Raw genomic sequence first — 121896 nt, 5'->3', positions numbered from 1 at the left:
TGATCGCAAAAATAAGCCTTGGTCCTCTGAGAGAGTTCGTTAAACTGAAATATTGACTGTTCCGAAATTCGTTTAAGTGAAACATTTTTGCATAGAATCTATAAGAAAACTGCCGGGGATTTTTCAAAAGTTCGTTATTCTGAAATATTCGATAACCGACGTTCGTACAATTGAGAGTTTACTGTATATATGTTGATAGTAAAGGATGAGAGGAAAGAGAGGGCCACATTGATCTAAAGCCACCCAAGCACTACGAACTAAGGTGTCATAAATAATGACACCGTACTTATTATTTATTTTTATTTACTTTATTTTTTTCTTACTCGACATACACAACCTTCAAATAAAACAAAACAAAACAACGTCTATGTTACTATCAATGATTCTGCCCAGAAAAAAATGGTTGCCTGTCATTGATTGGTGCTAGTTTGGCCATTCGTGGTGATTACGTTTGCTACATATGGCTTAGCCATGCAGCTCATTTCGATAGTTCGTGATGACTTTCAAGGCTCGCATCATCAGATGGCTTAGCCATGCAGCTCATGTATGAAAACAGCGAATTCCTAGGGAACACGTTTCTAGCACTCAAATGAGCAACCCGTAATCGAGCGTGGTGATGACAGATGTTGAAAAACAAAGGACTTGCAGAAGAAAAAAAAATGAATAACATAAAGTGAGCGCTCTCATAGCGACGTGTGGTCCCTCTGTCGGCTTAAGGAGGCTGGGTCCGAAGCCCTGTACGGGCCGTCGTAGCCGCGAAGCTCACGCTGTGGATTTCGTTCAGGCTGCGTAGTAAAAAAAAAAAAAAAGATACTTTCAGTAAGTATGGCTGTAAAGGTTATGGCATACTACCATAAGAATTTGCAACTAATACCGTAAGAGTTTGTAACTAAATATATAACTTATTTAGTTACTTATCTATTATATACCGGAGGACTGTTTGACCCAAGCAGGGGTGCAAAAAAGCAAACAAGTTTACAAATAAGAAAACAAACAAACACGTGGCATGCAAAATGTACGAATGTTAAAGCTAAAAGAATGTGCACGACAGCGATAACCATAACATATTGAGCATGGATCAAGTTCAGCAGTTTCAGTACTAATTAGTGACGTAGGCAGTAATCGGTCATGTGCTGTCATTGATCGAAATGTTTAAGTGTGTTATTTCTTGTGCGCTACGGTGCTAGTGACTCTGCATACTTTTCTTTGCAAGCATGGATAGTTATAGATAGTTTATTATCCTTCTTTTAAAGAAAAGAGACCAATAACATTTGTTCTATTTTACACCTCTAGCTTGCACTGCCTTGCTTTCTCATAACTGCTAGCTGGTGAATCAATAGTACACTATATTTCAGAAATGTAATTTTGAGAGCTAGTTATCAAGCCATTTCTAATATGCTAATGTTATTGCTATTTATAACTAGGGTTCTTCGTTCTCGGGTTTTGCATATATTTTTTAATTTCTGCGGTGGGGGAAAGGGGGAAAATTGATTGTGATATTTAAAGTTAAAAATGGAAGAAATTGACGCATTTCTGTCTGGCAGCCCAAAGTTAGGGAGTTTTGAGGTAACTTTCACAAACCAATAACACAGGCAATGGTCTTATTTTAGACATCAATGTTCTGTATTTAAAGAAGCGAATTCGCTCACAGGAATATGTAATGAAAACGAGAGGTGCTCGCAAATCATCTGACAAACTCATCTATACAAATCTCAGTTCGCATGCAGGCAATAATAATACTTTTAAAAGAAACCACTTGAACAAAGCAACAAATATAGACGTGTTATTGATCCCTTCTTTACTTTGTACTTACATGTTTTTACAAAGGAAAAAAAAAATGTAATAGTGCATGTGGGCACACTTTGTAAGGGATGCGGTGGTTTTTCTTGCCTTACGGGCCCTTATTGATATAAACTATCATATGTACGAGTGAAAGTCAAAAAGTAAAGGGACTATTGCAATTTCTCGCACTAGAGTTTAGTAACCCTGCTAGTATGAAGCGCTAAATTAATGTCGCCTGCAACACTTCTATGGAACGTGTCACTCTTACTCCCGCGTTAGTCGTTAGAGTGTAGCAGACCGTTAAACATGGCAGCTCTTTTGTCGATCTGCACTAAGGAGAGAATGATGGCCGTGATTAGCTTTTTCTTTGCACAAGGTGTTAAACCTGCCGAAATTATTCGTCGAATGCAAGCGCAGTATGGTGACAGTTTATCGCGAAGCAAGATCTACGAAAGGATAGAGCGTTTCAAACAGGGAAGAACTTCTTTATGTGACGAGGATTATTGTGAATCATGACTGATGTTAAAGTATTGGCGATTTCGTCCACGGTGATTCGTCTGTTTTCCATCACCATGCCCTCAACGACTCTCAAATTTTGCTCAGTCGTTGATGTCCTCTTGGGGTGAAGTGAACGGTATTGCATTAATTTCCTTAAACCCGCTAAAGACAACGACAGCAGACGATCGTACTGGCCATGTCGATGGCCTGCGCGATATTTCCTCGTCGCGCAAAAATATCGCACAGGCCATCGACTTGGCTAGTACGATCGTCTGCTGTCGTCGTCTTTAGCGGGTTTAAGGAAATTAATGCAATACCGTTCACTTCACCTCAAGAGGACATCAACGACTGAGCACAATTTGAGAGTCGTTGAGGGCATGGTGACGGAAAGCAGACGAATCATCGTGGACGAAATCGCCAATACTTTAACATCAGTCATGATTCACCGTATTTCATCTTACACGACAGGCTAAATTTTCGGAAAATTTGTGCAAAGTGGGTCCTGAAAGAATTGTCAGCGCAGCATAAGGCACAAAGGTTGGACATCTCTCGTAAACATTTGACCTGTTATCGTCGCGAGGGAGATGGATTTTCACAACTGTTATATACTCTATATGAAACTTGCAATAACGCGCATGCCGTTCGTGACTTGGAAGTACCACGCTCGCAGCGTTAAAGAAAGGAAATGCGGACAAGACGGATGACGGTTATTGTTGTGTGGCAAGATACGGCCCAAAGGATGTAATTTTGCTTAAGAGTGTAAGAAAGCTGAGCTTGGTGTGCACATGGTAGAAATGAGAAAGAAAGACGTACACCGACCAAGTAAAACTTATTAAAAGACATTGTATTTTAAACACTGTATTTTAATAAAACATTGCCTTTTAATAAGTTTTACTTGGTCGGTGTACCTCTTTCTTTGTCATGTGTCATTCCGACCAGTGAGGCTTCCGTCGAACTCTCGATTATAGTAGAAATGAGCCTGTCCCAAGTTAAGCTACTCGTTAGTGGGATGCTAAAGTATGTACATAGCTCAGTGAGCACACTAATGACAAGATTGTGTGGAAAAGATAAGTTATTTTTTTTGTTAATTTCATGTCAACAGTTTTGATAACATTCAATTTCGTGCTACCTGTACAAGAGTATTATAACTTTCTATACTGTAAAGCTAATTAAAGTGCTACAGAAAGGGAACAAACACGACATGATTCGCGTACCGTGTATTGTTCACTGTAAATGATGTGCATTACATTTAAATTTAGATTAGGCCATAATCGACTGTCGTTGCACTTAATCTTGTTAAACTGTACATGATAGCCAGCAAGCAATTTAATTAGAGCGGGCTCAGTATTTGCATTATTAGTGTCATTGTTGTACACATAAATAACGAGGGTACTCTATGGTATACCAGACCTGACCAGTAGATTAGAAAAATAATCTGCAAATTTAAAATCTGAGGATAGCTTATAATGTGCAGAAACCCAAGTGGTTATGAAAGGGAAGAAGACTGAGGTGCTGGAGCTTTGGAATAAGATAAGCATTGAAGACTGGCAGATTGGTGCATACTGAAGAAGGAACAGTACAGAAGACGGGACACCGTTGAAATGAACTTCAGGAATGAGCCCACATTCTTGCAAACTTAAATATGAGTAGCGCTTACATCTTTCTTGAAGTTGGGGCCTTCAAGTTTCTTCTTCAACCTAGGAGAGGAAAGACAGTATAGTTGCAAGGAGCGCACATGAACATAGTGACAAAGAAACAAACTTAGGCTACATTCTTCAGGAAGCTGCCTCTGCCCACGGTCATGCATCGTCACAAATATGTTAGACAGGAACATGACGACAACGGCAACACAAAGTATTACAATATTCTTGAAACGAGGCCAGAAGCAATCATTTATTCAAACGCCAAGAATAAAACTGTGCAGTTCAGCATATGTCATTTAAAATTATGGCTCTTAACCAGCCGCAAAACTTTAAGTATAGTATATATGCAATTTGTTTGATGTCCTAGTGATATTTGGTGCCTTTTTTGTAAGTAATATTCGCCAGTGGCTGCTGATCTCTCCTTGTCCTTTGCTGTCACTGTGCAATACGTGACTGCGGCAGTTGTTGCCAGTTTTCATTCAATAGAAAGCTGATGGCTAGAGCAGGCGCTGATAAGCACGGAGCAAGAAACCAATAAAATCAAGGTTCCGAAGAAGGGCACGCCTGTATGTGGCGGACTAGGAATTGCTGTCTGCCACAACTGCGTGATTACGAGTGCCGTTTATGAGAAAAAAAAATTGCATCACTGCTTGGTTAAGGCAAACAAGCAATTTGCTACAAAAACAAAAGAAAAAAGCCACTAATCTATTGCATGGTTCCCTATCTCGTCAAATATTTTTTTACACTTGGCGCGTGCAGTGTACTAGTGTTCTCGGCATCAGACGTGACTTCACATTTGCATGAAAATGGTCATTCATGACGAGAACATTAAATAAAGAGATTCCATTAAACATTTATTTAGATGAGCATACTTTTCTTACATAAAGTCTATAAATCTCTTTGACATCCTATGGTTTTATGGCATTGCAGCTTTTGTCGATTAATACCAATAAATAATACACAAAACAACTAATCTGGAAATCTATCGACTGCATTACACCGAGTAAGATAAATAACTTTTGTAACTGATTTTAAACAGTAGTACTTTCTATAGCCAGAAGAATGTACAAGAAGGTGTAAACACTCTACCTGAAGAGAACAGCTTAGGGCTTGTCTGGACACCTTTTTATGAGGATGAAATTATAGATAACGTCTGAGATGCATCGTGTTTGGCACAGCCGGTGTAAGGAAAGTTGGAACCGCAGCACGAATGACGAGGTCTACCACTGCGTCCCACGGCACAGTGTCTGCAGCGTGCCTTCACTGGCAAACAGGACTAATATGACAGATTTTCAGATGCCTGATCTGAGTAGGAACCTTTATCATTTGTAATGTACAAACAATTTAAGCGCTTCTGAGTTACTGCCAAACAGTAGACAAAAGTATAAATACACCGCATAAATTTTATAATGTGTACAGCTTTTAGAGACAAAAGTCAAATTAACTGCACATTTATCTCTCATGCGGCCAACGCTGAAGTATGCAGACACTATGTGGGACCCTTAATTATAAGAAGTACCCAACTGATAGGATTGAAATAGTTGAGCGGCTATGTTTATGTTAATCTTTTTCAAAATGCCGACCTACCGACTAATAGCTGATATGCCAAATGAACTTAAGTTGCCTCTACATTCGGATCGCAGGAAGGTAGCTCGATTGAAATACCTCTATGCGCTACGTAACAATTTTATCATCTTGAACGCTGGGCAGTATTCAGGCAGCACTGATCTCGACAAGTAAGGAGCAGCCACGAACACCAATTGAGCTCAATTGAGTAGGGGAATTCACTTCCACATGATATGATACAGTCACCTTCCCTAAACGTGTTCGAACTTTATTGTGTCATATCTTGGGCATTGATGCTCAGCTATACGCGCTTGGCGACAACCTCATTTCTTCTGTATTGAGTGTAAGCCTCTTATTGTTTTTTTATGTCGAATATTATTCTATATTTGTGTTATGTACTACATCTTGCTATTCTTGCTATCATCATCATCAGCTTATTTTTATGTTCAGTGCAGGACGAAGATCTTTCTCAGCAATCTCCGATTACCCCTGTCTTGCGCTGCTGACTCCAGCTTGAGCTTGGACATTTCCTAATTTCCACACTCTTTCATCAACTGGGTACTACGTCTTGCACTGGCTGTAAAATATCTTGCTTGATGTTTAGTTCCATATGATCAGATACTTATTGCCTGTAGTATTTGCGGTGGCATTTGTAAGGCAATGCGCCAGCATCACTATCATTATTTTGTTTGTATACTACTTCGTATACAATTATGTTTACGGCTAGAAGCACTGCCTGAAGTGCGGTTTATGTATGCAGTGTGTTCACATCTCTCTGTTCTGCCCTTTGTCGGCACCAAAGGGCTAGCAGTACAAATAAATAAATAAATAAATAAATAAATAAATAAATAAATAAATCTATTCACCAAACAAAAGAGATGTTCTTTCTATAACCTCTGCTCTGTATCAGTGCTCTACATGCCTCGGTTTTATTACAAGGACAGTATTCTTGATATCTTCCTTTCTTTCTCTAGGCTGTCCCTTGCTTGCAGATTTATATTATTTCCAAACACCATTGTTATGGTTGCTAATGACGCATTATTTTACATGATTATGAACATATCGAGCAGAACAGTCTTTTATGCAGCCTGCAGTTCTATTTTTAAAATTTACCTCGATATGATGCTTGCAGAGACGACGAAGCACATCAGTAACAAGGATGAAAGTACGACACCAACGATGACAATGTTCAGCTGGGCAGCTGAAATAGAATGTCAAAAAGTTAGATTTAAAAATAATTTTACAGACAACGAAAGTACTAATGCGCATGGTTGTTGAAAGTTTCCATTTTTACTGTTTGTGCCTGCGAAATGTGCAGCCTTCATCTTGCATAATGAACTTGCCTCGATCTCCTTTTTGTTTCTCATGTGAAGGGTGCTGAAAATTTCTGGCCTCAGTGACATTAATGTTCTAGCTTGGGATGCGGCTTACTTCCAAAGCATTCAATGTTTGCTCGTTATAGCTCACATTTAAACTTCTTAAGCATCTAAATATGTGTCTTCACATATTTAGTGAAGCATAAACAGGGGGTTGAGGGATCTCAAGCCATCTCTTCTCGGCCTTTTCCTCACCCTACGCCATTGTTCAATGGGAAATAAAGCTTCATTCGTTGTTCTGGCTAAGTCTGATGTTAACTACACAATGTAAGCAGGCTGCTGCAATGAATGGCTGAGTTACAGGCAAGAAATGCTGCTTGGCTCATTCGGATTAATGAAGGCAGTCATTTCTGTCAAGTGCATTGCAGTCTGTGATTGTTAATAATAAACTGTAAATATATGGTATTGTTAGGTGGCACCAAGATCTATGAGCATTTCGAGCTAGGTGCCACGCTTTTTCAGAACACAGCGTTCGTTCCATACTGTTAGCGCGATTCATACTGGAGTGCGCCTGTGAGGCATGAAATTCACACTCCAAAACCCTTATATCAAAATTAGAAATGCAGAGCGGCGTGCTCCTCGGCTTGGGTACTGGTCTTACAGAGTGGACATTTCAGTATCCCCGCTTTATATCACAGCAACTGAGCCGCTACTGGAATCAAGAAGGAAGCAGAAATGGATTAACGTCTTTTACAATATGATTAATGATTTAGTGTTAATTGACAAATCAAAATATGTAAGTGGATCGAGGCCAAGAATTAAAAAAATGAATGAACACTAAATTTGTAGAGGAACAAAGATTTTTGAGAGACTGTCTTAGGTATCTTTTTTTAGAGTGGCACGTGACTGGAATGAACTTCTAAAAACAAGTTTTCACTGCAATATGTGCTCTCCTCCTTTGTTCTTAATTTTTGTGTGAATGCAGATTAATTACAGTCAATAATTATTTTGCATACGCACTTTATCTAGACCGTAGTATAACTGGTGCCTTTTCACGGAGATATTTTGAATGGGTAACTGAATATTAATTGTGTTCATAATGGTTAAATATGCAGGTATGGTTTACAGATTCGTTACCTATGCATTTGTTGCCATGGCTATTGTGAATAATATGTATTTGCATTTGGTATGTATATTCTGTAAACTTGTAATAATTGTGTGATTGAATATTTCGTTCGTAGCACCTAAATAAGGAGTTATCATTTACCCATGTGTTTATTACTTATTTTATTACCATATCAATTGTGTGATTTGTCTATATTATGCATCCTACCACTCGTATCTTGGTCCCGAGTCATACAGATAAATAAATAAATAATAAATAAATAAATAACGACAAGACTTAATAATGGTAGACCTATAGGCTATAGTAAATGACATTAGGCCAGTTTTACCCATCTTGCTAACCACTTTTGTTCGTTTCATCATTGAAAATTCTCATAAAAAAGAATATAAAAATTTTGCAGATAAATCTGTACTATGTAAACCTCACAAATTACTTGCTGGAATGGATTCGAGGCTTTGTGAAACAAGTTTACAATTTATTTCAAAAGAAAAAGATTTTAGTTGAAATGGATACTTACATTGCAAAGGCTTGTTCTCACGTTGGCACTGTGGTCCTGTTCGCTTATCAGGGCACCTGCAAATATTAGTGTTTATGTGCAGTGATGTTTGCAGGAGTGGTATAGTGACAGATGAGCAAATGGGGGAGCAAATGTCGAATCTAAGTTACAAACTGGTCCATTGACCAAAGATGGAACTTGACGGAGGCGCCCTATAAAGCAACTGCCATATAAGGTATTTGTAGTAATAAGCTGTTGTTTGTTGCAAAATTACAAAGTTGAAATTTTTAGCCCATCATAAAAAAACAGGTGCAGGTGCGCACTACAAAAGGACAATTACAGCTTGAATTTTATGGACGTTCTGACTTGCTATGTTGTGTGCGACCATGAGACTATTGCTGATGACGCTAGCTGCTCGTGAGTTCAACTGAAGAACCCTGGCTATGTCGTAGCAGTGGCAAAGAGAAAGCGCTTCCACTCATAGGATGGCTATAGGAGCCCGACGATTTTAGAATAAATTGCGTAAATTCTTTAGTAGATGCATTACCAGAATTGAGGAAATCCGAAATTAAAGAATGTGCAACAAACGGAAAAATGTTCGTGCCAATTTTAAGTTTCTGTTTTCGCAGGATTATAAAAAGTTTATTTTGCAAAACTAAGCTTGCGATTTCTTACGCTATCCTAATCTGCTGCAATGACGGCAGTGTTCACCAGTTGGCAAACGAGGGAAGCCTCCACCTGTATTCATTTTCAACAAGAGAACGTGTACTTATAAAAAAAAAACTGGTACTACAAAGAGAGACAGACACAGCTCTGACCTGCCATTGATGATTTCTTTTGTGTACAGCATTTTACACCCATCTTTTTCCCGTATATATTGTGCAGTGTACAAAATAAACCTGACTTGTGTTGACCGGCGATTGAAAACTTGTTTTGCACATAGCTCTGTAATGCCACTTTTATCTATGTATATATTTTACAGCACAAAAAATAAATCTTCAGTTGCAAGTGAGCGTGGTGTGTGCATTTCTTGGTCCATTTTCGATGCTGTTTTCATTCTAAAAACCATGTCTTTACTAGCCCAACGGCAAACTCTTGCAGGGACTGGTCGTCTAAGTTCGGCCGCTCGATCCAGATAGTCCATAATCGAGCGACGTTGGTCTTGGCAACAACTGTAGTCTTGGGCAAGATATACATAGCTTCCAGTTTGCCAAGGGCGAGGAGCCTTATCAGGCACAAAAGAATAAGACGAGAACTGGGTAAGGGAAGTGATGTTCAATAGACAGGATTAGTTATAGTGAAAAGCAGGTGCTTTCCTAAAGGACAATTGCAACGAAACTTCGCTTAGGCAAAATTTTTTATACATGTGTAGTATACACACATGTGTAGTATTTTCCTGCGTGCCATAGGAAGTCGCCGGCAACGGCTAATCTCGGACGTAATGCCGTGGAGGTGCGTGCTGTTAATCATACATCACTTCCAGGGAACTTAAATACAGCATCTTTAAAAAAAAATTCGGTATGAAATGCTTCTAATTTTGTGACACTTTTGTCACATATCTGTTCGCGTATCAAACGTCAGATTTTGCACGGAGGCTGTGCTGCATGTACACTGTCTGAAACGAAGCTTCTTACGCTACCCAAAATATCGCTGCATGGGCCTTTAATGGTAGTGATTGGCGACTCATGAATTTTAGAGTCATTCCCGCCCCACATTCCTCTTATTATCACAACGAATTGATGAAATAAACGACTGTTTTCCAAACAGCTCAATGAAACGTGGCCTTACTCACTTGCAGTAGAAGTTTTGGTAGTTTACACCGGGTTCACACGTTGCATCTCGATGGCAGAGGTTCGGGATGGCTTCGCATATATCTGTGCAAAATTTAATTCCGGTTATTTTATTTCACAAAAGAAAGAAAAAAGGATCGGCGGAGACACTAAGACTGCTTACGCGTGCTTCGGCACCAACTGCGCATTTGGCGACCGGACGCTAGGGGAACTGACGATCGCGGCTCAATCTCGCGCGCCCTATATGGCGGAAGGCGGGCAGGCAGCGCGAGAGGGCGGCTTTGATCGACTTCACCAACACGTGCGTACTGTGCACGGCCGCACGTGGTTGCTCGCGCCCTATCTTGGAAGGGATCTGCAGACGGCTCATACCTTCGTGCGCTCTGTGTTCTCGCCGCTCTTGCGTTGAAGCGATAGACTGCACGAAGGTCACTTCGCTCGCTGCTGCCGCCGCGCTTGCTCACACCAGCGTTTTGACAGCGAGTGTCCGCGCTCATAGAGTGTGATGTGTTCATGTTTTCTTGCGCGTGCTGACACCATGCTTGCTAATTCAGTTAGTGAGCCAATGTTTCCAAGTTACCCGCCGTGGTTGCTCAGTGGCTATGGCGTTAGGCTGCTGAGCACGAGGTCAAGGGATCGAATCCCGGCCATGGCGGCCGCATTTCGATGGGAGCGAAATGCGAAAACACCCGTTTACTTAGATTTAGGTGCACGTTAAAGAACCCCAGGTGGTCGAAATTTCCGGAGTCCTCCATTACGGCGTGCCCCATAATCAGAAAGTGGTTTTGGCACGTAAAAGCCCACAATTTAGAAAAATGTTTCCGAGTTTTTACGGCCGATAAAACTATTATTCTTACATGCTGCAGCTGTATACCAATTCGCTATATATCGCAATCGATGACTCGCCTTTCGGGCGAAAGTGCGTCTTTTTGATATGGTTTTACTCTTTGCCGTCGGCCATTTTTGCACTATCATTCGGTCACGCCGCCGGCTACTGCGCCGTATTTTCATGCAATTGGGCATTTAATGCTTTTGCATTAAAAAGAATGCACTGAAGAGGAGAAATTGAGAGATGGCAGTTTTCAACAGCTTCACCAGACCGAGTATACCCAATGAAAGGCCCACTTGGCGGCACGACAGCCCAAAGTATATGTAAGGCTTAGCAGTTGTACAAAAACAAACAGCTGATATTTCGTTTTAAGTGAATAAATTATGTGTACGACTGAATTTTACATGCTTTGGTCAGATTTCTCATCAAAAAAGAAGCTTAATGGGAAATGTAAATCGACATGTGTGTATGTTGTGCAGTCTGTGCTGCAATCCAGAACCAGTGACAAAGCTTCTTATTGGACTCATTCAGAAGTACTCTACGTATATTTATTTTATAGTGTGTATATATGTCTGCATGTATATAATTTAATCTGTGCGGCTATTCGTGCTGGTGATAACGCTTAACAGACTTAGACGGGCTTGTTGGTTGCTGGCTTGATGGAACATGGTTATAACCGCGCATTTTAAGGACAAGGCACAGAAAGAATGCACACAGGGACAGACGCCGAAACGGTGATAACGCTGCTCGGACTCATCAACGCTGCTTATGACGTGCTTGTGAAATCTGCAAATAAATTTCGAAAAGAGCGTTCTGCATAACATCGAGCTGGTCAGAACTGTGAAAATTCGCTAGCTGCGCTTGTGCGCTGTAGCGAAATGTTTTTTACCTTGAAATACCTCGGGAAGGGAGAGCCAGGGAGTCTGACGGGAAGGGAGAGCCAGATTATATTAAAAACGGATATATCTTCTTCCTTTTACATTACATTTTATAATTTAATGAAACTCAGAACTTTGCCATATGACGGGTATAAAAAAGTCTTAAATTTTGCCTAGTGGATGGTGCAAAGTGATTTAAATCTTTAAGAATTTGTGTGGGTGATTTGTTGGGCTGCACAAGCTACTCCAGTAAGCAGGCAAAAAAGTACAATAGAACTTCGTTGATACTGTAGACGGCGCAAAAGACATGCCCCAAATGTGCTGCAGAGGCTACTCAGGTAAGCAGGCAAAAAAAAAGAAGAAATTACAGTAGAACCACGTTGACACTGTAGAGAGCGCAAAATACATTCTGCAAATCATTTGATGGTGGCACCCTTCACATGTACACACAGCGAAAATAAAGTCGGGGTTCTTCGAGTCACAGCAACAACACGGTGGAGTCGCTCCATGCTGGCGAGCTCAGGGTGGCTCTACCACGCTCCAAACAACGCCCTTTCATGGTGTCAGAATGTCGAACACCGAGCTGCCCCCGCATTGGTAACAGCCAGCATCACTCTCCGCTGCCCTTCACGTTCGACGACCCAACTCGGTGACCAGCATGGCTACTCCAATTGGAGGACTATGCGCTCGCGTCGGGTCTGACCGCTGCTTCCGAAAAGGCCTTGGTCCGCACGCTCCTGTACTGCATAAGTACTCAAGCACGACTCATTCTTGCTTCATTTGTGACGGACGCCGAGGCGTACCGTTTTCTCGAAGCCGTCAAAGAGGCGCTCACGAGCCATTTCATGCATGCAGTCAACGAAGTAGACTGTGATGTCCATGCATCCACCAAGTGGAACGTCCCAGAGCGGCAGTTACCAAGCGCCCTTGGCGTCACCTGGCGCCATGCCTATCTATACTTTTGTCACCATAATTAAACGGGGACTGTACGAGGGGTTCTTCGACGGTTCACTTGACATTTCTTCCATGTTGTCGGGAGACGGCTTGCGGTGCGACCTCCCTTGCTCTACGGCGGCGCCTCCGCTGCCGCTTGTGCCGCCGTCGACGACATAACGTAAACGAATCGAGACTGTTCCACCGACGGACGCAGATGCCCAGCTAAACGATGGACGCCTTCTACAGAACGCTCCGGAACATAGTGAAATAATACAAATGCTCGTCAACAGACGTCGAAGAATGCCTCGTACGCGATTGGTTCATCGTGGGCCTGCTCTAGACGCGCTTGATCGGACGAGCTTTGTCGAAACCCAAAACTGACGCTGCAGGACGCGCTCACTAAAGCTAGACAGCACGAAGACGCCGAAAACCAGAAAAGTTCGGCAGTATGTTACACTCCTGTAACACGTGAAGGCGAAAGCCTGCTGTACACTTAGTAATGAATGAAGTTATACGATCCTAGGGGTCGGAATTCTCGCAACACAAAACGAGCCGCAGTGTGAAGTACACGTGTGGCGCTTTAGGTCGACCTCCTCAACGACGAATGCGAGCACTACCTAAGGGTGCAGAATGCTTGTCGCCAGTAAGTGTTAGAAATGAGTAACAAAAGCAGGACGCAATTACGTTGCATCCTCTCAGCAGGGGAGAGCAGCACTCGCGGTCGAACGCCTTGCTCCCGCCGTTTCACACGCCGCACCTCGTTTCCCGCTTGGCGAGCATCGTCGGCAGTATAGCGTACTTCCGAGGCATACCGCGCAATTCGCCAGGCTCTGGGCGAGCATCACCCACTGGCGTCTTTCTCGCTTCGCAGTCGACTGCCGGCCACAACCGCCGCCACCGCGTGTCGTCAACGACGAAACACTTGTTAAAGCGAAGCTATCTTTGCCTCTTTTTTTGACTTTCCCGTTGCTGCTGCTGTGGTCCTGCACGCCGCTAATGCCGGCTGCGTCGGGACGTGGTTGAGACATGGCCATGTCACAGAAATGTAAAACGCATGCGCTGTCGGTGTTCTGTTTCATAACTTTTGTTTATGAGCTGTTATTCTCAAAATTCCGAAGAATAACTTTGTAAAGAATGCAAGGCAAGGTATGAGCCACGTGGAGGGCCTGCGCTGTTGTGGTTCAGAGTGATTATGTGCCAAGCGACCCCCACGGCGCCGACACTAGATTTTCTGCGACACGGGATCCTTAACGCTATCGCGTTAGTACATGACAGGAGTGTGGCACAAAGGAAAGACGACCAGAGAAGGGTCGGGTCAAGATTTATACGCGGCATCACATGTGCACAGTGCCCTCTGGACGCCTAACCCTCACAAGTGCTGTGCAGGAGCTGCCGCGCTTGTTTCCGTGCTCACCCGCACTGCTTCCACTGCTCCTTCCTCCCTCGCGCGCGCGAGGAGCCGCAATCGTCGCTGACCCTCGCAAGATTTCACTCGCACATACAGCGTACGGCGCGCGCGACGATGTTGTCGTGTTTGAACTTTATACGGAACATCGTTGCGACGGCAGAAATACGCTTGGAGGGTCCATATAATTGCTAACGCAATAGAACTACACAAATGTAGATCGCAGGCGGGCTGCGTCCACGTCGACGCCATGTCGTTGAAGCAAACCAATACGATGGCAGGATTACGGATTATGTTTTCTTTCTATTACCAGGCTGTCGGTGCGTGCTTGTTTAGTTTTTCTTACGTAAACCAATATGGTGGGCTTTGAATTGCTACCAACTCATGGTCCTGAAAAGGGGGGATGTACAGAGGGCGCAGAGGAAATGCCCCAAATCATGATTTATGGGGCGTCCTCCAAATTTATATATTGCACAGCAAAAATTAAGTCGGGCTTCTTTGAGTCACGGCTACACGCCGTGCAGCCGCTCCTTGCTGGCGAGCCCAGGCGCTCCAAACAACGCCCCTTCAGATACGTGCCTGTTTGTTATGAATTTTCTTGACCCTAACGCCCTAAAGCACCGGTCTCGTTTAGTGTCAGCAGGGACATGTGCATTACTTTCTCGATTGTTGTGTCTAAAAGCTGTTGCAGCACACCATAGACGCGGCATCATTTGTCGGTAGCACCTGTATGTTGTAGACAAGTCTGGGGTCTTGCAGGCTTGCAGGTCCTTGTTCTTGTTCCTTAGTGAAATGGCGCAACCCTCTCACAGGAATCGGCCATGAATCAGGTGTTGAAAAGACTGTTATCACTTTTTTAAGGAAGAGGAGGCCCGTGGCTACAACTGCACCAGTCTTCTGCATCTTCAGTTTCCTTCTTCCTTCGCCATGTCCCTGCTTATGGTCTTTGCACGGGCAGAACAAGCACACGTTCCCAAAATGTTGACCGCCGCGTGTTGAGCCTGCCGTGCAGCGCAGAAGAATCGCCGTCGCCGTGTTCAGATCATCGCTGGTCGCCAATATCAACACGGCTGATGAAGTCGAAAGACAAGAGGAGTTGGACGAAAGCACAAACAGTCACTCCACACTCACATTGACGCTGCTTCGTGATCTTGGATACTTTGCATGATCATTTTTATAGACATGGCTGTGTAGAAAGTGAAATAGGACTGAGAGTACATGAACGAAGGCTGTTATTATCGGAAGTTTGACCCAAGCACCAAATGGAAATCAAAAGGTTTTCTTACTGTGATTTATGGCTACGACTGTTCCATAACATGCTTAACGATCGATCTATCCGCCAGGTAATGACAACGAGCTTTATTGAGCTGGTTTTCAATAATCTTTTGGCTTCCTATTTAACTAAGGTCTTGTGGGATAGTAGCTTTTAAACACTCTAAAAAAGTTTACACCCTTTGGGGTGTATATATGCCGCACATCGATAATCGTCATCTGCCTTGCTTGCGTTTGCTTTCTTGGAAACGCCGCGCCCGCTACTTTCCTGTCGGCAATGCTATGTCATGCTGATAGCGTGCATGCCGTTCGTTACTGGGAAGTACCGGGCTGGCAGCGTTAAAGAAAGGAAATGCGGACAGGACAGATGACGTTTATGGTTGTGTGGCAAAGATACGACTCAAAGGGTGTAAACTTTTCGTAGAGTGAAGGGAAGCATTTTTTGCCTGATTCTTGGCACATTGAGGTAGGTGCGTTCCTGTCTTGTTTCGCTTTATTAAAAATTTTGTGTGAATGACGGTGAAATTGTACACCTCTGCCGTAGGGCCTATTGGCCCAGTACTCCAACCACTAGGCCATAATCGCTTTTCGTCTTTGTTGCCTATTTCTGAAATGTCACACACGCACACACACACACACACACACACACACACACACACACGCACGCACGCACGCACGCACGCACGCACGCACACGCACTCACACACACACACACACACACAGAGAAAACTATATTTACAACACTCATTGTCCGCATTAAAAACACCAGCCCAACTAGGGGGAATGTATGGATTCTATAACTGCTTCTTTTGTAATAGGGGCTCTACAGGTTTTGTTGAAGAACAAGAAGGCGCAGTTTCGCCCTCAAGGCGAAGCATCGATTGCGATAGCAAATTAGTGCACAGCACAACTAAGTAAGGATAGTAGTTTTATCGGCCGTATAAACTTGGAAACATTCACTTACCAGCTGTATTAACAAGAATGCTGCCTGCGCTCACGAACAGACATGAACGCGTCACATTCGATCGGCGTGGACACTAGCTGTCAAAACGGTAGCGTGAGTAAGCGTGGCAGCAGCAGTAAACGAAGTGACCATAGCGCGGTCTGTCGCTTTAACGCTGGAGCGACGAGAACACACTGCAGCGCTCAAAATGGTATGAGCCGTCTGCAGATCACTTTCAAGATACGGCGGGCGCGACCACGCGCGTTATGAAGCGCGGCCGTGCAAAGTACGCACTTGCTGGCGTAGTCGAAGCCACTCCCCATCCCTTCCGCGCTGCCTACGCTTGCCTCCATATACGGCGCGCGAGATTGTTCCGCGGCCGTCAGTTCCCCTTTGCGTCCAGTCACGAAATGCGCAGCTGCTGCGGGAGCACAGCGCCGCCCCTCTCCCTGCCTCCCTCCCATCACCCCACGGCCTTTCGCGCGACGGAAAACAACGCCTTTGCCCTCCGCTTTCTTCGTTCGCGCGCGCCAGATTGAGCCACGATCTTCGGTTCCCCTCGCATACTTTCCCTCGCACATATTGCATACGACGCGCGGTGATGGTGTTATCGCCTTTAGACTTTATGCCTGGAGTTTTCATTTAATTGCTATCGCAATAAAACGCTTTCAAAGTGTTCCAGACTGGTTAGACCACTGTCGAACGCATACGTGTCTCTTTCCAAAGGCAGTCAGGGGCCATAGAACGTAAAACTTTTCCAATCTGTTTTCATTCTAAGCTCATGACTTTAAATTTACGTAACCGCCAACGCAAGCATCCGGCGGTCTCCCACAGCGTTATCTGAAAAGCCCAATCAAACGCTCTCCTCGCTTATAGGACGTCACCTTGGTTCGCTTTCAAAATGAATAACATGGCCTACACTGAGCCGTTTGTCCTATCTAACTGACAGACAAGAGGCGAGGAGCACGCTCAAGTGGAGAGGGTTTTGATGGGGCCGAGCGAGCGCACTGAAGATATATAGCCGGATGTAGAGGATGGTGCCGGCATAAGCGAACTGTCAGCTTCCCCTTACTTAGCTTGCGGTGGATGCACGAAAATCGCGGCGGCATGCAGCGCAACGCTAAAACGGACCCTCAACAAGGAAGTGTTGGCAGAGCGATGCCGTATACGTACCGAAAGGCTCGATAACGTCATACTGCCACGCAAAAAAAGTTTATTATATACATATAAATCCATGCTCTCCGCCAGGTGTGAGTAGCGAGTGCCTGAGCGATCGGCGGGCAGCCCTCTTCTATTCCTTTCGGAACGGGGCAGTCTCTGACTACTCAGAAAAAAATTCAGTTTTGTTCGGCATATTAATGCATCTTTAACGCGTACACGTCACTTTGAGGTGGTGAGTTTTCGCGGTTTTGTGACATCGCGTGACAGACAGGAGAAGTCGGCGCAGCTCGAAAACTTTTGACTAATAGCAGAGGGCTATTGGCGAATAGGCGTCGAATCAGAAATGATTTTCTTTCGTTCGGCTTAATCACGCATAATCAGTGAGTACACGTCATATCAGATGGGGCGCTATCACGGTTTTCGTGACGTCGCGGACTGGCAGGTGAAGTTGAGGATGGCCCGAACATTTCTTGACCAATCGTTGAGGGCTGATAGCAGAATTGGAATAGAAGTGTTTGGAATCGCTTTACGTTATAGCGCTCTAGATGTTAGAAATAGTCGGCACTTGCGCCACGTGTCACGTTCTTGCCTTCGTTTCTGGTGGCAGTTCTTGCTTTGAGGCCCCGTTTTTTAGACATGGCTAACTCTGGGACCGGCCCACTTTCCCCAGCACTTTTTTCGTACCAGTTTATGCTGCTTAGAAACTGTGTGACGTTTTACCAACTTCTTGATTGCCCAAGTTAATCATATTTTAACAACTCTTCGTTGGAGTTCAAATGCCATCGTCGTTTTACCATGCACCACAAGATATAAGATACACACGATTGTAAAACACGTAGTTGCTGATGACGTCACAATTAATCTTTCTCTCGCTTATGCTCATGCACTACCCATGCAGAAACCAACAATCCTCGTGTAGGCTATGTCGAACGGCCGGCGTAGGTATAGCTTTGCTGCCATACGATCGTCTTCGACGTGGTCGTCGTCGTGCTGCTGTTAGTCGTCACACGCACGTACGCTTGCGACCCACACACACACAGCTTCTCAATTGAGACAAACGTTGGTTTATCTAAGAACGGTTTTCAGAATCGCAAAAAATGCTGGATAGCCAGGTACCTGCAAAATTCTCCGCATAACATCAATTCCGGCCGTGCATGAAATCTGCACATTTATGTTTGTATCATCCGAAGCCCTGCCACAAGTCTTATTATGTCTCACATTTTGTTGGATGACACATTTTTTTCCATGGTATTAAAAAAATCGTATCAACAAGTTTCTACTGCACAGAGAGGTTACCATCACCAGAAAAATGCAGCAGTGAAACAACGCCAACATCTGAATAATTCAGAACTTAGGAGTACAGAACTAAATTTAATATACATGACAAGTAGGCCCAACATGGTGCGTGTCTGCGTAGTACTGGCGTCGTTGTCAATTGTGCGGTAAAATAATACTTGCAAATAGAATATAGCATTTTGTATTGAAACAAAACTCACTTTCGCACTTTCCAGTTTTCAGGTCGTGCTTGAACTGTGGCTTGCAGACACACGATTCGAGGACGCAATGCTTTCGGTCATCACCTTGGCAGGTCTCGTTGCATGGTCGTGCTGTAACCGTGCGAGATGTTTTGATAAATGCGCATTGCATTTTTATTTTCTTATTCTTTAATTAAATGTCTTTACATATTTCTTTGTTTAAATCCCTTTTGGTGTACACTTACAAAGGGCTGACAAATTTTTGTACTTTAGGTCACGGCAAACATCTGGTTAGAGTAGCGATTTGTGGCTTCTTGCTCTTCATGCCCATAAAATGTTTTAGCGCTAAACCTGAAATTTCTGTAATATCCCACCTTGGCGGGCCTTGTTAGATTTAGAATCAGAGTGCTGTCAATAGCCAGATAGAGCTACTTGTCCATGCTGCATGCTTTGGGCCAGGTGAGCTAAACTGAGAAAATATAGTTAAAGTGTCCTTAGGCAAAGGGCACTTCGCCATTAAACAGTGTCCTCTGCATGCCTTCTTGGTACCTTATTAGTTCAGTGAGCTATATGCCTCAAAACGCATAATCATGTGTGCGTGTGTGCGTGCACATGCACGCAGCGAACGCCGTACAAGTGAATGTGTCAGTTATTCAGTGTAAGAGTTGCGGACACTAGCATCAAGCACACGAAAGCAATTTATTTTCTGGCTTGTCTCACAGACGACATTGTAGTTCAAAGTATGAACCCGGTTATAAAAGGGCAGAAATTAATAGTCGAACATATATTAACTTGCTCAGAATGATATTTATCTGCATTCTGAAAATGGTCTATTATATGTTCATTGGAGCTTTGCGATGTGGTTCAAAAAGGCCTACTTACTCGTAATTGTTTATATTCTATATATTCTATATGTATTTATTGTATATGTAATTCAACTGAGCAGTTCTTCGCGCTTCAAAAGACTGAACAATTGTGAAGAGAAAAATCAGGTCAGCTTTTGTGCCTGGGCTGTCTAGAGACCCCAACACCGGTAGATTGCAATGAAAGATGACATTTTCTTTGGCACTGTTCTTGCTGAAGGAGTGGTGTCATCAGCCCTTGAATAGGTAGCGGGTTCGCAGATGCTTGTTATCACAGCTCTGGAATGAGTTTGAGGAGTCGCAGAAGAAACGTTCGTGCCATCGCGATGCTCTGTCTCGAGTAACACCAATTGCTTCAACCACATGGTTTGTTGCGTGGTAGCCGACACGTTGGTCAGTCATTTTGCTGCATGTATGTACCGGTATGGGCTAGGCACTAAGCGATGTGACGGGCTCTGCCAATGGGTGCCTAGGGATCACCTGGCGCTATCAGTGATAACGTTCCTTATATAAATTTTCCCTGAGATAAATATGTACCAGCAAACCATGTTGGGCGTTGTTGTGAATCATTAACGAGCAAGGTATGGTGTCGTCTCTGGAAATCTGTTAGCGATTTGGTTAAGGGAGCAGTTTTGCTGAAGCCTTCCAGTGAAAAGTTATGGCTACCTCTTGCAAATATTGCAATCACAGCAAAAAACCGAGACTTCTTTGCCTAAACAATACTTACGCTTGCAAATCTCGAAGGGCATTCCGTCTAGTGTTGCCGATCCTATGGCATGGGTTTTGGCACCATCGCAGGAAAACGTGGTGCCGTTCTTTTCATCCTCGTTGCATATCATGCCGAAGTCCTTGGCAATAGCCTTCAAGTCGTTACACTGCATTGCAGGGTTGACTGAAAGAAAATGGGTATATTACTACTTGCTCAAGAAAGGTATAGAAGCGCCTCTAATAGAGTACACCACTTGAACCATGGAAAGTTAGCGTGTCACCCCCATTTCATTTGTCATTAAATGGAGCAAGGAAGGAGAAGCAAGCCTTCGTAGATTTTTACTTTCCACTCGATCACATCACGATGGAAATAAAAGTCACTCATCAGTAAACTAGTCAGTCAATCACAGAATTCATTTCTTCCATAAATAATACATTGTTGCAACGAAAATTGGTGACCAGAGAAAAAACTGCACCTACATGGCTTGGCTAAGCTCTAGCATTTAAAAGAAAAGCAATAACATGTCAATTCGTTTTACAGATCAGATATAAAGAACATATGAGCAGCTACAAAACAATTATGCAAACCAGTCATGAGCAGTTCCATAAAAAGTTATACAAACAGATGAAATAAGTTTTTATTATACTAATGACCAGGGTAATGGTGTACTGGAATGTGGCAGTGTACCGCCCATATATCAAAACAATGGGAGAACTAAGGACGCTTCTGCGATGATGCCACCAGACACGCGCTGCGATATGCCGGTGTGCACAGCACGCGAAATTTAAATATGTTGTGAAACACTTCTTGCATTTATAAACTAAAATGCGCTCATAATACAATTGAAATTATTATTATTTGCAAAGAAAGTCGCAGTTTCGCAAGAAAGGCGAAGCATCGATTGCAATAGCAAATTAGTGGACAGCTATACGAAGAAAGGATAGTATTTTCATTGGCCGTAAAAACTTGCAAACATAGGCATACTAACTAAATTAACAAGAATGGTGTCACGCACGCACAAGCAAACATGAACACATCTCACCCGATGACCGCGGAAACTCGCTGCCAAAACCCTGCAGTGAGAAAACGGGGCAGCAGCAGCGAGCGAATTGACCATCCTGCAGCCTACCCGCCGTAGTTGCTCAGTGGTTATGCTGTTAGGCTGCTGAGCACGAGGTCGCGGGATGTAATCCCGGCCACGGCGGCCGCATTTCGATGGGGGCGAAATGCGAAAACACCCGTGTACTTAGATTTAGGTGCACGTCAAATAACCCCAGGTGGTCTAAATTTCCGGAGTCCACCACTACGACGTGCCTCATAATCAGAAAGTGGTTTTGGCGCGTAAAACCCCATAATTTTTTTTCCTGCAGCCACTCGCGTCTACGCGAACTAAGCGCGATGACACAGCGCAGCGCAGACTCTGTACCTGTATCAGATGGCTTTCAAGATACAGCGGCCGGCCGGGCACGCGAGGCCGCGGCGAGAATTTTATTGCCCTTGAGCTTTATACAGAACATCACGGCGGCGGCGACGACGACGACGATGGCGTAAATGCGCCTGGAATGTCCATATAATTGTTATTTCAATAAAAATAATACAAACTGTTACGGTGCATCAATGACGCCGTCCAAGCTTGCACATTTCCAACCACAGATCATGCAGTGTTCCTGATCGTCTGCTCAGCGTTTCGGTTTCAGAAGGCAAACAAACACTGGTATGCTCGTTCCGTTTGGTAAGCACGCATATGTTTTTGTTATCAAAGTATTTCGAAGCGCACGAGGATGCGAAGCCTGGAAGAGGCACCTGCACAGTGCTTAGTGGGTTTGCACGGGATTCCTTTCGTGTTGCATCAGCCAGAAATGCTGTCGCCTGGTTTCACTGAAGAAAACAAATTAATCCTCTGCGACGAATGCAGTCAGCATGGTTTGGCTATTTCGCTCCGCAATATGGTTCCGAAGGGCAATAATGCTGCCACTGTTCTCTCCGAAGAAGCCCGGAGTTGTTCTGATCGTTGTGCAGGATACTCAATGCACAAAAAAAAAAAACGCCTTTCACAAACCCAGCGCTTGCCGTGCACATAAATAAAATGTGCGAACGTGGTAGGAAAAACCGTAGCAAGCAACCGGCGATTTCCGCACGGACGTGCATGACCTCCCCGACCACCATAACTGCTGATCCCGGAGGCCCTGTGGTGCATGCGCTGTTATGACTTCGCCTTCCAACAATGACTTCAGCCTGCAGAGATAGATGACACTACAGTAGACCGGAGTGTTTATGATGTACATGGTAAGGATGAAAAGGGAGCTAGCGGGAAGCAATATCGAGGTTAATCTCTCATATAAACAGGCGGCTGGGTGTTGCTAGCTAACAAGTGTCATGCAACGTCTGGCTAATATCTGTGGTAGGGAAGGTGATAATTTAGGTCAAAAAGTTAGCGTCAAAAATGCGGCGTTAGAGTATTCAATGAAAACAGTGAACAGACAGTGTCAATACAAGGTCAGGAAATACCTCGGGTAAATGAATATAAATAGCTTGGTCTATGAATAAACGAAGACAACAGATAAATGGAAACACAGGAAAAAACGATAGCAAAGGGGAAGAGAAATGCGGCCATAATGAAACACAGAGCGGTATGGGGACACAATAGGTGCGAGATGATCCAGGGTATGTGGAAATATGTAATGGTTCCAGCACTTACACTTGGAAATGTGGTTGTTTGCTTGAAGTTAGGGGTACAAGCAGGAGTCGATCGCAACCAAAAGTCAGTGGGACGCCTCACATTGCGCGCTTACAGCAAGACTACAAATGAAGCTGTGCAGGGTAATATGGGCTGGACAAGTTCGGAAGCGAGAAAAGCTCAGAGTAAAATTGATCATGAAGAACAACTCAGGAATATGGAAGAAAGTAAATGAATGTGTTCAGATATTTATACAGGGAAAAAATACTCAGTGCCTTTCCATTCTGTGAAGAAGGATGATCAGTGAAGCTGTGTATGTGGGCCTTTAATGACGAACTGCATCTCCGCCGCGAGTCGGCCTGGCATTTCACTATCTCCGGAATCGGCCCACGTATGGCGAGTGTTAATGCCTGCTTCACCTCCGCCGCTGGTCGGCCCGGCATTACACAATGTTTGTGATTTTTTTATACGCGGACACGATAGTGGGAAAAGTAGCCTTTAATAGCTTGGCTGCAAAACATTGATTCACAGAGAAGGAAAAGAACTAGGAAGCTTACCAGTAATTATGCGCCCGGTACGGTGCGCAACATGGCAACAAAGCACGTCAAGCGAAAATCAGAGGCTGAGAAAATATCATGGGTGGCGGCAATGGAAAATAAACTTGCTATGAGTAACTACTCAAGAACAAAAAATTAAATCAGGAAAGAAACAATTTATGAGTTGAGTTGAGTGGTTGTAGGCTACTGGAGGGATTAGCCTTGCAGTTGCTGCTGGCAGTTGCTGCCGGCAATTGCTCCACCGCAGCGACACTTAAAATAAATAAATCACATAATCAGACACAGGCCACACAATTACAAATAGTCACTCCTAAGGTCACCATGTGGAGGCCAAATCCGTGTCCTGCAGGTAATTTAAAAGCAGACGAGAAACCTCCTTCCTACACAACTGGTTCCCGCGCAGGAAAACAATGTCCTGAAGGGAACTGTGAGGAACTCCTGTCTTCTTGAGGGACCCGAATAACACACTTCTTTCCGCGTTATAAAGTATAGCACATAAGGTAATGTTCTATGTCACCGCACACACCACAGGTTGAACATAATGGAGACACCGCCAGGCCAGTCCTATACATCCATGCAGGGGTACGAGCAGAGCTCGTGCGAATGCGGAGCAGTAAGGTGGCTTGGTTTCTTTTGAAACCCTCGGTCACACAAGGCTTGTGAGGTGAGCTCCACAAGGAACTGAAGTGGCACAACACCGCTTCTCTGAAGAGTCTCCTGTCCTCTTGAGGCACTTTTCTTAATGAATTCCCAGACAGCGCTCTATGGGCGAGGCTGTCCGCCATCTCGTTGCCTATGATACCTATGTGCGAAGGCACCCATTGGAAACGTATGGAGAAGCCTTTGATATGGAGATTGTGCACCGAGCGTAAGGAGCTAAGACATAGGGCATCAGTAGGGAACCCATGCTCTAACGTTTGAAGGGCAGAGTTTGAATCTGTAGGAATGACAACAGCTTAAGGCGTACAAAACCGTAGCTTCTTTAGAGCTGCCTCAATGGCAACGCTTTTGGCCGTTGTGGAGGACACGAGTGCAGTGAAGCGAACAGACCAATCATACTTCAAAGAGGGAATGTGAAAAGTAGCTGCACTAGATCCTCTGGCCTTGTCCACAGAACCGTCAGTAAAAATTTGTAGATGACGTGCATATTCAGTCCCAAGATGTTCCAGTACGAGCGGACGCGTTGCCGCCAAAGGAGAACTCCGCTTAGCGCGAACGTGAGGAATTTTCAACGAATAATCAGGCTCGCGAATGACCAAAGTGGTTTCAACCTTTAGTTCGACCTCTAGCGTCAAGACTCATGTAACCAAGAGTATTAAGGGCCAAGTACGCTCGGGACTCAGATCTCTTTCGAAGGCGCTGTAGAAGGGCTCGCCCGGCTACCGTCTGTTTGAGATGGCCAATTTGAATCAGTTACCTTTGTGAAGCGACTAGGGTAAGAGGTCTCGATAGAGACTCATAAAATACTGCATTGTTAGGAGCCGACGAAGCATGAGCTTGCTTACAGATGAAGCATGTACAGACGCATGTACATGTAATACAGACGAAGCATGTGCTTGCTGCGGTAAAGCTAGGGAAACGATAGAGCATAATTTATTATAATGCGAAGATACCTGCCCAGCGGTAGATTTAGGCACCTTTGGCCTCCTTGAAGTGCTTGCTGCGGCAAAGCTAGGGAAACGATAGAGCATATTTTATTATAATGCGAAGATATCTGCCCAGCGGTAGATTTAGGCACCTTTGGCCTCCTTGAAGTTCTTGGGTTCAGCGAGAGCAGGCAGAAAGCAAGCATGTGCGCAATAGAGATTAGTAAGAGGCGATTGGAGGTTTGGTGGCTGAGAAGTAGAGAGACCCACGGACAACGGAGGCTCACGAAAACAAAAGCTCCCAGTAGTGGTTCAGAAAGCTTGATGATGGGAATTCTATGTGTGTTTTTTCTCTAAAGAACATAGGTAGGACATTAGACAAAATAAGAACAAGAGCTTGATGGTGCAACTAACCGCCCCGTTCCAAAGGGACAGTCATAGCATCCACCCATCCATCCATGCTCCAGCACCCCAGGCCGTCATCGCAAAAGCAAGAAGAAAAAAACCACGTCATTGCTCCCGCACGGCACACTGCCCTGTTAAAGTGCACTATGCCATGGTGTCGATGTATTTCCTACATAACTGATTCAGTATGGTTGCTATTGTATATGCAAGTCTTTCCTTCTCATAACGACCACAAAAACTGAAATTGAAATCAAGGAAATATTGAAGAAAAGGGAAATGAAGTGGGCGAAAAAAATAACTTGTTGCTGGTCGGAGCTGATCCCAGCATCTCTGCATTACGTGTATGTTGTGCAACGCATGTCGTAATGCATTTCTACCAGTTCAATTTTCTGCATTTCAATTTCAACTACAGCTAATTTGACTTTCCTTGACTTCATTGCCTGTTAGCTTTATACGGGCATGATCAACAAAAATTGAGCCCTTCAGTTTCTCTTCTCGTTCTTGCCATAATGGGCGCACGAAAAAGGAACGCGGTATGAGGGTTGATATTATCATGTTGTGGTGGTGAACAACCACAGTGGCACAATGCAAGTCAGTAAACCAACTGTTTGTTGGACCAACCTGTGCCCAGGAAAACAAGTAACAGCACAAGGATAGCGGCTAGCACACTCGTCAAGCGTCGAAAAAATGATCCGCGGATCAGACCCGTTGGCTATTGAACATGACTCATTGAACTTTCCACCGAAATTGCTGTAGCTCGCGTAAGTCCTAGAATGTACACCGCTATTCTCGTCGCACACGCAATCTGATTACACAAAGCTCGGTGGCAAAATAAACAGCATATAGAATAAACGATAACACTAGAGAACATTACGATACAGAAAGGCGCCTCTTGTGCGGGGCGATAGCATTGAACATTCGTTAGCTGGTGAAAGCCGGTCAACGGAAAACAAATAGGTACGCGTGGCAATATCCGCCACCATAAAATAACTGTGTCCTTTTTAAAGCTTGCCAGCTCTAAGAACGTTTCCGTTCTATTCAGTATAGCATTTTTGTAATTTCTTAGTAATTACAAAATCACGATTGCCTACATTGCAAGTTTTCCTTTTTTCTTTCTGAAATATTGGCTCTGTATGTTCTAAATACAGAAATTTTCCATTGAATGAAGTTCCTTTCATACAGAGTTACCGTGAGTTTCTGCATGTTTGATGCAGTTGTGTCCCACAAGTTAGAGTGCAGTAATATAAATGAGGATTAAACTGGGAATTTTTTTTAATACTGGTCGGAAAACTGACCTTTCTGGCTTAATAAACAGGCATCTTTGCTTAGACTTGGCAATAAAGCTTGTAAATGTACACACATGACATTTATAGTCTGAACAGAAAGATTCCTTCGAAACACCGTGCTGTGGACGTACTTACTCGACAAAAATGTCTTCCGGAAATCTTATTGGAGAAGAAAATTACCACTGCAATAGTCTTGTGTGCAGTGGTGTGCAAGTTTCGAGACTTAAAACTGATGTCGGGCCCTAAAGCTGTTGCGGAATCCAACACGTAGTATTTCCTCAACGGGGAAACCTCTCTGTACATATTCAAATGGATGATTGGCGATATCTCTTGAAAAAAGGTGCTTCTCAGGCTGTGATACAATCAATTAAAGGGCAACATCGCCTGTGCATTTAACTTTACGTCGCACTTTGTAGTCGAGTTCGCAGTAGCCGCTCCGCGCTGTCTGCACTAGGCTGTGTAGTTAGCCAAGCAGAAACATTCGTATCACGTATTGTTTACGGGTGTGCGAATATTCAAAAACTCTCAAAAAACGATAGAAAAGCGTCTCATTCAATTCGGTCTTCGAATCAAATAGCCGGTATTCGTAGATACAAGTATTTTTTCAAATAGTTTTTGAATATTTCGAAACTGCAGCTTTACACAATCATAAAATTGGAGCAATGGTACGATAAATTTCATCCCCGCAGTCATAGTAACAATGCATAGGCATAAAACATGGTAATCCATCTAGTGGAGGAGATTATATGTCGCTCAGGGAGTCAGACATTACCGGCTATACAGCGATCATTGACACTCTGCGAAGGCTCCTGCATATGCGAAAAGAACTGGTTGTTCGTTCTTAATGCTTCATTTGTGCTTTCAATAATAAAAATAACAGAAACTTGCTAACGGTGTGAATGCTAGGATGTGAGCATCTCTTTATGTAATTATGAAAACTGCTGTTCATTATTAGAAAAACATTCAATATTCCATTTAATCCAATTTGCTTCTGGCATGGTTTGATTCGCATTCGAATCGGGCACAAAAATGACTGTCGTGGACAACTAGTGGTGATGTGTTGAGAGCATTTGTATCAGGCGTGTCATTTGCCTGCCGGTTTCTGCTTCTCAGCAAGCTACTTATGGTCCATTATCAGGTGAAGGCGTCGGAGCTTCGCCAACAAAAGAGGGCAAAAACAAACGGCCGCAATATTGCTAAAAATGTGAAGCAAGAAAATCGATAGCTATTGCATTGTTCTGCACAATAACACCCTCACTTAATCAAGGAAAGTCTGTCGTGGAAGACATTTGCAGTAGTGTTCGAACAGCCTGCTTTAGCAAACCACGGCTTTTGCTTTCTCTGTTTTCTTTTCTATATTTAAGTTTTTGCCCCTGGGATCACTTAATTTATTTGATCTCAGCGCTGATTCTTTACTGTCTCATGCACCATTCCATGCACCGCATCGACTGTCTCATGAGGCAGTGCTGCTTTTCGCACATGCGCCTCGTCAGTTTTTCATTGTTCGATGCTCTAGCGTCTTGCTGTTAATGAAAGTATAGCACGTTCAATATTGTCAACGGTGACTTCATTTGTACATTTTATTTCATTGTATGCATTACTACATTGTGATGATGTTTGTTATTAGGCAGCGACTATGGTGACAATGTTTTATGTCATCTGTAAAGTTCATCATCATCATCATAATCAGCCTGGTTACGCTCACTGGAGGGCAAAGGCCTCTCCCATACTTCTCCAACTACCCCGGTCATGTACTAATTGCGGCCATGTCCTGCAAACTTTTTAATCTCATCCGCCCACCTAACTTTCTGCCGCCCCCTGCTACGCTTCCCTTCCCTTGAAATCTAGTCCGTAATCCTTAATGACCATCGGTTATCTTCCCTCCTCATTACATGTCCTGCCAATGTCCCCCCCCCCCATTTCGCTTTCTTGATTTCAACTAAGATGTCATTAACCTGCGTTTGTTTCCTCACTCAGTCTGCTCTTTTCTTATCCCTTAACGTTACACCCATCATTCTTCTTTCCATAGCTCGTTGCGTCGTCCTCAATTTAAGTAGAACCCTTTTCGTGAGCCTCCAGGTTTCGGCCCCGCACCTGAGTACTGGTAAGACACAGCTGTTATACACTTTTCTCTTGAAGGATAACGGCAACCTGCTTTTCATGATCTGAGAGTGCCTGTCAAACGCACCCTAGCCTATTCTTATTCTTCTGATTATTTCAGTCTCATGATCCGGACCCGCGGTCGCTACCTGCCCTAAGTAGATGTATTCTCTTATCACTTCCAGTGCCTCGCTACCTATCGTAGACTGCTCTTCTCTTCCGAGACTGTTAAACATTACTTAAGTTTTCTGTAGATTAATTTTCAGACCCACCCTTCTGCTTGGCCTCTCCAGCTCAGTGAGCATGCATTGCAATAGGTCCCCTGAGTTACTAAGCAAGGCACTGTCATCAGCGAATCGCAAGTTACTAAGGTATTCTGCATTAACTCTTATCCCCAATTTTTCCCAATCCAGGTCTCTGAATACCTCCTGTAAACACGCTGTGAATAGCATTGGAGAGATCGTATCTCCCTGTCTGACACCTTTCTTTATTGGTATTTTGTTGCTTTCTTTATGGAGGACTGCGGTGGCTGTGGAGCCGCTGTAGATATCTTTCAGTATTTTTACATACGGGTGGTCTACACCCTGATTCCGTAATGCATCCATGACTGTTGAGATTTCGAATGAATCAAGCGCTTTCTCGTAATAAATGAAAGCTATATATAAGGGTTCGTTATATTCCGCACATTTCTCTATCACCTGATTGATAGTGTGAATATGGTTTATTGTATTGTAAAGTTACTCAACAGCTACTGTTGTAAAAAAATGAAAAACTTAGATAGACAGAGAAGGAAAAAATTGGCTCACCATCCCGGCTCTGCGAAAGTGGATGCTCAGCGAAGCTGTATTCTTTATAAATGCGAAATCATTATATGGCCCATGAAGAGAAAAATCCAGCGTTAATATCCGATGTTACCAAAACCCATGTGACAAGGGACGGCGTCAAGTTTGAGATGATGACGTAATGTGATTACGGCATCACGTCAAACATCTTGTGATGATGTCATCACACCAAAGGCGACGGGATGACATCACGTGAAACCATGCGTTGCGTGATAACGACATCGTCACATGACGATATTGCCTGATGACGTCATGCAATGACGTTATCACGTCAAACGTGACGTCGCGATGATGTCACCTGATGACGTCATGTGACACCTCTAAAAAGCAGGACACTGCACACTTCTCGCTTTGCACTGGCTTTGGGATCGTCGCTCATTTGTGTGGGAGCACGCGGCCATGAGAAACCCCGACCAACTAGAGGCTAACAGCTTCGCTGTAATCGAGCCGCCCGACTACAAGCTATCAGCGTACGTACATTAAAAAAATCGAGGAAGCTTTATAAACCTGAAACTTCCGTATGCGACATTTCTCATTATATTGTTTAGAGCTAGAACGTATAATCAATCTCAGTCAGTCAATAATTCATCACTAAATCAGTGAGACTTAGTAAATTTTTATTTGTTACATTCCGTGCAGCACCATATGTGCCTGAAACAGGCATGGTTCCTTACCTGTTCCGCTTTTGAAGGTCAGTTTGTCGAGCTTGCAAGCAGATTTCCCACCTTGGTCGCAATTCTTAAAGGTGTCTGTGACTTTAGCTTCCTCTTGATTGTTTTGTACAAAAACATCAAAGGAAACGTCTGCACCACTGAAAGAAGTAAGCAGTACTGAAGTTAAACACATTTTATGGTCATAGAAGTCGAGATGATGCGACAATGCTCCTAGTGTTTCCCTGCACCTGCTAGTTACCTCTGAAGATATCCTTTTCAACAAACAAGTGATCCATTGCGACCCCAATTCACCGTCAATCGATGACGTGAAATACATTGATGACATTGAAATACACTTGCGCGCAAGCATGAACATAATAATATAACCTAGGAAGAACATCACGTGATTTCTTAGATTTGAGATGTGGGAATAATCTTCATGTGCATGATTATTTACGAATTTTCAGTTTTACTTTGGCCTTTACTATATCTGTTCAGCAAACATGTCCCAGTTTAGTGAAGAAGGTGCAGTTCAAAATAAAGGGCAATTCGATTTGCCTGCGCGGCTAGATGTCAGATTGTGCTTGGAACGCTGCGACTGCCAGCATGATTAACAAGTTATTATGACTGCTCCTTAAATCACCAGTCCTCACTCTCTTGTTGGAATGTAAGTACATGGTGAAAGTTGCCCTAATATCAGGCCACAGAAGGATTCCTTAAGCGACTTTCGCGTTCCACAATCATTGCCATCGCTCATCGTGTATCGTACAAAAATAAAAACAAATCAAATGAGGTCGCCGGATTCTTCTTTATAACTGTGCGAGAGTAACTGTTGTCTGCAGCAAGGGAAACTAAGTTGGACACCAGTCATCTTGGGTTAGGCACATGTGACCAAATAAATATCAACGAGCATCTTTGCATGGAAATGGCGGTTCTGCTTACAAAGCCCCGGCAAACAAGGTGTGAGAAGAAGCTACAGAAATTCTGAGAATTATCCACTAATGTGTAAGTATTGTTTGGCTTGGCTGTGACATTTACTTACGTGCTTTTCTTAGCTTATGCGCATCTACTCATGGCCTTTCCGGTGGCCGTCGCGTACCTCCCGGTAAAATAGGTACAAGCGAGCTCCCAGCCTGGTGCTCGGTCATTATGCATGGGCCTCAACGCTTGGAAAGGGGAAACGCGACGGCGCCGCCACCTCAATAGGTGCATTTGGGGTGCCACATGGGAAATGATCGCCATGGGAGCGGCCCAAACATAACTTTTTTGGGCTCACGAGGCTTCTGGCGCGAAATTAGGGCGCAGGCTCTTTTCCCAAGCGTATCGCCCCTGAAGAAAGCTGAACGCCAGGCTGGGGCGCACTTGTGCCCATATTAGAACCAGTGGGTGCCTGGCGACGGTGGGAATCGAACTCCCAATCTCCCGCAGCCGAGGCGGGTGTTCTACAACTAGGCCACGGCTGCGGCTTCAGTAGACAACTGATGTTCTCGCCGCATCCGGCCCCTTCAAAGTGATCCCGCCAATTTAGCCGGAACGGCCGTGCTTGCACGCCTCGACGGAACCGAGCGGGAGAAAAGGAACACCAGTTGCCGCAGTAGCGCATGAGATCTTGCGTGAGGGGAGAGGGCATCGCCGCGATGCCATGCCACCCTAGCTGCCGCTCTCGCAAGCCTGTGTTATGCACGCGTTTTTTGTCCGCGTAAGCTCTCGCATGCATTCTAACTGCGCCTCAGTAAGGCCCATTGAAAACGCGCCAAGCGCCTCAACGCGCGCCCGCCCATGAGGACTTCATAGCTCTAAGGACGCTCAGCAGCGTTCAGCTGGACATTGCGCTATCCTAAATCTCAAGTTGGCCCACCCCCAAATTTAAGTAGGACCACGCACAAACTTCAAATTGGTCCAACCCTACATTTCAGTAGTGCCAACCCCAAATTTCATTTGGCCCGCCCCCACCCCCTAACTTCAAGTTGTCCCGCCCATAAATTTAAGTTGTTCCACATGAAAACTTCAGGTTGGCCCACCCTCAAACTTCAAGTTGGCCCATCCCTAAATTTAAGTAAAGCTCATTTGCAAATACCAAGTTGGCCCACTTCCAAGTTTCAAGTTAGCCCGCCCCCAAATTTTAGCCTGCCCACCCTCAGATTTCTATTTGGCCTACCCCTAAAAATGTAAGCTTGCCGATGTCCAAATTTCAAGTTGGCCCACCTCCAAATTTATGTTGACCCACCCCAACTGTAAATTTGCCTACGCCCCATTTTTATTTTGCCCACCCCTACCCCGAATTAATTTCAAGTTGCCCCCCCCCAAGTTTCAAGTTGGGCCACCTCCACATTTATGTTGCCCGCCCCCCATTTCACGTTGTCCCACACGAAGGTTAAGTTGGCCCATCCCCAAATATAATGTTGTCCCCCCCCCCGCACACAAATTTAAGTCAGCCAATCCCTAAATTTCAAATTCGTCCACCCCCACATTCTAAGTTGGCCCAACCCCCAATTTCAAGTTGGCCCACTCCCAAATTTAAGTTGGCTCACCCATAAATTTCAGTTTGCCCACTCCCAGTGTCAAGTTGCCCCACCTACGAATTTCAAGATGGCCCATCCCTAACTTCATTTGGCGCACCGCCAAATTTCAGGTTTACCCAACCTCAAATTTCAATTTGGCCCAACCTCAAACTTCAGGTGGTCCACCCCTACTATGAGCGTCCCCACGCATTTTCTACGGAGCTCTATGTATCTCTATGAGTGTACTCTTCTTAAGTCTTTTGGTTTAAATTTCTCTTTATCACTTATAAAGCTACCAGTCATATACATTTACCCTATTATAACGATTAAATATCTTTGCAAATTATGCATTTTTGTAAAGATACGAGGCATTACATTTTTTGCGTGGCCGGACTCGGAAGTCGCCAAATAATGCTTACGCATTAAAAAGGGAAATGTGCGGCTGTTTTTGATCCGGAAGACAGAGAAGTCGTCTGCCTTGCATGTCACGTGATGCTGATTTGCCGCAAATAGTTTAAGCCATAAGATTTTTTTGCGTTACAAATAACTACAATGTTTTTGAGTCCATTTGAACTAAACTCACACGTAACTGAAGGGTGTAGACAGCCGTTGTCGTTTCTTCACATTAACACGCAGCCAGCTTGCTCGAAAGAATATAATTTTCTTTTACGTCTTAACGAGTTCGATGGATATAGTGTGATTAACCATAAAAACAAATCTGAACAGGGTGACGGGGTATGCTAATATGTAAAGGCGGGATTGAAGTGTGGAAGGGATTAAAATCTATGTGTACTGATGACATAGAAGCATTAAGCTTAATATGTAAGAAATATGTGTTTGCAGTAATGTATCGGCTTCCACATGCTAACATTAATTCAATTATTCAATATCTAGTAAACCTATTTCCGGTTAATGATTTCAATTATACATCAGTGCTTTGCAGTGACTTAAACATAGACGTGTTCAGCAACACACATAAAGAGGCTTGATTTTCAGGCCTCCTTGCTTCGTTCTTTTTCACAAGTGTGATTACTATGCCAGCTCGCACTGCCGCAACTAGTTCTTGCGTAGACTTCGTTACTAGCAGTTTCATTCATCCAATACAGGCGGGGGGGGGGGGCTCTTGATGCCGCAATAATCGATGGTTCGCCAATGTATTTTGTCTTGGATAAGTCATTTAATGAAAAGAGTGGTGTTCCCATGGCGCTCATTTTCAACGAATAAATATATTGTCACGAGAGGAAAAGCCAGTGAGTCAGTACTAAGCAAACGGCCGTTTACAGTTCGTGTTTGCAGCAGCTACCACGCACACTTCTTCTTTCTCGACTTCTAGCGTAACTAGTGGGTGCCATTACCCCTCCCTCCAAAAAGAAATAAATAAATAAATAAATAAATAAATAAAGTTGGGGAGATGTGAAATGCCACAAGAAAAAAATAAAAGAAATGAGAATGACAACGGACGAGACGACAGGGGGCGCATCACAAAGTTTGTGGATGAGAGTCAGCGCGAATGGTAAGGCTTCATCCTGGTAACGTGAACAACGTCAGAGGAACGTGGTCGACGGGAGTGGTGCGAAGTGTCGGCTGGAATAACTTCGTAGTTGACAGGACTTAGACGACGCAAAACTATGTAGGGTCCAAAGTATCGGCGCAATAATTTTTCTGACCGGCCGCGTTCACGTATAGGGGTCCAAACCCATACAAGATCTCCCGGGTTGTATGTGACGTCTCGATGGCATAGGGTGTATCGACGAGCATCTTGACTTTGTCGGGATAGAATTCGTTGCCGCGCAAGGTGCCGCGCCGCTTCGGCACGCTGAACAAAGGCGTCTGTATCTGGCGCGGTAGGTTGAGACGAAGTTGGTAGGAGCATCACGTCGAGCATAGTGGTGACGTCGCGTCCGTAGACCAGACGAAAAGGAGGAAACCCGGTGGTTTCTTGTAGGGCAGTGTTGTACGCGAATGTCACATACGGGAGCAGTTCGTCCCAATTTTTATGATCCGTGGCAACATACATGGAAAGCATATCCGCAATCGTTTTGTTGAGACGCTCAGTTAAACCGTTAGTCTGCGGGTGATACGCAGTTGCCATACGGTGCGTTGTTCCGCTCAGCTGCAGAATATCTCGAACCAACTGGGCAGTGAAGGCCGTACCACGGTCTGTGATGACGACAGCGGGAGCACCATGTCGAAGGATGATATTTTTGATAAAGAAGTTAGCAACATCTGAAGCAGTAGCTCGCTGAATGGCTTGTGTTTCGCAGTATCGAGTGAGGTAATCGGTGGCGACGACGATCCAGCGGTTATCAGCCGAAGACTTGGGAAATGGGCCGAGTAAATCCATCCCGACTTGTTCAAAAGGTGAGCAAGGAGGTCGGACAGGCTGAAGCAGACCGGCTGGTTTCAGTGGTGGAACTTTGCGGCGCTGGCAATCTCGACAACTTCTGACGTACTGCTTCACGGTTTTTGTGAGTTTCCGCCAATAGTACTTCTGCTTGATCTTCGCGAGAGTACGCGTGAAACCAAGATGCCCGGACGTTGGTTCGTCATGGCATGCACGTAGAACGTCGTCGCGGAGAGTAGCGGGAACAACGAGCAGGAAAACGGTTGCCGTAGGGTGAAAGTTCCGCTTGTGTAGGATGTCGCCACGTAGGCAGAAAGAGGACAAGTGACGCGTGAACTGCCGTGGGGGTTGCGGGCGGCTTCCTTCAAGGTATTCAATCAAGGGCTGGAGCTCGGAATCTTGGCGTTGCTGTTGAGCAAGGTTTAAAGACGGGAGAGTACAAAGAAAACCAGAATCGTCGTCAGTATCTAGTGGTGCGGGTTCGACGGGGGCGCGGGAGAGACAGTCGGCGTCAGTGCGTTTCTGGCCAGACTTATAGACGATGGTCACATCAAATTCCTGCAACCGAAGGCTCCATCTCGCGAGACGGCCTGAAGGATCTTTGAGATTCGCCAGCCAGCAGAGAGAGTGGTGGTCGCTGACGACACGGAAGGGGCGTCCGTACAGGTATGGGCGGAACTTCTGGATAGCCCATATGACTGCCAGACATTCTTTTTCAGTTGCTGAGTAGTTTTTTTCAGCAGCAGACAAGGTTCGGCTGGCATACGCAATAACGCGCTCAACACCAGCTTGAAACTGTACGAGTGTCGCTCCGATACCAACGTTACTAGCATCAGTATACACTTCTGTGTCAGCCTCGGTGTCAAAGTGACCAAGGATCGGTGGTGTCTGTAGACATCGCTGAAGGTCGTGGAAGGCGTCGGATTGTGCGGGGCCCCAAACAAATGTGACGTCGTTCTTGATGAGTCGTTGCAAAGGTTCGGCAATTTCACAAAAATTGGGTACAAAACGGCGCTAATACGCGCAAAGCCCTAAAAATCGGCGGACATCGTGTTTTGTCTTCGGTACGGGGAACAGAGAAACTGCCAGGGCTTTGTCAGGGTCAGGGCGCACACCGGTGCTGCTGACAATATGACCGAGAAATTTGAGCTCCTCGTAGCCAAAGTGACATTTTTCGGGCTTCAGGGAGAGGCCGGCGGTGCGGATAGCTTGAAGAACCGCCTCAAGCCGCTGGATGTGTTGTTCAACCGTGGTGGAAAAAACAACTACATCGTCTAAGTAGACTAAACGCGAGTTCCACTTGAGGTCATATAAAACTGTGTCCATCATGCGTTGAAATGTGGCCGGAGCGGAACACAATCCAAAAGGGAGGACCTTAAATTGATAGAGACCGTCGGGTGTGATAAACGCTGTTTTTTCCTGGTCCCGTTCGTCAACTTCAATTTGCCAGTACCCACTACGCAGATCCATTGAAGAAAAGTAACGGGCATGTCGCAGGCGGTACAAGGAGTCGTCAATTCGAGGAAGTGGGTAAACGTCTTTTTTCGTGACCTTGTTCAGTGTGCGATAATCGACACAGAATCTTAGTGAACCGTCTTTCTTTTTAACTAATACAACAGGTGAAGCCCAAGGACTTGTCGATGGTTGAATGACATCATCGTCGAGCATTTGTTTCACTTGATGACGAATAGCATCCTGTTCTCTTTGCGACACGCGATAAGCGTGTTGGCGAACAGGTTGGACGGTCGGTTCAGTGATGATTCTGTGTTTGATTAAAGGAGTCTGTTTGACCTTCGACGTGGTGGCGAAACAGTCGCTAAATGACGAGAGCAGAGTAAGGAGCCTCTCCTTCTCGTTTTGGTCGAGCTGTGGGTTGACGTTGATGTGACTGGTCAAGTCCACATCGCTGGGTTCCGGAATCCAGATTGTCGTTACCGAAGCACAGGCGTTGGACTCGGCCACCGTTTCAAAGTAGGCCATGGTGGTATGCCTCGCAAAGTGCTTGTATTCGCCACTGAAGTTCGTAACTAGAATCGTGGTTTGCCTATGTTGGAGCTCTACGAGACCTCGTGCGACGCCAACTTCGCGATCCAGCAATATGGTGAGGTTACCTTCGGCGATGCCTATTCCTAGTTGTTCTTGGGGGCATTCAACGAGGACGAAGATGCTACTTCGAGGCGGTAACGTCACGCAGTCATCGACCACGCGTAAAGCCGCGCGGTGATGTTCATCCTCCACATTCGAATCCGAAGAAACATAGTTAGAAAAAGTCACGAACAAGTCACGAAGGTTAATGATCGCCCCATATTCCTGGAGAAAATCCATGCCCAGTATAACTAGCCGAGAACACTTGGGCAGCACAAGGAAAGACGCTACGAAAGTCGAAGTAGAAATTGCAAGTCTGGCGGTGCATCGTCCAATGGGTGACACAAGGTGTCCTCCGGCCGTAATCAGATGTGGGCCGTCCCACGCTGTCAGCACCTTGCGTAGCCGAGTCGCCAGTGAGGCACTCATAACCGAGTAGTCAGCTCCCGTATCTACAAGTGCAGTTACCGGATAACCGTCGATTGAAGCAGTAATAGCAGCAGAAGTTTTTTTTTTTTTGCAGTTTCGAATGAAGGCGTCAGCGGTACGTCGCGAGGGGATGGCGTCGGCGGAGGATATTTGACGGTTCGCATGACAGCGGCCTCACCCCCGGAGGTCGCCGTTTTCAGTTTCCCCGGCGCGGGCTTCCACCGTTGACTCCAGCGGAATCAAAGGCGGGTCGAGCACGGTTCGGTGACGCGTACCGACGAGGTGAAGGCGACCGTGACTGTCTTCGCTGTTGGGCAGGAGGAAGCCGGTTACTTTCTAAGTATTGCTCGATTTCGTGCGGGCGTTCGCCATAGCGCGGGCAACGGGCGTCCGGATGGTATCCCCGCAGACCAATCCGTCGGTACTGGCAATCGCGATACATGTGACCAGCCTCCCCGCAGTGATAGCACAACGGACTGTTGTCGGGGGCGCGCCATACTGTAGATTTGCGCGGACCAGGATGAAAGGGTGCTTGCGGATTCGTGCGGTGGATCGGACTTGGGGAGCGTCGAGAAATCCCAGCAGGCGGCTGCGAAAAACGGTCCGTCGACGGTGCGCAAGCCCGAAGAGCATCCGCGTACGAGAACGTGGGAGGTTCGGGTCGTGTTGATGGCGAGGGATGAACCACTTTGCCGATTTCTTCCCGAATGACATGCGTAAGAACCGCGGCACTGGGAGGTGCCGGAGCCGATGCATAGGACTTCTGCAGTTCTTCTCGAACAATTTGTCGTATTATCTCGGTAAGTGACTCCCTGTCATCATTTGCAGGTACGAGAGAGCATGCAGCAGTCATGGTGGTCTGGCGTTCATACTGCGAGAGCCGCTGCCGAAGCATACGTTCCATGACTGTAGCCTCACGAACGAACTGAGAGACTGTTGTAGGAGGATTGCGCACAAGGCCTCGAAAAGCTGTTCCTTTACGCCTCGCAATAACAGACGCACCTTCTTGTCTTCTGACATTAGTGGATCGGCCCGACGGAACAATCGCGTCATGTCTTCGACGAACATGGCGACGGTTTCATTTGGCATTTGGAACCTCGAAGACAGTGCCTGTTCAGCTCTTTCTTTCCTTTCGGGAGTGCAGAAGGCTTCGCAAAGCATTCGGTAAAACTCCTGCCAGCTGGTAAATGAGGCTTCGTGATTCTCGTACCATACTCTCGCCGCGTCTAAAAGGGAAAAGTAGACGTTCTTCAACTTGCGGCGATCGTCCCAGTCGTTAAAGGCGGCGACCCGGTCGAAATGGTCCAACCAATCTTCAACGTCCTCAAAGGCGTCGCCATGGAACGGGTTAGGCGTGCGAGGCGCGTTGAGAATGCATGGTACGGGAGCATTTGGGATCCCCTCGGTTTGGCTTGCGGTAGTTGTTGACATCTTCCTCACGGAGCTTGCCAGGGGACTGTATTGCAGTGGAAGACCTTGGAGGCGACGGCTGCTTCGATAGATTTCTGCCGTCCCCGAAGTACTGGCGTCGGTAGCTGCTGGTTCAGGACCCGTAGGCATACGATGGATCGTACCCAGCACCTCCACCAGTTTGTCACGAGAGGAAAAGCCAGTCAGTCAGTACTAAGCAAACGGCCGTTTACAGTTCGTGTTTGCAGCAGCTACCACACACACTTCTTCTTTCTCGACTTCTAGCGTAACTAGTGCGTGCCAATATGTATACTGTCGTCTTTCGGAGAGGAAGTTGATACATTAAAGTGGAACAACGCATTATCTTGTTCCTCTGCTAATCTCGCGTATGACTGCTTTATTAATACTGTGTGCTCTGCGTATAAAAACACTTTTCTTTTAAGGCCTTAAAGAGGCCGAAGTGGGCCCGCAAAACTTCGATCACTTCCAGGATAATTAATATGATTAATGAAAAGAATATATTATTTTGTCTGGTAACGTGAGATGTGAACGTATTCAAAGCATTTAAGCTTTACAAAATTAAATTGTCTAAGGTACAAAAACAAGCTAAATGTTGTTATTTCATGATGTTCGATGGTGTTATTGACAAAAAACAGATAGGAATAAACTTAATTCTTTTATTTCTTTTAAAAAAGCTAGTAAACGGTGATATAGGAGAGTTAATAATTAACAATGAACTATGCAAGGATACAGTACTAGCCATCGAGTTTAACGAGTGCTTCACTTCATTAGTCCATAGCACCCACAGTCAAGATTCATTAAGTCATGTTTCTCCTCCTTAAAAGATTCGCTTTTTTCTCACCTAATGGATCAGCAGGAGGTCATTAACGTGTTTCAGAGTTTCAAAAAAAGTAAAAGTGAGGACATAGATGGAATAAAGCTGGAACCCATAATATGTGTTTTAGATCTCCTCTGCGCCACTTTAGCGCACATGCGTATATAACCTTACATTAAGCACAGCAGTATTTTCAGAGAAAATCAAAACCGCCAAAGTCGCAATAATATACAAAGGTGGAGATAAAAATAAATTGGGTAATTAATGATCAATTTTAATTCTTCCAATATTTTCTAAGGGAATTGAAAAAATACACGTTTGTCTAAGTTTCCTGAGCAATATAACGTCATCACGTCGTCACAGTACAGCTTTCAGTATGGAGTTTCAACAGAAAGTACTTTGCTCCACCAAAATGAATTAATCTTACATAACGTAGAATTAAAAAAAACTTGCTCTAGGAATAGTCTTACGTATCTCGAAGGCATTCCGAATTAATCTATTACTCTCTTAGAAACGCTATATTGTTACGGCATTCAGGTGTCGTTTTAGACTTTATCAGATCCTATAGAATTGGCGTCAGTATTTATCAATTAACCGAGAGTTGTGATTGTCTAAAGGGGTTAGGAATGGTGTACCGCAAGGGAGTATGCTGGGGCGCCTTTCATTAAATATTTTCCCTGATGATTTTGTAAGAGTTGGCAGCTCTGTAGATTATGTTATTTATGCGGATGACACAAGCTTCCTTTTTTGTCAAACCGTTGACGACCTTGTAGGTGTCAACATATACTACCCGTACCTCAAAAACTTTTAGTGTAAAATGCTCTTCTTTCTCCTCATTTGCATTATCGTTATCTGGTTTGGTCCGCAGGCTCTAAACCATCTTTAAATATTCAGGTCTCACAGCAAAAAACTAAGGGCCATTCCACTTTGGGAAGAAGGATGACCAGCGAAGCTGTGTATGTGGGTCCCTTAATGACGAACTGCACATCCGCCGCGGGTCGGCCCGGCATTGCACTAACTTCGGGATCGGCCCACGTATGGGGAGTGCTTAACGCCTGCTTCACCTATACCGCGGGTCGGGCCAGCATTGCAATATCTTCGGAATCGGCCCCCGTATGAGTTGTGCTTAACGCCTCCTTCACCTCCGCCGCAGGTCGGCCCGGCATCGCACTATCTTCGTGATCGGCCCACGTATGGGGAGTGCTGAACGCCTGCTTCACCTCCCGTTATTGCTCTATCTTCGGGATCGGCCCACGTAGGGGGCGTGCCTAATGCCTGCTTCACATCCGCCGCGGGTCGGCCCGGCATTGCACTATTTGCATTGCACGCCTCTCGCAATCGCAAGATCGCGAGAGGCGGCGCGTGGGTGACGCGTGGGCGCCATTCACAGCAGCTGCCGCAGACAGACCACCGCCCATGCAGCGCTTTGTTCCCATACAGATGATGCGCGCTACTCTGGCGACATGTCGCAGCCATCGTCGCCGTAAATTCCCGTCTTGCGTGGCACTACGCTTTTCCTGTCACACTTTCGCCATACCCTCCTCCTCCGCTTTCCCCTCCTGATACCGCTGCAACCTCCTCGCCCACTTCTCTCCTCGTGCTTCCTTCGCTATCTGCGCATTTCATCTCCCACTGCGCTCCGCGTTCGCTTTCATCATGCGCTGTGTTCGTGCGCTCGGTTACGAGGAAAAACGCCGGCGCCTGCCATAGGAACAGGTACCTAAGAGCTGCGTTCTAAATACATCTAGCTTTTGCTTTATGTAAAGCTTATTCATTCTTTGTTGTGAAAGACCACATATTTAATTTTGTGTACCGTTGTTTTCTGCTGCCTGCGCTTGTTGTTTTGTGTTGTTTCTGGGGTGATGGCGCTCGTCAAGCTGCCTTTATGTGTTATTCCTTTTCCCGTCATACCCAACCACAAATGCACATTCCTCATGTACCATATGATTAAAGAAATAAACTCAAACTAAAAAAAGCACGATTTCACTTCAAAGTGCACAAGTTCTGCTTTTAAGAAAAGTAGTATTTGGAACGTCATGCGTAATTAGTTACACTGTTTGGTGACGAGTGTCTAGAAACCTCAGACGATGCTATAGGGACTGTTACCAGGGGTGAAATGGAAAATAATATGGATAACATTAAGAGACTGCAATGCAGCTGTATGGAGGGCAAACATTAATAACTGGTTTCGTGTTGAGGTTAGAATGAAGAATGGGAGTTGGGAAAGGTATGAATGTGCAAGCAGATAAGGTGTGCTAGTGAGAGGATGGGTACCAAAGGTTGTCCACCTCGGGCGTGCCCAGGCCATGCGCGAGGCAGGTGAGCTTTTTAGAGACCAGCGTGGCGGTACCACGTCCTCCCGCGAAGCCTGGTAACCACTGGTAACCGGTGAACGTGGCGGTGTGTGTTGGAGTTTCTTGCAGAAGGATACGTGGGGCTTGGCGTCGTGGCTGCGTAGGTATTGCTGCAGGGAGGCTCTCCGCGTAGTGAAACTCCTGCCGTTCCACTGCCAGGTGCGGAACGCTTCATCTCGCCTGGCCATCTTGATGCTTGTGGGGGTCAGCCCGGCCGCTTGACGGTTGGAAGGGGGTCGCGTGTGTGGGTGGATTGGGCGTGGGGTGTTGTGGCGAGACCGGCTTAGCAGCGGCAATGGTGGGGGCTACGACATTTTCGAGAAAATGTTCGACTGTCCACAACCGATTACCGTGGGCCGCGAGGGTTGACTGTACGCGGGCCATATTCTCTCCGAGAAAGCGGAGGCTCTCTTTAATTGCCGACAGCGTACTTTTAATCTCTTTTAACTCGGGTTTCAGTTCTGGTAGGGCGCGAGCGACGGCGCGTTTCTTGGGCGCGCTCTCGCCGTCGGCGCTATCAGCGCTAACAGGTTGTGGCGGTGCTGACGGGGCTACTGCCATGGCGGCGTTTTCGGCGGCGGGCACAATGGCTGCGCGCGCGCCCCTGTCGTTCTGTAGTTCGGCAATCGCGGCCGTAAGTTTGAGGATTGTCTCTTTCATAGCGGCGTTTTGGCGTTTGTCTGTAATGTTTGTAGTATCGGTAACGTGCTCTAGGAGTGAGCCCGACCCTACCTGTGATGCGGTGTCGTTTCTTCTTCCCCGGACGACATCTGTCCAGGTCAGGGTGCCTCGTTTCTTGTCGCTTGTTGGTGGTGCCGGCGGGCTTAGCAATCGTTGACAAGAGGGCCCGGAGCGGGATCCAGAACGGGAGCCGGAACGGGACCCGGGCCCGGACATGGAGCGAGAAACGGAGCGCTCCCGAGATGCACCGCGCGGCGCACCACGGGAGCGGGCCCGTGGTCGGCTCCGGGATGTCGATGCCCGCCTGGAGCGGCTCCGAGAGTGGCCCCTGGATCTGGACTGGGATCGGTTGTTGTCAGCGGCCCGGGCACCTCCAGGGAGTTGAGGGTAGGCGTCTTCGGTGGTAGCGATGGCGGACTTGGGCATTGTAGTACAGTCGTCGCCATTCCTCGTCGAGCGTGCTCTCTCCCATCGCCGTCGACAGACCACGTATGACATGTGGTAGCGTTCCTTGCAGGCTTTGTCAGCGGTGAGATCGGGGCCACCGCATAGCTTACATTTGGGTGCACAGTGGTGCTCCCGAGTGGGGTTTGGGGCACCACAGCCTCGGCAAATAACGTCCCCGGGGTTTCGGCCCACGTCCGCACGGTGGCCGAGCCGACCACAGGCGTAACATATGTCGACCTGCCTGCAGTACAGCGTGCAGTGCATGAGAAACGAGCCATAGCGCACGAAATTGGGCACTCGATGGCCGTCGAATGCCACGATTACTGCAGTGGTAGTGCCTATGCGCTTGGCGGCCAATGCCAGTGGATTTCTGTCATTGACGATTTTCGAGTCAATGTCCGTCGGCCCGCCTTCCACGGGGACCCCGCGGATGACTCCCTTGCAAGTGGACTGTGCATGGTGCCGCTTCGTAGGCGCTGATGTCGTGGGTGACGCCTTGGATGCAAATTTGCTTTACTCGCACGTAGCGCTTAGCATTTTCTCTGAGCGGAGTGCTTGCCACTAAGGTATTCTGTTTATTTTGGGGCGAAGCATGTCCGAGTGTTGTTGTGCCGGGCAGAGGCCAGCCGAGGCGGCAATGGCGTCGGCAACCACCGCAGGGCCAACCTTTGCTGTTTTAAGTCCCCCACGAGGCCTTATAATAATACGGATGTCATCTTTTGGTAATGGCGGCATTCTGCTCGCGCAGATGATGGTGTTTTTAACGTTTTCACGGCCGCGGGTCTCAGTTCCTCCACGTTTCAACGCGCCATATGGCGGAGTAGGGTTAATGCTCTCACGTTTGGCTGCGGCGCGGCGATACGTGGCAGTCTGCCAGCCTTGATCCGAAGGGATTTCCTCCACGGCAGTGTCCTCCCCAGCCACTTGGTATTCCATGTCTGAGCGCAAGAATTGTAGCCCATGCAGTGACGGCGACGACGTGGAAGAGAGAGCAACGCGCCAGAAGCGGCGCCGCGCTCGACACGTTGGATTAGAAGCTCCCCTCGTTAGGGCTAGCGAGGCGGCGGCCGGATGACGATGGCAAAACCGCTGTAGATGGTAGAGATCAATACACACAGTGTCAAGGAAAGTGTCCACAGGGTCCGTGCAGCTTCACAAAGCCGTCTTGCACAAATATTTTCTTGAAATCGTGAAAAATCGCCACGAATACATTGGTAGAAACAAGAGCCGAATTGAATTCGTCCGCACACTCCGGCGTCTTCTTCTCAGTTATCAGTTTTCTCAGTTATCAGATTGGCAATTTTTGTAGATGAGAAAAAGGCATTCATTCTTTTGTCTTCGCGTTCTCTGCGTAATTATTGCAATTTTATTGCTGGAATATAAAAGATAAGCTATTTTAATTAAGTTTCAACCTTGATCAACATTTACAAAATTTCCTGAAAAATGAACATTAAAGAACGTTTTTTTCCTCGCGCTCTAGATTTCCGAAATGTTTGCATCCCTAGTATGGAATGTCGGATTTCAACATGAAACGAAGAATCCACAAAGCGTACTGTAGTGTCTCGGGTTATCAGCATTATTCTAGAAAACAGCGTCAGTGGAATGTTACTAAAGCAGATATTACTAACTGGAGCTCCGCATCATTTGTATATATTTATGCAAGTTATAATGTAGATAAGGCAAAGCAAGTAATTGGTTTGAATGCAAACTTGAATACAGCACATAAGTGAAATGTTGTAAGGGCGTGCAAATTTTTAAAACTTTCGACTAATGAATCAATTATTGTATTCCATTCGGTCCTCGAATAGAATAGACAATGTTTGATTGGGTCACTGAGTTTAATAGAGACCACTCGTAAATTTGAAAATCTTTTTATACTTTACATCGTGGATACACACGACCAAGCACGAAGTTGAAACAAATGTGCCTCCTATTCCACAATGGTCGTAATATACAACAGCGCGCTACGCCGCTCAGACAGCAAAATTTTTAAATCTAAGCACGATCACTCGCAATAAAATCTTGTTTAGACATGGCATTCGGCAGTTGATATTGTTCGGTACTATTTATAAACGCAGCAACTGTGTCCCCTCATAAAATTACGTCAGGTTTCATTACAACATACTTTAATCAATAGTGGCACATCATGCCGTGACTATTCGAACTAGAAAAAAAGTGTTTTTTTTTTACTCTGCCATAACCGCAGACGACGCGCATGCCTGGCTTGGTTGTGAAGGTAGATAAGATATTAATTGGGCTACACTTTTACCTCTATAAACTTTATATGGTAACGCATGACCGCTGTTACGAATGGCCTGCAAGGGTGCCGACCTATAAACTTTTCCCTGCCAACTGCAGCAGCGGAGGTGGCGAGCTTCCGAGAAGCGACCGAGAAACCCTTCCCCACCTGCGGCGGTGACTCGTTTTGTGGGGACGACGATGTGCCGCGTCAACACTCCCTCGGCGCCGCTGTGACTAAACGCGGTCAGCGGACCAAGTATTGTTAGTGGATTCGCCGTGGCCGTCACGGCTTGTTAGAAGCGGCGCAAATCCTGGGAGCAGATGTCTTGCAGCCGTCTCATGGGGCTTCGAAGTCATGGACAGAAGCGGTGGCCATTGTCTGCGGAGTCAATACTGGGATGAAGAGGCGCATGCTTGGGTCAAGCACCGCGTCTGCGAGAACCCACTCACCTCGGCGTGGTCAACGAAACCTGTGCGGAAGTGAGTGTAAAGGCGGGTTGGCTACAATGACTGAGCGCTCCGAATTGGTAGCAGGTTGAAAGTCCGTTTTCCCTCACCTAGGGATCTAGGGAGGACATAGTGTATTTAAGGAACCGTTGGCGGCTCCTCAGGGGCATTCCTCTTGCAGTCATGTTAGGCTGATGAAACGTAAGGTTCTGATGTACATACCGTAAATAAACCCATATACCTCGTTCTCGATGAGAACCAGTCTCTTCCTTCATCAACGTCCTCAGCGTGGATAAGTCGGACGACGGCATGGGCCAGCTACCATCTATTTCATGCCTGACCCCAAATAAAACACCGCGTATGCTCCGAAAAACGATAAGTTTGCGATTAATTTCCTTAGTTGTTACTATTGCCCCCTTTGTGCTTTAACAAAGCACGATTGATAATATACAATGTAATGACAAACTTTCCATTGTTGTGAATACCCGGGCGTAATAATTCTCGGTCAGAAGGTTGTACATTATTCGCGAACTATTCGAAAAATATTCTTACTCGATTCGATTCACATCTGACACTATTTGATTTGTATTCAATTCGGTATCAAAGAGGGCTGTTTGCGCACCTCTAGAAACGTTTAGTAACAAAAGTAGTGCAACAGAGACTAAGTTCAGAAACGGAATACGAAGTGGCGGAAAAATAGGAAAATACGGGAAGAATAGGAAACTCAGTAAGGCATTGGAACGTGCACATTAACAAAGTCACTAAGAGAATGTAAATTTTACTTACTTGCAAACGATAGTACTTTCATCAACGTTAGGCACATGCTCCTTCAGCTGAAAGATATGAACAACAAATGAAACGGTAGGTTGTTTCGTCATGTTCATGTCCGCTAACTTGATTAGGCAGTGGGTGTATAAAATGTTTTGAAACATCCTGCAGCAGTTACCTCCATGACAAATTGGTTCAACCTTTTCTTTTCTGTCTTTCTTTTTCTTGTTGCTTGAAATTAGAAATTGAAATTAATAGTTGTATGAGCTGTGGCACTCATGACGCTTTTTAATTGTTTCACTGTACGCTATTCTTAGGTCTGATTTTAGAGCTCTCCTTTAGCACAGGATAAATGCAGGTTATAACAGGGTGTGCGAGACTTCATGCTTTCTGGGAAATAAGCAGACACATATTTTGATGAAATAGAAAGAAGACGACGCGTTCATTGCTGTCGTCTTCAATTGGGCGAGCCCCTCTTTGCACTTTCTAGTTACTCAAAGCCCTGAAATTTCGGTAGGCGTTACATGGAGGGTGCACTACAACAAAGAAAACAAGGCAGCAAAATTTCTTAACATAGTCCACCAAACAAGAAAACAAACTGAACGAGGAGTGTGGATTCCAAATGAGGTATGCGGGTTCAATTTTAGAGCCTACTAAGGTGGTATAAGTACGAAGTTTAGTGACGGGTCTAGCCGAACTTATTGCGCCTTACGAAACCTAATGTCTTGTAGGCCTTGCTAACTATTGCGTGTGCGGGGGTATTCCGTGTCAGACAGGATGACAAATTGACATTCAGATTCTTTACGGTACATACTTAGACTATAGGGGTATTGTTAATGTGTAGTTGTATGTGGATAGGTGTAAATTTAACGGCTTTTGATTTAGCGACGTTAATTTATATTTTCCACGCGTTAAACCATTTACTGGGCCTGTGTAAATCACATTAGCTAGGTAGTATTCATAGTACTAGTAATTTATGTATAACTCACGCAATCAGCAGCATGTCTGAGAGTGCAACACCGATTACTATTATTATCATTAATATAAGATAAGAACAAAGTAGGCCCGAGCAAGGAACCCTATGGTACTCAGATTTAACATGACTTAATGAGTACACGTGTTCGTTTATGAGATAATTGGCAGTGGGTAATGCAACTGCCGATCTATGCAATAATCCTTGGATTTATGTTGAGACCTGTCAATTCGCGCTTTATGCACAAGTGACGCTTTTTATCAGAAGCCTTCACGATGTCAACAAATACGCATTAACTTTGCGTAAGAAATGAAATGTGTGGTGCAGGGCAGTAATTAATTTGAATAGCTGTGGTTCGCCAGATCAACTCATAAAAATACATGCTGGTTGACGAAATTAAGCTATATTCTGTTAGAAAATTCATGGTAGTGAATGAAATTATATGTTAGTGAGAGATAGAGAGAGAGAGAGAGAGAGAGAAATTTTATTGCAATTGTAAAGATTTGAAGGAGGGGTGGTCGGAGCCTCTCAGTCCAGGGCCCCACTGGCCTCTGCCGCCTGCCTGACCTGGCTAATTAAGGACTTTTGTCCTGCCAGGTCGGAGCGGGCGAGCTGTGCCTCCCACTGCTCCATTGTCCTACTGGTATTTAGCCTATGAGGGTGCTTAGTGCACTCCCAGGTTATGTGTATTAGGGTAGGTATGCCACCGCACCAAGGACAGTTGGCCCTATAACGAGTGGGATACATGGCGTTTAGCAATTTTAAATGGGGGAACACCCCGGTCTGTATTTTACGCCAATCGGCGGCCTCTTCCCCGTTAAGTTGTGGGTGGGGCGGCGGGTATTTTCTGCGGACTCCACGCTGATGAGCAAGGATGTCTTTGGCATTTAAATTGGTGGAATTTTGTGAGGGATAGTGCGGGTGGTTGGGGTTAGAAGAGGACGCCGTCGCTCGGTTAGTGAACCCTCGAGCTAACGCGTTAGCCTTTTCGTTCCCCTGTACCCCCGCGTGACCCGGGCACCAGAGTAGGCGATGATGGTGGTTGAAGGATTTGGGGATTATCGCGAGGCTAGCCGCAGTCACGTGCCCCTTGAGAAACATGCGACATGTCTCCTGGGAGTCCGTGACCACGACCGAGTGCCTTTGCGAACGCTCCGCGTGGGCGAGTGCGATCGCCACTGCTAATATTTCAGCCGAGGTGGGAGATCCTGCCGTGGCCGACGCGGTAATTTGCTGTTGGCTGATAGTGTTCACGACTGCCAGGGCGTACCTCCTTTGGTAGCGCTGCCCGGTCGCCTCTGCATACAGAGCTGCGTCCGTGTAGTACGTGTTGTACTACACGGACGCAGCTGTGTTGTTGATTGAATGTGTTGTGCGCGTGCTTTGCGCCTTTCTTTGTTGTACTCGGGATGCATATTCTTTCGAATTGGGGCTACTGTAATTTTGGATCTCATCGAAAGAGGGAGAGGCACGGCCTGCTCTGTGAGATAAATGGGGTATGCTGGGATATTCAGTCTAGCCAATATTGCCCTACCAGTTTTTGTGAAGCTGAGGCGCTCCCTCTGTCGCATCAGGGTGGCTTGCCTCAGTTCGTCGAAAGTATTGTGCACTCCCAAAGCTAACATGCGCTCCGTTGAAGTACATTTAGGCAGGCCCAGAGCAGCTTTGAAAGCGCTTCGGATTATTGTGTTAGCCTGCTTTTCCTCCTCCCTGTTCAGGATTTGGTACGGTAAGCCATACGTTATTCGACTAACCACTAAGGCCTGTACGAGCCTTAGGGTATCGTCTTCTCGCATTCCCGCTTTTCGATACGTCACGCGACGTATCATTTGGGCTATGTTGTTGGCTGTGGATTTGAGGGTCTTGAGTGTCTGTACTGCTCTCCCGTCGCTCTGAAGCCACAAACCCAGGACTCGCATCGTGGGTACCTCTCGGACTGATTAGCCCTCAACCACGATGTTAATGGATCCTCTGGATTTGTAGCCTTTCGCGTGTATCCGGATAACCTCAGATTTTTCGGGTGCGCAGTTCAGGCCACTCCATCTAGAAAATTTCTCCACCGCTAATACTGCGCTTTGGAGCGTTTATTCCTTATCCCCTAGTGAACCTCTGCTCGTCCACAGCGTGATGTCGTCCGCGTAGAGCGTGTAACCTAGGTCGGGTATCCGATCCAGATCGCGCGCGAGGCGACACATCGCTATGTTGAAGAGAAGAGGAGATAAAATAGCTCCTTGAGGTGTTCCTTTGTCAGGCATTTTAAATAAATCCGAAGTTATTTGGCCTATACTGATGCTCGCCTCGCGGTTGGAAAGAAACGCTCTTAAGTAATTGTATGTGCGCTCACCACAACCCGCGAGTTCGAGTTCCTCCAATATTGCGGCGTGAGAGACGTTGTCGAAGGCTCCTTTCAGGTCTAGTGCTAAGACTAGTCTCTCGTCGCCGTACGGTATATTAGTTAGAATTTCGTCTCTAAGTAGGAGGAACGCGTCCTGGCAAGATAAACCCGTGCGAAATCCTATCATGGAGTCCGGGAACCAGCTCCGCTCTTCCAGGTATCGCTGCAATCTGCTATGGATAACCCTTTCATAGAGCTTACCTAGGCAGGACGTGAGCGACACCGGCCGTAGTGTATCAATCGAGGGATTCTTTTTTGGTTTGGGGATCATGATTATTTTAGCCAATTTCCACTCTTGGGGCAAGTCTCCCTTGGCCCAGCACTCGCTATTAAATGTCTTTGTGATTTTCGCTAGGGCTACCGAATTCATGTTTCGAATCATTGCATTTGTGATCGAGTCTGGGCCCGGTGCCGAGTTTTTAACCGCGGATTGTGCCGCCTCATACACTTCCGCGTACGTTATAGCTTCGTCTAATTTAGGGTTCGCTTCCCCCGCGCATTGTCTCCTCGCGTACGACGATCCCGTGGCAGGTGAGGGTCCTATGTACTTTTTCTGAAGCGCATGGACGAGATCTTGGTCTGTACCCTCGAAGTTGTCTGCTATAATTTGGAGCTTCTTGTTATTCTCAGTACGCGTGCTCATCGGGTCTAGCATGCTTCGTAGTATTCGCCACGTACTGGTCGTTCCAAGAGTTCCTGACAGGGTTCCACAGAACGTCGCCCACTCGTTTTTAGCGAGCTCGTTGGCATGGCCTTGGGCTTGCTCTGCCAAGAGAGTGATGCGTTGTCTCAGGTGTTTGTTTAGACGTTGCCTTTTCCACCTCTTGGCCAGTTTCCGCCTCTCTTCCCATAGGCTGACCAGGTGAGAGTCTATCACCGGCACCTCCGCTGTACGCTCAATGGCTTTAGTGGTGTCCCCGTGTGCTCGTCGAAGGAATTCAGTCCATTCTCGCATGTTGGTCGAGGCTGTATCCGACTCCTCCAGCGCTCTCTGGAGTTGTCTATAACGAGGCCAGTCAGTTAATTTAGTCATTCCTAATCTTCTCCGTATGTTGGGCGTGGAGAGCGCTATTCGGATTATGTCGTGATCGCTTCCCAAATTTTCGTCAAAGGAAACCCATTGTGCGTCTCTGATGTTAACTGTGAAGGCGCGGTCGGGCGCCGTGTCTCTGCTGACGCTGTTACCTGTGCGCGTCGGTTTGCCGATCTGATTGATTGCCCGTAAGCCCAAGGCCTTTGCGGTGCACTCGAGTAGGAACACTTTGGGCGACGTTTTCGCGTATCCCCATAGTATGTGGGGTGCATTGAAGTCACCCACTATCACCGCCTTATCCCTGGTGCCCGCTAAATCTTTTGTTGCTGAGAGAATGTGGGGTAGGTCGTCCCCTTTGCTTTTGGGAGGACTGTACAGATTTGTGATTAGTGTGTGTGCTTTACTTCGTTTCCTTGGCATCACACTGATAACAATGGAATTAGTCTCTCCCTCAGTTTGCGGAAGTGTTAATAATTGAGCGTTTATCGACTTGCTCACCAGCGTGGCGACCTTCGAATTTTGAGGATCGCTCAGAGTGTAGTATCCCTGCAGTTTGGCCGGCTTGGCCCCCACCTCCTGCAGACATATTACATCCGGAGCGATTCCGGAGTTTTTGATAACACTGCTGCTTTCCTGGAGAAGGAGCGGCAGTTCCATTGCCATATCTCTAATTGGTCTGAATTTTGTATTCGTTGTGATTTCTTAGCGTGATTAGCCATGTTGCCCACTCTTATTTTAAGCCCGTGACGTGTCCGTGTCCGAGCCGTCGGATTCTTTTACACAGTGAAGTTTTCAATACCTGCTGGTTAATGAAATGGGTCTCTATGTGGAAAATTTAGATGGATCACCGGATTTGTACAACGGAATGACGCGAGCTGATTTCCAATCATTCGGAACACACCACGTCAATAGAATGCTGAAAAAGGGCAGATAAACTGTGGAACTCTGCAGGGTTTGCTATTTTGTGTAGTTAAAGGCATATGCCATTAAAACCTGGTGTCGACTCATTTGGAACATAGTCAATCGAGGATCATGTTCCCTCAGAAGTGATTAATATGTCGTACATGTTTCAGCGTAAAATCAGAAACTGAAGGTTGTCTGGTACTAGACCTATGCGAAAACAGAAGTAAAATTGGTTAATTCCACTGCGACCTGTGCCGGAGAAAGGAGGTCGCCATCCTTGGATAAATGATACCGATGAGTGTGACGCCTAATTAGGATTAATAACATTGCAATTCTTTTTCATTTCGGAGCCGCTTTTAACTTTTTTCTTAACGGGACTATAGAAATAGATCAAAATGATTGGCAGCTTTTCCACACGTTGTTAAAGATTTTCTTTGGAATTATTCTACCAGCAACGCCATTCACCGGCTCAAAAGGCGACTAAACATGAACTATTGCTCAAACTTGACACTCTTTGGTAGATTGGAGAGCGCGGAAAAATAAAACTTGGACTGTAGGTATGTTCAAAACTAGCCGCCAGTGCTCTTCACGCTTCCTCGATGAAACGACTCAATATGTGCGCTATGGTCGACTCTGCAGAATAATTTTTAAACGACAGCAAGAGTGAAGACACAGAAGCTTCTGTTGGGTTGTCTAATTTTTCGATCTGATGTATAGGTTGTTTTAACGTTGTCTCAAGCAACGGTAAGTGCTGATGATTCCGTGTTATTTTGATAATTGCGTTAGACTAATATCAAGTGCAACTTTATTTTTCCACCGTGAGTTCTTTTTGTCCATCTACCTTTTAACAGCATGGGTACAAATTATTAAGCGCAATCCTTGCCATTGCGGGGAGGAAGGGGTTTCACTCTCACAAGAGGACACAGTAGATTTCAGACCGACCTCGGACCGAAGCTTGACTAGCAGTCTAATCTCTTACAGTTTGAACAGCGTCTGTGCAAATGCCCTTATTTATTAATGTACAATATTCTGGAGCACTCTACATTAGAGTAAATTACCATACATGTTTGATGTTTTACACGTATCGTAAAGTATGCGCTCTGTGTAGAGTGCATTATTTTTACTTTAGATCTATACTTTTCTTCAAGTGCAATCACCTTGCCATGAGTAAGAGCCCAGCTCATGTTTACATTGGGAGCATGGAATGATTGCGAAAATTCTACAAGAAAAAGAAAACACTTCTATGACACGCAGTGTATATGAGCAATTTGTCATATTTCTTCTGTGTTTGCAAGAAAGTTGGAAGGCAGTTCAACCTGTAGTTGGTACCGGCCAAAACAATGTCTTCCGGAGTTAGTTGAGGGTAAGAATGGGGCGGAGTGAACGGCACTCTATCGCGTTACCCCTCGACTGAGGGGGGTAGAAGCAGTGTTTAAATGCTGAAAATCATTTGTATCACTTTGCTCTGGTCCTGCCGAGATTTTTCAACTTCACATGCACATGGAAATGGCTTTAGGCTGCACTATTTTCGGGGCCAGCCCACACTTTAAACTGGACTGTTGTCGGGATCGGCCCACGAAAGAAACTAGAAACGCATACCCGATGAAAAAATGGGTTGGGGGATGGGGGTGGGGTGGAGGCGGTAACTTGCTAAAAAAAAAGATTTTTTTTTGAATAAGTGTCTGTTGAATTCTCACGCAATATGAACGAACTATAGTCGGGTGCAACTTTAGAAAAAAGGGGCGTTTACTCCTCCAAGGCGGATGCACACGAGCCTCCACCAATGGGCGCGCACTCTAGACTGACGTCATGAGCCGGACGGCCGGTGACCCCGCCGATGGAGAAGATGGCTGCCCGGGCTGAATCGCGTCAGTCGTGTGCGTCTGCCCCTCGTCAGAGTGAATTCCCAAACTGTTCGTGGTGGTCTACCAAGCCGGAAATATTCTCGCGAGATTACGATGCACCATTCGTGCTGCATGCGTTTATTCTGAGCCGGGATCCAGCGACGAAAGATTGCAACGAGCATCGCTGACGCAGCTCCACGCTTCGTCTGAAAACAGAATCTCGCGGCGGCACACCGCTACAAACAAACATGCTGCATGTTTGTTCCACGCTATTTTCAACTACTCCTTAAATAGGAACTTATTCACTTTAAGCTCCGAAAACTAGTAGTAAATGTATCGTGTACACGTAAACTAACGCAATACCATGCAGAGCTGCTCTTTCTTCTTTTGTCCCTTGCAATGAAGCGAAAAAGCAGACAACGCGCAGCGTTGTAGAAGTCACGGGGTTATTTTTCTCTTGCGATCCAACGTGCTGTAGCATTCATATCATGAGGGCTCTACCAAACCAGTCATCAAAATATGAAAGTCTTTGTTTAAACCCATAATTACGCGTTTTAGAAGCACGTTTTTTTGAGCGGGACTATATTAGTCGCCGAGGCAATCGGCTGTCACGCTTCGGTCATCTGGGCGGCCCCTCACATTTTTTCTAAATTTGTACCTTACTATAGTTTAGCTGAGGACCACAAACGTCATCTTTCTTTATTTGTACAGAATATCGAAAAGAGGTAATTAAAAACTATTTTTCATACATTGTCCCCCCAACGCGCCGGTCACGACGCATTGGCCATACCAGCAGGTAGCACAACCACACTCACGCACAAATACATCTTAAGCCTCATTTTTCCACCGAGCATCTAAAGACTGAAATGGACTTTCTCATCAAATCGTTGCCGTCACCTGCTCTTCACAATTTGTTCAATATGTAACAACTTTTTATTTACAGAATTGAATGCATTATAACACTTGTTTGTATATGTTGTACCCCCGTCCCTTTTGTAATACCCCTACTACGTCTTTAAGGAAATAAAATGAAATGAAACGAAATGCCCCTGGCCACCTCCCGTTGCCTTCCTTTCTGTTGCCCCTAGCTGAACTTGTCACGCTTATATCTGTTGTGATGACAAATGTGGGAATTGTTGTGCAGCTGTTGTATGTTCGATGCACCAGACTATGTTCGCTCTCAAAACCATGTGTTTCAGCAGACGTCTGACGGTGTTTGAGCGCCGTGCTTCCAGTGCTCGATATAAATCCTGTGTCTACAGGCCTGCTGATTCTCAGCCTGAATCTAGCGTTGCCTCTGTTGTTGCAGTAAAACAAAGGAAATCTAGATGAAATAATATGATATTGATAAGATTTACACTTCAGAACCCATGTGTCACGCATCTCATATTATCGAAGTCAATGTTCGATAGTTTTATGGGACAGAGTCTGAAATTTAGTGTTCGCTGCCATGTGGACCGCTACGCTGAAAAAAAAAGAAAGACAGACAAAGCGAGCGCAGTGTGTTCCTGCACTCGGTGAAGCAGATTGCTGAGATATGATAAAACCTTGAAAATATTGTATTGGAGGTTATTCCGAGTAAATTTGTAGTTTAATGCTACGCGCTCATGATGCATTGTCGCACTGCATAACACGTTAGAGAAAACAATGGCTGCATTCGGATGCGCGAACATGATCCTGCAGCCAACGCAGGCGGCTGGGTTTCCGCTTCAGAAATAAATGTATTCACCTATTTGGGACTGTCGAAATAAATGTAACTGTACTTAGGAACACATACTGCGAAAATCCTGACAATGCTTTTAAAATGCAATGAATACGCAAACTCACCGTCTTAACAAGTTCCGTTTCGTCCATGTCGCAAGGTTTGGTGCTGCTGTTGACAATTTCTCGTTTCGGACGTAAACCGGAAATCGTGAGTCGAACGGTCACCTTCCTGCCTGTGAGGACAAGCAAGAAATAAACAAAACAAAGGTAAATGGAAATTTATTCATGTTCTCAAACTTGATACAACCATTCTGTGACATTGAACAGTAACAATTAAAAAAGAAAAAGAATCAATAAATAACAAAGAGGCATGTAATTTTCAGTTAAAAGCTGAACATTTATTTTTCCAAAGGCATGTGAAGACCTTGAAAAAAGAAAGCTTGTGCTGCTATGTCACAATCCTTTACCCAAATATTTTGCCCATTGTCATACCATGTGCAAAAGGGAAATTCTTGTGACTTCAATAAAATTTTTTTATTGAGGACCTGAATTCTATAAAAATGAACAAGAGCAGAAAAAACTAAATAGGGGTGATGCATAAGCTCCAGCACTTCATAACAAGAATATATATCAAAACGGTGAAAGCTGCATCAAATCAAACAAAGTTGACATTTGACTCTGGAACTATCACAATTTGCTAAATAGTAGTTACGTGAAAATCGTTTAAAATTTTTATGATAGCTGGAAATTAAGATCTTGATCTTGCGTGCCTTTGAATATTATCATATGCAACTTCTGGTATGGCGGCATCTATATTTGTTCTCGTAGTTGTAGGGGTTAAACTTAGTGTTCCAATTTATTTAGAGTAATTTGCCAACTTATGTAAATAAGGAAGGCTGATAATTAGCAGATATGCTCCCCCCACAGTTACAAAAATTTTACTTTATCCTTTAGTGAAACAAATATGTCTCACTCAAAATTTTCAGTCATTTCTTGCAGTGAGACATTTTTGAGGTTGTGATGTTATAAATATAACAGCCCTCTTAGAATGTTTGTATGCTGTGACTTCGTAGGGAAATTAGACCATCTTACATATGCACCACTAAATTGTTTTTTTTTTACATTCAACCAATTATTTTGGAGTTGTTCCTACTCTGACAAACAGGGGTGATTTCGTGTAGCCGTTCCTATAGTGAAGTTACGTTTTAATGAGTCAAGACAAAGAAGAAACCAGGCTTTGAAGACAATTGCTGGCCTAATTGAAATGGAAGCTCGCAAAGATGACACATATGTTGCAGCATCCTCTGTACGTACTATATGCACAAGCCGACCTTATTCACAAGTAGTGTTCCGTTGCAAGAAAAAGTAAACACTGCGTATGGTTTCTTTGTGTATTTCAAACAATTTGTGATTTCGTTTCCTTCGGTTGCATATTTTATGCACTGTTTATCCTCCTTCATTAAGGAAGTGAGGCTTGTGTCCGTACCTTTCCTTCAACGTATTGTGTGTTTGCGATATTTCCCCATCACTGTCGATGCTCGATAAAAAGAACATGTAGCACTAATGTTTTTTTTTTTTCAGAAGGTGCAACTTGTTCGCAAATCTAACCTACGCTGCTCCACTTCCTTGTTGGTTATGCCGATTACACCGTGTACGAAGTATCTAAATCAAAGGGAAGATAGTGTATCTCTTTGAAACCTTGCAGATTTGTTATTTTTGAAAACAATCTGCTTGAAATAATTGCCAGCTCTGAAGAGTGCTGCTTCTCCACTTTTAAAGTTCGCCCTCACTCCTTGAATTCTTGTAAAACCGGACGTAGATATAGTTCACATGGTAAAAGCCAGAACGCTTCAAAATGCAATATGAGGTTGGGGAGCCTACAGGAGGTCGCCTATGGGATGCGTTGTCAGAATTTCTATAGAGGCGTAACATTTGAAAATATTCGCCTGCTAGAACGGATGCGGCCATTTGCTCCTGTCGTAAGCAGGATGGAATCAGCGCGTAGCTTTTTTGCCAAGGTGAACTGCGTATGACGATATCTATCACTGCAAAGCGCTGCGAGAATAATGGTGGGAGCTGCCATGCAGTACAAACACAAACTACAATGTCTATGGTGAAAGGCCAGGTGGTAGCCCTCTTTTTATGTCTTTTGAGGCTTCAAGTGGCCGGACTTGCCTTCTGCCACGTCGAACTGCAGCAATGGTTGGCTTGCTTTGAGTACACGAAGCCATCTAAGAGAAAATTGCGGGCCTTCAAGTGCTCAGACAAACAGCAGTAATGTGCGGTATACAGTCTTGCACACCGTACTGCTTGAAATTGCTGTAGAATGTCGCCATAAAGCAACAGAACATGCAGGACAAGTTTCCTTATTCAGTTGTTGTTCTAGTGTGGAAGCTTTATCTTGTTTTGTTACTTGGCTGAGGTCTTCCATCAACTTCCTGTTAATATCGGTAACAAAACAAATGTGATCCATGGCACAAGGGTGAAACAAATGAGGGACATAATAAATAAATACAAAATAAATAAAAAGAAAAAGAAGAATGTTTGAAGTTGTTTCCCCAGCCGTGTAACAATTTCGTATTGAAGCGATGGAATTGAGTAAAATTTTGGAACACAGTTTGCTCTTTCATTTTTATTTGGCACACTATTTTACGTTTGTCTTGAATGACCTCCGGAATCACGGCCACGGCGGCCGCATTTCGATGGAGGCGAAATGCGAAAACACCCGTGTACCTAGATTTAGGTGCACGTTAAAGAACCCCAGATGGTCAAAATTTCCGGAGTCCTCCACTACGGCGTGCCTCATAATCAGAAAGTGGTTTTGGCACGTAAAACCCCATAATTGATTAAAAAAATGACCTCCGTGGACTCGGATTACCTTGATGGGTTGTGAGATGTTTGTTGTGCTGCCTTACACTGGCAAACCAGAATTGCTGCTGAGCAAGAAAACATGCTACATGACTTATGTTAAGAGTGGTGGGCAACCATTTTTTGTCCTTTTAGATTATGCTTGGCCCAACCGGCATGTTTCAGATCTACAAGATTTTCGAAGTTAAACTAACGTCACTTTTAATAAAAGCACTGATATCCAAGCAAAACCTACTTTCACTGGCAGTTCATGTACTTTGGCGGACACTATTTTCGCGAACAATTAGATTAATCAAAAACGGATAGTGAACAAAATTTCTTAATTATATTCTTTTTTACTTTGAAGAATATCGTACACGTTAATATTTCAAATTTTAAGATAATTGTATTTCAAAATAACTTCATTTTGATTCTCCTGGGCCGCTTCTGTTCGGAGATATTCATCATGAAATTTGACACAGCTGATTTCGCACTTATGGGTCTGGATCTAACCGAGTGTCAAATTTGATTATGACTATCTCATTACAGAAGCATTCCAGGATAATCAGAGTAAAGTCTTAAAATACGATTGTCTTAAACGTTTTCATTAGAAACATATACCATAATCATTGCAGCAAAAACGTTCGATTTTTTTAATATATGCTTTTGGATGACTTGATTTTTTTCGTTATGTGTCCGATGTCCGCCAAAGCGAATAAACTGCTTGTAGCTAGAATTTATTTCAAATCTGTGTTCGATATATTACTGTACATTTCAGGCTTACTTTATTTATTTGTTTATTTACTTTCATGAACTTCTTGCATTTTTCTGGTATGCTTGTGGCTAAGTGTATGCCTTTATAGCATGAAAAGTGAAATGTACCCAAGAGCATCTTGCTTGGATAATCTTCATCTAGCAGTCTGTTAATGCTACCTGCCTATAATTAGCCATAATGTAAATGCTTGTTAAACATATAGCGTCTGTGCTTTGTTATAGCTTAGTTTTATGACCAAACAATCCGACATTTACTCAGTCTTCTAGCGGCTCTTACATATATTTCTTGTACACAGTTTATGATATTACAGTACACAAATGCATTGACAGTGCATTAGGAGAACATTTGTTTGAAGAATAAATATTTGGTTGTCGGAAGTTTGCCAATATACATCCCATGTACCACGCATGAGCCATTGGCAACACTCGAAGTAGCTGATTGCAAATGCATAAAGTGTTGATCTAGAAGCTTTGTCCAGATGTTGACCTAATGGCCAAATGCACTAGATATGAATCATATATTTATGAATATTTCTGCAGGCAGGCTAATAATAGTTTCCGAGTGTGTATTAGATTCCACATTCTTCTTCTTCTTCTTCTTCTTCTTAGATATGGAAACATACAAACACACAAAGGAAACAGGGAGGGAGCAAGCTGACAACTACCTACTAAGTTTTTACAGATGGACCCGCCAGTCTTTAAGTTGTTTATTTAGAAAGTAGCAGTACATATATTAAAGGAACACAAAAGAGGTATAATAATATATTGTGCATCTTCATAGCAAAATGGCCACTCGGTCTTAAAGAGAGAAGAGGCTTAGTAAATCAGAAAATATGGTAAAACAGAGGACGCGAGTGCACCAGCTCGCCATAATGTCATGGTTTTGGACAGCATCTACTCGGGTCTAGTTAAATATAAGAAAACCAGAGTAGCAAGCCTTGAAAATGTTCCCTGCGGCAAGTTGGGCCAAATATGTGAATGTACTTTGAAATCCGGAATGTCAGTGCTTAGGTTACAGCATGAAACTCTGAAAAGGGGAAACTTAGTCTTCGTAGTATTCTGTGGTATTAACCAACGTTTTTCCACTAAATGAATAAAAATGATGTCTTCAGATATCAACTATAAATGTATAATTTTTAATGGATTGAATGTTGACGTTTAGTGCTGCTTTAAGAAAAGAGCTTCATCTCTAGTGTCACCCCATTTATGCTTACGGCTATTACTAAAACTAAGAAAGAAGCTGATATCTGCCCGTGTGATGTGAGTGATTGATGTCCGCGATACAGGCTCACTGTGTGATTCTGTTGCCCTTGATTGCGGCATTTTCCTTTTCACTGGTACGTTCCACTAAAGCCTTCAAATAAAAGATTGTGTCCAGCTGAGCGATTCGACGGCAGAGCATGCAGTGAACGCATCACAGGAACTAGCAATGACACTGCTTGCTTTGTGGTTGTGAACGAAGCTAATGCAACAAATACTACTGGTCCATTCATAAAGTCATCCAGTTTTAACGTATGGTGCTACTTTGGACCTCACTTAATTTTATTACATGTTACATAGAGGAAAGCTGAAAACAATCCGGTGTTGCACTAAGTTTGCGAGAAAATTTTACAGAAGCTCGTACTTGTGGCTAGTGTATAGCTGCGATGAGACTTAAAGGAATATATCAAACAGTCTAAATAAAGTTAATATATTCTGCTCACATGTGAAGGCCATATCGATGTAACAAAATATTAAAATCCTCGCATCCTCAGAGATGTTACTGAGAACTGGCGAGGGGGAGGCAAAAACAACTACTAAATGTGTAGCCTATCTCTCTCTCTCTCTTTCACACACACACACACACACACACCTGCTCGATTTTTAAATCCGCGTTTTATTTTTGCACAAGAAGAGTAAAGCAGCCCAACATTTAGTTGTTAAATATCATTTTTTACATGTGTGAAGAAAGTCTTCTATCGCATTCTCCCGTTTTCGCTTAATTCAACAAGGGGATATGTAGAAGTAAGTCTATATTAGTGCAAATTAGGCGGGAGGGAGGGGCTCTTACTTACCAATCTTGCACTGGCGATCGCCTGTTTTTTTGAGTCCTTCTCGGCAGACACATTCAAATTTTCCTTCAAGAATTTTGCACTTCATGTATGGAATTTTCTCGCACTCTGTGACCTTTTCCTGTGGGCAGGTATCTGAAGCGAAATTTGAATGACATTATTTTCTCAGGCTTATGGCGTGGTACACCTCCTTAAAAACAGTTCAAGGCTTATTGACAGGATCATTTTCGACTAATTTTATGCACTAAATGAAGATCTGGGATCACAATACTCTAGTAAAATACAGAAAAGCCTCCTAAATAATAGTCAGAAGCCTCGCAGCGTATAATTTAATATAATAGCTTTTCTATGGCCAGCCGCTTCAGTTTCGTTCCCCAGGAGGAAACTGTGCCGTGATGTCATGAGAGAGAAGGTGGCTACATCGATGCAAGACATCGCAACGTTCTGACCCTCGCTCCCGCTCGCTCAGTCACTTTCTGCATGCTACTATTCATTGCACGCCCGACGTAGCAGCATGGCAGACAACCGAGTGTGCTGAAACGAGGGTCAAAACGTCGCGAAATTCTGCTTCCATGTCACCACCTTTTACGTTGTGACATCATGGCACAGTGACGTCTTGGGTAAACCAAACTGCGGCTGACCGTAGGAACGTTATTACATTAAATTATTTAGGACAATTAATAAAGAGAAAATGAGACATCACCCAAATGCAGCTAAGTGCTGCAGAGGAAACCCATACGGGTTCCTTGAAAGAAAATCCTCGCAGTTGAAGAAAAATTCGTCCTGGTCCGGGACTCGAACCCGGGACTACTGCCTTTCCGGGGCAGCCGCTCTACCATATGAGATAATCAGGCGGCTAGCAGGTGGTAGGGCGAAGTCGAACTCATCAACAACTCTGAAGCAAAGGCAGGAGTTTGAAGTAATAGTTCTGCAGAAAGCGATGTGAGGTTCGTCGCTATTTTTAAGGATTTAGAGGTTGTAGACCTTCACCTTACGCGAAAAATGAGGAGTCGGAAATATCATGTCAATGCTCCATTAAGGTATACACGCAGCAAAAGATGAGATACACTAATTGTTTTACAATGTAAGCTGTCATATGATCAATCCAGTAGCCGTTTCGGTGGCGATGTCTGCAAGTGCCCATAGCAACTATAGAAAGAAAAATATTTCTACGTTCGAGCCAGAATCGAGTCCCGGTATCCCGTGTGTGAATCGAGTTTCTTAAGACTCAGGCACGAGAGGGCATGCAGTTAGCTTCGAAAGGAGGCCGTTTAGAGGCGTCATATTGCGCGAGGTGTCACGTGTGCAGCTAAGTAGTTTCGTGCGCAAGTTACAGTTGCGTACTATAGCACCAGGTGTCACGCCATGTCAACCGCGCGCACTGCCTGCGGGACCAGGCTAGCGCGGTCGCTTTCATAGTCTCGATAGCACTGCGTGGAATGCCATGACTCTTCGATGCAAGTAATGGCGCCTCTTCGCAATGTAGGGACTGCTGCTGAAGAAGCGAAACGTAGAGCAACGCGCTCAGTTGCAAACAGACGACGTCGAGCTCAACAGACCACTGTACAAGGAGCAGCACATGCCGCAGCTCTATATCGACGCATGCTTATCTCACTGTATTACGATATATGCTTGCACATTACACCAGTTACTATGACCACTACTTGCAGTAGGCATCCTCAAACGAGATACGAGGAGGCAGCTCCTGCAGCTTACGCTGTGAGCGTGATATGTGCTTCGCACAGGCATGGCATTTTTTTTTACTTCTGCTTCTCTTTCTCTCAACAGTAGTCAAGTGTCTGATGCTTTGTGACGATAGTTTAAAGCCAGGAAAACCAACCATTTAAAGCTATCGTCAACAAATGCGAGTTCTGAGACTTGCCTGATTGAAAAGCTCATCTCCAGTTATTTAAATAAGTGTGTTTAAGAGATTACATTTTACTACTTGGATTCTGCAAAATGACGCTATTTCTGATCCCTGACCACAAACACTCTGCAAAGCTTCAGCATGAGATGTACTGCATGTGTCATGCACGTATTGATATAAAAAGTACATCCACTGCTTGTGCCGGCGATGCTATTTGCACTGTATAACATTATTGATGCGAAAGCGCTGAATCGCCTATTGAGCCAAAAGCTGGCGGCGTATGTAGCAGCAAAACGGCACCTAACTTCCTATTGGCTGCGACGCCACGTCACGTGAACACGAGGCACGCCCGCTACGCTGGCTCGCGCTTGCTGGCTCGGGTCTCGACGGAGCAGAGCGGGCGAAAGGAAACACCTGCGACCGCGGTATTGCGTGAGGGTAGAGGGCATCGCCGCGACGCCATGTCACACTGGTTCTCGGAAGCCTGCGTTATCCGCGCACTCTTTGTCTACGCAAGTTCTTGCCTGCGTTCTAACGGCGACTCGGTAAGGCCAAAGCAAAACGCACCAAGCACCTCCACGCGCTTCCTTGACCGCGAGTTCATAATTCGAAGGACCACTCAGCGAAGTTAAATTGGTCATTAATGCTTTCGCATTCACAACTCATAAGTGCATAGGTGTTTTCGGATTTATTATTATTATTATTATTATTATTATTATTATTATTATTATTATTATTATTATTATTATTATTATTATTACTTCTTAGAAAAAGCAGCACTAATCGGCAAGCTGCGCCATATGCTGGATCAATGTATTCAGTTTAGGTGAGTAAGGGCTATGGGACATTACCGATGTCATATTTATATGAAGTCATACTGTGGGTGGTTTTGCTGCACCGTACGTCGGACTAACTTTTTTTTGTTAATCTGTAACCTCGCAGATATCAGTGGTAGTAAAGGCGCATGATTCCAGCCTGCCGTTTTAAAATTTGTTAATCCAAATATTCCGTGCAATCTTGGCTCCCGAATATTGTGATATCAAGTACATCGGATCTGAGAATTAACAGGATTATTCTAGCAAGGCAAACGCCTTGCCGGGATCTCGTTGTATCCTGTTTGCTTTTACGATTGGTACATTATGTATTATAATAGCTATAACCGATAATTCGAGCTCTCATTTTTTAATGATTTTTTTAAAAGCAACGTTATGGAAATTATTGGGAAGCATAAAAATAGAGTTTTACTTTATACTGATATTATTTATGCTTCGAATGCTTCGATGAGCTGTATTACACATGGGGTGGGTAATAAACTTACTAGGTGAGATAGATATAAGATATATTGCATTCAAGATACCTAGGTTACTTGAACGAAATGTTCAAACTACTTAATACCTAAACAGAGAACATGATAACAAACTTTGGTAATAGCGCCAGCTCTTACACAGATAATTCAGGCCTTTACAAGTCAGTTAGTCGACACAAACTTCTGAGTCACTGGCGTGGTGCGCCACGAGGACCCAGCCTTGAACTGCTTTTATTTTTAGTGTACATATATCACCGGTTTTACTAATATATATTGTGCAAAACAATTACTTTTGTATGCAATTGATGATAACAATGTTTTCTCAAGTGGAAATTGCTGTAACCTTGAAGTTCAACGTAAAGTACGGTTCCAGCACTTGGGCCGCACAAAAAATGCTGACCAGCTTCGTTTAAACGCATTGAAAATAAAGTAGCAAGCTTTATTTACGTCCTGAAAAAAAGAATGTCGCGATCAATTGTTTTAGGTGGGAAAATAATATTATTGAGGTCCAAAATTATTAAAACTTACTTGGTGCTGTTTTGATAAGCATATAAGCAAGGATGACATATTGCGATATTAAGGACTTCGTATGACTTAGGAAGGCGTACACTGAGGAAGCTGCAGCCCTAAAGAGGCCTACCTTCTCACTTTTATACATCTAAAATAATAAAAAAAATAGCAGGTACATTTATATCACATCCTTATATAGTACCGGCTGCAATATTGTATCTTGATTTGGTCTTAATTATGCACCACAGCGAAATATTTCTGCCCCTCACATACTACAAAAACGCGCAACACGTGCCATCTGTTGCTTATGTCTAAGCAATAAATGTTTATAACTGTAGACATGAAAATTCTGTGCCATATTTTATTTTACTGAAGATACTTTCTTTTCTACACTTCATGAAGCTTAAGATTTCTGTGCTTGTTTTCACTCATGTTCGCGATCACCATGATACACTTAAGCAAAAATGTGTGAAATGTAGCACCTACAACTTAAGGGAGGCGCTATGCGTTGTCCTGCGCAGTCGAACTAAGAAGTGTTCTCAACCAAAGGAACATGCTTTTTCTTGATTGTTTCCCTTTCCATAAGTTGTGTCAATTGATACAAAAACTATTACGCTATTTAAATATCCAATAAAGCAATACTTGCTATCTTGCTTGTAATATACGATATTCCCACATTATGATAGCGATTTACAATTTCAGCTGTTGCTGTTTGTCACGGTCCTTCTAATGCCGCGACAACCGCCTCGATTTGCCGTGTGTAAAAGCTCTATTATTTACTGTGCGAGCGCATCTCAGGGACACGGGACATCGTCGGGCACAGCTGAATGCCTTTAGCTTCGGTGCATTAGATATATTTGTAATTGTCCGAACAATTACTATTTTGTTTGATCCTACTATAAGTGTTTTCAAAAGCCATCATAAGCGCCTCCTTGGTTGTAGAAGATGGTGCCGGAACTTCTTAAAACAGACGCCAAACTTTCGTAGAAGACAAAGTTTAAAAGTCACATAAATGTTGTTGAACCGCATACGGTAAGTGCGCCTGCAGAGGCTTAAGATTACGCGGCATTGATGCGAGTGGTGTCAACAAATTAAAAGAAAAAATGTTTAATGTGTGCATTAATGCTGCCTGTGCATTACAAGCAACTAAAGAGAAAGAACTGCAAGGGACGTTGACGTCATGCTGTTAAAGAGAACATGGTGATTGCCACCGCGACTGAAGAAGTGACCATCACTACCAGGATATCACAAAACAAGTGCCACTGAACTGCAGAAGTAGTGGCAGCTTAACGTGAGCAAAAATGATGCAACACTGAAGCTTAATGATGATTTTGAGTTGAATAAATGAATGAGAAACGGGATACTCGTTAACCCTATAGCTAAGAGGGCCAAAACGACATCGATTGAAGTACAAGATGCACGAGGAAGGGGACGCCCATCTACTGCGCAAAATGGATGTACTTCGAGCACGTCGTGGTTGTCTGAAGGAAGAACATGGGGCCACAATGAATGGGTGCAAGCGCCGGTTCGAGAATGACAACTTTTGCTATGTGTTGGAAGATGCTCCTGAGGACTGCGTAAGAGGCGGCAGCTTAAGGCTGCGCAAAGAAGTTGCTGCGCTGAAGCTCAGCACTTGTGTCGAGCTGCTGAAACGAGGGCAGCAACGGGACACTCACTAACTGTAGCTATGAGCGCCAAAGTTGCATTAATTGCACAACCAGATGCACGAGGAATAGGGCGCTTGTCTTCTGTGAAAAATGGAAGTATGCGCTTAGAGCGCGTCATGCTCTCCTGAAGGAAGAACACGCTGCTGCAACCGAAGAGTGCAAGCATCAGTTCTACAGCGACAACTTTTGCAATGTGTGAATTTTGTGGACTAATCATGCACGCTTATCTATCGCCATTACCTGTAGCTCACTGTCAAGAGGGAAAACTGTCGCACATCTTCTCCTTACACATACGTTATAACATACGTCAATATCTTCATATCTTAGTTTGTGTAAATAGATGTTTCAGGCTGTATACAGAAAACTTGAATCATTTGATAACGGGAAAATCAGACAATTATAATTTCATAGTTGAATTTTTCGGTTAACCACATGAAATGGCGTGGCGCAGTGAAATATTTATTGACTCGATATTAGGACATGTTGGCGCACAAATATGGCGTCCGCTACTCTTTGGCTTTTGAATAGGTAGCACAAACTACATCGAAAATACAACAATATACAATATAGAGTAACAACAAAATTGCGATCACTAGAGACCGGATGTTCAGAGACAATAAAATACTGTTTAAAGCACCTTTAACAGGCAATAAAAGTATAATTGAAAGGGAAATATAGGCACCAAATACTCTCCTTTGGGCATATAAGACATGTAGGGAGCTCAATAATAAGAACGTTCCCTATGCACAGGTTGAATTATAAGAACTTCCATTGTGCATCTAAGGACCAATTATAATTTTATAAGGAGCGCAGCCCATTGAACTACAGCTCTCTGACATTAATTTTATTTTCTCAATAAAATGGAATGAGTTGAGTTGCGTAGGCTACCAGATTTATTTGAAGTTTAGTGTGATTGAACACCATGAGAAAAGCTGTGAAAGCAGTCATAAACAAGCACCATCTCAAGAAAATCGGTTTTCAAGGCGCGCATTTTTTCACTGAGTATCAGTTGTAGAGCGCAGCTTTTAGGCACCCGTTCCTGCGTTGAGCTTCAGCGTCCGTGAGCAAACTGCACTTTACTAATCATCATTACCTCCAGAAAAATGGAAAATATAGCGGTTTATATTACTGTGAGTGATGCCTTACCTATGCACTGCACTGTACCTGTCGTGTCATCGCACACTTGTCCTTTACTGGCGCACTCTTGTTTCTTTTCATACGTGCACGTAGTAGAGTCTTCAGCGGGCTTAGCTTCAGGAAAAAAAAGCAGTCGCTTTTAAAGCTCATTCTCGTGTCTTGTTTCTTGCAGCATGTTTTAAATGCATGAGCAAAGTGCACATTACTAATCATCATTACCTCCAGAAAAACGGAAAATATAGCGGTTTATATTACTCTGAGTGATGTCTTACCTATGCACTGCACTGCACCTTTCGTGTCATCGCACTCTTGTCCTTTACTGGCGCATTCTTGTCTCTTTTCTTTCGTGCACGTAGTAGGCTCTTCAGCGGGCTTAGCTTCAGGAAAAAAAAAGGTGTCGCCGTAAAAATTCATTCTGATATCTTGTATTTTCAAGCCTTCTTTATATCCCTAAGCAAGCTACAGATTACTATTCATCATTACCTCCAGAAAAATTGAAAATATACCGGTTTATATAACTGTGAGTGATGCCTTACTTATGCACTGCACTGCTCCTTTCGTGTCATCGCACACTTGTCCTTTACTGGCGCATTCTTGTTTCTTTTCATACGTGCACGTAGTAGGCTCTTCAGCGGGCTTAGCTTCAGGAAAAACAAAGGTGTCGCCGTAAAAATTCATTCTGATATCTTGTATTTTCAAGCCTTCTTTAAATCCCTAAGCAAACTACAGATTACTATTCATCATTACCTCCAGAAAAATTGAAAATATAGCGGTTTATATAACTGTGAGTGATGCCTTACTTATGCACTGCACTGCACCATTCGTGTCATCGCACACTTGTCCTTTACTGGCGCATTCTTGTTTCTTTTCATACGTGCACGTAGTAGGCTCTTCAGCGGGCTTAGCTTCAGGAAAAAAAAAGGTGTCGCCGTTAAAATTCATTCTCATATCTTGTTTTTTCAAGCCTTTTTAAAATCTCTAAGCAAACTACAGTTTACTATTCATCATTACCTCCAGAAAAATTGAAAATATAGCGGTTTATATAACTGTGAGTAATGGCTTACCTATGCACTGCACTGATCCTTTCGTGTCATCGCACACTTGTCCTTTACTGGCGCATTCTTGTTTCTTTTCATACGTGCACGTAGTAGGCTCTTCAGCGGGCTTAGCTTCAGGAAAAAAAAAGGTGTCGCCGTAAAAATTCATTCTGACATCTTATATTTTCAAGCCTTCTTTAAATCCCTAAGCAAACTACAGATTACTATTCATCATTACCTCCAGAAAAATTGAAAATATAGCGGTTTATATAACTGTGAGTAATGGCTTACCTATGCACTGCACTGCTCCTTTCGTGTCATCGCACACTTGTCCTTTACTGGCGCATTCTTGTTTCTTTTCATACGTGCACGTAGTAGGCTCTTCAGCGGGCTTAGCTTCAGGAAAAAAAAAGGTGTCGCCGTAAAAATTCATTCTGACATCTTATATTTTCAAGCCTTCTTTAAATCCCTAAGCAAACTACAGATTACTATTCATCATTACCTCCAGAAAAATTGAAAATATAGCGGTTTATATAACTGTGAGTAATGGCTTACCTATGCACTGCACTGCTCCTTTCGTGTCATCGCACACTTGTCCTTTACTCGCGCATTCTTGTTTCTTTTCATACGTGCACGTAGCAGGCTCTTCTGCGGGCTTAGCTTCAGGAAAAAAAAAGTGTCGCCGTTAAAATTCATTGTCATGTCTTGTTTCTTGCAGCATGTTTTAAATCTCTAAGCAAACTACAGTTTACTATTCGTCATTACCTCCAGAAAAATTCAAAATATAGCGCTTTATATAACTGTGAGTAATGGCTTACCTATGCACTGCACTGCTCCTTTCGTGTCATCGCACACTTGTCCTTTACTCGCGCATTCTTGTTTCTTTTCATACGTGCACGTAGCAGGCTCTTCAGCGGGCTTAGCTTCAGGAAAAAGAAAGTGTCGCCGTTAAAATTCATTGTCATGTCTTGTTTCTTGCAGCATATTTTAAATCTCTAAGCAAACTACAGTTTACTATTCGTCATTACCTCCAGAAAAATTGAAAATATAGCGGTTTATATAACTGTGAGTAATGGCTTACCTATGCACTGCACTGCTCCTTTCGTGTCATCGCACACTTGTCCTTTACTGGCGCATTCTTGTTTCTTTTCATACGTGCACGTAGTAGGCTCTTCAGCGGGCTTAGCTTCAGGAAAAAAAAAGTGTCGCCGTTAAAATTCATTCTCATATCTTGTTTTTTCAAGCCTTTTTAATATCTCTAAGCAAACTACAGTTTACTATTCATCATTACCTGCAGAAAAATTGAAAATATAGCGGTTTATATAACTGTGAGTAATGGCTTACCTATGCACTGCACTGCTCCTTTCGTGTCATCGCACACTTGTCCTTTACTGGCGCATTCTTGTTTCTTTTCATACGTGCACGTAGTAGGCTCTTCAGCGGGCTTAGCTTCAGGAAAAAAAAGGTGTCGCCGTAAAAATTCATTCTGATATCTTATATATTCAAGCCTTCTTTAAATCCCTAAGCAAACTACAGATTACTGTTCATCATTACCTCCAGAAAAATTGAAAATATAGTGGTTTATATAACTTTGAGTGATGCCTTAATTATGCACTGCACTGCACCATTCATGTCATCGCACACTTGTCCTTTACTGGCGCATTCTTGTTTCTTTTCATACGTGCACGTTGTAGGCTCTGCAGCGCGCTTAGCGTTAGGAAAAAAAAGTGTCGCCTTTAAAGTTCGTTTTCATATCTTGTATTTTCAAGCCTTCTTTATATCCCTAAGCAAACTGCAGATTACTATTCATCATTACGTCCAGAAAAATTCAAAATATAGCGGTTTCTATAACTGTGAGTAATGGCTTACCTATGCACTGCACTGCTCCTTTCGTGTCATCGCACACTTGTCCTTTACTCGCGCATTCTTGTTTCTTTTCATACGTGCACGTAGCAGGCTCTTCAGCGGGCTTAGCTTCAGGAAAAAAAAAGTGTCGCCGTTAAAATTCATTGTCATGTCTTGTTTCTTGCAGCATGTTTTAAATCTCTAAGCAAACTACAGTTTACTATTCGTCATTACCTCCAGAAAAATTGAAAATATAGCGGTTTATATAACTGTGAGTAATGGCTTACGTATGCACTGCACTGCTCCTTTCGTGTCATCGCACACTTGTCCTTTACTGGCGCATTCTTGTTTCTTTTCATACGTGCACGTAGTAGGCTCTTCAGAGGGCTTAGCTTCAGGAAAAAAAAAGTGTCGCCGTTAAAATTCATTCTGACATCTTATATTTTCAAGCCTTCTTTAAATCCCTAACCAAACTACAGATTACTATTCATCATTACCTCCAGAAAAATTGAAAATATAGCGGTTTATATAACTGTGAGTAATGGCTTACCTATGCACTGCACTGCTCCTTTCGTGTCATCGCACACTTGTCCTTTACTGGCGCATTCTTGTTTCTTTTCATACGTGCACGTAGTAGGCTCTTCAGCGGGCTTAGCTTCAGGGAAAAAAAAGGTGTCGCCTTTAAAATTCGTTTTCATATCTTGTATTTTCAAGCCTTCTTTATATCCCTAAGCAAACTGCAGATTACTATTCATCATTACGTCCAGAAAAATTCAAAATATAGCGGTTTATATAACTGTGAGTAATGGCTTACCTATGCACTGCACTGCTCCTTTCGTGTCATCGCACACTTGTCCTTTACTCGCGCATTCTTGTTTCTTTTCATACGTGCACGTAGTAGGCTCTTCAGCGGGCTTAGCTTCAGGAAAAAAAAAGGGTCGCCGTTAAAATTCATTGTCATGTCTTGTTTCTTGCAGCATGTTTTAAATCTCTAAGCAAACTACAGTTTACTATTCGTCATTACCTCCAGAAAAATTGAAAATATAGCGGTTTATATAACTGTGAGTAATGGCTTACCTATGCACTGCACTGCTCCTTTCGTGTCATCGCACACTTGTCCTTTACTGGCGCATTCTTGTTTCTTTTCATACGTGCACGTAGTAGGCTCTTCAGCGGGCTTAGCTTCAGGAAAAAAAAAGTGTCGCCGTTAAAATTCATTGTCATGTCTTGTTTCTTGCAGCATGTTTTAAATCTCTAAGGAAACTACAGTTTACTATTCGTCATTACCTCCAGAAAAATTCAAAATATAGCGGTTTATATAACTGTGAGTAATGGCTTACCTATGCACTGCACTGCTCCTTTCGTGTCATCGCACACTTGTCCTTTACTCGCGCATTCTTGTTTCTTTTCATACGTGCACGTAGTAGGCTCTTCAGCGGGCTTAGCTTCAGGAAAAAAAAAGTGTCGCCGTTAAAATTCATTGTCATGTCTTGTTTCTTGCAGCATGTTTTAAATCTCCAAGCAAACTACAGTTTACTATTCGTCATTACCTCCAGAAAAATTCAAAATATAGCGGTTTATATAACTGTGAGTAATGGCTTACCTATGCACTGCACTGCTCCTTTCGTATCATCGCACACTTGTCCTTTACTGGCGCATTCTTGTTTCTTTTCATACGTGCACGTAGCAGGCTCTTCAGCGGGCTTAGCTTCAGGAAAAAAAAAGTGTCGCCGTTAAAATTCATTCTCATATCTTGTTTTTTCAAGCCTTTTTAATATCTCTAAGCAAACTACAGTTTACTATTCATCATTACCTCCAGAAAAATTGAAAATACAGCAGTTTATATAACTGTGAGTAATGGCTTACCTATGCACTGCACTGCTCCTTTCGTGTCATCGCACACTTGTCCTTTACTGGCGCATTCTTGTTTCTTTTCTTTCGTGCACGTAGTGGGCTCTTCAGCGGGCTTAGCTTCAGGAAAAAAAAAAAGGTGTCGCCGAAAAAATTCGTTTACTGATATCTTGTTTTTTCAAGCCTTCTTTAAATCCCTAAGCAAACTACAGATTACTATTCATCATTACCTCCAGAAAAATGGAAAATATAGCGGTGTATATTACTGTGGAGGATGCCTCACTTATGCACTGCACTGCACCATTCATGTCATCGCACACTTGTCCTTTACTGGCGCATTCTTGTTTCTTTTCATACGTGCACGTAGTAGGCTCTGCAGCGCGCTTAGCTTTAGGAAAAAGAAGTGTCGCCTTTAAAATTCGTTTTCATATCTTGTTTTTTCAAGCGTTTTTTAAATCCCTAAGCAAACTACAGTTTACAATTCATCATTACCTCCAGAAAGATGGAAAATATAGCGGTTTATATTACTGTGAGTGATGTCTTACCTATGCACTGCGCTGCACCTTTCGTGTCATCGCACTGTTGTCCTTTACTGGCGCATTCTTGTTTCTTTTCTTTCGTGCACGTAGTGGGCTCTTCAGCGGGCTTAGCTTCAGGAAAAAAAAAGGTGTCGCCGTAAAAATTCATTCTGATATCATGTATTTTCAAGCCTTCTTTAAATCCTTAAGCAAACTACAGTTTACAATTTACCATTACCTCCAGAAAAATGGAAAATATAGCGGTTTATATTACTGTGAGTGATGTCTTACCTATGCACTGCGCTGCACCTTTGGTGTCATCGCACTCTTGTCCTTTACTGGCGCATTCTTGTTTCTTTTCTTTCGTGCACGTAGTAGGCTCTTCAGCGGGCTTAGCTTCAGGAAAAAAAAGGTTTCGCCTTAAAAATTCATTCTGATATCTTGTTTTTTCAAGCGTTTTTTAAATCCCTAAGCAAACTACAGTTTACAATTCATCATTACCTCCAGAAAGATGGAAAATATAGCGGTTTATATTACTGTGAGTGATGTCTTACCTATGCACTGCGCTGCACCTTTCGTGTCATCGCACTCTTGTCCTTTACTGGCGCATTCTTGTTTCTTTTCTTTCGTGCACGTAGTGGGCTCTTCAGCGGGCTTAGCTTCAGGAAAAAAAAGGTGTCGCCGTAAAAATTCATTCTGATATCATGTATTTTCAAGCCTTCTTTAAATCCTTAAGCAAACTACAGTTTACAATTTACCATTACCTCCAGAAAAATGGAAAATATAGCGGTTTATATTACTGTGAGTGATGTCTTACCTATGCACTGCGCTGCACCTTTCGTGTCATCGCACTCTTGTCCTTTACTGGCGCATTCTTGTTTCTTTTCTTTCGTGCACGTAGTAGGCTCTTCAGCGGGCTTAGCTTCAGGAAAAAAAAAGGTGTCGCCGTAAAAATTCGTTTTCTGATATCTTGTTTTTTCAAGCCTTCTTTAAATCCCTAAGCAAACTACAGATTACTATTCATCATTACCTCCAGAAAAATGGAAAATATAGCGGTGTATATTACTGTGGAGGATGCCTCACTTATGCACTGCACTGCACCATTCATGTCATCGCACACTTGTCCTTTACTGGCGTATTCTTGTTTCTTTTTATACGTGCACGTAGTAGGCTCTGCAGCGCGCTTAGCTTTAGGAAAAAAAAGTGTCGCCTTTAAAATTCGTTTTCATATCTTGTTTTTTCAAGCGTTTTTTAAATCCCTAAGCAAACTACAGTTTACAATTCATCATTACCTCCAGAAAGATGGAAAATATAGCGGTTTATATTACTGTGAGTGATGTCTTACCTATGCACTGCGCTGCACCTTTCGTGTCATCGCACTCTTGTCCTTTACTGGCGCATTCTTGTTTCTTTTCTTTCGTGCACGTAGTGGGCTCTTCAGCGGGCTTAGCTTCAGGAAAAAAAAAAGGTGTCGCCGTAAAAATTCATTCTGATATCATGTATTTTCAAGCCTTCTTTAAATCCTTAAGCAAACTACAGTTTACAATTTATCATTACCTCCAGAAAAATGGAAAATATAGCGGTTTATATTACTGTGAGTGATGTCTTACCTATGCACTGCGCTGCACCTTTCGTGTCATCACACTCTTGTCCTTTACTGGCGCATTCTTGTTTCTTTTCTTTCGTGCACGTATTAAGCTCTTCAGCGGGCTTAGCTTCAGGAAAAAAAAGGTGTCGCCGTAAAAATTCATTCTGATATCTTGTTTTTTCAAGCGTTTTTTAAATCCCTTAGCAAACTACAGTTTACAATTCATCATTACCTCCAGAAAGATGGAAAATATAGCGGTTTATATTACTGTGAGTGATGTCTTACCTATGCACTGCGCTGCACCTTTCGTGTCATCGCACTCTTGTCCTTTACTGGCGCATTCTTGTTTCTTTTCTTTCGTGCACGTAGTGGGCTCTTCAGCGGGCTTAGCTTCAGGAAAAAAAAGGTGTCGCCGTAAAAATTCATTCTGATATCATGTATTTTCAAGCCTTCTTTAAATCCTTAAGCAAACTACAGTTTACAATTTACCATTACCTCCAGAAAAATGGAAAATATAGCGGTTTATATTACTGTGCGTGATGTCTTACCTATGCACTGCGCTGCACCTTTCGTGTCATCGCACTCTTGTCCTTTACTGGCGCATTCTTGTTTCTTTTCTTTCGTGCACGTAGTAGGCTCTTCAGCGGGCTTAGCTTCAGGAAAAAAAAAGGTGTCGCCGTAAAAATTCGTTTTCTGATATCTTGTTTTTTCAAGCCTTCTTTAAATCCCTAAGCAAACTACAGATTACTATTCATCATTACCTACAGAAAAATGGAAAATATAGCGGTGTATATTACTGTGGAGGATGCCTCACTTATGCACTGCACTGCACCATTCATGTCATCGCACACTTGTCCTTTACTGGCGTATTCTTGTTTCTTTTTATACGTGCACGTAGTAGGCTCTGCAGCGCGCTTAGCTTTAGGAAAAAAAAAGTGTCGCCTTTAAAATTCGTTTTCATATCTTGTTTTTTCAAGCGTTTTTAAATCCCTAAGCAAACTACAGTTTACAATTCATCATTACCTCCAGAAAGATGGAAAATATAGCGGTTTATATTACTGTGAGTGCTGTCTTACCTATGCACTGCGCTGCACCTTTCGTGTCATCGCACTCTTGTCCTTTACTGGCGCATTCTTGTTTCTTTTCTTTCGTGCACGTAGTGGGCTCTTCAGCGGGCTTAGCTTCAGGAAAAAAAAAGGTGTCGCCGTAAAAATTCATTCTGATATCATGTATTTTCAAGCCTTCTTTAAATCCTTAAGCAAACTACAGTTTACAATTTATCATTACCTCCAGAAAAATGGAAAATATAGCGGTTTATATTACTGTGAGTGATGTCTTACCTATGCACTGCGCTGCACCTTTCGTGTCATCACACTCTTGTCCTTTACTGGCGCATTCTTGTTTCTTTTCTTTCGTGCACGTAGTAAGATCTTCAGCGGGCTTAGCTTCAGGAAAAAAAAGGTGTCGCCGTAAAAATTCATTCTGATATCTTGTTTTTTCAAGCGTTTTTTAAATCCCTTAGCAAACTACAGTTTACAATTCATCATTACCTCCAGAAAGATGGAAAATATAGCGGTTTATATTACTGTGAGTGATGTCTTACCTATGCACAGCGCTGCACCTTTCGTGTCATCGCACTCTTGTCCTTTACTGGCGCATTCTTGTTTCTTTTCTTTCGTGCACGTAGTGGGCTCTTCAGCGGGCTTAGCTTAAGGAAAAAAAAAGGTGTCGCCGTAAAAATTCATTCTGATATCATGTATTTTCAAGCCTTCTTTAAATCCTTAAGCAAACTACAGTTTACAATTCATCATTACCTCCAGAAAGATGGAAAATATAGCGGTTTATATTACTGTGAGTGATGTCTTACCTATGCACTGCGCTGCACCTTTCGTGTCATCACACTCTTGTCCTTTACTGGCGCATTCTTGTTTCTTTTCTTTCGTGCACGTAGTAGGCTCTTCAGCGGGCTTAGCTTCAGGAAACAAAAAGGTGTCGCCGTAAAAATTCATTCTGATATCTTGTTTTTTCAAGCGTTTTTTAAATCCCTAAGCAAACTACAGTTTACAATTCATCATTACCTCCAGAAAAATGGAAAATATAGCGGTTTATATTACTGTGAGTGATGTCTTACCTATGCACTGCGCTGCACCTTTCGTGTCATCACACTCTTGTCCTTTACTGGCGCATTCTGTTTTCTTTTCTTTCGTGCACGTAGTAGGCTCTTCAGCGGGCTTAGCTTCAGGAAAAAAAAGGTGTCGCCGTAAAAATTCATTCTGATATCTTGTTTTTTCAAGCGTATTTTAAATCCCTAAGCAAACTACAGTTTACAATTCATCATTACCTCCAGAAAGATGGAAAATATAGCGGTTTATATTACTGTGAGTGATGTCTTACCTATGCACTGCGCTGCACCTTTCGTGTCATCACACTCTTGTCCTTTACTGGCGCATTCTTGTTTCTTTTCTTTCGTGCACGTAGTGGGCTCTTGAGCGGGCTTAGCTTCAGGAAAAAAAAGGTGTCGCCGTAAAAATTCATTCTGATATCTTGTTTTTTCAAGCGTTTTTTAAATCCCTAAGCAAACTACAGTTTACAATTCATCATTACCTCCAGAAAGACGGAAAATATAGCGGTTTATATTACTGTGAGTGATGTCTTACCTATGCACTGCACTGCACCATTCATGTCATCGCACACTTGTCCTTTACTGGCGCATTCTTGTTTCTTTTCATACGTGCACGTAGTAGGCTCTGCAGCGCGCTTAGCTTCAGGAAAAAAAAGGTGTCGCCGTAAAAATTCATTCTGATATCATGTATTTTCAAGCCTTCTTTAAATCCTTAAGCAAACTACAGTTTACAATTTACCATTACCTCCAGAAAAATGGAAAATATAGCGGTTTATATTACTGTGAGTGATGTCTTACCTATGCACTGCGCTGCACCTTTCGTGTCATCGCACTCTTGTCCTTTACTGGCGCATTCTTGTTTCTTTTCTTTCGTGCACGTAGTAGGCTCTTCAGCGGGCTTAGCTTCAGGAAAAAAAAAGGTGTCGCCGTAAAAATTCGTTTTCTGATATCTTGTTTTTTCAAGCCTTCTTTAAATCCCTAAGCAAACTACAGATTACTATTCATCATTACCTCCAGAAAAATGGAAAATATAGCGGTGTATATTACTGTGGAGGATGCCTCACTTATGCACTGCACTGCACCATTCATGTCATCGCACACTTGTCCTTTACTGGCGTATTCTTGTTTCTTTTTATACGTGCACGTAGTAGGCTCTGCAGCGCGCTTAGCTTTAGGAAAAAAAAGTGTCGCCTTTAAAATTCGTTTTCATATCTTGTTTTTTCAAGCGTTTTTTAAATCCCTAAGCAAACTACAGTTTACAATTCATCATTACCTCCAGAAAGATGGAAAATATAGCGGTTTATATTACTGTGAGTGATGTCTTACCTATGCACTGCGCTGCACCTTTCGTGTCATCACACTCTTGTCCTTTACTGGCGCATTCTTGTTTCTTTTCTTTCGTGCACGTAGTAAGCTCTTCAGCGGGCTTAGCTTCAGGAAAAAAAAGGTGTCGCCGTAAAAATTCATTCTGATATCTTGTTTTTTCAAGCGTTTTTTAAATCCCTAAGCAAACTACAGTTTACAATTCATCATTACCTCCAGAAAGATGGAAAATATAGCGGTTTATATTACTGTGAGTGATGTCTTACCTATGCACTGCGCTGCACCTTTCGTGTCATCGCACTCTTGTCCTTTACTGGCGCATTCTTGTTTCTTTTCATACGTGCACGTAGTGGGCTCTTCAGCGGGCTTAGCTTAAGGAAAAAAAAAAGGTGTCGCCGTAAAAATTCATTCTGATATCATGTATTTTCAAGCCTTCTTTAAATCCTTAAGCAAACTACAGTTTACAATTCATCATTACCTCCAGAAAGATGGAAAATATAGCGGTTTATATTACTGTGAGTGATGTCTTACCTATGCACTGCGCTGCACCTTTCGTGTCATCACACTCTTGTCCTTTACTGGCGCATTCTTGTTTCTTTTCTTTCGTGCACGTAGTGGGCTCTTGAGCGGGCTTATCTTCAGGAAAAAAAAAGGTGTCGCCGTAAAAATTCATTCTGATATCATGTATTTTCAAGCCTTCTTTAAATCCTTAAGCAAACTACAGTTTACAATTTATCATTACCTCCAGAAAAATGGAAAATATAGCGGTTTATATTACTGTGAGTGATGTCTTACCTATGCACTGCGCTGCACCTTTCGTGTCATCACACTCTTGTCCTTTACTGGCGCATTCTTGTTTCTTTTCTTTCGTGCACGTAGTAAGCTCTTCAGCGGGCTTAGCTTCAGGAAAAAAAAGGTGTCGCCGTAAAAATTCATTCTGATATCTTGTTTTTTCAAGCGTTTTTTAAATCCCTAAGCAAACTACAGTTTACAATTCATCATTACCTCCAGAAAGATGGAAAATATAGCGGTTTATATTACTGTGAGTGATGTCTTACCTATGCACTGCGCTGCACCTTTCGTGTCATCGCACTCTTGTCCTTTACTGGCGCATTCTTGTTTCTTTTCATACGTGCACGTAGTGGGCTCTTCAGCGGGCTTAGCTTAAGGAAAAAAAAAAGGTGTCGCCGTAAAAATTCATTCTGATATCATGTATTTTCAAGCCTTCTTTAAATCCTTAAGCAAACTACAGTTTACAATTCATCATTACCTCCAGAAAGATGGAAAATATAGCGGTTTATATTACTGTGAGTGATGTCTTACCTATGCACTGCGCTGCACCTTTCGTGTCATCACACTCTTGTCCTTTACTGGCGCATTCTTGTTTCTTTTCTTTCGTGCACGTAGTAGGCTCTTCAGCGGGCTTAGCTTCAGGAAAAAAAAGGTGTCGCCGTAAAAATTCATTCTGATATCTTGTTTTTTCAAGCGTTTTTTAAATCCCTAAGCAAACTACAGTTTACAATTCATCATTACCTCCAGAAAGATGGAAAGTATAGCGGTTTATATTACTGTGAGTGATGTCTTACCTATGCACTGCGCTGCACCTTTCGTGTCATCACACTCTTGTCCTTTACTGGCGCATTCTGTTTTCTTTTCTTTCGTGCACGTAGTAGGCTCTTCAGCGGGCTTAGCTTCAGGAAAAAAAAGGTTTCGCCGTAAAAATTCATTCTGATATCTTGTTTTTTCAAGCGTTTTTTAAATCCCTAAGCAAACTACAGTTTACAATTCATCATTACCTCCAGAAAGATGGAAAATATAGCGGTTTATATTACTGTGAGTGATGTCTTACCTATGCACTGCACTGCACCATTCATGTCATCGCACACTTGTCCTTTACTGGCGCATTCTTGTTTCTTTTCATACGTGCACGTAGTAGGCTCTGCAGCGCGCTTGGCTTTAGGAAAAAAAAGTGTCGCCTTTAAAATTCGTTTTCATATCTTGTTTTTTCAAGCCTTTTTTAAATCCCTAAGCAAACTACAGTTTACAATTCATCATTACCTCCAGAAAGATGGAAAATATAGCGGTTTATATTACTGTGAGTGATGTCTTACCTATGCACTGCGCTGCACCTTTCGTGTCATCGCACTCTTGTCCTTTACTGGCGCATTCTTGTTTCTTTTCTTTCGTGCACGTAGTGGGCTCTTCAGCGGGCTTAGCTTCAGGAAAAAAAAAGGTGTCGCCGTAAAAATTCATTCTGATATCATGTATTTTCAAGCCTTCTTTAAATCCTTAAGCAAACTACAGTTTACAATTTATCATTACCTCCAGAAAAATGGAAAATATAGCGGTTTATATTACTGTGAGTGATGTCTTACCTATGCACTGCGCTGCACCTTTCGTGTCATCACACTCTTGTCCTTTACTGGCGCATTCTTGTTTCTTTTCTTTCGTGCACGTAGTAGGCTCTTCAGCGGGCTTAGCTTCAGGAAAAAAAAGGTGTCGCCGTAAAAATTCATTCTGATATCTTGTTTTTTCAAGCGTTTTTTAAATCCCTAAGCAAACTACAGTTTACAATTCATCATTACCTCCAGAAAGATGGAAAATATAGCGGTATATATTACTGTGAGTGATGTCTTACCTATGCACTGCGCTGCACCTTTCGTGTCATCGCACTCTTGTCCTTTACTGGCGCATTCTTGTTTCTTTTCTTTCGTGCACGTAGTGGGCTCTTCAGCGGGCTTAGCTTAAGGAAAAAAAAAAAGGTGTCGCCGTAAAAATTCATTCTGATATCATGTATTTTCAAGCCTTCTTTAAATCCTTAAGCAAACTACAGTTTACAATTTATCATTACCTCCAGAAAAATGGAAAATATAGCGGTTTATATTACTGTGAGTGATGTCTTACCTATGCACTGCGCTGCACCTTTCGTGTCATCGCACTCTTGTCCTTTACTGGTGCATTCTTGTTTCTTTTCTTCCGTGCACGTAGTAGGCTCCTCAGCGGGCTTGGCTTGAGGAAAAAAAAGTGTCGCCGTTAAAATTCATTCTCATGTCTTTGAGCAAAACGTGAACAAGGTGAATGCAGGAGCCAACGTTTCGACAAGTGGACTTGTCTTCTTCAAGGCGACATATGCTTTCCCCGCCACAGTATATATAGGTGGGGTTCTTCTAAAGGGGAGGGGGTGTGAGGCGGGAGAGCGTGGAAACGAGGGAAAGTGTGTTAGCGTGTCGAATTAGTAAAGGAACGCTGTGTACAAGGTCAAAGCCAGGACCCCCCCTCCCCTCACCCCAGTCTGTCAACCCACGCGCGTTAGCCGGCGTGTCAAGGGCGTCTGACACGCCAGCTGACAAAAAAAAAAAAAGAAGAAAAAGAAGGGAAGAAAAAGGAAAAGGGGGGGGATATGCCAAGAAATCAAACTAAGTGTTATTGCCTATAGCTTGAGGTTTAGCATAGCGAATAGATTCTAAAGCTCCCTTTGAAACGTTTATGCCTATTGGTTGCAATGTCTTGAACTTATGGATAAGGTATGATTCTCTGTATTTTCTTTCTCGTTCAGAACGGAAATTTGACTGTAAGATGTAGAGTTTAAGTTCATCAAAGTTATGACCTGGTTGGTTGAAATGCTTGGCGACGGCTTTGGGAAGCTTTTTAGCTGTGTCCGCGCGATGTCCGTTTAATCTGACGTTCATTGATTGTCCTGTTTCACCGATATATTGTTTCTTACAGAAGAAACATTCAAGCATATAAATCACATCCGAACTTGTGCAAGTGAAGCTAGATTTGACTTCATGTGTATAATTATTTGCGGTGCTTTTAATTTTAATGTCACTTTGAAAGTGCCTGCAGATTTTGCACCTAGGGCGACAACATGCTTTTTTTACGGGGGAATGCTGCTGACTGACTTTTGCGTGCACTAATATGTCTTGAATGTTCTTGTTTCGGCGATAGGTAACCCTGGGTACATCCGGGAACAACTCTTTTTGGGAATTCCGAACTTTATGGGAACAAATCTAATAAACTTTTGATGTGAAAGATGCATTGACATTTCCAAAGCTATGCCTTGGAAATGTCAATGCTGCTATGCTGCTATATATATTTGACGCGGAAGGTGCATCGACTTTTCTGAAGTCTTACATCGGAACATACGAGACAAGCCAAATCAACACACTATCAGATTAAGTTGATAAAGCACGCAGCGAGGTCCGATGAGACGAAGCGTTGTGGTGGATCATTTGCGCCTTTATGTCACATAAAAAATACCAATATTTCTTTTTTCACCTAGGCCAAAGCATCCATGTCAAGACACTACCGCCATCCAAGGTAACTACGCCCTTATTTATTTTTTCTGCTTTGACATTTACACGAGCGCACACAGTGAGCCTCTTCAATATTTTTGTTCTCGTTACCCTACCTTGTTAGGTATGGACGGACGCCAAGGGCCCCGTGGGTGCTACGGCATCCCCTTCCCCTCTCATGGTCGGGGCCCGTAGGTGCTGCGTCTCCCCACGCTACCGGAGAGGTCACTCACCCGACGCTCTTCCCGGATTCGTCGAAGAGAGACGCACTCACCCGACGCACACACCGGATTCGTCGAAAAGAGGATCGACTTCTCCCACCCGTGCTTGGTATTGCAGGAGGAGGGGCCTTCTCTCTGTGCCTGTCACGTGTCATCGACGAAAGCAAGGTCCCGCCCACACGATTGTAGAGAGCCTATTTAAGGGGCTCCGAAATATACTTGATAATTCATTCTCTTCTTATTTTCTTTCAACTACCTTTGAATAAACAGTGCAAGTTTCGCACTACCAAAACGTCGTCTCGCCCTTGCTCGGTCGCCATGGTCTTCCTGATGCCTGCAGCTCACCGACAACGCCACGCTACCCAATAAGTAATGTCGGTGGAGCTTCGAGAGACAGGTCGCTTGCAGTGGGATCGCCTACAAATGCAACAAACTGGTTGCTAACGGAGGGACCGCCCTGAGGTGCAACAAACTGGTGGCTGCGGTGAGATCACCTACAAATGCAACAAACTGGTTGCTAACGGAGGGATCGCCCTGAGGTGCAACAAACTGGCTAGCAGCGATTGGGATACGGAATCCTGGAGACCCCAACTTGGACGACAACTACGTGATCGTAGCCTCTTCGTCCTGGCAACAACGTTCGGAAAGAAGGTGTCTGGATCATGACTGCATATGATGAGTGCACGGCTTTTCTTCACTGAGATATCACTTGGCTTTTACGTATGTTTTGGAAAGTACATAGCAGTGATTTTTCTTTAAACCGTTGACGGAAGTTTGAGTACGTCAAGGTTGTATAGAGTGAAGCTTTAGCAGCACTAAGGGCAGCCAGGAACTTGAAGGCAATAAAGAAGCCGGAATTGTTGAGCTTGGCCAAAGAGTTGGGCCTCCAAATTGCCGAATCAAAGAGAAAACCGGAGATCATTCAGGCGATCGAAGCGACCCGGGCAGACGACGAGGAGCTGACGGAATGCCTCGAGAGCATTAAAGAAAAAGAAGAAGAGCGTAAGCGCCTCGAGAAAGAGGAAAAAGAAGAGCGCAAGCGCCTAGAGGAAAAAGAAGAGCGTAAGCGCCTAGAGGAAAAAGAAGAGCGCGAGTGCGCTGCACGTGAATAAGAAGAAGAACATAGGCAAAAGCACGAGAAAGCGTTAGTGGCATTGGACAAACAGATACAATATTGGCAGCAGTTAAAGGAACAAAGACAACGCCTGTCTGAACAATCTGTGGGCAGTACAGAGCAAAAGAATGAGAATATATCTAGCAGACTTTCGCCAAAAGCCGACGAGAAAAGTATTGTCTGTGAGATTAGCGGCCCAGTCATACTCGAACGGAAAGGGCTAGCTGCTAACGATGCCTTAGTGGCAACAGAGGCCTTTAAAGGCCAGAGTGAGAGCGACGAGGTGCTGTGCCAACAGAGGACTGTAGAGACAGCTAGGCCAGCTGCGAACAAATTGGCACAGTTACCGCGCGTGTGCGTCGTATCTCGTGGTAGCGAGCTCGTTAGCGAGGTACAGAATACTGCGGACTTGACAAGCACGAGCACCCATGTCAAGTCAGACCTGCGTACCGAAGTGAGGTGCCAGCTGGACGATGCAATTGAGAGTAGTTCTCGGGATGGCGAGCTCCGTAGCTCACGAGAGAACAACTGCATGGTTCAGGGATCGGTGCGGCTCTCGGCCAGTCTAGGTAGCCTAGAGAGGGATGATTTAATTAGGAATCATTCGGACTGTGCGTTTGTCGATACACAGCGTGAGCTGGACAATGCAGTAGAGGGCAGTTCGCAAGAGTGCGAGTTAGATAGCTCGAGTAAAGCCTGCTGCATTGTGCCAGAGTCCGTTGAGCTGTCCGCCAGTCGAGGCAAAGATAGAGTCGATTTAAATGATAATCACCCAGACTGTGCGGGCAAGAGACCAATCCGGGCCGATGAGATGTGTAACGGCCAGCACGAGAAGTCAGAAGGCAACAGGAAGGAGAATTCAAAGAGAAAGCGCCGCAGAAAGAAGCGCCGTAAGGATCGGAAGGCGGTGGCTAAATTAGCAAAGCCAGAAGGCGACATGAAGGAGACTTCAAAGAGAAAGCACCACAGAAAGAAGCGCCGTAAGGATCGGAATGCGATGGCTAAAGTAGCGAAGCCAAAGACGGCAACAGGCGCGAAAAGGCAGGGCGCAGCGAAAAGAAAGGTGCGGTCGTCACGGACGATGTTGACGCATCAAACACGTTCGAGCCACCGGTCAAAACCAGACCGAGAAGCATGTTCTGCACGGACCGGAAAAAGGGCACGGGGCAATTAAATTCCTCGTCGTTACGTCGTTCTTTTCAAAGCTCAGCGTGCAGTACGAAGAAGCGCAAGGTGGCAAGACGAGACCAGGTGGGGAGTAGCGACGCGGTCAATCGAGGACATGCTGAAAGCGAGGCGCGAGGACGCAAATTGGCAGGGGACTCTAACGTCTTGGGGGCGCTGATAGTGAGTCAGCCCTTTTGTTGTTTCTCCGTAGCCAGAGTAGCTTTCGGTCCGCGACCCCCTCGGGTACGGCTCAAAGTAGAAGTCAGTCAAAAACGTTTGAAACGGGAGATCAAGGGAGCTTCCGTAGAAACGAAGTGTTTTGTTTTATTTTTGAACATTTGGAAAATTTCGCGATTTGAGACTAGAGTTTCTTTCAATATGTAAGGTATAAGCTCTGTTTGTGTTTTGTTAGAGCAGCTCGAGATTTGAAAGACTCAGTTTTTGTAAACATGTAGTATCGCGAGGTGTTCATTAATAAGTAGATAGGCTTTCATTTTTGTGTATAGGCAACCTGAGTGTCAAGCTTATCGTTGAGAGGCCTATGGCAACGCGTATGTGTTTTAGTTAACCTTTTTTTATGCGTTTTTTATTTTCTAAGGTTAAACGCGTAAGTTTTCAGTGGATGCATGATTTGCACCGAGAAGCGTTCTTAGTTCCATTAGTGCGTGTCCTGTGTGGACGGAAGGAAGCAGAATTATGACTGGGTTGCTCGTGTGTGTTGAGGGCAGCCGTGTTCTGACTTCTCTAGTGAGCGTGCGTAGAACGACTTATTAGCAGACGCGATTTGTTAAGGGTTCTGCGGAGTGCGTAAGTTACGCAATTTTAGTTGCTCGTTTAAGTCACGTGTCTAGTAGGGACTAAAGGAAGAAACGTGAGTAGGCGGAATAAAAAGTTGGCCTAGGACGCAAGTACGCGTTCTGAATAGTGACCACAAGGCTAGCGCGCTTGTGATTACGTACTTGTGAAGATGGCCAGACTGTTCAGTGGCACCAATACGTGCGACAAGTACGCCACTGCGATAGGTTGGAAACTTGTGGTTCGTGTAGTTGGGCGGTGCAGAAGCTAGCTTACTATATCGCTACAAGAGAAGTCAGCTTAACGGCAATGCCGACGGTTTAAGTCGTTGCCTCTAGAGTATCGAAAGCCTCATGCTCATCCGGGTTTCGGTGGCATTTTTTTTCGTGCATTCACATGTTTTCCGAAGTGAAGTCGATTGTTAGCTGAGTTTAATGACCACGTCCTAACGCTTTCAAGAAATGGTCGTTTTAGTGTTGAGGAGGGGAGGACGCGCGTAGGAAATGGGAAAGGTGTAGTGGGTTTTCTTTTCTTCAAAAGCCGGGTGTGTCTTGGGGGAGAGTGGCCTTGTGCTCGCTGCTTTGTGGTTGTGGGTCGGGCACTGTTCTGTGGTGATTGCTTGCCCACGCAGGAGACGAAAAATGGCAAGACCAACTTCGCCGGACCGGACTAGGGAGAAATGTCCCAAAAGCGCCACGTGGACGGATGACCATTCCCCGGAATCTACCTGCTACGAACGAAGGGTTCGTGACCTCTACGGAGAATCCTGAACCGAAACGCCGATCCCTCGTACAGCGGCTGCTGGCCCCTACACGTCGGGATCTTCCTCCCCCGCCGGAGAGTCTGTTAGGTATGGACGGACGCCAAGGGCCCCGTGGGTGCTACGTCATCCCCTTCCCCTCTCATGGTCGGGGCCCGTGGGTGCTGCGTCATCTCCACGCTACCGGAGAGGTCACTCACCCGACGCTCTCCCCCGATTCGTCGAAGAGAGATGCACTCACCCGACGCACTCACCGGATTCGTCGAAAAGAGGATCGACTTCTCCCACCCGTGCTTGGTATTGCAGGAGGAGGGGCCTTCTCTCTGTGCCTGTCACGTGTCATCGACGAAAGCAAGGTCTCGCCCACACGATTGTAGAGAGCCTATTTATGGGGCTCCGAAATATACTTGATAATTCATTCTCTTCTTATTTTCTTTCAACTACCTTTGAATAAACAGTGCAAGTTTCGCACTACCAAAACGTCGTCTCGCCCTTGCTCGGTCGCCATGGTCTTCCTGATGCCTGCAGCTCACCGACAACGCCACGCTACCCAATAAGTAATGTCGGTGGAGCTTCGAGAGACAGGTCGCTTGCAGTGGGATCGCCTACAAATGCAACAAACTGGTTGCTAAAGGAGGGACCGCCCTGAGGTGCGACATGCTGCGGGCTGCCAGAGCCAGTCAGAGCGCGTACGTTTTTCTCGTGTTGCCCCGACCACCGCGTGGCGCACTTTGCTGCCCGTTCGGTTTGCTTTGGCCGAGTGGATTTTCACCTGGCAGAGTTTTGGACACTTTCTGGCTAGCAGACGAGAAAAAGAAACAATGGTCGCTCGCCGCCATCACTGTGAGGACTCGACGGATTGCACCGCGTTCGCTTGACTCGCTGCAAAGTCTTATCTCGTTGGCGTAGGATACCGAGCAGTATGCGTATGCTTCTCGGTGGACTAAGCCTCTCACGTTTTTTTCGATATTCCTTCGGTAGCCACATTAGGTGCCTAAAGTAGGCATTGCCATTGCAGCCAACATACTTTCCTTTGCGTTTCTTCATTTCTGTGCTCCCGCCCCACAAAAGGAGAAAAAGTTATGCATTGTTACGGCGCAGTGAATTTTCGCATGGTGAAAGTTCGATTTTGTTACTTCTTTTGCGCAAAGTAATGGGCCACGGGACGCTTCAGTTGCCGGATACTCTTATTATATTTATGCGATAGCAATTATATGGACCCGCCAGGCACATCCTTGCTGTGGCCGTCGCTTTTATGTTTCGTATAAAGTCCAAAGGCGATAACATCGTGACCGAGCGCCGCATGCTGTATGTGCGAGTGAAATCGTGGGGGTGGGGTGTTCAATGGTTGAGCCGACGATAGTGACTCAGTCTTGTGTGCGCAAAGGAGAAAAGCGCGGAGCAAGTGATTCACGTGCAATACTGCGGGGGGAGTGGATGGAAGGGTGACAGGATCTACTTTTGCGTGAATCTGTGATTGCGTAGCATGTTTATTTGATTTGTTTGAGGCATTATGTACAGTCACTTTTTCTTAGATACGGAGATTTATGGGAGACTTATAATTGAAATTTTTCCTTGCAAGGTGTTGTGTATACGTGCAGTGAACTTTGTTTGCACTGACACTTTTTTGTCCTTTATCAAGCTGTATTTTCGCATTTGTATATCCCATTGTATCTTCGCATTCCTAATGTACGAGGGCGAGTCAAATGAAAGTTAGTCAAGCCATTCAGCGCAATAATGGTTCGGTTCATTATCTGCGAGGCATGCGCATAGCACAGAGGCATCTCTCATTGACAAAAGTGGTACGCAGGTGTGAGGATAAATGCTCTATAATGCTCTCATACACTTGATTGAACATGGTTTCTTGACATAAACGACACTCCAAAAATTGAACAGCGTGGTGCCGTCAAGTTTTTGACAGCTGGCGGTATTTCCCTAAAAGAAATTAGTCGGCATATGGCTGCCGTGTACGTTGAACATTGCATTTCAGTGGCCACTGTAAAGCGTTGGAGCAAATGGTTCAAAGAAGGATGTGAAAGTAGCAAAGACGATCCAAGACCTGGCCAAACCCATCGTGCAATCACCCCCAACAAAATTGCAAAGGTCTATGAGCTGAGGAGACAAGAACGGAGGGATAAGCATCGATGAACTTACACAATGTGTGAACATCAGCCACGGTTCGGTTCACGCCATAATTCATGAAGATCTCGTTTATCGGCTCTTGTGTGCGCAATGAATGCCCAAGATTTTGAATCATTGCCAGAAGACGGAGAAGTTCGGCGTTGCCTTGACTCATCTGATCCGGTATCACAATGAGGGTGACAACTTCTCTGCAATTGTGATCGGGGAGAAACCATGGGGCCACTACTACGAGCCTGACACACGAGGGCAAAGCTTACAGTGGAAACATTCGAATTCACCATGCCCAAAGGAAGCAAAGGCCGTCATTTCCGCCGGAAAGGTGTTTTTGCCTTTCTTTTTTGATCATCAGAGGCCATTACTGATAAATTTTATTTAATCTTGAGAGACTGTCAATTGTTTAAACGCTGGAACGGCTGCGTGTCGCAATCAAGAACAAACGACGTGGAAAATTGACTAATGGAGTCATCTTGCTCCACGACAATGCCCGTCCCCAGGTCGCAGATGTGGTTAATGTAAACCTGGTAAAGTTCGAGTGGGAAACGCTGCAACATCCGCCATACAGCTCGGACCTGTTGCTTTGCGACTTCCACATTTCGGGGTATCTAAAAAAACAGCTGAAAGGAACCAGATTCGTGTGGGACGATGACGTGAAAGAGTCAATTGGAGACTTTTTGAAGCAGCAACCCAAACAGTTTTATGAGACGGGAATCACGAGACTCGTTATTCAATGGGACAAACGCCTAAATTCTCATGGAGACTACATTTAAATAGAGTACCCCGTTTGTCATATATTCGGATTTGCTCACTTTCATTTGACTCGCCCTCGTACACTTTGCAGAACTGCTTTTTATACGTGCTCTATGTTGCGACTATAATTTCGGTGCAATTACTCACGATACACGACCGGTGACAGCTGCTCCTGCGTGATACATTGGAACAAATGAGAGCGTGACTGAGATTTTCCACTGGCCGTTGCATATGTGCAAGAATGTAAACACGGTTCTTGAATGACAAAGTTTCGTTAAGATATTTCTCCTCAACTTGTTCATTTCATAGCCTTTACATTTTTCATGTCAACGGCATACACTGCTATGCTGGTTTCGAACTGATATAGTTCTAAAGTTTGTGTGATGTTTTCTTTACTTATTAAATAGACAAAAACATGGAAGCATCGATATCAGTTATTTTGGGAAAACGTTTTGGCACATACGAGTATATTATTTCATGAAAAAATACATATTTTACTTATTTTCACAGTGCATAGTGTTCAGGAATTCGTTTACAACATCTATGGCCACGACAATGCAATTATTATTCATGTATTTGATCCCTCGACAAATTGTTTAAGAGGAAACTTTAGCTCGGGCCCAACTCCAACACCGCCTATTCAAATACATGTAAAACGCAGAAACCCTTTTCTGAGATAACCCCTGGGTCGCTTTTAATAAAATTTGTTGCATTTGAGAGAGATAGTTAAATTCTAGTGTCTGTTGGAAGCGGAATTTCCGTTTAGGGCCTCATTTTTATTTAAAATATTTCGAAAAAATGGAAAGTTCGAAAAAAATAGAAGCACGACGTTTACAAACTAATAGCTATGCATCAAGAACAGATATCATGGTTCTTCAAATGGCATCTATTATAAGAGTCAAAGCGGACAAATTTGGTGAATGTTTACGTCGTGTAAAAGGGTTCTGCACAAGCCGTATTTCCATAATACTAAATTTTTTTTAGATTCATGTGTAACATATCAATTTTTTTCCGTTGTAGATGTACTATTATATTCAACTCACAAAACTATGATATCATTTTTCATTGTTGAGTTACAGAGTCTTAAACTTGATAGTTTCGTTTTCTGAAATTTTGCAATTTTCGCCAAAGTGTCAAAGTAATTCACAACGTAAATGAAAAATTCGATACCAGCAGTCAATAGAATTTACGTTTTCATTTAAATGCAACAAACCTTGTCAAATTTGGTGCAGCGGTTCCCGAGAAAAACGAATTCCCCTTCTAGATGTGTTTAGATCGGAACACCCGAGCTGAAGCTTCCGCTTAAGGAGGCGGCCGAGCTGCAACTTGAGCCCCTCACCCGCTCCCCCCCCCCCCCCCCCCGAACGAAATGTCTGGCTACGCCACTGCTCATGGAGACTATTTTAAATAAAGTACCCCGTTGTCATATATTCGCATCGGCTCACTTTCATTTTACTCGCCCTCGTATATTTTGCAGAACTCCTGCTTTCTATATGTGCTCTCTGTTCCGATTATAATTTCGGAGCAATTACTCGGAATACACCACCGGTCACAGCTGCTCCTGTGCAATACATTCTAACAAAGGGCAGCGTTATTGGAATTTTTCCCTGGTGGTTGCATATGTACAAAAATGTAAACAAGGACAAAGAGAAAGAGATAGAGAGATGCAAATGAGAGAAAGGCCGGGAGGCTAACAAATTTTCATTAAAATATTTGTTCTCAACTTGTACATTTCATGGTCTTAACATTTTTCATATCAGCGGCATGTATTGCTTTGCTGGTTTAAAGCTGATATAGTTCTAAAGTTCACGTGGCATTTGCTGTACTTATTAAATAAACAAAAAACATGGAAGCATTGATACCAGTTTCTGTGGGCACAATTTTGAGACATACGAGTACATTCTTTCAGGAAAAAATACACATTTTACTTGTCTTGACAGTGCGTAGCGTTCAAGAATTCGTTTGCAGCATCTTTGGCAATGGCAACGCAGTTATTATTAATGTTTAATGTATTTGATCCGCCGACTATTTCTATAAGGAGGAGGCCGAGCTACAATATGAGCCCCTCCCCCCCCCCCCCCCCGAACGAAATTTCTGACTACGCCACTGACCGTGATTTCTTTTATTTTATTTTATTTAGGAATACTGCAGGCCTTAGAAGGCCCAGGCAGGAGGGGAAAGGTACATACAAAAAGAAAACACAATAGGTTGACGAAGGAGTAAAAAAAAAAGCTCCGGAAAAATGTAATAGAAAGTACAATTACATAATGAGTAAAGCACCTCTAAATAATGCATAGAGAGTGGCAGATACAAATTGTAACGCTGTTTCACAAGCACAATTTCAAAGCACAGGAAATGTCATAGAAAAAAAAGGAGGAGTGCATAATTCAAAATTACCACAACGCGAAAATCAATAAATATTGCACAACGATACAAACTGAAACGAGATTTCGTAAGAACAAGCACTAATATTAGATAGTAATAGACGCTATTGAGTCAGTGCTGAGAAGTTTGTTATAGGGTAGGCTGTTCCATTCCGTTACTGTTCGAGGGAAAAAGGAAGACATAAAGACATTGGTTCTACCATTATAAGGCGTTAATGATGCAGCGTGGCGATGTCTAGTTCGGCGGGCAGTAAGGGGTGTTATGTAAGTTTCGGGAGAAAGATAGTTTATTGTTACTCAGCAAGAAGAGAAATTTAAGCCTGTGAATTTTCCTTCTTAGTTGCAAAGACTGAATATTGTGTTCAGCCATTAACTGAGTTGGAGAATCACTTGAGCGATATTTAGAGAAGATGAACCTTACTGCTTTACGTTGTATCATTTCTAGCGCATCGATGTTAGGTTTAGTATAGGGATCCCATACAATAGCTGCATACTCGAGCTTAGGACGGACAAGGGAGGTGTAGGCGATAAGACGGGATTCAGAAGGAGCGTGTTTTAATTTATGCCTGAGGTATCAAAGCTTCTTAAAAGCCGAGTCGCAAAGATGGGAGATGTGCGAGTTCCAACTAAGGTTACTGGTTATTGTAACACCGAGGTATTTATATTCATTCACCTCCGTAAGAGGTTTGGATGCTAGGCTATAGGTAGGAGGAGGAAATAACTTTAATGTGTCCTGAGGAACCCCTCCCCACCCACTCTTGCTTTAGTGGGCGGCAGGGGTCGCGGGCCGCACCCACGTTGGGACGGGAAGCCCGTGAGCCTCCGCCCTTTCGTGAGCCCTCTGGACGTCCCGGAGCTGGGTCTGGTGGTCGTCGCTTTGCAGGGCGTCCACCCAGTCTTCTTCTTTAGTGAACACGGTGCCGCTTAACGCGGAGCATTGCCAGAGCATGTGCGCTAGCGAGCAGTAAGATTCGCCACAATCCGGACATTTCGGCTCTACTTCTGGTGAATAGCGGCTCAGTCTGCCTCTCGAGGGGAACGATCCTGTCTGAAGCATTCTGAATATCGATGACTGTGGTCTAGTGAGTTTAGCGTGGGGGAGTGGGAAGGTCCTCCTCGACAGCTGATAGTGTGTTGTTATTTCGTTAAAGGTGAGCAGCGGGTCTCGGTGCTCCCCTCCCTCCCCGCCACCTCGCTCGCCACGATCGCCGCGGTGCGTGAGTCCTCGCGCGCGTCCGTGCGCCAGCTCGTTGGCGTTGGGAAATTCGGGGTGCACGTCAGCCCCCATGTGGGCCGGAAACCATTTGACGATTTGCTGACCCGCGGCTCCCTCGCTGCCGAGGACGGCCGCCGCTTCCCGGGATATCGAGCCCGAGGCGAATGCTCTTGCCGCCGATCGCGAATCTGTGTAGACGTAAGGACGTTCGGGGTCTCTCATTGCCATGGCTATTGCTACCTGTTCGGCCACTTCGGACGTTACCCCCTTGACCGATGATGCGTTAATTATCGTGCCATCCCAGCGTACCGAGACGGCCGCGTACCGGTCGCTGCGCCCATACTGGGCCGCGTCTACAAATGCCGCCAGGCCCGGGCAGTTGGCGGTCGATTTCAGCAGTGCTCGGGCCCTCGCCTTTCGGCGCCCCTCGTTGAATTGCGGGTGGACGTTTCTCGGAAGCGGTTCTACATTGAAAGTGCCCCTTACCGCCGCGCTGAGCGCAATCTTGTGTGCGTTGCACTCTGCCTCGGCATTTATCCCTGCTTCTTCTAGGATGCGCCTGCCGGCCCTTGTGGTCGACAGCCGCACGACCTGTGCCTTGGTCTGCGCTTCGATGATTTCTGATAGTGAATTGTGGACCCCTAACCGATCGAGCTGCTCCGTGCTTGTAGTGATCGGAAGACCTAGCACCCTTTTGACACTCTTGCGCATCAGTGTCTCTATTTTGGCCGCGTCTCTCTTGGTCCATTTTAGCGCCGAAACTACGTAATTTACGTGACTCATGAGGAAGGCGTGGTAAAGTCTGATGAGATTGCTCTCGCTGAGCCCTCCTCTGCGGTTCGTCCCCCTGAGGATCAGCCGGAGCATGTTCTCCGTTTTGGACGTGAGTTTCATGACAGTTTGTGTGTTACCACCTTTCGCCCCAATTAGCAGCCCCAGGATTCTTATAGTGTCCACTCTGGGAATCGGCTGGCCGGCATTCGTATGCAATTTGATCGGTATTTGATCGATCGGCGTCAAATTCCTCATGCCTTGTTTTGAGGGCCTGTACAGCAACAGTTCGGATTTGCTGGGTGACAGACGGAGTCCCGTTTCCTTCAGGTACTCTTCCGTTGTGTCCAGCGCCTCTTGAAGAGCCTGCTCGACTTCTGCGTCGGACCCTCCCGGGCACCACACCGTAATGTCGTCTGCGTACAGGGCGTGATTGACGTTGGTCTCTCTCGTCAGCCGGTCAGAGAGCCCTTTCATTGCCAGATTGAATAATAGTGGGGAGAGCACCGCCCCTTGTGGGGCGCCCCTCGCGCCCAGCGTGTACCAATCGGAAGTGGTCTGTCCTATTTTGATCGTGGCTTTCCTGTCTCTGAGGAAGGAGCCTATGTAAGAGTGGAATTTCCGGACGAGCCCCATCATCGAGATCGTTTCCATTAGAAATCTGTGTTTGACCGTGTCGAACGCTTTCGTTAGGTCCAGGGCCAGTATGCCCCTGGTGTCTCTGGTCATGCCGTCAATTATATGCTTCTTGAGTAGTAACAGTACGTCCTGTGTGGAGAGGCCCGGTCTGAAGCCCACCATGTTATGTGGGAAGAGGCCCTCTCTCTCTATGTACCGGGATACTCGGTTATGTATGGCATGTTCGGCCGTCTTGCCTACGCACGAGGTGAGCGATATTGGCCGCATGTTCTCCACCGCAAGTGGTTTACCGGGTTTCGGTATAAGTATGACCGAGGCCTCTTTCCAGACCTCTGGTACGTGTCCCGTTTCCCACACTCTGTTTATTTCTTCGGTGAGCTTCTCGACCGACTTTCCGTCTAGGTTCCTCAACAGTTTGTTCGAGACCCCGTCCGGGCCCGTAGCGGAGCGTCCGTTGAGGCCTTGTAAGGCATCCCAAATTTCCGATTCCGTGAAGGGCGCGCCAAGTTCTTCGACCTCTGCCCCGGCGTATTGTGGATAGTCGCCGTCGCCTGACGGGCCCAGTGGGAGATACGTCTCCGCCAGCTCCTTTAGGAACTCGCTTTCCGTTTTGCCCTGCTCCTTTAGCTTTTGTAAAATCCTATCGATTGCCAATCTCTGATTGCCTTTGGATTGCCTTTCGTCTAACAGTTGCTTTAGGAGGTTCCATTTGCACCCGGTTCTCATTTGTCCGTCTACCGACGCGCACACCTCGTTCCACTGTTGCTTGGAAAGCTCGATCGAGTGCGCTTCGATTTCCCGGTTTAGTGCCGCTACTTTCTTTCGTAGTCTGCGATTCAGTCTTTGCGTTTTCCACCTGGCCGTGATGGAATTCTTTGCCTCTAATAGGTGTGCCAATCTCGCGTCCATTCTTTCCTCGTTCAGTTCAGTTTGGACAACCCTCGTCGCGGTGTTAACGTCCTCTTTGAGCCTTCTAAAAAGACTGTCTAGATCAGCGTATTCGTTTGTGTCTTCCTTCCTTATTTTGCGGAAGGCGTCCCAGTCGGTGACCTTAAATTCTCTCGGTGGTGGCGCCGTGATGGGGATCGTGACCGCCAGTATGTAGTGGTCGTTGCCGAGGTTCTCGTGCAGGTTGCGCCAGTCTGCCCCTCGCACGTTCTTGACGAAGGTCAGGTCGGGCGTCGTGTCCCGCGCCACCGACGTGCCTAGTCGAGTCGGATAGCGGGGGTCCGTCACCAGCTCTAGCGAGCACGTAGTGACTGCCTCCAGTAGCCACTCTCCCTTAGGCACTGGCCTTGCGTAATCCCAAGCTCCGTGGGGCGCGTTAAAATCTCCTGCCACTATTAGTGGGGCCCCCCTGGCCATTGAGGCCGCCTTCGTTATTATCGATGTGAACGACTGTCTGTGGTCAGAGGGCGGGCTGTACACGTTCACTACGCTATAGGTTCGCTACGCTATAGGTAAACGACAATTTATTAATTTTTCTAGTGATCTTCATAAATACTGTTTTATCAATGTTAAGCTGCATATCCCAGCGCGCACACCAAGCTGGTATGTCTTGAAGGTTAGAGTTTAGAATAACTTGATCTTGTCGGCAAGTGATCTCATTAAAGAGGAGGCAGTCATCAGCAAACAGTTTTATTTGTACGGGTTGAGTAACAGTGTCTACAATGTCATTAATATATATGTTAAATAATAATGGTCCAAGAACACTACCCTGAGGAACACCAGAAGTGACAGCAAGGGTGCTGGAAGAGCAATTATCAACTACTACGAATTGCGTACGGTTAGAAATATAAGCGCGAAACCAATTTACGAGATGTGAAGGAATGTTGAAATGTTCAAGTTTTTCTATTAGCTTTGCGTGTGATACAAGATCAAATGCTTTCCTGAAGTCCAAGAATATGATGTCAGTTTGCCCTGATTTGTCGATAGTGCTAGCGAGACTGTGAACTACAGTGGTTAATTGGGTTACAGTGGAGAGGCCCTTTCGAAACCCATGGTGCATAGGAGATAGATAGGCTCTATCGTCGAGAAATTTATTGATTTCAGAAGTAATAATATGTTCTAAAAGTTTGCAACAAGATGAGGTTAGTGAAATGGGACGATAGTTTGCCACCAGTGATGGATCGCCTGATTTTAGTATCGGAACAATACGAGCAGAAAGCCAGTCGTTAGGAAGCACCGCCGATGAAAGGGATGCACGAAAGATGATTATGAGAAAGCGAGATAGCATTTCAGCGTACCTGTGAAGAAACACGTTTGGTAGGTTATCAGGCCCAGGAGATGATTTTGTTTTAATATTCAGAAGCATAGAATGATAGAATGAAGCATGATGACCCAACGGTTGCCTTTACATTGCTAGCCTTTACATTGCTAGCGTTCACATTGTGATAGTGCTTCACAGCACAGTGGTCACCATAGCCGTGATATTGTGGTCACAAAAGTGAAGCTTGTTTATTATTTACAAAACCTATTGATAATACGTATTGTAACACCGTCGTTGAAGCGAAAGGAAGAGGAAGAGGACGACGGATCCTTTTGAGGCGGAGCGCAGAATGAAACTGGTGCTGGACTTCTTTTCCTAGTCTCATCCATCTGATCCATCATCTGTAATTAAACACACCTCGTCCGTAATAATACAGTTGAATACTACAAAATCTATGTGAACCCGCCGCGTTTAAACGCTGCGGGTTCGGCGGTGTCAATAAATCCATTCGATTGCTGACGCTTGGCAGGCCTGCCTGAGAACTAATTTACCAAAACCAAGTGGAATAAATTTTCTGTTCAGATTGAGAACACAGCAGATGAATAAGGCATATCGAGTGCGTAAAAGCGTAAACATCGGAATGGCTTAGCTCGTTCACGCGTGACTGAACAAATCGCTTCCGTTTCTCACGCCTTTCGGACCAATCAGTACTTCACGGTGGCTTTCAGCTTGGCTTTCAGCTTGATCAAGGGCGAAAAAATGGCATTTAACCTGTACGAAGCTCGGATAATTGCCATTTCCGTGTTGACAACGTGCGGCCAAGCGCGTTCCACGGAATCTAGTGCTGCTACCACTAATTAAGGGATAGTATGTAGACTAAATGTATTATGCATGCTAGGAAAATTGCGTTGCTTGTATTCTTTTCAATCGTGTTGTACTTGTAACCTTCCAATCTGAAGATAATGAAACATTCAAAATGTCATAATCCGGTATGTAAACATTGCAGGTAGGCGATCGAATATCGACTTTTTCAAATACGAATCGAATATGAATAGTAAGTGTCAAATATCGAATAAAAGAATGCGGACGCACATATTTACAGCATGAATATTTGTTTCAGTATAATTAGGAACACGCTTGAACTGAATAGACAGTCAACCATCACGCACAATTAAGATCGTTTTAGACACAAGATCACAACAGTCACGAAATAAACTACATGAATAGCCGCTTGACACCTTTAAACCTGGTGGCAAACAAGCTTTCCAAGAATGACAAGCATTTGAAACTGACCTACTTTCCAAAAACCCATAATAAATAGTTGTTGAAAAAATATAAGAAGTTATGGAAAAGTAATATGAAACGCTAAGGAGGTATTTATGTGCCCTAGGCAGAATACAGAGCCTTTTACAAGAAAAAAAAATAACTGGTTGTAACGCAAGAGAGAACTCCTATATGACTAGGCTGCAAAAACGACTAATTGGTAGGCCATAAGCACAATATAGCCAATTTTCATGTATTGGACGAAAAAAAGGGGAACCGAGAGGCCCGGTTTTGTAAGAACGCTACCACATATACCTTAGTCAGAACCATATGAAAACAACAGAGAATGAAGAAGCAGAAAGCTTGAGAAAAATTATTTGTGGTTTCTAATATAAGTGCGAAAATGAGAAGCTAATGAGAAATGTAGGAAAACTGAACCTGCTGATGATGAGAGCCGATTCCACAACCTCTGCATTGCGCGCGCGTTGCACTACAAATTGTGCTACGGCGACAACGGCAGTTCCCACGTCAATGCAGTCTTGCGTATTTATGAATGTATACAAGATCGAACCCAAGGAGTGTTAACCAGCGCAAATCTTCCACCGAAAAAAAGAATAATTAAATTATGGGGTTTTACGAGCTAAAACCACGATCTGATTATCAGGCACGTCGTATATAGTATCCGGAAATTTGGACCACATGGGTTTCTTTCACGCGCACCTAAATCTAAGTACACGGGCGTTTTCACATTTCACCCCTATCGGAATGCGGCGGCCGTGGCTGGGATTCGATTCCGCAACCTCGTGCTTAGCATCCCAACACCATAGTCCGTAAGCAACCATGGCGAGTCACGCAAAACAGAAAACAAAGCTTGTATTACCGATCTCGTTTCTCCATTGCGTCAAAAACCTTGTCGCTTTTTACTTCTGATAATTATAATTTGCGATACTTGTTGATTAGAAAAGTTACTAATCGAAGTGAAACAATAAAACAGTGAAAAGAAGGCAATTTTTGCAAACTGAAAGAAACTCAAGGGGTCTAACATCTACATTCAGAACGATTATTCCCCTTCCACACTGAAAAAAAGAAAACTCCTCTGAGACAGCTGTAAAGAAGACCGACTGCTTAAAGAAAGAGCTTCATTGATCCATGATAAGCTTAAGATTGGCAGGGATACTTTTTATTGGGTTGAATGCCTAAACAGACGCGTACAAATTCCCCAAAGCTCCCTTCAGACTCCCACAACAAACGAACTAAACCATTCCTCAAACTCGCAGGATTCACGTGCTCCCCAAGGGCCACATAAGCAGCTCAGACTGATTAATGTCAATGCCCGCAGTATTAAAAATAAAACTGATGCGTTGGAAATTTTATTACTGAAGCATGATCCTCATATTCTTATTCCAGCCAAGTCTTAACTGAGACTTGGCTACATGATGAAATAAGTGACGATATATTTCCTCCTTCCTATACAGTGTTCCGAAAAGGCAGGTGCACCAGGGGGGGTGGTGTTGCCGTCCTGATCAAAAATGGCATTTCTGCCCATCTTTTGGAAGATATCCCTAAGATTGAATGTTTGCGCATCAAGATAAGCTCTTGGGGTCACAGCTTTATTGTTTACGCCATGTACAGACCACCGGATACTACTCCCGAATACTTACAAAAATTAGAGGTGGAAATGAACAGGCGCAGAAAGAATAAGGCTATATTGGCAAATAACTTTTATTTACCGAACATCGACTGGGAGCGCCTTAATACTGGAAACGCGTTCAGCAAGCACATCAACATTGTCTTCAATCTTATGCTACGTTATAACCTGAAGCAGGTGGTACGCGAGGCGACACGCGTACATGGCACTTGCAGTTCCACTCTCGACTTGGTATTTCTTAGCCAGGATTTTTCAGAATATTTTGTCTGAATTGAAGAAGGACTTTCCGACCACCGCCTAGTGAGCATTACCTTACCAGTTCTACAGATGGCGCAAAACTATTCCTCAGTTCTTAGCTACAAAGATTATTCTCATGCCGATGATGTGTCCATCATTGAGCACATGGAAAACTGTCTTGTTGATTTTATCAGCACTGATGCCTGTTCTCTGTGGAATCGATTCAAAGTTATGCGCCACTGCTGCATGAACAAATTCATCCCTAGTAAAAATAAGAAAGTTCGCAAACATACACCTTGGATGACACGCGATGTTATTCATATGAAACGCAAAGTAAAAAGGCTTAAAAGAAAGCATGGTAATCCTGTTAAAATAAAGGAGGCGCAGAGCTCTCTCGAACAGAAGGTGACTGCTGCAAAGAGTTACTATTATAAGAACTCTCTGCCTAACTTTATTAAAAATTATCCTACAATATTTTGGAACCATATGAAGGAAAGAAAGTAGCCGATTTCACAGATAATAATTAAAGACACATCAATAACTAATGACGAAGACATAGCACAACATTTTAATGATTACTTTCAAAGTGTCTTTGGAGTGTCAGATGATTGCATTACTATGCTTCCAGTGAAATAGGTATTTGATGTGGATTCTATTTCTTATGCTGGAATTGTCAACATGTTGGTAAACCTCAAAAGCAAAGCTTCTTATGGCCGTGACGAAATCCCAAACATCTTTCTAAAACGTTATCCTTAACTTATCGCCAGCTTTCTTGTACGAATTTTTTCTGCTTCTGTGCTGTTGGCACAACCGCCCGATGAATAGAGAGTGGCCTGAGTTGTTCCAATATATAAGAAAGGAGATCGATTAAGATTACAAAATTATCGTCCCATTTCTCTGATATCACAATGCTGCAAGCTCTTGAAGCACATCTTGGCAAACTATATAAAAGAATTCTTGGCTGAAAACAATGTGCTCACGGAGTTTCAGCATGGCTTCAGAAACGGTTATTCGACTGTAACGCAATTGGTATCAGTGATTCATTCATTTGCTTTATCTCTAGACAATAATGGCCAAATAAATCTTATATTTTTAGATTTCAGAAAAGCCTTCGATAAGGTTCCGCACCACAAATTAATCTTCCAACTTAGAATTGTGGGCATACCTGACATTTTCATAAACTGGATTATTGCTTACCTGAGCAAACGCACTCAGTACGTTACAATAGGTGAACATATCTCGGCCACTCTCCCAGTAATATCAGGAGTGCCCCAAGGTAGTGTCTTGGGGCCTTTACTGTTTTTAATATATATAAATGACATTGTTAAAACCATAACTCCTGGGGTGCAAATTAGACTGTTTGCCGATGATTGTAATTTGTACAGTGATATAACTTGTCAGAATGATCAGACTGTCCCGAAAAGAATTTAAATAACATATTGAAGTGGTGTAATGAATGGGGTGTGTTTATTAACGCTGATAAATCCGTATTTCTTCGTATTACTCGTAAAAAAACCAATAACTTTTTCTTATACGCTAGGTTCTTCAGCTCTGCGTGAAACAAACAATTACAAATACTTAGGTGCCACTTTGACTTCCACATTGTCATGGAACATGCACATTAATAATATTTTTTCTGCTTTCCGCAAACTCTGTTTCCTAAGACACCAACTGAAAAATGCCCCTCCTAATGTGAAATTACTGTGTTATTTTACGTTTATTAGACCAAAGTTAGAGTATGCATGTGTATAATGGGATCCTTACACTAAATAAAATATCGTGCGTCTTGAAAAAATACAAAGAAAGGCAGTTAGGTTTATATTTAATAAATTCGCAAGACTCGACTCTCCCTCTAAAATTAAGACAGAAAATTCCATACCTACTTCTTGAATCACGCCGAAAGCTGCTAAGGCTTGAATTCCTTTCCCTTCTTCTCAACAACAGGCTTGAAATTAAATCATCGACTTATATAACGCCTGCAATACACGGCACACAAGACTGCATCATCCGGACTCACTAACACCCTGTTATGCTCGAACTGACACGTTTAAATTTTCTTTTTTTTCCCAGAACAGTATCAGACTGGAACGACAGTTTACAGACACAGTGTGACTAAAAATTGTATAAATTTATATTTACTTGTTGCTAATTTTTTCTCTTTCGTTTGTATGCATTCCATTGCCCCTCTGCTTGCACCGAAAGGTCTGCAGTATGTACTAAATAAAATAAATAAAATAAATAAAATAAATAAAATAAATAAATAATTTCATCATACCAGCCTATCCTGTCTGCTATTCTGTTGAACATGGGCTTCGGCAGGGATTGTGCGAGAAGCGATGTGTGATACAACTAATTATCATGTGTTGTTGACCGCGGAGGGTAAACAGAAAATAAAATGGCCGTTATTAAACGTGACAAAAAGTGACCGCGAATCTGTAAGTGTAATTTTCAGAAGCGTACTGATGGCTACATCACAATACGTTAACGAAAATTAAGAGAGAGAGAGAGAGAGAGAGTATGCAAGAAAATATAAAGGCAATGAGGAACTGAAATTAAGGTACGAACACATTGCAAGCTTCCCCGCTAACTTCACACCTGCCGTCGGTAGATTTTCTTAAATTGCATGAGGGAGGTGGTCCTCCGCTGCAAGTGGGTAATGTATCTCCGCTGCCGGCGAGTCGCTATTAGGTCTAGTTTTCACCTATGCCGCACATAGTAGACCGCTGCCGACGCCGACAGTGACGTAGCCAGAAATTTTGTTCGGGGCGGGGGGGCGGGCTCATGTTGCAGCTCTGCCTTCTCCTTATAGAATTTGTCGAGGAATCAAATACAATAATAATACCTCCGTTGCCGTTGCCAAAGATGCTGCAAACTAATTCTTCAAACCCTAAGCACTGTCAAGACAACTAAAATATGTATTCTTTCATAAAAGAATATACGCGTATGTCTCAAAATTGGGCCTGAAATAACAGATATCAATGCTTGCATGTTTTCTGTCTATTTAAGAAGAAAGTATCACAAGAACTTTAGAATTAAATCAGTTTGAAACCAGCAAAGCAGTGTATGTCGCTGATATGAAAAATGTAAAGGCCATAAAATGAACAAGTTGATGACAAATATTTTAATGCAACTTTGTTAACCTCCCTACGTTTCTTTCATTTGCACCTCTCTCTCTCTCTCTTTCTCTGTCATTCAAGAACCTTGTTTACATCTTTGTACGTATGCAACGACCAGGCAAAATATATCAATGACGCAGTGCTTTCTTACAATGTATTGCGCACGAGCAGCTGAAACCGGTCGTGTATTGTGAGTAATTGCGCCGAAATTATACTCCCAACAGAGAGCACATATAAAGAGCAGGATTTCTGCAATATATACGAGGGCGAGTCCAATGAAAGTGAGCCAATGCGAATATATGACAAACGGCGTGTTTTATTTAAAAGAAGTCTCCGTGAGCATTTAGACATTTGTTCCACTGACAAACGAGTCGCGTGATTCCCGTCTGATAAAACTCCTTAGGTTGCTGCTTCAAAGTCTGACTGACCCTTTCACGTCATCGTCTGACACGAATCTGGTTCTTTTGAGCTATTTTTTCAAATGCTCCAAAATGTGGAAGTCGCAAGGCGACAAGTCTGGGCTGTATGGCGGATGATGCAGCGTTTCCCATTTGGCCTTTGCCAGTTTTGTATTAACCACATAAGCGACGTGGGGACGGGCATTGTCATGGAGCAAGATGACCCCATTCCTCAATTTTCCACGTCGTTTGTTCTTGATTGCGACACGCAGCCGATCCGACATTTCGCAACATCGGAAACGATTGATAGTTTATCCTGGTTTAGCGAATTCGATCAATAATGGCTCTGATGATCGAAAAAAAAAAGTCGACACCTTTCCGGCGGAAATGACGGCCTTTGCTTTCTCTGGGGAATGTTTCCCCTGTAAGCATTGCCGTCGTGTTTCAGGCTCGTAATAGTGGCATCATTATTCGTCCCCGCTGATAATTGCAGACAAGAAGTCGTTACCCTCATTGGGATGCCGGATCACGTCAGTGAAGGCAGCGCCGAACTTCTCCGCCTTCTGGCGATAGTTCAAAATCTTGGGCATCCATTGAGCACACAAGAGCCCATAACCGAGATGTTCATGTGTTATGGTGTGACCCGAACCGTGAATGCTGTTCACACTAAAGTTCCTTGATAACTTGAAAGTACCGCCACTCTTTGAACTCTATCGCCGCCGTTCGACCTCCTCGCCTTCTCCGCGCCCCTGGTGCGTCCTCCGCGCGGCAACCAGTTTAGCCCCCGTATTTCTGCACGACGAATGGTCTCCCTGTCGTTGCACTTGGAAACGCGCGGATCTTGCGTTTTGCTTGTGTTTTTCTTTTTGGTTCGCGCCGTTTTTCTCCTTAACTCGGCTAGCTCGGCGCTTCAGCTCGGCGAGTGACCATTGTACGCTATGTGTCCTGCTCTATGTGCTAGCGCTATGCAATGCTGTTGAGCAAATAACTGCAGCAAGAAGCCTGAAAATGGTTATGCAGCATATATGATACCACAATGAAAGCGTGACGGCTTGCGCAGGAAGCAGTGGCTGCATAACATTGGCCGAAATAACTTTGTTCCGACAAAGAACAGCGTTGTTTGGGAGGTGAGGAGTCTTTCTTATTGCTCGTAGCAAAGCATCTTGTAATGCTGCATTCCTTGCATTATTCCGGCCTGCTCACCAGGGTTTTTATTGCGGCAATTTGTACGTTGCATAAAAATACGGTTGTTCTCAATATGCTTAATATTCTGCGGTGGCTGCATCAACTCGCACGTCGCCTACTGTTGTTATTCAGTCGGAAACGCAGCACTATAGATTTTGCTTTCCGCTGTGAACAATTATGTGCGAAGATACAGCCTCTCGATTGCACTTTTCGGGTTTGTTAGTATCCGTTGCCTGTTTTACTGAAAGTTGAAATAGCGGCTTGTTGAGGAGCTATTATTTCCAGCTTACGTCAATCTGTGCGTCAGTCAGATACAATGAACGCAAGCCCTAAAAAAATTATAGGTAAGTACACCCGTGGTATTGCAGGTGATGAGCGCTAGCTAGCCCACACAGTTTTTTTTTTAAGTTTTACGGCGAAAGCCTTTTGATCTCCTTGTTTCAAGGTCGCGTTGTGAACAGAAAGTATAACAGGACCCCAGGAAGGCCAGAGGCGACCCAAAGCATGTCCACCCTTGTATAAGAGAATGATTAGCCAAGTTAATGATTCATTAGTGATTGAATTAAGGTGAATTAGTGGGGATTAGGGTGGATTAGAGTGTATTAAGGAGGATTAAGGTGCATGAATAGCGATTAAGCTGTATGAAAGAGGATTAAGGTGTATGAACGAGGATTAGGGCGATTAAGGTGAAATAGGGTTGATAAAGGAGCATTATGACCGATTTGGGTGCATTAGAGTGTATGAACAAGTATTAGGGAGGATTAAGGTGAATAAAGGAGGATTAAGGTTGATTAGGGTAGATTAAGGTGAATTTGGGTTGATAAAGGTGGATTAAAACCGAGTAGGATTGATTAGGGTAGATTAAGGTGGATTAGGGTTGATAGAGGTGGATTAGGGTGCATGAATAAGGATTAAGGTATATGAAAGAGGATTAAGGTGGATGGAGGAGCATTAGGCTGCATTGGGGTGGATTAAGATGAATTAAGGAGTTGCAGCGGTGGCGTAGAGGTAGAACACCCGCCTCGCGTGCAAGAGGTCCATGGTTCGAATCCCGGTGCCGGCAATTTTCCACCGGATTAAAAAAAACAATCCGCGTGTTGATAAAATTGCACAAACAGGCCTGGAGTGTGGCCTGATCCCGGTGACCAGAACCGGTAGCGCACTCCCTCACCAGAGCAGGATTGGCCACCCTGGTGCAGTACTTGGCCACAACCTCCTATGAACACAACAATCAAACCCCGGCCCTCAGTCCCCAGCAGCTGCGAAGCAACTGACCACGGCGGCGGTCAGACCTGCGACGCAGCAGAGGGTGCTAAGAATCACTGGCTCCGGACAGGCCGCCATTGGAATATGAACCTGGCAACGTTTAACGCTAGAAAGTTATCTAGTGAGGCGAGTCTAGCAGTGCTATTGCAGGAATTAGAGGGCAGTAAATGGGATATAATAGGGCTCAGTGAAGTTAGGAGGCCAAAAGAAGCATATACAGTGCTAAATAGCGGGCACGTCCTGTGCTACCGGGGCTTAGCGGATAGAAGAGAACTAGGAGTCGGATTCCTGGTTAATAAGAATATAGCTGGTAACATACAGGAATTCTATAGCATTAATGAGAGGGTGGCAGGTCTTGTTGTGAAACTTAGTAAGAGGTACAAAATGAAGATTGTACAGGTCTACGCCCCTACATCCAGTCATGATGACCAGGAAGTCGAAAGCTTCTATGAAGACGTGGAATCGGCGGTGGGTAGAGTGAAAACTAAATACACTATACTAATGGGCGACTTTAATGCCAAGGTAGGCAAGAAGCAGGCTGGAGACAAGGCAGTGGGGGAATATGGCATAGGCACTAAGAATAGCAGGGGAGAGTTATTAGTAGAGTTTGCGGAACAGAATAATATGAGGATAATGAATACCTTCTTCCGCAAGCGGGATAGCCGAAAGTGGACGTGGAGGAGCCCGAACGGAGAGACTAGAAATTAAATCGACTTCATACTCTGCGCTAACCCTGGCATCATACAAGATGTGGACGTGCTCGGCAAGGTGCGCTGCAGTGACCACAGGATGGTAAGAACTCGAATTAGCCTAGACCTGAGGAGGGAACGGAAGAAACTGGTACATAAGAAGCCGATCGATGAGTTAGCGGTAAGAGGGAAAATAGAGGAATTCCAGATCAAGCTACAGAAGAGGTATTCAGCTTTAACTCAGGAAGAGGACCTTAGTGTTGAAGCAATGAACGACAATCTTGCGGGCATCATTAAGGAGTGTGCAATGGAAGTCGGTGGTAACTCCGTTAGGCAGGATACCAGCAAACTATCCCAGGAGACGAAAGATCTGATCAAGAAACGCCAATGTATGACAGCATCTAACCCTACAGCTAGAATAGAACTGGCAGAACTTTCGAAGTTAATCAACAAGCGTAAGGCAGCTGACATAAGGAAGTATAATATGGATAGAATTGAACATGCTCTCAGGAACGGAGGAAGCCTAAAAACAGTGAAGAAGAAACTAGGAATTGGCAAGAATCAGATGCATGTGTTAAGAGACAAAGCCGGCAATATCATTACTAATGTGGATGAGATAGTTCAAGTGGCTGAGGAGTTCTATAGAGATTTATACAGTACCAGTGGCACCCACGACGATAATGGAAGAGAAAATAGTCTAGAGGAATTCGAAATCCCGAAGGTAACGCCGGAAGAAGTAAAGAAAGCCTTAGGAGATATGCAAAGGGGGAAGGCAGCTGGGGAGGATCAGGTAACAGCAGATTTGTTGAAGGATGGTGGACAGATTGTTCTAGAGAAACTGGCCACCCTGTATACGCAATGCCTCATGACCTCGAGCGTACCGGAATCTTGGAAGAACGCTAACATAATCCTAATCCATAAGAAAGGGGACGCCAAAGACTTGAAAAATTATAGACCGATCAGCTTACTGTCTGTTGCCTACAAAGTATTTACTAAGGTGATTGCAAATAGAATCAGGAACACCTTAGACTTCTGTCAACCAAAGGACCAGGCAGGATTCCGTAAAGGCTACTCAACAATAGACCATATTCACACTATCACTCAAGTGATAGAGAAATGTGCAGAATATAAGCAACCGTTATATATAGCTTTCATTGATTACGAGAAAGCGTTTGATTCAGTCGAAACCTCAGCAGTCATGGAGGCATTACGGAATCAGGGTGTAGATGAGCCATATGTAAAAATACTGGAAGATATCTATAGCGGCTCCACAGCCACCGTAGTCCTCCATAAAGCAAGCAACAAAATCCCAATAAAGAAAGGCGTCAGGCAGGGAGATACGATATCTCCAATGCTATTCACAGCGTGTTTACAGGAGGTATTCAGAGACCTGGATTGGGAAGAATTGGGGATAATAGTTAATGGAGAATACCTTAGTAACTTGCGATTCGCTGATGATATTGCCTTGCTTAGTAACTCAGGGGACCAATTGCAATGCATGCTCACTGACCTGGAGAGGCAAAGCAGAAGAGTGGGTCTAAAAATTAATATGCAGAAAACTAAAGTAATGCTTAACAGTCTCGGGAGAGAACAGCAATTTACAATAGGCAGCGAGGCACTGGAAGTCGTAAGGGAATACATCTACTTAGGGCAGGTAGTGACGGCGGATCCGGATCATGAGACGGAAATAATCAGAAGAATAAGAATGGGCTGGAGTGCGTTTGGCAGGCATTCCCAAATCATGAACAGCAAGTTGCCGTTATCCCTCAAGAGAAAAGTATATAATAGCTGTGTCTTACCAGTACTCACCTACGGGGCAGAAACCTGGAGGCTTACGAAAAAGGTTCTACTCAAATTGAGGACGACACAACGAGCTATGGAAAGAAGAATGATAGGTGTAACGTTAAGGGATAAGAAAAGAGCAGATTGGGTGAGGGAACAAACGCGAGTTAATGACATCTTAGTTGAAATCAAGAAAAAGAAATGGGCATGGGCAGGACATGTAATGAGGAGGGAAGATAACCGATGGTCATTAAGGGTTAGGGACTGGATCCCAAGGGAAGGGAAGCGTAGCAGGGGGCGGTAGAAAGTTAGGTGGGCGGATGAGATTAAGAAGTTTGCAGGGACGGCGTGGCCACAATTAGTACATGACCGGGGTTGTTGGAGAAATATGGGAGAGGCCTTTGCCCTGCAGTGGGCGTAACCAGGCTGATGATGATGATGAAGGTGAATTAGCTTGATGAATGAGTATCAATACCGATTAGGGTGGAAAAAGGTGGATGAAGGAGGATTAAGGTTGTAAGGCCTACTGTAATAAACCAAATTCATCTAAGCACGCTGTGAGAGTTCAGGTGTGATAAGTTCACGAAGAATGTCATTCCTGTCAAAATTTGCACCTCGAGGTGTTGGAAATTAAGCATAACTGCGTTTTTAGCTCAATTTCGCTTAGATATTCGACGGTGTAATCGAATGCATTGCCAGCTGTGTTCGAAGTTTTAAACTTTATTTTTATGGAGAGCATGATGGACTGCAATCAGTTGCAGCTATATGTCTCACCTAAATGTATTTTGCCCACTGTTCCTTCGTTTCTCAGATCGCATTTGAAAACGAACTAAGGTTTGTTTTGAAGCAATGTTATCGAAAATGAACAAAAATTGAAATAGTTCCTTCTCATCGTATGAAAAATACTGAAATTTTCTCAGCAGTCATACGTCGCTTTAGCGACCCAGGCTTCCAAAAGCATGCTCTAATTACTGCGGGCAGTTGACCATCTTTCCCATATCGCCTACCTTTAAAAACTTCCAAACTGCAACATTTTAAGAGCAGTCAGTAACAGAAATGTCAGAAGAAGTGCTACCGGTGTTAAAGCAGTGAAAAGCAAGCGGTCATTAGTTGCCCCTTTTAGTCTAAAAGAAACGTGTTTTCCCCTCTAAAGCATTATACTCGGTTATGAAGACTTTTTTTTAAAGATACTGATAAGTGACCTTATGGATCTTGCATCGTCTGGCGGGAAACAAGGCTCCTCATTCGCTGTTGTGAGTAGGAAAACATTGATACCAGGGATGACAGATTCCCAGAAAAGGCACTAGGGATGTGGCTATGCCTTTACTATGGGAAAGATATGACGTAACCGGTAGTATGGGCTCAATTTTTGTGCGATCAATTATAAAGCCAGGAAGAAGCAATTAAATATCACGGGCGCGAACAAGATTAATGAATTGGTTCATTGCGTTGCGCATTTGAATCAACCTGATATAAAGACTTAGGTTTTCGCAGTGATCTGAAAATGTTTTAACTCTTAAGTTTTGTTTTCAAACATCAACGTTTCACTGTATCCTATTTTCTGGCAATGGATGAATAAAAGATTTACACAAGGAATGAATATGTCCGTCTGATTTGTTTCGCTGCTTAGCTTGGAATGTTCGCCTTCTTTAGAAAAAGAGGCCAGTGAAAAATAATTTTTATCAGGTATTTTGTGCCAACAATCGGAAAAACAGTGCAATAACATGATGATTTTAATGGAGATATGTTGTCCTGATGTCCCTATCCTGTACACGGCCCTCTATCTTCGAACGCGCGGCGCCGCAGAGCACGGTTGAGAGGGCATTCGTCCTTTTTTACAAAGAGATACCGAGGGGCTTGTTTTTGTTTTACAATCCTTTGCTGAGTCGTATACAGGGGCTCAGCAAAGCCAAGTCTTAGTGGAATAGTTTCAGTCTCACCGGTGGGAGCTTGTTGTGCAATCTCTCTGCAGCATGTTCAGCTTCTACTTTGTCGGCCTGCTGCCACTGTTATAGTATTTTGGTGTATCAGAACCAGCGCCGGCGAAGCAGTAGTTAAAGAAGAGGAATGCGAAGAACGTGCTGGGCAATACTCGCTTCAGAGAAGCGACCCAACCTGCCAAACCGACAAGGGCTGATGCGTCTTCGTGGCTTCAACACATGCAGAGAAGGGGCGAGGGGGAAGGGTCATGCCCCTCACTTAATCCCCTTTCCCTCTCGGGCAGCCTCTGTAAGCGTGGAGATTGGTCACGCCATAATAATCGTGGCAACAGCGGTCCTTATCCCGCCTGCTAAGTCTGAAGAGGGGTTCCTGGTCGCTTCTAGTAGGCGTGATCGGTAATCGTGGAGAAATATAACGCTTAGGCTAAACGTGCACAAAAACTGCATACGCTCGCTTAGATAAGCCTGGATTTTTTTAGAGTAGGTATCGGCTTCACAGTGTGTCAACATCTTTGACAGTGGCACATGGAAAGGAAGCACCGTCGTCCCTGATAAGCGATAGGCTCGTCGCACTGTTGTGAGCGCTGCAATACGATAGCGCACGAGCGCAGTCACGTGGCTTTATTTCACGTTTTGCGGGCTTCTTTCAATGCCGGCAAAAAGTCACCACGCAGCACGTAGTACGTTGCCACAAAAAATTGGATCGGTCGTTTTGAAATGCCCTCGACAACGTCACGAAACGCACTTGGACCTATTTATTTATTTATTTATTTATTTATTTATTTACAGTACCCTCAGGGCCCAGAAGGGCGTTACAGAGGGGGTGGGTACACTAATAATAATAAAAAATACATGCTCAAACAATTATTAGTATTAAGGTGATAAATTCAAAACATAATCAGTGATTGCAGTCTTGAAAGATGATGTCTCCTCGATGCAGGCGATGGAGGCGGGAAGGCGGTTCCACTCGGCACTGGTTTTCGGCAGAAATGAGTCAGAGAAAACATTTGTGCTACAGAAAGGAATGAACAGTTTAAACCGATGATCAAGGCGCGACGACATGTACGAATGCTCTGAAATTAAGCCTTGTTTAAGCGAGCTGTTTTGGTAAAAGATTTTTTGAAAAAGGCAGAGACGGGAAATTTTTCTTCGAATGTGCAAGTTAATAAGGCCAAAGTTTGACTTCATTAAAGAAACGCTAGATGTGGGGGAATAATTAGAAAGGATGAAGCGTGCTGACCTGTTCTGAACTGACTCAATGGTATCTGCTAGTGTTTTTTGACCAGGGTCCCAGACAGATGACGCGTATTCTAGCTTCGGTCTAATTAGTGTTTTGTAGAGCAGTAACTTCATATGGGGTGGGGCTTGAGAGAAATTCCTGCGAATGTAGCGAAGAGATCTGTTTGCATTGTTCGTGGTGTGTTCGATGTGCGCATGCGACGAAAGATTACTGTTTAGCTGGATTCCAAGATATTTATAGGAAGTCACGTGCTCAAGGTTGGTTTCATTGATAATATAGCCGAAAGGAGTTGGTGAGTTCGAGCGACGTGAGACAGACATAATTTTGCATTTAGTCGGATTCAAGAACATTAGCCATTGTGAGCACCACCTTGAAATGTTATCTAGATCTTTCTGAAGCATAAAGTTATCATGCTGATTAGTTATTTCACGGTATAGAACGCAATCGTCGGCAAAAAGTTTAATAGAACTATTAACTATGGCAGGTAAGTCGTTTATGTAAATTAGGAATAATAACGGTCCCAAGGCGGAGACGGAGACCAAAGCTGATCTTAGTTAATTACCTAATTAAGTGCAATATAACAAATACCCTAAGGTGCACCACATGACGGCAAACTTTATGTCGTTGGTTTCCTTCAGTTGCGGTTAACCATGCACTTTTTTAAATCCTTGGTTCAACTTACATGGTTCAGTCAGTCTCTAGAGTCTGCAGGAATACGTTTACCTAAGTCATTTCCTCAAAGGGGACCCTGATGATGAGAATGAAACATACAGAAGAATAAAAATGGCTTGGAGTGCATACGACAGATATTACCAAATCAAGACTGGGAATTTACCACTGTTGTGGAAATGTGTACCGTCGTTGCATTCTACCGATGTTAAACATAGGGCAGAAACTTAGGGTTAACAAAAAAGCATGAGAACAAGGTAAGGTCCATACAAAGAGAGATGGAACGAAAAATGTTAGGCGTAACATTAAGAGACAGGGAGAGAGCGGGTGTGGATCAGAGAGCAAACGGAGATAGCCGATGTTATTGTTGAAATTAAGAGAATAAATGGAGCTGGGCTGGCCATATAATGCGTAGTGTAGATGACCATTGGACCATTAGTGTTACAGAATGGGTGCAGAGAGAAAGCAAGTACGGTGGATGTCGGCAGAAAGCTAGGTGGCGTGATCAAAATAAGTAACTTGCAGGCTCAAGTTGGAATCAGATAGTGCAAGCTAGTGTAAGAATTGGGGATAGCAGGGGGAGGCCTTCGTCCTGCAGTGGACATAAACAGGCTGATGATGGTGATGATATTTTGGCAGGGCGAACTGTCTATTGATCGCACGGGAGAGTAATGTTAACGTACAAGCCGCTAACGGATATCACCGAGTCGTGAAAACGTCTATCATTTGGCCCAAGTACTTAACCTGTCTTTTATATGCGTTGGATATCCTCCTGCAACATCTGCTATTATAGTGCCATCTAAACTACCAGACACAACTGGCGTACGTAAGACCCCCTACAGCATGTCATGTGACAAAAAGATGCCGCTGAAGAAGGAACTGTGCCAGATGCTTACTCCGGGTATCACAAGACTTAACATCAGTGTGTCCTTCTCCTATCACAATAGTGCCGAAAGAAGACTTTGTACGTATTATCGCATGTATAATAAGCAAACTGATTTTTTAAGTGCGAAGAATTTCTTTGCCTTGTCAGTGTCCAGGTCAAACGCGAGTCAAACGCGAGGCTTTCCAAGGCCACATGGATTGTCGCCGATGCGCGCGCACCCAAATGCGCCCGCTCGCTCGCCGCTACTGGCTTGGCGCCCCCTCTCTTTGCTTTCTCGCCGGCACAGGCGTGTGCGCCACAAATAGAGGTGGCTCGGTTGCGCTAGCTGCGCAATGTTGCGCGTAGGCCTCTACTTGCAGATATTGAATGGGCATGGCATGGCAAGAACTTTTAGTCCAGAGAAACTAGGGTCCGAGGGCACAAGCCCCCAGGCTAAGTCGGTGGCTCCACCCACGTAGGCACCGGTAGGCCAGAGGCTTTCCCTATGTCGTGAGCTCTCCGGACGGCCAGGAGTTGATCTTGGAGGACTTCGCTGGATATGCGTCGACTCCAGTCCTCCTCACTGTTGACATCCGAAGCCATTTGGTTGGGGCACAGCCAGAACATATGATCAAATAGACATGGAGTGTGTCCACAACTTTTACATTCCGCGGGATAATCCTGGTCAATTTTGTTAAGCACGAAAGGTGTGGGATAAGATTTAGTTTGAATCATTCTTAATGTGACTGCCTGAGCTCGGTTGAGCTTCTGATGGGGGGCAGGAAAAGACCTCCTGCCGTCCCTATAGTGTGAGGTGATCTCGTGAAAAGTAGTAAGTGGGTCTTTGTAGGAGCCGCAGTGATCCTGGAGCAGTTCCTGATCTGATGTGCGGCATGTGAGATCACGCACAGCAGAGTAAGCTTGCTCATTAGGATTGCAGCCATTGGGGCTGACCGAGTGGCCCTGATGAGCCGGAAACCAGACTAGGTGTGAGCTATCCAGTTGGTCGTAATTATGAGTATTAATACTGTGTATAAGTAACTTGTGTGTTCCCACTGAGACGAAGCCGACTGAGTAATTCCTAATGACTGTACGGGAATCGGAGAAAATCGTTGAGCCTCTCCTCATTCTAATTGCAAGTGCTATGCTTGCTTCTTCGGCGGCATGAATGGAGCCCGTTCTTAGTGACGCCGCGCTTATTAATTTACCGCTCTCATCGACCACGGCAATAGCGTAGCGGTTGCCCGATCCATAACTAGTTGCATCGACAAAAAGAGCTGAGCTGTGTTGTTGGTGCAGTTTACCCAGAATGCATTTGGCCCTGGCGTCCCTACTGCCCTTGTTGTGGACAGGATGAATATTTCTTGGTATGGGGTCTACAACTAATTGTGTCTCCACCTCCTTGGGTATTTTGAACTTAGAGACGTCTCCTCTTCGAGGCAGTATTCCGGCTTCATCTAGAATTTTACACCCTGGCTTAGTGTTGGAGAGTCTTGCAATTTGTGACATCGAATGTGCCTCAATGAGCTCATCTATAGTGTTATGAAGTCCTAACTTGTTGAGGAGTTCGGTACTCGTTCCGTGCGGGAGTCCCAGAGCCCTTTTGAGTCCGGAGCGTATTAGTGTGTTTAGCTTAGCCTTCTCTCTTTTCCCCCAGTTCAGGTATGATGCAATGTACATCACATGACTGATGAAAAATGCATGATATGCTCTGATGAGGTTGTCCTCATTGAGGCCTGCATTTCGATTTGAGACCCTGCCCAGGAGTTTTAAAGTACTGTTGGCCTGACCTGTTAGACGGTTCAGGGCGGTAGCGTTACAGCTCCTTGCGTCAATGAGAAGACCCAGAATTTTAAGTTTCTCTACTCTGGGTATGACCCGGCCTGTGTTGTCTGTGATTTTAATTGGCAGAGTTTCTAAAGGCGCAAGGTTTCTAACACCTTGTCTCCCCTGTCTAAAGAGCAGCAGCTCAGATTTACTAGGTGATAGCCTGAGTCCGGTGCCCTTAAGGAAGGATTCTATGGTGTCTACCGCTACCTGTAGTGTCTGCTCTAGTGTTGAGAGTGACCCCCTTGGGACCCACACTGCGATATCGTCGGCGTATATGACGTGCCCCAAGCTCGGGATTTTGGACAATTCCTCCGAGAGCCTGTGCATGGCAATGTTAAAGAGGAGTGGGGACAATACTGAACCTTGTGGTGTGCCGTTGTTGCCTAAATTGTATGGACCGCCTGTGACTATCCCGAGTTTGACCCGAGCTGTCCGATTAGCTAGAAAGGACCTCACATAATTGTAAAAATTGCTTCCCAGGTTCAAGGTTGAGATTTCATGTAGGATATGTTTATGTGCAACCGTATCAAATGCTTTGATAAGATCCAGACCCAGGAGGCCCTTTACGTCCCTGCTAGGGTCATCAATAATAGCCCGTTTGATCATGAGCATGGCGTCCTGTGTGGATAATGCCTTCCGAAAGCTTATGAGATTGTGCCTGAAAAGCTCCTGGTTTTCTATGTGTTCTATTATCCTGTTATGAATAGCATGTTCGGCTACTTTGCCGATACAGGGTGTAAGTGACATGGGCCTGAGGTTCTCCTTTGTTAGTTGTTTGCCAGGTTTCGGTATAAACGTCACCTTGGCCTCCTTCCATTCCGGTGGGACAGTGCCGGATCTCCAGTGACTATTAATTTTGACCGTGATTATGTCTATGGCATCATCGTCCAGGTTTCGCAAAAGTTTATTTGTGATGCCATCCGGACCCGGGGCAGATCTCCCATTTAAATTAAAAAGTACATGCCTTATCTCAGCTGCAGTGAAGTCACTGTCCAAGTGCGGTTGCGATATTCCGGAGTAAGGTTCCCTTATTTCTTCTTCGTTTTCATATTCATTTTTAAGTGGCAGGTACATGTGTGCGAGATCGTTTGCGACCTCTCTTGCTGTCCACCCTATAGCTATCTGTTTACTGACGAGTCTGTTTATGGCGAGGTTTGTAGTACCTCTGGAGAGCTTGTCATTAAGTAGGCTCTTCAATAGATTCCATTTGCCTCCTCTGCGCAATCTACCGTTTGTTTCTGAGCAAGTTTCGTCCTATTGTTGACGTGAAAGTTGAGCCGTGTATGTTTCGATATCACGATTAACTTGGGCGATCTTGGTTCTACGTCTTCTATTGAGTGTGTGAGTCTTCCATCTGGTTAGAAGGGAATTTTTCGCTTCCAGCATGTGAGCTAGCTTGGAGTCCATTTTTGGGACTTCGATTTCTGTTGAGACTGCTTTAGTAGCTTTCTTAATCGTTGCCTTTAGTTGATCTAAAAGCTCCTTATAAGATTCGTCATCTATGCTAGTTTCGTTAGGCAACTTAAGAAAGAGATCCCAGTACACGTACTCATATTTCCTTAGTGGTGGTGGTTGCGTCTGTAAGGTGACTTCAATTATGTAATGATCACTTCCTAAATTCTCCCGCAGATTGTCCCATGAGCCTTCAATTCCCCGAAGGAATGTTAGGTCCGGAGTTGTATCTCTGGTAGTGGAAGTACCAGTTCTCGTGGGGAAGTTAGCATCTGTAATTAGAGCAAATTTTAATGCACTTGCCGTGGTTGCTAAATTAGTACCCTTGACGCTCTGATAACCATAGCCCCATTCTTTGTTGGGAGTGTTGAAGTCCCCAGCCACTACGAGTGGGGCTGTATCTGCCTTACTGGAAATGCGGCCCAAGAGAGTCTTAAGATCCCTTTTCCTATCTTGCGGAGAGCTATAAACGTTAGCTATATACACATTAGCTGCTTTATTGTTCTTCAGGATGAGTTCGATCATTCGTGCTTCTAGACCCACCTTGTACTTGGGAAGCTCGTGAGTTTCATAGGAGGTACCCTTTCGAACCAAAGTCGCTATTCACCGACCCCCTGGAATGGTCAAGGTTTCAGAGTTGTAACCCGGTAGAGAGATATCCTCCTTAGCTAGTGTTTCCTGTAAGAGAATAACGTGCGGCTTAACTTTTGCCGATCTAATGAGCTGCTGCAGGGGAGCCTTGCGCCTTCGGAAACTCGCACAATTCCACTGCCATATTTTAATGTTATTGTTGTCGTTTGAAGCCATTATGACACTATTGGTTGACCACCCGAACCCCTAGAGTCCGCGCACGGGCTACCGTTTGTGCCTCCGTGGACTCTCGATGCAGCCGCTGCGCTTGCCTTTGCCTTAACTTTGGGCCTTTCTAGTTGACCCACTCGAGCATCTAGATTAGTGATGAGCTCCATGATTTTCGCCAGAGTCCTGTCTATTGTGGCTAACCTTGCGGCTATTCTGACTTTTTTGTGTTTGGGGGAGGGGCTCACTCTCCCATCTCCTCTGCCTCAGAGGTTTCTAAATCTTCCTCCTCTGTTTCGCTAATGGGAACAGGGTGGGGGGCTTTACGTTTAGGTTTGCCGGCCAAGGGTTTTGGAGCCGTTGTCTCCATCTGACTACGGGGTGTTTCGGACCTTTAAAGGATTTGAAAGCCTCCCTGAGCTCAGACGGTTCTTGCCTTAATTTCCAATTTTCTGATTCTATATTTCGGGGATTTGACTCACGTTCCGGCTGCGCCCTACCGTTAGTACTCCTAGACCTTGCCCTTGTCGGTTGTCCTGGTTTCCCAAGGCCTCCGTTCTTGACTCGATCGGCCCAGGTTGCTCTTGGGGTCGACTGCGAACGGGACCTCGATCTTGCCCCAGGTCCGCGGGGTTGCGGGTCGACACCAGAAGATTCTCCAGAGCTGGGTTGTCCTCTGGATCGAGAACGCCCCCTGGAGCGGGAGCGCCCTCGTGAGCTGGAGCGTTTTCTCGTGCGAGAGCGCAAGTTGGCGTCATTTTCTTGCATGATCCCTTTGCGCTGGGAATCGTCGCTGTCTTCAATGTCGACGGCCACCTGTGTATAGCGTGCTTGCTGTCGTTGGTGCCTTCGACGACTTTGTCTCACAATATAAGGCACCTGGAATCTTCGACTGCATTTTCGGTCCCCAGTTGGGTGTGCGCCACCGCAAATAGCGCACTTGGGATCACAATGATGATCTTCAGGTGGGGAAGTGATTCCACAGCCCCTACACTTTCTAACACTTGCCTGATTGGGACACACGTCGAATCTATGTCCGATTTCACCACAGCCGTAGCACACATCTATCTGTCGTCTGTAGAGATAACAGGGCATGAGTACGTTACCACAAATAACGTGGTCTGGCACTCTTTGTCCTTCAAAAAGGACCACCACCATTGTAGTTTGCTTGATCCGACGTACCTCGACGAGGCCCGGATTTCGGTGATTGACGAAAAGGATTTTCAGTTCCGCGTCGCTAATGTCCAGGTCGATACCGCGAAGAACACCCTTACATGTATCTTCTCCTGCTGCGGTGTAGGCCGCCACTTCGCAGGGTCCATCCCTCGTATGGATCTTGCGTGCCTTGGCGTAAGCTCTCGCGTTTTCTTCCCGCGCAGTCGATATCACCAAAATGTTTTGACAGCCATTCGGACAGTACGTGTCCTACGTCGTGTCTTCCGACGCTAAGGCTGCCGCCATGGCCAGCGCTCTGGAGAGATGTACCAGGCTGAACTTTTTAACGGCGAGGCCGCCATGGGGGCGGACAATTATCTTGATGTGATCCCTCGGTAGCATCGGGATCCTAGAGGCGGTAGCGACGCGCTTAAGCACGTTCTGCGAGGTGGCCGTGCGGCGACTACCTTTCCCGCCATGGTTGGTATACTTTATAACCACGAATTTTCCGCCAGCGGCTAATGCGCGTCTCCTTTGGCGAGTGATGGCTGTTATCCATCCGATATCTTCCTCCGAGGTGATCTCCATGCCTTCAACAGCTAAGCCGGAGGCCATGCCTACACTCCATCTTGCGCGTGAGGCCTAGGCCTACAGCGCGAGTTAGGGGCTGGCACCTTTTCTACGTGGCACGCAGAAAACAGTTTGCAAAGAGGCGAAAAATGGACCCACCGGCAAAAAAATGGGCATCCACGTAATCCTTGTGATACGACGCGTCGATCGACACCAGGTTTTCAGGGGTGGCACAAAAATTCAGCGCAAAAACATTGATCGAAGTGGGAGCCGATTGATAGCGGTTAATTACACGGGTGCTGTTTCCCTTCTTTCTTTAATTGACGTTTTTGGTAACATATGCATATAATGTTCACGTGATCTCAATAACGTATCAGGTGCGAGTCAGCGCTCGTCCGTGTGTTTCTTCTGTCCTTTCGTGTTCAATTTGCGCTGTTTTTTACTATGAAGCGGAAGAAGAGTGGAATAGTCCAAATGGTCTGCTGGTACTTGAGAGATATGGGATGGTTACGAAAGCTGCGAGGCAGGAGGCGAAGCGAATGGCCGACGAGATACGTGCGGCCGTGGAGGTGTGAGCAACAAGAGAAGCGACGCGCGGTCGAAGATCAGCGGAAGACCAAGGGAACGATCGCTGAACGAGCCGCCGAGACGAAGCTGCGCCGATTGGAGGACCGCCACTTGCGGGACGCAGACGCGTGCTTTTAAAAGCCCATTGTCCAAGACAAATTTGGTGAACCGTGTAGAGCTTGCGAGCACCTCTGATTCCAATCGTACTTCGTCACGGTGTCATGGCCCGCGCATGTGGTGGTCCTCGAACAAGCGTTTTTTAGGGAGGGCGTGAGTTCATTGGGGGCTTTGCGCCACGTGCAGTGAATGCTCCGCATTCACTAAGATAAACCACTAGGAGGGTTTCTGCCTTGTCTTCCCCTTTCTGCACCACGCATTGACGATGTTATCAATTAAACAGGTGGCTGTCATTCGTTTTCTAGAATTGACCGTAGTAAAGGGTATTGGCAAATATCATTTAAGTAAGAGCACTACAAGCACACAGCTTATATGATTATTGTAGACTCCCGTGTGGCAGAAAAAATTCAACTGGGTGGTATTGTATCTGGAGCACAATCCCACCTCTGTCCACCAGTTATTGGATCTGCCGTTGAGGGCGGCAGTTGGCCGACGTTGAGGAGAGCTTTGAGATGAAAACTGGAGGTTTATTTACATTATTTACAGTAAAAACATGAAGTCATTAACAGTCACAAAGTCATTGATGGCCAGCAGCTAGTCGGACGCTGCGGCCCGTGGCACCGTTGTCAGATGGGAAGAGCACTTGGCATCTGGAGGCGCCGCGCCCCAGAGCTTACATGTGCTCATCAACCCAACATCATTTGATACATTGACCCCGGTGCTCCCCCTCAACCCGGGCTGACTGGGCGGGGGGACTTGGTTCGAGCCAACGGTCCTTCCCGGACAAGGGGGCTGCTGTGGTGCAGCACAGCTGAGGAACTGTACTCAACACACAAACAGCCATGTCGGTCTTAGAGGACGCAAGCCTGAATGACCCTCGGACTGCCTTGACGCAAAAGAGGTCAAGGCATACAACCATACAGAACACCAAAGCCATCCGCGGGGCAGCGCAACCTCACGTGGGTGCTCCACCACCACTTCTGGCTCTGGGTTCCACTGAGCCACTGAGCCCGCTCAGGTGTCGTCATTTTCAGCCAATGGTAGGCGCCCGTGCGAGTGCAGTCACATTCGAATCAGTGGGTCGCTCCATGGGCTTCACTGTCCGAGGGATGACTTGCCACCGGTATTGCCTTCCTAGTCTGCAACTGCCGTCGCAATCGGCAGATGGTGTGGTTCCGAGGGCTTCACGGTGACTTACAGCCGGCATTACCTCCGGGTTTGCAAGCGCTCAGCGGCGGTAAACGGGTTGTTTTCGAGCGACCTTTCAGAACTGCAAAACAACTTCTCTCGGGACCCAGATTACCTGGAACCGTGCCAGGCTGCCGTTGCACTTTCGGAAAGAGCCAAGTAGTGGGACAATAGCTTCACGTGCGGCGCACGAGGTGGGTGGGGGTCGCCAACTTGTCTGGACGTGCTGCGCCTCGGGGACGTGGTAGATGCGCTTCTGCGCACCTTAATTAGGTGCGACGGCGATTCGATGTGGTCTGGCGAACTCGAAGGATGCCAGGAAAAGGGCTCGTATCTAACAGTGGTTCCAGAAAATGATGAATCCCGTGTTCAAACGCTGGACTAGTAAATGCTCCAATGTACACGCTAACGATATTATTGTCTACTCCAGAACAAAAGACGACCATAATCAGCACTTATCACATGTTCGAAATGCCTTGGTGAGAGCAATGCGGAAGATTAATTCTAAAAGAGTAAATATTTCAGGAGATCAGTCATTTAAGAGATCAAGCCACAGAACTGGAAACCCCCCACTGAAATTGACATTAATCTCTACACCAAGTGCAGAGATCCCATTCCCAAAGTCGCGTCCATTCGAATCTTGGGAATGACACTCGAAGGGGCGGGCACGAATAGCATCACCATTCACAAGCTAGCAAAGAAGACGGATAGCGTCATCGGTCTAATCAGGCGGGTAGCTAACAGAAGGAGGCCTGAGCGAAGAGAATCTGATAAGGCTAGTCCACGCTTTTTTGTTATGCCATTTCACCTACGTAGCAGCCATGCACGTC

General features: G+C 44.6%; 1 protein-coding gene across 1 annotated transcript; it reads right to left on the bottom strand.

The window, feature by feature from the left end:
• Window positions 1-247: 247 nt before the first annotated feature.
• Window positions 248-61991, bottom strand: LOC142582434 (uncharacterized). The gene is made up of 11 exons (XM_075692149.1): window positions 61864-61991; window positions 56312-56421; window positions 47355-47401; window positions 30816-30952; window positions 20707-20871; window positions 19138-19248; window positions 10220-10301; window positions 8449-8504; window positions 6603-6690; window positions 3938-3977; window positions 248-785 (listed from the first exon to the last, which is right to left on the bottom strand). The coding sequence occupies exons 1-11, from the start codon at window positions 61946-61948 to the stop codon at window positions 684-686; spliced, it is 1023 nt and encodes a 340-aa protein (XP_075548264.1). The 5' UTR covers window positions 61949-61991; the 3' UTR covers window positions 248-683.
• Window positions 61992-121896: the final 59905 nt, after the last annotated feature.

Source organism: Dermacentor variabilis, chromosome 5 (assembly GCF_050947875.1).
Source record: "Dermacentor variabilis isolate Ectoservices chromosome 5, ASM5094787v1, whole genome shotgun sequence".
Classification (NCBI taxonomy): domain Eukaryota; kingdom Metazoa; phylum Arthropoda; class Arachnida; order Ixodida; family Ixodidae; genus Dermacentor; species Dermacentor variabilis.
Note: the sequence above shows the minus strand (reverse complement) of the source record. Positions and strands in the feature narration are given on the sequence as shown.

Excerpts from the sequence above, each read along its gene's own strand:
- LOC142582434 (XM_075692149.1), bottom strand. The coding sequence starts at position 61,948 with ATGAAGTGCAAAATTCTTGAAGGAAAATTTGAATGTGTCTGCCGAGAA. Across the intron at positions 3,978-6,602 it reads TCTGCAAGCATCATATCGAG|GTTGAAGAAGAAACTTGAAG; the intron begins GTAAATTTTAAA and ends TTCCTCTCCTAG. Across the intron at positions 786-3,937 it reads GCCCCAACTTCAAGAAAGAT|CCTGAACGAAATCCACAGCG; the intron begins GTAAGCGCTACT and ends TTTACTACGCAG.